The sequence below is a fragment of the Geotrypetes seraphini genome, chromosome 1, assembly GCF_902459505.1.
Source record: "Geotrypetes seraphini chromosome 1, aGeoSer1.1, whole genome shotgun sequence".
Taxonomy (NCBI): domain Eukaryota; kingdom Metazoa; phylum Chordata; class Amphibia; order Gymnophiona; family Dermophiidae; genus Geotrypetes; species Geotrypetes seraphini.
Window position 1 is genome coordinate 546,596,301 of NC_047084.1, and position 144,179 is coordinate 546,740,479.

General features: G+C 42.0%; 1 protein-coding gene and 1 long non-coding RNA gene across 4 annotated transcripts; one reads left to right on the top strand and one right to left on the bottom strand.

Moving 5' to 3' along the window:
* Positions 1-11,070: 11,070 nt before the first annotated feature.
* On the bottom strand, positions 11,071-53,767 carry LOC117352605. The gene is made up of 4 exons (XR_004537732.1): positions 53,710-53,767; positions 49,007-49,391; positions 31,811-32,209; positions 11,071-12,662 (listed from the first exon to the last, which is right to left on the bottom strand). It is a non-coding gene; the product is annotated as an uncharacterized LOC117352605 (long non-coding RNA).
* NUDT12 (nudix hydrolase 12) lies at positions 44,002-109,004 on the top strand. Of its 3 annotated transcripts, XM_033929155.1 has the most exons (8): positions 44,002-44,546; positions 56,464-56,594; positions 79,836-80,051; positions 82,707-83,302; positions 93,496-93,663; positions 97,129-97,242; positions 102,678-102,877; positions 108,043-109,004. In XM_033929155.1, exons 2-8 carry the CDS (start codon positions 56,509-56,511, stop codon positions 108,148-108,150), a joined length of 1,488 nt encoding a protein of 495 aa, XP_033785046.1. In that variant the 5' UTR covers positions 44,002-44,546; positions 56,464-56,508; the 3' UTR covers positions 108,151-109,004. The 3 variants fall into 3 exon arrangements, with proteins under 3 accessions (XP_033785046.1, XP_033785048.1, XP_033785047.1); XM_033929157.1 differs by lacking the exon at positions 56,464-56,594; XM_033929156.1 differs by lacking the exon at positions 44,002-44,546 and having other exon boundaries at positions 56,464-56,640.
* The last annotated feature ends 35,175 nt before the right edge of the window (positions 109,005-144,179 follow it).

Sequence of the window (144,179 nt, forward strand, 5' to 3'; positions counted from 1 at the left end):
CGCTAGCGCGGCTTTGTAAAAGGAGCCCTAAGTCTGTCCTCATTATGCTTTATGATGAGGACCACTGACCAGTTTAGAAGCCACCCTGTGGACTAACTCCATCCTGTTTATACCTTTTTGAAGGCACAGTCTCCAGAAATGTATTCAATATTCTAAATGAAGTCTCACTCAATCTTATAAAGGGATATTATCAGCTCTTTTTTTTTTCTGTTGGCCATTCCTCTCCTCATGCATCCAATCATCCTTCTAACTTTTGCTACCTGTTTGGCCACCATAAGATCCTCACATACCATCGCACCCAAGCCCCACACCTCTTTCTTTCATAACAGTTCTTCATCCTCTACATCAGTGGTCTCCAACTCAAACCCTTTGCAGGGCCACATTTTAGATTTGTAGGTACTTGGAGGGCCTCAGAAAAAATAGTTAATGTCTTATTAAAGAAATAACAATTTTGCTTAAGGTAAAACTCTATAGTTTATAAATCTTTCCTTTTGGCTAAGTCTTATTAATAATATTGTAATTTATAGCTAAAGAGACATATGATCAAGAAACTGTTTTATTTTACTTTTGTGATTATGATAAACATACCGAGGGCCTCAAAATAGTACCTGGTGGGCCACATGTGGTCCCCGGGCCGCAGGTTGAGACCACTGTTCTACATTGTATTGCTCCCATGTTTTTGCAATCCCTCCTCATGTTATCCGCATCCTCAGGGGTGTCTATTCTTTTCCTTGCGCACACATCTATTCCCACTAGGTATCATTTAACATTCATAGCCTCGGTCCAAATGAAAAAATGGGGAACAAAACCAGCGTGAATACAAATATAATAGACCGCATTTTCCATCAAACAGTAACAACAAAGGTTTCATAATGTACTGTACCAAGCACTAGGAGTTACAGACATGGAGAGGCATAATCGAAAGGGACGTCTAAGTCTGTTTTCGTCTAAGTCGCAAGTCATCCAAAGTAAAAAAAACAGCCTAGGACACATTTTCGAAAAATACATCCAAAATTTATTTTGTTTCGAAAATCGTCTAACTATACGTCCTTCTGATCTGATTGTCCAAACTGCTAAATCGTCTATCTTTATACCACATTTTCGTCCAACTTTTCGTCCAAGTCAAAAACGCCTAGAACAAGCCCTGTTGGACATGGGAGGGGTCTGCAAAGTGATGGACTGAACACCCAGACATGGCACATAAATAGTGGGGTATCTTACAGGGCACTGCTATGAACTTCACAAAAAGGGTGCCATGTCTTCTCCTTACTACAGCTCCCTCATAGGTCATGGTGAGCCCCCCAAATCACCTCCAGAATCCCCTAGACCCACTTATCTACCACCCCAATAGCCCTTATGGCTGCAAGAGCCACTTATATGCCAGTAAAAAAGGGTTTTGGGGGTATATAGGGCAGTGCACATGTTTCAATGCAGTGATTACAAGGGCTTATGGGCATGGGTCCTCCTCTCCATGAGTCCCTAACCCACCCTCAAGATGGCTTAAGCCGCCTCTGTGCTGGACGACTAGGCTTTCCTATGCCAGGCTTCCAGGTGATGATGGTGTGGAGGCTGAATTTTAAAGGTGTGATTAATATTTTTATGGGGGTGGGCGGGGGTCGGTGATCACTGGGGTAGTGTGTGGGGGTCTGTTTTATGTGTTTGCAGTTCTTATCTGGTGACTTTAGGTGGTTTTTTGTGACTTAGACCATGTTTTACATGGTCTAAGTCACAACGTCCAAGTTCCGTCGATCCTGGGCTGTATAACTTTCGGTTATACATGCTGTACGATTAAGGCTAAGCCGGCCCACATCCCACCCAGCTCCCACCTCGACACTCCTCCTGAAATGCCCTGTTTAGCTTTGGTCGTTCAGCGGCACTATGAAGGCCTAGGTCATTTAGAAATACGTCCAAAACCCGTTTTTATTATCGGCACTTGGACGTATTTGACAATGTTCGTCCAAGTGCCGATTTAGGCCGGTTTTTTGATGTTTTTCTCTTTCGATTATGTGCCCCATGAGCTCTGTTCACTAAAGTATGTTAAGGTGTTGCCATTTACCACACATCAATGCTCAATATTAATATGTGGTAACTGCAAAACCTCCGTGTTAACTATTGTGAGCGTTCCCATCAGTTTTTGCAAGGACTGCTATGCAGTTAATAAAGAAAAAAAAAGTCACTATCATATTCACATAGCTCTTTAAAATGCATTACAATTAGCCACACCTCGTGAGGTGAGCTTAACTGCTCTGGCTGGCTCTTATTGACAGTAAGACTATCCCCCACTCACTTCATGTCCCAAAATGGCATTTTCCATGTTAGCCATTAAACATGGTCTGCAGTGTTACTAATACCAACTCAAGTTTCCTTTATCAAGGTGCTGGAGAAGTGGTTCCACAATCTCTTTATCATCTGTGATTTTGTTAAGAACTATCTGTTGCACAATGAGAGACATCTAGGTCAATTCTATGTTATCTCATCTTAAGCACAGATCATAGGATCAGGTACTCAAGAATTTTCCTAATTTTAAACAGAGGGACAATTCCTGGAGTCCTGCTATAAGTGATTTCTATTGTTTATTTATCTTTAAAAAGTTTTTTTTTAAATGCTATCCATATGTTTTCTGTTTTATGTGTGAATGTTTATTGCTGCAATATTTCTCATGTTTATATTGTAAGCTGCCTTCCCAAAGAAGGAGTGACTACTAAGTCTAAATAAATGAACACACTTTTCCAAGAAGAAAGTGCAGCCAGTGGTCACATTTCCCTCACTTGGAATGCAATACAGTTAAAACAATGCAACTTGTTTAAGTATGGTTTCAATGATAAGAAACGGGAAAGTGACAGTCTCTCCCACTGACTACGTGAGAATTATGTGGCTGTAACAGGGAACTTTCTGGGCCTATTCCAGCCCGAGGCAAAAGAAAATATAACTAGGGTGAAGGATTTGTGAAATTAACATGTATGTGGATCAATAACTCTTCAGGGCAGAGTAAGGGGTATTAATAGGACATTTTAAAGACTCCTCTTACTGCATTAACTCATTCTTGAATCACCCAGGAAAAGGATCTAGGTCTCATCATGGACAATGCGGTAAAATGTTTTGCTTGGTGTATGGTAGCAGGAGCTAATAAAGCAAACAGCATGTCAGAAATCATTAGGAAAGGAATAGAAAATAAAACAAAGAACATCCTAATGCCTCTGTATCACTTCTGTACTGTCAGTATTATGTATAATTCTTTTCGCCATGGCTCAAAAAAGATATATTGGAATTAGGAAAGGTACAGAAAAGGGCAATGAAAATGATTATCAGCATGGGACAATTCTCATATCAGGAAAGGCTAAAGAACATAAGAACATAAGAAGTTGCCTCCGCTGGGTCAGACCAGGGGTCCATCACACCCAGCAGTCCGCTCCCGCGGCGGCTCATCAGGTCCATGACCTGAAAGTGATCCTTTGTCTAAAACCTTTCAATCCCCATTTTTCTTCTACCTATACCTTTCCATAATCCTATCTCTACCTCTATCTATATCCCTCAATCCCCGTATCTTTCAGGAACTTGTCCAATCCCTCTTTGAATCCCCTTAGTGTACTCTGTCCTATCACATCCTCCAGAAGCGCATTCCAGGTCTCTACCACCCTCTGAGTGAAGAAAAATTTCCTAGCATTGGTTCTAAACCTGTCCCCTTTCAATTTCTCCGAGTGCCCCCTTGTTCTTGTAGTTCCCAATAGACTGAAGAATCTGTCCCTTTCCACCTTCTCTATGCCCTTCATGATCTTGTAAGTCTCTATCATGTCTCCTCTGAGTCTCTACTTCTCCACGGTGAAGAGCCCCAGCCTTTCTAGCCTGTCTTCGTATGAAAGGTTTTCCATACCTTTTATCATTCTTGTCGCTCTTCTCTGAACCCTCTCAAGTATCTCCATGTCCTTCTTTAGGTACGGCGACCAATATTGGACACAGTATTCCAGATGCGGGCGCACCATCGCGCGATACAATGGCATGATGACTTCCTTCGTTCTGGTTGTAATACCCTTCTTAATAATACCCAACATTCTATTTGCTTTCTTTGAGGCTGCTGCGCATAGTACTAATCCCCCCATTTGGTAGCTGATCTTTTTCCCTATATGCATGACCTTGCATTTCCCTACATTGAAGTTCATTTGCCATTTATTCGCCCACTCCTCCAGTTTGTTCAGGTCCCTTTGTAGGTCCTCACATTCTTCCACAGTTCTAAACCTGCTACAGAGTTTAGTGTCATCTGCAAATTTTATAACTTCACACTTCGTCCCGGTTTCTAGGTCGTTGATAAATATATTGAACAGCAGCGGTCCGAGTACCGACTCCTGCGGAACTCCGCTCGTGACCCTCCTCCAGTCCGAGTAGTGGCCCTTCACTCCAACCCTTTGCTTCTTGCCTGCCAACCAGTGTTTAACCCATCTGTGTACGTCCCCTTCCACCCCGTGGTTCCACAGCTTCCTAAGTAACCGCTCATGGGGTACCTTGTCAAAGGCTTTTTGGAAGTCGAGATAAATGATGTCTATGGGTTCCCCTTTGTCCATCTGGCTGTTTATCCCCTCAAAGAAGTGCAGTAAGTTTGTTTGGCATGATCTTCCTTTGCAGAAGCCATGTTGGCTCGCTTTCATTAGTCCATTTTTATCAATGTGCTCACAGATGCTGTCCTTTATCAGTGCCTCTACCATCTTGCCCGGAACCGATGTCAAACTTATCGGCCTGTAGTTTCCCGGGTCACCTCTCGATCCCTTTTTAAAGATAGGTGTAACATTTGCTATCTTCCAGTCCTCGGGATCTCACCAGTTATCAAGGATAGGTTGCAAATTCGTTGGAGTATTTCCGCTATTTCGTTTCTTAGTTCTTTTAGTACCCTTGGGTGGATTCCATCCGGGCCTGGTGATTTGTCGCTTTTCAATCTATCTATCTGTTGGAGGACATCCTCATGGCTCACCTCTATTGTCGACAGTTTTTCTTCTTGGTCTCCATTGAAGATCTCTTCGGATTTTGGTACACTGGATGTGTCCTCGCTTGTGAAGACTGATGAGAAGAACTTGTTTAACCTATCAGCTACCTTTTTTTCCTCCTTTATCACTCCCTTACTGTCTCCATCATCCAACGGTCCTACTTCCTCCCTCGCCGGTTGCTTCTCTTTAACATATTTGAAGAACGATTTGAAATTTTTCATCTCCCTGGCCAGTCTTTCTTCATATTCCCTTTTCGCTCTCCTAACCACTCAATGACATTCTTTTTGGCATTTCCTGTGTTCCTACCAGTTTTCCCTGATTTGGTCCTTTTTCCATTTCCGGAACAAATTTTTCTTGTCTCCTATCGCTTTCTTCACTTCATTGGTTATACATACTGGGTCTTTTGTTCGGGTTTTTTTGCACCCTTTTCTAAATCTGGGGATGTACATATGTTGTGCTTCTTGCTCCCTTGAATAGGGACCAGGCTTGCTCCACGGTCTCTGTTTTCCTTGAGCTGTTTCTGAGGGGTTTTTTTCACCATTACTCTCATAGCATCATAGTTCCCTTTCTTGAAGTTCAGCGTTGTCACTGCGGTTCTCTTCCCTTTTGATGTTCCTACTTCTAGTTTGTACTGGATCATGTTGTGATTGCTGTTTCCTAGTGGTCCTATTGCTTCCACTTCCTTTGCAGGTCCCCCTAGCCTGTTGAGGATTAGGTCGAGAGTGGCATTCCCTCTCGTTGGTTACTTGATGAGCTGTTCCATAAAGCAGTCCCTCACAGCCTCTAGGAATTCTGTTTCCCTCGCACAGTTTGAGTTTCCAATACTCCAGTCTATCCCGGGGTAGTTAAAATCCCCCATTAAGATCACGTTTCCGTTTTTGCATTCCCGCCTCAATTCTGGTGCCAGTTCTTTGTCAATTGCTTCCGTTTGTCCAGGCGGACGATAGTACAGTCCCAATTTTATGTCAAAACCATTCCTTCCTGGTAATTTAATCCATAATGATTCCAATCCTTCCGCCTTTGTTTCCATATCCACTCTGGTTGAGTGAATGGTGTCTTTTATATATAGTGCTATTCCTCCACCCTTCTTGTGAGTCCTGTTTCTTCTATAGAGTTTGTAACCTGGCAGTACTATGTCCCATTTGTTTTCCTCATTCCACCATGTTTCCGTGATTCCAATGATGTCTAGGTCCTCTTTTTTGTCTGTGACTTCTAGTTTTCCCATTTTGGTCTTTAAGCATTTGTGTACAAGCAATTTAAGTCCTGGTCTTTTCTTTTCCCTGCTGGTTTTCCTTGTGATTTACTCCTCTTGCCATCCCCTTTTTGAGCTGCCAGTCCCTGATTTCTGTCCCTTTCTTCCTCTTTTTTTGGCGCATCTTTTTCGTCCGCAACCTGATTTCTTAATTTCTGCTGTTCCTCTAGCTCTTTCTGTTTGCCCTTCTTATTGTTTGCCAGGTTCTCTTGTTCCTTAGATTCCTGTTGTTCGTCTTATGCTTGTTCCCAGCAATTTTCCCGCTCAGTATCTTCTTTGGATACTCTTGTCCGAACCGTCGACGTCAGGTCGACTGTCGGCTTTCCCCTTCTTCTTAGTTTAAAGCCTGCTCTATTTCTCTCTTGACGTTGTTTGCTAGCAGTCTCGTTCCTGCCATGCTCAGGTGTAGTCCGTCCCTCCTGAAGAGCTTGTTCCTCCCCCCCAAAAGTTGTCCAGTTCCTCACAAAGTGGAAACCCTCTTCTTCGCACCATGTGTTTATTGCTTGTAGCTCTGTCTGCCTCTTCACGTCTGCCCTTGGTACTGGCAGAATCTCTGAAAATGCTATCTTCTGTGTCCTCAGCTTCAGTTTCCTTCCTAGGATCTTGAACTGTTCAGTTAGCGTAGTCCTGCTGTAATTTCTCCTGTTGACATCATTTGTTCCAACGTGGATTAACACTGCTGTCTCTTCTGTTTCTGCTCCTTCCAGGATCCTTTCGATTCTGTCGGTGATGTCCTTCGTTCTTGCTCCTGGGAGACAGGTCACTAGCCGATCTTCTCTCCCTCCTGCTACATGACTGTCCACTTCTCTCAGGATTGAGTCTCCCACTATGACTGCAGATTTCCCCTTCCTCAGCTTCCTCACTGGTCTCAAGTCTGTATCCTTGGTGTGGTTCAGTACTTCTCTTTCAAAGAACCGGCGAGTCTTCCCCTCCTCTGCTTGCACGATTCTTCCATGAGGTCCTTCATCCTTGGTGTCTGTTGGTACCTGTCTTCCATCTGTTGGTCCCTGTCTTCCATCTTGTGTGGGCATAGCTTCCTCGCTCCAGCGTTGCTGATGGTCCTGTTCTTCCACCTTCCTGTAGGCCTCCTCAATGAATCTCTCGAGCTCCTTTACTTGCTCCTCGATGTGGCTCTCTCTTGTGGGGTCTTCAGCTGTCTTGAACAGTTCTTCCGAGATGTGGAGTCCCTCCAGCTCCTGAACCCTGCACTATAGTCGACCGACTTCCTTCTTCAGGCTTTCCAGTTCCTGACACCGACTGCATACCTTCCCGAGGGGAGGTAGTCATACATATGACACTCCGTGCAGTACACTGGGAAGCTCCTCCGGGTTCCTGCTGCTTCCATTACTCTTTCTTTTCAGTCCACTAGGTGCTCTCTCCTCTTTCTTTTGCATGCGTGCGCTCTCTCCTGTGCTTGGCTCTTTCTTGCCTACTTCATCTGCCGCTTTTTGCTAGTGGGTCAGTTGTCCTCTCTTGGGTCTTTTTCTTGTCCCTGGAACCTACTGCTTCTTTATCCTTCCCTGTCTTGTATGTGCCTTATTGTGTGTTTTCTTTTGTGTGTGCTCTTGTGTGTGTGCTCTCCTTACGCGTTGCTCGCTTGTTCCTTACTTTCCTGCTGTTCTTTGGTGTTCTGGAGTCCTTGGCTGTCTTTACTTGGCCCTTCTCAAGGCCCCTCGCAAAGGCGCTCTCGCTAAGGCGAGCGTCTTTGCCGCTCGCCTTCACTGCGTGCTGAACAGCTGCGCACCATTGGCTCCCCCCTTTTAAGGGGGAGTCCGGACATTGACGCCGCTGATGACGCGGAGCGGGTAGGCGGAGCTTACTCTCGCCACTGCCCACTGCCGCTAACCCCTTCGCCTCCTCTACCTACCTCTTCTCCTTGCTACCTCTCCTGCTTCCTCCTCTTCAGCCGCTGCTGCTCCAACTTCCCATGCGCTGCTGTAGCGTTCACACCGCGGCTCCCTCCTTTTAAGGGGGAGTCTGGGCGCTGATGCCGCTGATGATGCGGTGCAGGTGGGCGCTTGTCACCCGACTCATATTACTGTAATATGAGTCGGGTGACAAGCGCGTTCTCGGGAGACCCTTGATACAGCGCTACTAGGCGCGAAACATGTCGGGTTAGACTCCCAGATGTTGGCTGACAAGCTAAGTATTTACACTACTTCCACGTTAGAGATAACATCTTTTTATAAAAATGCACGAATTACTATATAAGTTAAAAATATGAGAAGCCAGTGATGAAGTGCCACATAATTCTCCCCGCAGTCATAAAATAGCACAGCGGAGGAGTGGGGGGGGCTGAGGCATACTCATGAAACATATGTAAAACCGTGTGTACTAGTCCAGCATTTTGCTATTGTATTGTTTATGCCATTACTTGGGACTGGTAAAACAAACCATTAATATAGCCATATTTTTGGAGGCAACCAATTAAGTTAGGCACCAATATTGGCTAGGCACACCGATATAGGTGCCTAACTTTAGACGGACTAGAGAAAGAATTTGCCAGTTACTGCATTTCAAAACCACATTCTTCTAGCAAGTTTCCAGATTATATTCTTATGAGTCTTTATTTTTGCAGCTGTCTTCTAAAGATGGTTCCAGTAGGTAACCTCAAATTGAGCGGAAAGCTAAAAGAAGCAGGAAGAAACTGCTGAGCTTCTCTATTCTTCCCCATCCCACTCCCACCTCAACCCTCAAATAATGTTATATGGCCCTATGTTGTAGAAGCTCAAACAAGCACTGCTTTCTGCTTCAATTCTTGTAGCTTCTGGGTGTACTTGAACTGACTTGTTGCTATAACAGCTGTGATAACAATTCAAGATGTTCATTTCCAGCACCTAGATGGTTTACAGAAAGAAATTATTCCTACATAAAAGTACTCCCCAAGGCCCACTCTCTTCTATGCATCACTTCACTCAACTCACTATAACAAAATTAGCCAAAGAGAAAAGTAAACAATGCTCAGGAGTTCAAAAATTTATATTTTCATTTTTAGAAGGCCTGACTCTGTTACAGGTCTCATGCCATTTTTAATTTTCCTCTGAAAGGAGGGGAGGAGTGGCCCATCTTATCATGCAGATTCAATGCTACTGCATAATAATTTATATGTACATTGTGTTAATCCCCCCAAGAAGAATGAATTTTATACAGTAAGGCTTAGCAATAACATAACTTTTGAAATCCTGTACACAACTTAGATATGTTTTTTGGCACTATTGTAAAGGATTATGGGCTTGATATACAGCCTTTCTGTGTTACAACCAATGAAGTTTATATTTATTATATGTAGGTACTTTGTCCCTATTGGGCTCACAATCTAAGTTCTTTGTGAACCTAAAAAAATTGACTTATTAATTTTGACAAGTAGTGTATTTTCATTTTTGTCTTTATTTTTAGAAAAGAATTGTAGAGGAGAGGAAGAAAGAGAAATAAATATAAAGGCACTACAGATTAAAGCAACAGTTGAAAATGTTGAAAAAAATACCAATTTGCTTGATTGGAGAGTGATGTTATGTTGTTTGTCTATTACAGTAAACCCCCACGAATTCGCAGTTCACAAATCACGAATTCAATTTGCGGTATTTTCTGACTGCCTCTTCCTAGTGCTAAAGTCATGGTTACACCAATCAAGAGCTGCTTTGATATGCCAGATAGTGTGTCAAAGCACCTCCTGATTGGTGTAACCATGACTTTAGTACCAGGAAGAGGCGGTCAGAAAATGTGCCCGGCTTCGTAAGTACAATTTAAGTACCCGCCGATGCTCCAGCTGCCCTCTCCTGCCTTCGATCAGCTGAAAAACTGTATTCACAGTTTTTCAAAATTCGCGGGTGTTCCTGGAACGAAACCCCTGTGAATTTTAGGGGAGTACTGTAATGCATTTGTGTGTATATTGTAACCCGCATAGATTTTTGTGATATGCAGGCAGTGGTGTAGTAAGGGGGAAGGGATGGGCGGTCTGCCCCAAGTGCCATCTTGGCGGGAACGCCGGAACCCTTCCTCATCTCTCTGTCCCCCTGCTCCTTCACATTCCTCTCCCAGACATGTGCACACCTTCACTCTCCCCCCCCCCACACACACACACACAGTACCTCTGTCTCTTCACTGTGCCTAAGAAGTGATATCAGAGGGAGAGTTGATGCTGACGTGGTGATGCTGCTTGTGCCGGAGAAGTTAAAAGAGGTTTGAGGTAGGGAAGGGGTGCGGGGAAGGAGTGGGGAAGGCAGAGAAGAGGGTGGGGGAAGGGTGCCTCACACACTTGCTACACCATTGTATGCAGGATATAAATGTTTTAAATAAATAAATAAAAATTATTGTTCCTAGTCTTCATTATTTTCTCCAAAGACATCTTACTTCTATTATATTAAATGAGTATAAGACAAATTATAAATACAGATGGTCCAATACCAAAATACACCTATAAATAGCTAGTGATACTAATTCCTTTGTTAGGGATAGGAAAAGCCTCAGATATGGAGCTAGTACCCAACTGGGAGTCAAGTAAGATAGAACCACAAAATGCTCCTAATCAAGTCATCGGCAAAAACCTCCCCATCAGATTTCACAAATATATCTCTTAATACCTCTTTTTAAATATTGTTAGATATTCCAATATAAATTTTTCATTTGTGTACTTTCTCCAAAATCTGTGCATAAAATCTCAGTAAAATAGTGTTCAGTGTTATTAAATATTCTAGTGTGAATATCCCAGTTCGTTAATACACTGCATCACATAGTCCTGGGGGAGCCAGCAGTATATTTAGCAACAATCGATATCAAAGAGATATATATCACAATGAAAGGTCACTTGGGCAGCCACAAAAACCAGAGACATGAAGAAAGTACAATAGTATCTTTATTCAGCATATGCAGGACTCCTGGGCCTCAGAAGTGTCCAAATGAGGAAAAGCAACTTCTTTTATACCATTCTCATATACATATTGGATGCTACAAGGGGGTTTCTATAGGTTAACTATTGACAGTTTTATAACTCATGATTGGTCCTAATACAAAGCATACCATTGGTCATCTGGGTGTCCTTATGAGCCTATAGTAAATACACAACTTATCTAAGCATTGCAGTTTCAATGGTTACATGTCCAGGAGGGCGAGGTACATTATCGCTTTCTTACAGCAGAAACAGAAATGTAACACACGATTTTCCAGAAAAGGCACCCTACTAAGGAAATGAAACTTATCCTAAAATAATGAGCAAGGCCCACATTCCTTCAGGCAAAGTAATTCAGGTAAAATCATAATAGAGGTTGCTGACCCCTTCAACAAGAAACTCGTATCTCATAGTCTATTCTTCTTCAGTCAAAAAACAGGTTATTCATATCTCAGGCTTTTCTCACCCCTAATAAAGGAATTAGTATCACTAGTTATTTATAGGCGGGTTTTTAAACTATATTTTATAAGAGCCAGCTAGCACAGGTTCTGAAAGCAAGAGTATTAAAAACATAAGATGTGCCATACAGGTTCAAATCAAAGGTCCGTCAACAGTGACCAATCCAGGTCAAAAGTACATGGTAGGACCCCATAAGGTAAATGGTGCCTTCCTCAAGCCTACATGGATAATAATAATTTGTAGACTTCTCTAACACCTTTTTTTTAACTCAGGTATACTATCTGCCTTGATCACATCTTCTGGCAAAAAGTATTTCTCAGTTTACTTATATGTGGAGTGAAAGAATTGTTTCTCTAATTTGTTTAAATATGCTAGTTTCATAGCATATCCTATTTTAATTCTATATGAAATGATAAACAACTAGCTCCTATTTACTCGCTCCACCCTACTCATGATTTTATATATCTCTATAATATCACCTATCTGTTTTCTGTTCTCCGAGCTGAACAGCCCTAACATGTCTTAGTTTTATTTCCTCATAAGGAAGCTATCCCATCCCCTTTATTGTTTTGGCTGCCCTTCTCTCTGCATTTCTCCTACATCTTTCTTGAGATAGGGTGGCCAGAAATGTACATAGTATTCAAGATATGGTTAGTCCATAGACTGACACAGAGGTATTGTGCTCCGTTTTATTTTCCATTCCTTTCTAAATACTTTTCTACTCAGAAACTGAGGAATGAATTAATCTACTCAAGTATCAGGAAAAGATATTACAGCAAAAATGACTGGTTCAATTCATCTTCAGAGTCCAAATTATTTGTTGCACTCTCACAATAGGATTTGCCAGGGCAAGGGGAGAAAAGTGAGTAGCGTGGTACCTGCAGGAAGATTCCACTGCTGAGTGTTGGTCAGACTCAGTGACATCATCAATCAGAGCCAACTGAAGAGATCAAAAGTGTGCTTCTCCTGTATTCAGGTGGGAGAGAAGTGACCATTGCAGTAGCTGAGAGAGAGGAGAGTGCTCCATTGCTGGATAATTCCACTGCTGAGGGCAGTCTTGATTGGCCCTTGTGACATCATCAATCGAGGTCAACTAAAGAGATCAAAAGTATGCTTGTGATACGTGGCCACAGAGATGTTATAAAAGAGGGATGACAAAAGAGGCATGCCCTTTTGAAGCTGAAAAGGAGCATGGAACCTGGGGAGTCTTATTTTAACTACGGATTTTATCAGTACTTTATTTTTGTGTCTCCTTGTTGAGACAGTACGACTATAGCGGACAGAAAAGGGAAAAGTAAAGAGAAAAATCACCAGCTTTTATGGAATAACAAGTCCTATGGACAAACATTTTGTTATCAAAACAGAGGACCTCTCAGGCAACTATATCCTTTAGCCCAGTGGTTCTCAACCAGTGTGTTGGGACAAGCTGTTGTGTCACCAATAGCTGGGAGGTGTTTCACCAAATATTGACAGCATGCTTTTGCTTTTCTTAACAACTAAAGCCTCCTTTTACGAAACTGTGATAGCAGTTTCTAGCACAGGGAACAGCGCTGAATGGCCCGCGCTGCTCCCGATACTCATTGAGTTCCTATGAGCGTTGGAAGCAGCAAGGCCCATTCAGTGCGGCTCCCCGCAATCGAAACTGCTATCGCAGTTTCATAAAAGAGGGGGTATGTCTGCTGCAGGTTGGGGAGAGTTCAGATCCAGGAAGCCAGGTAATTGAAATCTCCATAACTGGTTCCTACTTCTTTCACCAGCCCCAGATGAAAATGTTGCAGCCCAGATCTAAACTAAACCTTAAGTTTGTATACCACATCATCTCAATAAAGATAGAGCTCGGCACGGTTTAAACATCTCTCTTCCTCCCTGACAAGACATCAACCTTGAGTTTGTATTTCCCTTACATTATTGTTCAGAACAATTAAATCAGGGCTGCCCAAGTCTGGTCCTCGAGATCTACTGGCAGGCCAGGTTTTCAGGATATCCACAATGAACATGCATGAGAGAGATTTACATACCTAGAAGGCAGTGCAGGCAAATCTCTCTCATGCATATTCATTGTGGATATCCTGAAAACCTGGCCTGCCAGTAGATCTCGAGGACCGGACTTGGGCAGCCCTGAATTAAATGATATATAAGGTTTGTTTGTTTTTCTTTATTCAGCTGTAAACATGAACTGTGGAGGAGCATAATCAAAACATACTTCTAAGTCCAATTTTTTTTTTTAATCATCTATCTGACCATCCAGCTATTGTTTGTCCAGACCGCAAAAACATCTATCTTTATACCACATTTTCGACCAAAATTATGTCCAAGTCCCAAACATCCAGAACAAGACCATTTGGACATGGGAGGGGCCAATCTTGTAATGGACTGGTCATCCAAACGTGGCAACAGAGCAGTGGGACACCTTACAGGAACTGCTGTGAACTTCACATAAAGGATGCCACATAAACACCTACATCATCTTTAGATAAATTCAAATCCAGCCTAAAATGTTTTCTATTCAGAGACGCCTTCAATCTGAAAACACTTTATTTTCCCTCCATGCAGAAAGAAGATTACTCCCCTTCCTTATTGTACTTTGCCTTCATTGGTTATCTTTTCTCTCAAACATTGTATTTCTCCCCTAGATACCTTATGTTTAACCTTGTTTCATTTTGTCAGTCATATAGTCTGATTTGCCCCTTAAATCCTGGATTTTATATATTTTTACAAGCCGCTTTGATTATGTTTATTAAAAACTTTATATACCACATATACAGCCCAAATAAGGATAAAAGCGGTTTACAATGTACAAATGCAAACAATTTTGAAAAGAACTCCACTCATATAAAAAAGGAAAGAAAGAGAAGAAAAAAAAAGGAATTTTTTTTCTTTAAATACGTGAATCATCTTATGACCCAAAATTTATCAATATTAAATTAAAATAATTAATACCCTAAAAAATATTTTTATTTAGAAAGATAACATTATACAAACTGCAGTCCCAAACTTATTATTCAAATTTTAAAAAGCCAGTTGAAAAAAGTGTGCTTTTAAATGTCTTTTAAAATTTATATATGATTCTTCCTTTCTCAAATCTATAGGCAGACTGTTCCACAACCATGGAACTAAGGGCTCCTTTTATCAAGGTGCGCTACAGGGGTTAGCGCGTCGGACATTTCATCACGCGCATTAACTGCCTACCGCAGCTTGATAAAAGGAGACCTAAATAAAAAATGCAAGATAAGTTGAGGCAAGATAAGCCTTCGATATATGGGGAACGGCTACCCTGTTATCATTTAAAGATCATAATAAACGCCTCAGTGCATAAAATAACATCAAGTTAGAAAGATATGATGGTTATAACTCAAACAATGCTCTGTGCCATAAAGCGGGATATCAAATTTTTAATAAATTTGGAAACTTTTGGTGGGTGCACATGTTCCACCATAAATGTAGTAGTTATAATGGCTTATGGGCCTGGGTCCTTCTCTCTATGGTTCACTAGCCCACCCCCAGGCTATTGAACATATGCTTCCAATAGCATATAGGATTCCTTTCAAATATAATGTTCTTACATTTCAAATTCGATCATCTGGCATTTCTTTGTTTCTGTACAGTCATCTGATTCCTTACATGCCAACAAGGAATCTTCATTCCTCTTCTCAGTATTTGTTAACTGTACCATCATTTTGACAAATGTTCCTGGATGCTAACCACGAGTCAAGTTTCTCAGTGATGCCCCCGAGCCTTTGGAGCTCGCTACCACTTTATCTGAGATCGGAAAAATCTCTTAAAGTCTTCAAGTCACAGCAGACGGCTTATTATTTCAGAAAGGCTTTTGACTGTGAATACCTACAAACACTTCCTATCCCGGAATAAACAAAACAAAAAAAAACTTTATCCCCTTAACCTCTTGTGTTTTTCCTTTGTTTTATTAATTTCCCCTTATAAATATTATAATTCATCCCTTCCCTGAATATCCTTTCGTCCCAGTTTGTTTACAGTATCAGTCTTTCCCCTGTCTGTTTTTTGTTTTTTTAAAAAAAATCTTGTACCCATTTTTATAACTTTGTTAACCGCCTTGATTTGGCTACAATTTGTTATGAAATGCGTTATATCAAATAAACTAACTGTAACTGTATTTAAGACACCTGTGTGCAGCTCCACTAGGCTTTACTGTTCTGGAGACAGGTGTGTATTTTTTTATTCTGATCTTTGTGGGGGTGTGAAGGGGTCAGTGAACACTGGGGGAGTGGGAGGGGGGCTTTACTTTGTCTCTACAGTGGTTATCTGGTCACTTTGGATATCTTTTTGGCACTTATATCTGTTTTTACATTGTCTAACACAACATTTAAGTTCTTCCTACTCCCCATTACCACATTTTTACCACTGTACTCTCTTCTCTCTCACTGTTGTCTCATTCATCTTCTTGTCATCCCCTTTTGGCTTCTTCCACATGGCTCCATCATTTCTAGAATCCCTCTCCTTCTCTCTACTCATCAGGCTATATCTCTCTGTCCCTTTCTGCCTATCCCCTAGCATCTTCTTATCCCACCTTAACACAGCAACAAAGGTCCTCGACTTTCGGGGCACTGACTTTAAACGCATGGGAGACTTCGTCCATCAGGCGCTACAAAACCAAGCTGAAACCAATAATGTAGAGGCTATGTGGTCAATCCTGAAATGCACCTTGCATGAGGCAACAAACCGCTATATAAAAACAGTAAGCAAACAACGGAGAAAGAACAAGCCCCAGTGGTTCTCTGCAGAGATCTCGGATCTTGTCAAGGAAAAAAAAAAAGCTTTTATTTCCTACAAGCATACAGGAAACAGGGTGACAAAAGAAGACTATCTGACCAGGTCTAAAGCAGTCAAAGCGGCAGTCAGAGAGGCCAAGATTCAAACAGAAGAACAACTAGCGAAAAACATTAAAAAAGGGGATAAATCCTTCTTCAGATACATTAGCGACAGGAAACGAAACACAGATGGGATAGTACGTCTCAGGAAAACAGACGGGACCTATGCAGAAACGGATTCTGATAAAGCCAAACTACTAAATGAATACTTTTGCTCAGTCTTTACTTGTGAGGCGCCGGGGACCAGTCCACAACTGCAGGCAAGGCAAACCTCGGAAGACCCGTTTCAAAACTTCAAGTTTACACCCAGCAACGTCCATGGTGAACTATCAAAACTCAAGGTGAACAAAGCCATGGGACCAGACAATCTACACCCCAGGATTCTTAGGGAGTTGTGTGATGTCCTGGCGGAACCGCTATCCATGCTGTTCAATCTTTCCCTAAGTACCGGAAAAGTCCCCATGGACTGGAAAACAGCTAACGTCATTCCATTGCACAAAAAAGGTTGCAGAACGGAGGCTGCGAATTACAGACCGGTCAGTCTCACCTCAATAGTGAGCAAACTCATGGAAAGACTTATTAAACAAGAATTAGATACGATCCTGACCGAGGAGAATCTACAGGATCCCCAGCAGCATGGATTCACAAAGGGAAGGTCCTGTCAATCCAATCTGATCAGCTTCTTTGACTGGGTTACAAGGAAACTGGATATGGGGAAATCTCTAGACGTCGTGTACTTGGACTTCAGCAAAGCTTTTGATAGCGTCCCGCACCGCAGATTGTTGAGCAAGATGACTTCGATGGGATTGGGAGTGATATTGACGACATGGGTCAATGACTGGTTAAGCGGTAGAATCCAGAGGGTGGTGATTAACGGTACCCCCTCCAATACATCGGAGGTGACCAGTGGAGTGCCACAGGGATCAGTCTTGGGACCGATCCTTTTCAAAATATACATAAGAGACCTGACTCAAGGGCTTCAAGGTAAAATAACACTATTCGCCGACGACGCCAAACTATGCAACATAGTAGATAACAGCACCTTACCCGACAGTATGGAGCAGGACCTGCTCTTATTGGAACATTGGTCCTCGACTTAGCAGCTGGGCTTTAATGCCAAAAAATGTAAGGTCATGCACCTTGGCAGCAAAAACCCATGCAGAACTTACACTCTGAATGGTGAGACCTTAGCTAGGACTAGGGCAGAACGTGATTTGGGAGTAATCATTAGTGCAGACATGAAAACTGCCAAGCAGGTGGAGAAAGCTGCATCCAAGGCTAGACAAATGGTGGGATGCATCCGTAGAGGTTTCGTCAGCCGGAGGCCCGAAGTCATAATGCCCCTGTACAGATCCATGGTGAGACCTCATCTTGAATATTGTGTTCAATTCTGGAGACCACATTATCAAAAAGATGTGCGGAGAATCGAGTCGGTTCAGCGAATTACCACCAGGATGGTCTCGGGACTCAAGAACCTCCCATATGAGGAAAGACTGAATAAACTGCAACTATACTCGCTCGAGGAACGTAGAGAGAGGGGGGACATGATTGAGACTTTTAAATATATCACGGGCCGCATCGAGGTGGAAGATGATATCTTCTTTCTTAAAGGACCTTCAACCACAAGAGGTCATCCGCTGAAAATCAAAGGTGGGCAATTTCATGGCGACACCAGGAAGTATTTCTTCACCGAAAGGGTAGTCGATCATTGGAATGAACTTCCATTGCAGGTGATTAACGCCAGCAGCGTGCTCGATTTCAAAAAGAAATGGGATATGTATGTGGGATCTCTAGCCGGGTGAAGTCTGGGGGTGGGTCATTAGAGTGGGCAGACTTGATGGGCTACAGCCCTTTTCTGCCGTCATATTCTATGTTTCTATGTTTCACCTCTCTTCCTTCCTGCCCTCCCATGGGTCCATCTCTTCTTCTTTTCCCCCTCCCCATGGTTCAACATTTCTCCCTCTCTTTTCGGTTCTTCTTCCCTACCCCCTTAATGCTGAATAAGATGGAAGGAATAAACGAGATACTGTATCTCTCTCTCCTTTCCACCCCCAAACCTAACATTTCTCTCTTCCTTCCTCCCCAGACCTAACATTTCTCCCTCCCTCCCTTCCATCCTAAGGCCCAATTTCACTCCCTTTCTCTTCCCAACTGTCCTCCTATCTCTCTCCCTCCCTGGTCCACCATCTCCCCCTTTCTCTTCTCAACTACCCCTCCCTCCCCAAGCCATGGAATTGAGGGTGAAATACTTACGTGTATTAAAAACTGGCTGGATCATAGGAAACAGAGAGTGGGGGTAAATGGACAATACTCAGACTGGAAGAACGTCACCAGTGGGGTGCTGTAGGGCTTGGTGCTTGAACCCGTGCTCTTCAACATCTTTATAAATGATCTAGACATTGGTACGACGAGTGAGGTGATTAAATTTGCGGACGATATGAAGTTATTCAGAGTAGTGAAGACACAGGGGGATTGCGAAGATCTGCAATGTGACATAATCAGGCTCGAGGAATGGGCATCAACAAGGCAGATGAAGTTCAACATGGATAAGTGTAAAGTAATGCATATAGGTAACAAAAATCTCATGCACGAATACAGGATGTCTGGGGCGGTACTTGGAGAGACCTCCCAGGAAAGAGTTATGACGGACAAGTCGATGGTAGCGGCGAAAAGGACGAACAGAATGCTAGGAATGATAAAGAAGGGGATCACGAACATATTGGAGAAGGTTATCATGCCGCTGTACCGGTCCATGGTGCGCCCTCACCTGGAGTACTGCATCCAGCACTGGTCGCCATACATGAAGAAGGACATGGTACTACTCGAAAGGGTCCAGAGAAGAGCAACTAAGATGGTTAAGGGGCTGGAGAAGTTGCCGTACAGTGAAAGATTAGAGAAACTGGGCCTTTTCTCCCTCAAACAGAGGAGATTGAGAGGGGACATGATCAAAACATTCAAGGTACTGAAGGGAATAGACTTAGTAGATAAGGACAGGTTGTTCACCCTCTCCAAGGTAGGGAGAACGAGAGGGCACTCTTTAAAATTGAAAGGGGATGGATTCCATATGAACATAAGGAAGTTCTTCTTCACTCAGAGAGTGGTAGAAAACTGGAACGCTCTTCCGGAGTCTGTCGTAGGGGAAAACACCCTCCAGGGATTCAAGACAAAGTTAGACAAGTTCCTGCTGAACCAGAACGTACGCAGGTAGGGCTAGTCTCAGTTAGGGCACTGGTCTTTGACCAAGGGCTGCCGCATTAGCGGACTGCTGGGCACGATGGACCACCATCTCTCCCGTTCTCTTCCCAACTACCCTACCCTCCCATCCTATGTCTTTCCCTCCCTCTCCCAGATCCACCATCTCTCTCTTTCTCTTCCAAACTGTCCTCCCTTTAAATGGCTCTTTCTCACTCCATCCACACCACTCCGCGTCCAACTTCTCTCCTTTTCTCTTATCTCTCTCCAGACATTTGCCCACCATCTTTCTAAATCTCCTGTTTCTGAGCCTCACAAGTTCTTCCCCTTCATGTCACCTCCTAGTCATGGAACCCCTTCATGCCACTCCTAGTCTGGAACTTCTTTAAACCCCTCACCCATTCTACTAAAAAGGAAAAAAAAGCTAACTGGTCCAGAGGGTTTCCTCGGCCAGCAAGCCTTGCCCCTTCATTTGGTGCTAGTTCGACATCGCCCTGTCTTCCCCATCCTGCTGACAAACTGACCAAAGTGCTGCCCGTGGCCTCCTCCACGCATTTCTTCCGCCGTGCTCCGCCCCCAATGACACAACTTCCTATTTCCTCTTGGGCTCGGACCACAGCAGGAAAAAAGCAAGGAGGAATCGGTGAACAGCTGTTCAGTCAGTTTGTCTTCGGAATGGAGAAAACAGGGCGACGGCGGGCAAATGCTGAAAGAAAGGGAAACACATATAGCTAATCAAATGCTGGAACACACTAAGGGCTCCTTTTACTAAGGTGAGCTAGCGTTTTTAGTGCACGCAGGATTTTAGCGCGCACTAAACCCGTACTATGAGGCTAGAACTAACACCAGTTCAATGCTGGTGTTAAGGTCTAGCGCGCACGCTATTCCGCGTGTTAAGGCCCTAATGCACCTTAGTAGTAAAAGGAGTCCTAAGTAAACAATACTAAATAAAATCCAGCATATACAATCATATTAAAAAAAAAGAGATATTTTTTGATCCTCGGAGGACTATTGAATGCCTCTATGGATATACGCAAAATAATTGCAACAACCCGATTGTCACTGAATCATTATTTTCTATTCTTTTTTAATTATATTTTTATTATATCTCAATTTAATAGTAACTGGTACTTATCTCTTTATTTATTAAGGGAGTGCCTCTACCTCCCTTAGAGGCGCTCCCTTCCTGGACTTGCGATGTCAGAAGGGAGCTGAGGCCGGCATGAGCAGCAGGTGGAAGATGCTGATCATGCCAATGAACATTTCAAGAGGTATGCAGGGGTCGGGGAGGCGAGCACAGCACGGCAATGCTGGGCACCAATCTTTCTAGCTATACAATTGGGCCCTTCCTATGACATTACACTGTCCAGAGCTCTACTTAGGAGCAAGAATGTTTGTCCTTAGAGAAAGAACATTTCTCAGGCCTTTGCACACTTTCAACAATATTTCAAGGCTGTGTTTGACTGTCCCCCACCCCCAAACTCCTGAACCAAGCAGATAAGTGCTGTGGCAGGGCTGGAATACTACCTTGCCCCAAATCAACTTTCTGAGTCAGTGGAAAGATAATATTTCATGAAAGCAATCTGGTTTAAAATGCCAATTTCATTAGAATGAGCTGCACTGATTTGGGTTTACTTTAAACAAAACCAGCCTACTTTGTTGAGCAATACTGTCTCTTCTCTGTAAATAACCCCAGGTGAGCAAAAATGGTTATAAATATTCATTATGCAGAGAGATGTTGAACTTCTCAACATTAGCCTTTCATTTGTCTCGCATCTCCCTAGCGCCTCAAAAAATGAAAATGGAAATAAATGTTGAGTGCTAAGAAATCACAAAATATCTATCACTATTTATTCCTGAATTTCTCCAGACAGTTAAAATCAGTCCTCGTATTTGCTGCATGTAAAGCAGAAATGGGCGGATGCACTCAAGGCATGTGCTAGGTAGCTACAGAATTTGTTGTCAACATACATTTCTGAACATTGATAAAAAGGGTCTTAAAACTATTTTAATTTTACTATACCGAGGATTTCAACTTTATTGTGCATCCAGTCATTAAATAAGAAGCCGCATAATTTTGGAGAAAATAAGCCCATTTCTATGAGGAAAAGTTGGTATTTTAACCTGCTTATATACTTGTAAGCTATGCTAACACTGCCATCTACTGTTCATATTAATTTTACTTTGCATTTTATAATAGTAAACATTTTTAGTATATTCAAATTAGATACAAGAGACTGTCGAGTTGAATTTACACAGGATTACACAGAATGTGACAGATGGTGGTGTAGCTTGATTTAAATTGTGCAATGCTCCGGGACCAATGCAGAAAGCTTGTGCAGACAAAAGGGGTTTGTATGGAAGCTAACTCCATGCAAATCCCTGAGTTAGACACCAGAGCACATCCTATGTAAATGGATGGTAATAGGGCTATTAGCTAATTCACCCTGATGCAGAGAACTGCTGCAGAAAACTTTAAAGCAAGTACAAATACAGAAACTTGCCCTCCTCCCCACCCCAAAAAATAATGGTAGTCTGGTGGATCTCAACCCCCCCCCCCCCCCAAAAAAAAAAAAAAATATTGTTCCTGGTAGTTCAGTAGACCCTGGTTCCCACTACCCATGCCCCTAGTTCCATGCATACCTCTACCAGAGGCAGAAGCGATGCCCACTCGTTCCGCCATCTTGCATAATGATTGTTCTTGATCCTGTGTGGTTCATCCAAGGGGAGTGTGTGGCGCAGAGGGGAGTGTGTGGCGCAGTGGTTAAAGCTACAGCCTCAGCACCCTGGGGTTGTGGGTTCAAACCCATGCTGCTCCTTGTGATCCTGGGCAAGTCACTTAATCCCCCCATTGCCCCAGATACATTAGGTAGATTGTGAGCCCGCCAGGACAGAGAGGGATAACTGCTTGAGTACTTGAATAAATTAATGTAAACCGTTCTGAGCTCCCCTGGGAGAACGGTATAGAAAATTGAATAAATAAATAAATAAAACCACTGGTCCTCGACATGGCAGGTGGCCTTCAACGCTAAGAAATGTAAGGTCATGCATCTCGGCAGCGGAAATCCATGCAAAACTTACACCTTAAATGGAGAAACACTAGCTAGGACTTCAGAAGAACGAGACTTGGGAGTAATCATCAGTGCAGACATGAAGGCTGCCAAACAAGTAGAGAAGGCCTCATCCAAGGCAAGGCAAATGATGGGCTGTATCAGTAGAAGCTTCATCAGCCGCAAACCTAAAGTCATAATGCCACTATACAAAACCATGGTGAGACCTCATCTGGAATACTGTGTGCAATTCTGGAGGCCACATTCATATACCAGAACTTGTAAAATGTTAACCCTAACCCTACACACAAACTGTTGGTACTATTATTAATGATGACATTATCAGATGCACACTGTTATTCTCTTCAATTCGTTGTATGTACAGCTCTATTCATTGTATCTACAGCTATTATTTATTGTATTTACAGTTTCTATTTAATGTAAACCACCTAGAAGTCGCAAGATTGCTGGCGGTATATAAGAATAAAGTTATTATTATTATTATTATAAAGACGTGCTTAGAGTTGAGTCGGTTCAACGGATGGCCACTAGGATGATCTCTCGTACAAAGAAAGACTAAACAAATCGCACCTCTACACTCTAGAGGAACGCAGGGAAAGGGGGGACATGATCGAGACATTTAAATACATCACAGGACGTGTCGAGGTGGAAGACGACATCTTCTTTCCCAAAGGACCCTCGGTCACAAGGGGGCACCCGCTCAAACTCAGAGGAAGGAAATCTAATGGTGACACCAGGAAGTATTTCTTCACAGAAAGGGTAGATCACTGGAACAAACTTCCAATGCAGGTGATCAAGGCCACTAGCGTGCTTGACTTTAAGAATAAATGGGACATACACGTGGGATCCCTACGAGGGTAGAGTTAAGGAACTAGGTCATTAGCACTCAGACTTAATGGGGTGGGTCAGAAGAGTGGGCAGACTTGATGGGCTATAGCCCTTTTCTGCCGTCATCTTTCTATGTTTCTATGTTTCACTTGGAGTTAATCTGTCAAATAAGGGGATTTTCCCCCTTTATTTGGTATTCTTTGCCCAGATTACTAAACAAGAGGAAAATTCTTTTAGTTGTATGACTGAACCCATGTGTGCTATTAGATAAAACAGCACACATTATGGAGCTCATAATCAAAACTTAAACACGTCTAAAAACCCACCCAAGTTGGCACTTGGCCGACCTAAAAGACGGATCATCTAAGTGCCAATAATCAAACTGACTTTCTGGACGTATCATGGGACTTTTTATGCCTCTAAATGCCGCTGTGTGCCCAGAGCTGAAAGGGATGTATCTGGAGGAGTGGTTAGGGCAATATGTGGGTGGGATGTGGGCCAACCTAGACTTAGTCGTCCTGCAAGGATAATCAAATGTTTTACTAGACATCCTGGATGAAACTTAAACATTGTGAGTTAAACAATGTAAAAACAGGTATAAGGGGATCCAAGATGGCTGCCGCTATCTGAATGCTGCCAGATCGTCTGAGAGTTTTTTTTCTCTTACCCTTCAACGATGCCAAAAAGACGGGGCAGAAGCGTTGGTGGTGCCTCCCAGCGATTAGTGCCCATAGTTCCTACAATCGAGGACATTTTCAGACGCCTGCAAAGGAGCTAGCTGCTTCGGGGAATCGCTCATTGAGAGTGCCGGCAGAGAGGAGTGCCTCGGCAGAAACCCACGGGCTAAACGTCACTCTGAGCCCCGACGTCAGGACGCCTCCCCTCCAGCCGCTGCCGCTGGGAGCCAGCTCACCGCGAGAGGAGAGTGTGTCCGAAGAGGCAGTATTCTCCCCTCGAGAGGCCAGTGAATCGGAGGGCTCGCTGCAGGAAATGGCTCAAAAGGACTTGCTTCTTTTGGAAAAACCAGCGACCGGATCATCTTCTGCTATGGAGGAATAAGGCACTGGGGAGGTAAACCAATCACCTGAGCCTGCTTATACTACACTAATAGTTCCTTTTGCTCCAGTTAAGCCCCCAGAAGTTACACTAGATTCACTTTGGGAATTAGTATTGGCATTGGGGAATTCCTTGAATCCCCAAATTAAAAATTTAGATAAAGAATTGAAAGACCAGAAAGAAGAAATAAAAACTTTGAAAGAGGATATTAAACTATTGAAATCAGATATGCAAGAAGAAAAGAAGGATATAAAAATGATTGGAAGCCATCATGATCTACTTGTAAAGGATAATTTGATTATAAGGAGAAAATTGGAAGTACTTGAAAACAATAGCCGGATTAATAATTTACGTTTAATTAATTTTCCAAGGGTTCTGTCAATTTCCCCAAGTGAAATGATAAAGCATTACTTTCTGGAAATACTTAAAATTCCTGAGAACTCTTTACCACCTTTGTCAAGAGTTTATTATCTACCTACAAAGACTCAGGATTCTCAGAAGAAAGAAGGTGTTGGAAAACCTCAGGAACTTTCCCTGGACGTTTCCGCTTTATTGGAACAATCAGATAGAGAAGTGGCTATTTCAGCCACTCTCTTATTGTCTGTGGCTTTGGCTCCAGACAAAGATTGGATCCTTAAACTTTTCTTTAAAAATAGATCCAGAGACTTCCTGGGTTTCCATATTCACATTTTTCCTGATGTCTCTAGGGAGACTCAAAAGAGAAGAAGGGAATTTCTATTATTGAAACCGGGTGTGACTCAAATTGGTGGTTTATTTTTCCTCAGATATCCTTGTAAATGTGTAGTGAGGTATCGCACTTTAAAATATGTGTTTTTTGAACCGGCTCAGTTGACGGCTTTCCTCTCCAATAAGCGCCTTGAAATGGAATAATATCTAAGTCCGAGTAATAATTTAGCTCTGTTTCAGCATCAGATAGTGAGCTTTCTTGATAATTATTAGATGGTTCAATCACTCCTATTTCCTAATCATGGATCCTAATAAATTGAGGACTAGTGTGTGATTAAGTAGAGAAATAATTTCCTATTATAATTTGAATTATTTTTTGGATGGTAATTTCAATACTATGTTATCTTAATTACACTTTCTGTACAAGATGATATGCTTGTTAATTAATGTGAAAACTTATAAATAAAAAAATAAAAAATAAAAAAACAGGTATAAGAGCCAAAAAGGTATCCAAAGTGACCAAATAACTACTGCAGAGACAAACCCCCTCTTCTACGAAACCGCACTAGCATTTTTTAGTGCAGAGAGCCGCGCTGAATGGCCCGCACTGCTCCCAACACTCATTGAGTTCCTATGAGCATCGTGAGCAGCGCGGGCCATTCAGCACGGCTATCTGTGCTAAAATCCGCTAGCACGGTTTTGTAGAAGAGGGGGAAAGTAAAGACACACACACACTCCCAGTATTCACTGACCCCCCACAAAGATCAGAATAAAAAAGTACACACCTGTCTCCATTTAAAACCAATGTGTATAAATCAAGGACCTGAGCTATAATATCCACAAGCTGTTTTTTTTCCAAAAAGTAGCCTCAGCCCCACCACTCCACCGCTTTGTTACTTTGTCATTGCGGGAAGAATTACATGAGAACTCATCATTGGCTGCTTATGCTACTATTTTAATACATTTTGTTTTACTTTCAAAAAATTTTTTCCTTTTCAAATAATTATTTAATCCTTTAGTATACTAATGTACTTAGCTTTTTTTCTTTTTTTCTCTGCTGAGCCAACGTCCGAGAGTTAAACCCGACATGCCATGTTTCGCACTAAAGAGTGCTTTATCAAGGGTCTCCCATGACCGCCCGAGTCATCCGACTATTCAGATTTACATTCAAATCTGAATAGTCGGATGACTCGGGCGGTCATGGGAGACCCTTGATAAAGCACTCTTTAGTGCGAAACATGGCATGTCGGGTTTAACTCTCGGACGTTGGCTCAGCAGAGAAAAAAAGAAAAAAAGCTAAGTACATTAGTATACTAAAGGATTAAATAATTATTTGAAAAGGAAAAAATTTTTTGAAAGTAAAACAAAATGTATTAAAATAGTAGCATAAGCAGCCAATGATGAGTTCTCATGTAATTCTTCCCGCAATGGCAAAGTAACAAAGCGGTGGAGTGGTGGGGCTGAGGCTACTTTTTGAAAAAAAACAGCTTGTGGATATTATAGCTCAGGTCCTTGATTTATACACATTGATTGACCAAAGCTAAAATAATTAACAAAGCAAGCCATATTCTTTGAGCTTGAAGTTCCATTTAAAACCAAGCAGTCCAATTCACCAGCATTCATTGATAAACTTCTTATTCCATATGCTCCTACCCAGAATCTGCGCTCCATTACTCAAAATCTGCTTTCAGTCCCGTCTATACATGAATTATTTCTTGACACAACCCGCAAAACTATCTTCTCTGTCATTGCCCCCATTCTATGGAATGTCCTTCCGTCTGACCTTAGACTAGAAACATCTCTCAAAAAGTTCAAATCTAAACTAAAAACATTCCTTTTTAAAGATGCCTACAAATTTTGACTTTTTTCATTTCAATAAAGAGCCAAAAAAGCCTCTATGCAGTCAGTAATACCGAATTGAAACGCTTCTTTTGAAGCGACACTTACCCTAGTGTGTTAAACCCATCCCTCTTATGATTTTATTTTCTCTTATGATTTTAATTTCTCAACATTTCCCATTGGTACCAGTAAGTCAACATGTTTTGTCACCCCCCCTCTACTTTTATTTTTAACTTTTATTTTAATAATATTTGGTAATTGTAAACCGTTTAAGTATGTTTTTGATAAACGGTATATCAAAGATTAAATAAACTTGAAAACATCAGCACCTGGTATAGGAAAGCCGAGTAGAGCTGCACACGGGTGTCTTAAATAGCCTGGAGGGGGTGGGCTGGTGAACCATAGAGAGGAGGACCCAGGCCCATAAGCCACTCTAACCACTACATTTATGGTGGAACATGTGCGCCCACCAAAACCCCGCAAAACCGTACTCTACTGCCATATAGGTGCCACCTGCAGCCATAAGGGCTATTGGGGTTGTAGACAGGTGGGTATAGTGGATTTTGGGGGGCTCACCATAATCTATAAGGGAGTTCTGGTGAGATGTTTATGCGGCACCCTTTATGTGATGTTCACAGCAGTGCCCTGTAAGGTGCCCCACTGCTCTGCTGCCATGTCTGGGTGACCAGTCCATTACAAGATTGGCCCCTCCCATGTCTTCTTCTGGGCATTTGGGACTTGGACACAATTTTGGTCGAAAATATGATATAAAGATAGATGTCCTAGCAGTCTGAACAAACAATAGCCTGGTATCCAGATAGATGATTTTTTTGGGGGAAAAAAATATTCTAGATGTATTTTTCAAAAATGGGCATTTTCCCACTGCCGACTTGGGTGGTCTATCGCCATATGCCCAAATTGGACTTAGACATATGTTTTAATTATGCCCCTCCAAGGCAATAGTATTTAGCCGATCGCTACTGAAAAGCAAAAAAATTTATCCCTTTCTGTCAATATGTGAGTTGTGATTGATTTACACTTGGACAGGAAGGGAGACTCTTTTTGCTTTACAGCAGCAAATAGCTACACAGTACTGCCATTTTATGTGCTGTTTTATGTAATAGAAATAATAGACCCCTGTTGCAAGCCATTGGGCCAAAACATGTACATGTTGGGTCATCTAGAAATAAATACTTTCACAGCACCACTGGCCATCTTCAGTTTTTCTTTGTGTCATGACACTTCTGTGAAAGTGTTTCTCTTGAATTTTGTTTTATCTAATAGCACATGTTTTAACATGGAGGTAATTTACATGCCAATAGCTTACTATAGTGTGGAGTAAAAACTGTGTGTTCACCTTGCATTAGAAACTGTACAATAAGCCATTGGTTCACAGCATTGACACACAAGCCTCTCACTTAGTATCAAGAAAAAGTTCCAGCATTCATAACAACAGTTCTAGTGCATTGTGTCTAGTGATCCTGAACCGTAGGGTTTTGTATTTGAACCTGCAAGTTGCATGCAGGAAACTGTCAATCATGTTTTCAACTCTACCTGCTCCTGCCCTCTCAGTTTGTTTTCTGCAAGCAAGTTGCTCAGAAGTGTTTCTGATCTGCTTTGCAGTTTTATTATTTGGGGGTATTATTTTCTCAGTATTTGTTTGGGGGCTCAGTGCCCAGAGGTTTCCACTTGTTGAAATCTCTGCCTGGGAGAAGACACAGAATCACATCATGAAAGTTTGCTGCTAGCAGGATCATCCCCTTGGGGACATCTAGTTAGCCAGCCTGCTGGTATATTTTATAGCTCAGGGATTGTCATCAGCTGATTTAGTCAGAAGCTTGACCACAGGCTGTCTGGGCTCCTTCTTGGCTCAGCCAAGAGTAATAGTGATCTTCCCCCCCTCCCCCCCACAATGAGATTTTCCAGGGGGTGAGGCTCAGTCTGACCTCAGTCCAACTAGTAGCCCAAAGACCAGGTTTGTCCAACAAATATGTGAGGCAGATTTATTCTCCATTTGTTCTAGCCGAGTTCCTTTGCTGATGCAGGCAGGCACCAGATGGCATAGTGAGAAGGGCTATTATGGCCTATGGGGAAAATTTGGGGGGAGGGGGGAGGGTTCTCAAAAATCAATTTTGAAGGTTTCTGCAACCACAGCCTAGGTCCCTCTCCTCTAAAACCATTTCCCTGTGTTTTTGTCCTTTATGTCCAAAGGCCATTTTTGGCACAATTTTCCTGTCAAAAAGGCACTTCTTTTTGGACAAAGACACACTGATGCATTCACACGCACTGTTAGCAGTATTTTGCAAGTTCGTAACTGTCCCCTGAGGAAGACGATGGTATCGCCAAAACTTGGATCCTAGTCGGGACTTTGTCTTTTGAAACTTTGCCTGTTTTAGCGATTTTTAAAGACTCATTATCAAACTTTGATACAAACTGCAAATAAAGGTTTTGTGACCACAGGTTGGACTTGACATCTACAGTGCCTCGTTTTGTTTGTTCTATTAGGTCTTTCAGCCATAGCAGAAAGTGTGTGGGGGGCATGGGTTTGCAGGTTAGCTGGACATATATCCAAGTAGCAGTGCTTTCTGGATATTCTTTTCTGCAAGCTTGAGATTTCTTGCATGCCAACTGCAGTAAATTTTGACCAGCGTCTGTCAGATGGGTTTCCTTCATCCCCGTTAATTTTTGGTTGGTTAATAGTCTATGTTATCTATTGGAATTTGTGTGAATGATGTCCCCATGATTCTGATTTTTTTCTTGAAAGTAATGTACCAGGTTGTATACGTCTGGTTGCTGTGATGCTACACCTTCTGTTATATCTTTTATGGAGATTTGTGAGTTGTAAATTTTGAAGAGGCATTTGGAAGAGAATTTTCAGATCCACTAATCATCTTGTTTTAGTATGACTTTTTTGCTTCAGTTACTGCTAACTGGTATTGTTTTATTTTTGTCTTCCAGTCCATGTAGGTTTCTAGTCTTTGCTCTTTTTTCCATATTCTTTCTGCTCCTCTTACTTCTTTTCTCTTGGCCTTTAGCTGTTCTGTGAACCATGGGTTATTTTGCTGTTTCAGCTTTTGTTCTTATTGGTGCAATCTTATCTAGAACCTTATTAGCTATGTATTGCCAGGCTACAATGCCTTCCTCTGTCTTCATTCATCGGTTCTAGCTTTTCAGTAACTTTCAACCAGAATTCCTCTATGGATATCTTACAATATTTTCTAATCTGTTTAGTTTCTTTTGGTTTTTGTTTCGTTGTTTTGGGTATTTTTAGGGAGAAGTTCAGGAGATGATGATCAGACTAGATAACTGGCTCCCATAGAATGTGATCTATCAGCTTGTGATTTGGTCTGTTTGTTGAGTGTGAAATGAAAGTGTCCATCTTTGTGAGTAGGGACCTGTGGGGAAGTGTTCTATTAAGTTCTGGAAGTTTCGTACTTTAGGGTCATCCTTTGCTTCTAGGTGAAGGTTTAAGTCTCCTATGACTATCAGATTGGGGTTGTTAGTGGCGTAGTGAGAGATTAGGTTAGTGATTTCATCTTCTACCACATTACAATTTCCAGGTGGTCTGTATATTAATAGCATTCTTGGTTTTTCAAGTTGCAGGCCATATTTTCCAAACCTTGTTCATTGCAGTTGTCTAGCTTTTGTAGAGTGAGAAATGATTTAGCCCCCGCCTCTTTATTTTTTCTGGATGGGCAAAGATCAGATAGCACAGGGAAATCTTCATCCTATATCCATGTCTTCACTATACATATTATCTCTGCCTGGCTATTTGTTATGAGGTCTTTTATTATTAAGGTCTTATTGCAGACTGGGCGTGCATTTATGTACATAGAAACATGATGGCAGATAAAGGCTAAGTGGCCCATCTAGTCTGCCCATCCGCAGTAACCATTATCTCTCTCTCTGTCCAAGAGATCCCACGTGCCTATCCCAGGCCCTTTTGAATTCAGACACAGTCTCTGTCTCTGTCTCCACCACTTCTGGGAGACTGTTTCATGCATCTACCATCCTTTCTGTAAAAAAAAGTATTTCCTTTGATGAACTTCATCCTATGCCCTCTCATTGCAGAGTTTCCTTTCAAATGAAAGAAAATCGACTCAAGCGCATTTACATTACGTAGGTATTTAAACATGGTCATCTTCTGGTAGTGATTCTCTAGTGTATACTATTTGGTATAGGTTCTTACAATCTCTGATTTTGTATTTGTGGGGTTTTCTGGGTTTTGTCTTTCTGTTTCCTACAATTACTCCTGGGGTCTCTATTATATCCATTTTTGGTGGCAAATGGTTTATGTGGGTTCTTGACTCAAGCTGAAATTATGTTTGATGTTTAATTCATATGCCCCATTGAGAGGTATTTTATTATTTGTCTGAATAGTGTAAGTCAGATTGTAGTTGTTTTGGGCAGCTCCCTGTGTTAGCCTTATTTTAGTTAAGATTATGTTTACAAGTATCAGGCTTGTTGTTAGTTCCCAGTTCATCTTGGAGATAGTTCCATGTTCTACAGTTGAGGAGTTACAAGCTTTATGTGTACAGGATTTTCTTTTTTGTGTAGATACAATTCCTACTCTTAAAACAGATATTCTAATCAATCAATCATTCTGGGACACAAAGCAATTACAATTTCTACTCTTAGAACAGGGTACTCTATGCAATCAATCATTCTAGCACACAAAGAGTATGGGAAAACATCTTATATCTAAATTCTTTTTACTCACTGACCTTTGGGCCTCTTGGTCCACACTTCGGTGAGGCCCACCAGTGGTATAGGCCCTCCTGTGGCATGACCCTTTAAAGAGCCAACTGAGGAGGACTGATGGTGGTAGGAGGGGCGTTAACTCAGTCTGCGTGGATGAGCTACTGGTGGAGAGATGACTCGCTGGCTCCTTTCCTCCTCTGTTGGGGGCTTGAGATTGGTGGTGCCCCAGAGCTTTTCCTGCAGTTTAAAGGGCCAACTGAGGAGGCCCGATGGTAGTGGGAGGGTCTTCGACTCAGGTCACATGGAAGAGCTACAAGTGGAGAGAGGAGGGATGACCTGCCAGCTCTCTTCTTTCTCTCTCTGCTGGGGGCTTGAGATCATGTACAGTGGCAGTAACATAGTTAATGCTTCTCCTGGTTTCACTATAAATACAGTATGATACTGTGGTCAATGTAGTACCATTCTTGTCAAGGTTCATAGGCACTGCCTATACACTTTCTTATCTCAGGCTGTGTGTGTCTCCAACACAGTGAGCATTATTTATTTATATATTTTAAAATATTTATATCCCAAAATCTGTGCAGGTTAAAATGCAATGCCTGACATAGGGACAAATAAAACATCAAAACACTTTTAAAAAATAAATTAGATAAGCCCATAGTATATGAATATAACACTATATAAATAATAACTAAAATGAACAAATTAAAAACAAAAACAACCAATGTCCACACTGAGTTGCATGTAAAATTTCCATATAAACAATTGCTGAAATAAACAAAAATCGAGTCATGACAATATTGTAACGGACAATAAACCCCCCCCCCCTTTTTTACTAAACCGCGTTAGAGGTTTCTACCATGGCCCAGAGCACTAAATTCTCTGATGCTGCTCTGATGCTCATAGTATTCCATGAACATCAAAGCAAGCTGCTTTATCACCAATATTGTTTAACATTTTGATTACCTCTGTGGTTTCCTTGGCTACTTAGGATTTATGCTGGATTCCTCCCTATCATAGAAACATAGAAACATGGCGGCAGATAAAGGCCAAATGACCCATCTAGTCTGCCCATCTACATAATCCATTATTTCCTTCTCTCCCTGAAAGATCCCACGTGACTGTACCATACTTTCTTGAATTCAGATATAATCTTTGTATCTACCACTTCTTCCAGGACATTATTCCACACAGATCTACCACCCTTGCTATAAAAAAATATTTCCTTAAATTACTCATGAACCTATCACCTCTTATCATCATCCTGTCCATCTCACTCTTGAGTTTCCTTTCAATTGAAAGAGATTCATTTCATGCGTATTTATGCCACATAGGTATTAAAAAGTATCTATCATATATCCCCTCTTCCATATTTCCTCAAAGGTATACATACTGAGAGATCTTTAAGTATGTCCCTGTACGCTTTATGAGACAGAAACAGGTCTAGAGGAAGGCTACTAAAATGGTCTATCTTTTTTGAAGGTACGGTCTCTAGAATTGATGGGAGAAGCAGCCTCTCATATGGAGGACCAGGAGGCAATATCAATCATAGACCAGGGAGAGGATGCATCCGTTTGACAACTTTTTAGGACCTCTGCATTGCTGGAGATCATTATCAAATTCCTTTAAAAACTAAAGATAGACTTTTCACAAACCCCATTCTCCCAGTATTCTCTTCTGAGCAAGGTCCAGGCTCTTCCCACGTCTTTTCCGTTGAACCCAGACATGAAGATCCTGGTCACAGAGCCCTGGAAACCCCTTAAGGCTTCTTGAAGGTGGCTAAAACCCTGACTAAATTGTACCCCCATGGATCATGAATTCCTGCAAATGTTTGCTATACCAAAGATGGACTCTCTGGTAGCACAGGTGACCAAACACACTTCCCTACCAAATGAGGGAGGCATAGTTTTAAAGGATCCATAGAGCCCCAGAGTGGATATGGTCCTCAGGAGGCAGTTCAAGTGCTTTAGGAATTAAGGCTGCAGCCACAGCCTCCTTTGTTGCACGCGTCTGCCATTCCAGGCTGTGAAATCAGAACCTGATGGAGGCTGAGCCTCTGCCACAGCTTGTGTTAGCAGGAGTAGACTACATAGCAGATGCTATCTATGATATAATCAGAGTCATCGATCTCTATCCACCATATGCTTTGGAACAGACAATGGGCAGATGATTCTACCTATAAAACAATGCTGAGCAGACTCCCATTCAGGGTACAGATGCTGTTTGGGAAGGGCCTAGATGATATTATGGCCAGTGCACAAGATATTTACAAGACAGCAGACCTCAAGCAGCCAGAGGTCAAAGCTGGAGGTCCTTTCGTGGGTCACAGCGCTCTCACCATTACTCTCAATCCCCTCTTTTGAAGATTGGAGGTCGGCTCTTGGACTATCTGGAGGTCTGAGAACAGAACTTGACTGATCACTGGGTCCTGGAGATTATCAGAAAGGGTTACAAGATAGAGTTTGTGTGCCCTCTCTCCAAATAGTTCATGGATTCTCTGGTGGGCAGGCCAGAGAAGGCGGAAAAAGTTCAAGCAATGTTGTTAGATATTTAAACCATAGAACCGGTTCCTCAAAAGACTCAGGCTCAGCAGATACTCAATATACACACATTACAGAGTCTGGACTGGATTGTGAACTTTTAAAGGAGCCACCTAGTTCTTGCACAATCCCTAGAATATCTGGGGAATTTATTCAACAAGGCAAAAGGCCAAAACCTTCTTCCAGAAGCACACAAACAGAAACTTTGTGGTCAAATTACATATATGTTGGCCAAGGCAGCACCTGCAAAAGAACATAAGAATAGCATTACTGGGTCAGACCAACGGTCCATCAAGCCCAGTAACCCGTTCTCACGGTGGCCAATCCAGGTCACTAGTACCTGGCCAAAACCCAAAGAGTAGCAACATTCCATGCTACAGATCCAGGGCAAGCAGTGGCTTGCCCCATTGTTTCTCAATAACAGACTATGGACTTTTCCTCCAGGAAATTGTCCAAACCCTTCTTAAAAACAGCTATGCTATCCGCTCTTACCACAATCTTTGGCAATGTGTTCCAGAGCTTAACTATTCTCTGAGTGAAAAAATATTTCCTGCTATTGGTTTTAAAAGTGTTTCCTTATATCTTCATGGAGTGTCCCCTAGTCTTTTTAATTTTTGACAGAGTGAAAAATCAATCCACTTGTACCCATTTTACTCCACTCAGGATTTTGTAGACTTCAATCATATCTATCCTCAGCCCTCTCTTTTCCAAGCTGAAGAGCCCTAACCTTTATAGTCTTTCCTCATACAAAAGGAGCTCCATCCCCTTTATCTTAGTCGCTTTTCTTTGAACCTTTTCGAGTGCCACTATATCTTTCTTGAGATAAGGAGACAAGAATTGAAGGCAATACTCCAGGTGAGGTCGCACCATGGAGCGATATAGAAGCATTATAGCATTTTTAGTCTTATTAACCATCCCTTTTTAAATAATTCCTAGCATCTTGTTTGCTTTTTTGGCCACCACATGGCATTACCTTTAGATCCTTGGGTTGATGGCAGCCACGATAAGAGGTAGTGCCTTGGGCAAAGGCACACATGCCCCTCCCCCCCTTGCAGGAGGTGTTGTTATCTCACTGGTTGCCTCAGAGAGTCTCCCTGCAAGTTCCATTTCCTTGGACACCAGCAGCCCGAAGCAGCATGAGGTGGTGGCTCTGCCCACTAGTGAAGGGAACTCTGCTTCAGATTGATTCCTGGGTCATCCTAATGAGGGATGCCAGCTTATCAGACTGGGGGGCTCATTGCAACAGTCACCCTGTTCAAGGACAATGGACTCCGTCTCAGTGAAAATGGTCTGTCAATAGACTGGAACTGCAAGCCTTTAATCTGGCACTTCAGTGACTGCAGTCTTTGCCAGAAGGCAAAGCACTCAGAGTCTTCTCTGACCATGCCACTGCAGTGGTTTATGTCAACAGGAAGGGAGGCACCAGGAGCACTCCGCTCTGGCAGGAGGCGAAAGCATTGTTCTGTTGAGCAGAAGCTCACCTGCAGGCAATCTCTGCGATGCATCAAGGCCTTAAAGGTTTTGGTCATCCGGAGAGTTCTCTTGTGTTACCTGGAAGTCACTAATGCGTTTTGTCTCTCAGGTCACCTTTTCATGTTAACCAATCACACAAGACGAAGCAGACCTGCTTCCAAGGCCACCATCTATAGATAGATTCATAGGGCAATCTCCTCTGCCTACTTGATTGTGGCAAACAACCACCTGTCTTGTTGAAAGCACATTTAACAAAAGGAATGGCCTCCTCTTGGGCTGAATCTCGAGTAATTCCACCCGAGGAGATTTGTAGATCAGCAACTTGGTCCTCTCAATATCTTCACCAAATTCTACAGGGTAGAAGTAACAGCACAAGATGATGCCACTTTTGGGAGCTCAGTACTACGAGCAGGCTCATCTATCCTACCCTATATTTTGGGGAGGATAGATGGTTCAGCATACCATCCCTATTGCATTGGAAAAAGAGATTAGATTCTTACCTTGATTATATCTTTTCCAGTAGATAGTGATGGTATGCTGAACTCCCTGCCAAGCAATTTATTTGATGTGCCTGCTTTCTCATGCAAGCTTAATGGACAGCTCCATAGCTAAGATGTTACTGTCAGACTATTGGATTAGGAAGAGACTGTATATAGGATTACAAGGGAGGAATGGTTGAGCTCCATAAATATTCAGGTTGTTTATATTTCTTGCTTGACTTGTATTTTGTTGAATTTATTTTTCCTCTCAGAGGCTTGTTAATGTGTTAACTATGTTACTGTTTCCTCATTGATTAACTTCATTGAGCAGATCAGAGCCCTGGTTTCAGGGAATTCCCCATATTCTTTCTTCTCCTGTCTTCTTCTGTAGGCTGTCGCCGGCTTTGGTATGAACTGAAGGAGGTAGCAGAGACCATGGAGAAGAAGGAGAAGTTGAAAAGCTGTGATTGACATCTTCTGCAATATGCTAGTGAGCACAGATAGATAACCCTATGGTTTAGCATGCCATCCCTACCTCTGGAAAAGATACTATCCAAGGCAATAACCTAATCTCTTTTTATCATTTCTGTCACTTGCTAAGTGCTTTTTAATGTGCTGTATTTGAACATTCAATGGCCAAGGCCCCTGTTAATTCATCTCTCCTGGCTTTTTAAGTTATTTTATTTAACAAAAGCCTAAATCCCAATATCTCTCTTTTGGCATGCAAAAAATGTGCATTAAAATAATTTATTTACAACCACATATTTCAGAATTACCTTTTTAATTTTGGAAACCTTTAAGTACCTAACAACTAATATGTTTCTTGATATTAAACAGATTCGCTATAGAATTTCCAGATGTGCTTAGACTCTTAAGAGTTGAGAAATTATATAACAGCTATTTAAAAAACCTATTTGATGGCAGTCCTTAGTTGAAATTATGTCCCTTTTACAGAAATGAATTCTCTGGGGAAGGAATGTAATTGCCTCATTACCTTTCGCAGCAATATTGTGCAGTTATTTTGCTCTGAAATGGACATCCTAGGGGCATAACAGGAAGACTATAAGAATGAAAAGGTAAAAGGTAGAAGAGCATGCAGGTTGGTTTGGATATCTGTTTTATTCTGTGTATAACAGAAAGCTTTGAGCTGAAGATGCCCACTGGAAAGTGAAGTATATCAAAACAACTAGAGAGCCTCTCTAAGAAACTGAAAGATTTCAAGTAGAAAAACTGCATAAAGAGTCAGAAAGCATGAGCTAAAATTAACAAAAAGTACTCTGGTAGAAGCAGTTTTGCTAAAAGCTACTATTAAGTAAACACTGCAGTGGTATGAGAATTTGAGAATAGCTACCATTGGAGAACAGATGTAGCAGTTACCATAACAAACAAAAAGGGAAAGAAGAGTCTTGCCTCGATATGCAACAACCAAACTGAAAGGAGACAACCCTTTCCCTACTTTCCAACTGGCTTTGCCGACTCAGCCACCATTGGAGGACTGGTGTAGTTATCACCACAACAGAACTTCCTACCCATTCTACACCACTCAGGATTTTGTAGACTTCAATCCTATCTCCCCTCAGCCATCAGATGTCAGATAGAGATGAAGGGAGGGAATAGAACAAGAAAGGAAAGAGCAGAAATGACAAATGGATAGCAGTCCCTGGACAGAGTTAGCGGAAGACATACAGGGAAACAGAAAAGAGAAACTAGCACCAGTGTGGTGCAAAAATAAAATCTACAGGCAACAAAAGCAGAAAAAAGTGATTTATTTTGAATTTATTTACAGGAATATGCATTGGGAAATATGCATCACAAATGATTGTGTTCAGTACAAGAAGAAGTACGTACATTTCTGTATTTATTTCTCCAGTGTTGTGGTTCATGCCTTCTTGGACCTATCAGTTTAATTTTTATCTCCATAGTTCTAATTTGTGATCCATTGTTCTGTATTTGGTGAATATCTGTATTTTCTGTGTGACTGAGATGTTGCATTCTGTTTGCATGTAGCAGAACACATTTTTTGGTTATAAATGCCAAGCAAAGCTGATCCTACCTTCAACTCTCTAATAGCTGGTTCTATGTTGGTCAAAACATTGTAGGGCCATGCTACCTATGCCTGCGTAGAGGTCTATAGCAGTCCCACTTGTTCTATTTTACCTGAAGTAGGTGTACTGGTATTCTTGGGCCCTGTGTAATAATTATAGTACTCCCTATTCTTAGTGTAACCCCTCTTTTACCCAGGTAGTTAGAAAGGGGCACACAAAGTTATTTCTTTGTTTGAGGACCAAAATCGGGACCAGCTTATCAGCTGAAGTCCTGCAGCATTCCTTGCACTCTTCCAAATAAGATAGACCACACTAGCATATGAATTATCCAAACTTTACTCTTCCAACAGATGTGAAGAGGCACTCTCTTGAACAATGAACCAACATTGCTTGATTAAATATATAGTCTTTCCCTATTACAGCTTCAGTTATGCAGTCCAAATTTGTAAGCTCTTGTATAAGAATCATCTGTGTTGAATGCATCCTTATCAGATGGTTGGGGATAACCAAAAGACATATTTGACACCATCTCACAGCCCTTAAATCTCTTCTGGAGGTAGGGCTACTTTCAACCAGCTATCCCCCATCAGAGACTCAAGCACTGGAGCTGGCTTCTTACTTTCCTGGCTTCCAGAAACTACTGGAATCCATAAGCTGGGTCTACGTTATCTAAAGCCAGCAAGTCTGCACATCCCCTCTGAACTTCTATTGACATATCCTTGCATATGCAGATAGGATTTAACCAACAGTCACAACTTAAACTAGTGTCCCGCAAACTTTCTCGAGCCGCAGCACACTAAAGGTAGTGGCCATGGCTCAAGACAACTGGAAGTGTGTGGACGTCACCATGACAATGTCACGCGCATGCGTGATGTCATCATGTCAACGTCTGTGCATATGCGAAGGCCCGCCAGATGGGCCCTGAGACATCAGTGGGGAGTGCCAGCAGGGAAGAGGGCTGAAGAGAAGGAGAGGTGCTGTCACCCGCCAACTGCCTACAGGACGTGTCTCTCGCCGCGAGAGGCACATCCTGTAGCCAGTCAGCCGGTGCCGGCACCTCTCCTCCTCTCCAGTCTTGAATCCCTGAAGGGTGTTTTTCCCTATAACAACCTCTGGAAGAGCGTTCCAGTTTTCCACCACTCTGTGGGTGAAGAAGAACTTCCTTACATTTGTACGGAATCTATCCCCTTTTAACTTTAGAGAGTGCCTTCTCGTTCGTCCTACCTTGGAGAGGGTGAACAACCTGTCTTTATCTACTAAGTCTATTTCCTTCAGTATCTTGAATATTTCTATCATGTCCCCTCTCAGTCACCTCTTTTCGAGGGAGAAGAGGCCCAGTTTATCTAATCTCTCACTGTTCGGCAACTCCTCCAACCCCTTAACCATTTTAGTTGCTCTTCTCTGGACCCTTTCAAGTAGTGCTGTGTCCTTCTTCATGTACGGCGACCAGTGCGGGACACAGTATTCCAAGTGACATATTTGCTATATGTATTTTAAGTCAGGATTTTTTCAGGTTTTGTATTATTTAATATGCCTGGTAGTGGAGAGATTTATTCTTTTTCTAGTGTTTAAGCCCGTTACATTAGTGGGTGCTAGAATATATGTATGTCTGTCTTTCTTTCTGTGCTTCTCCCTGCCCCTGTCTCTTTTTTTATTTCTGTCTCTCTCTTTCCTGCTGTCTATCTTTCTTTATTTCTATCTCTCTCCCTCCCACTGTCTGTCTTTCTTTCTGTCTATCTCTTTTCCTCTGACCCCATTTGTCTGTCTTTCTTTCTGTCTCTCTCCCTGTCCGCTGTCTTTCTATCTCTCCGTGGCCCCTTGCCTGCCTGCCTTTCTTTGTCTTTCTCTATGGCCCCCTTCTTTATCCTCCCCAAAGCAATCCAAGATTGCTCCCTGGCCCCCCAGCACACCCCTCCCCCAAAGCAAAGCACGTTTGCTCCCTGGCCCCCTTTGTCTTTCCCCCCCTTCCCTGTGCAGCAGCAGCATTTCCCTCCCCCCTTCCCTGTGCAGCAGCATCATATCCTCTAACTCCACTTCCCTGTGAAGCAACATTTACCTACCCCCACCCCACTTCTCTGTGCAGCAGCATTCCCTCCCCCTCTATTAAAGGTATAGGCACACTCCTTCTTGCCCCATTTAACCTGTTCAGCCTCAGCACGCTCATTCTTGTCTGCAGTGTGCACAAAAGACCTAGCCAGCTCTCTATTCCCTCCAGGGCCGGTTTTTGGAGATGGAGCAGCATGCAGGGCTAATTTCAGGATCGGCCGTTTTTGCAGCATTGGATCCTTTGTATTGGCTGGCCGACTTAGGCCCGTGCATGTCGTCGGCCTGGAGGAGCCGGTAGGGGCGGTGCTCCCATGCACAGTGGGTGATTGGCCGTTTTTACAGCGTCGGATCTTTTGGTTTGGGTGGCTGCGTTGTCGGCTGCGTGGGAATTTAGAGGCATGGGTGAGCAGAGAGCGTACGGCTTCAGGTGTGGAGGTTCTGGTTTCTGATCCGGCAGTAGTCGGGTCCTGTTTACTGTGAAGAGGTCTGCTGCTGCCTGGAGGAGCTGAAGAGTAGTGAGGCCCGCACTGTACAGATTCTCTGCTGCCACTGTCACAGCTAACATATGCACTCCTGCCAATCACGGACATACGGATCACGGAACATGCAGCTAGGAGTGTGCATGCGCACTTAGCATTTTATTATAGTAGATTGCTCAGGTGATATGAAAATCTGAATATTTTTTCCATGGAGAAATTTCCTGGTTTTGATCCGTACCTGTTGTTGGAGGTAGGTTGTGTTTTGTACATTTAACTCTTTAAACATAGTCTGTGAGGTAATGTCTCACCCGATGAAAGGGTGAGAACCACTGCTCTAAGATGTAAGTGGAAAACTAGTGAAACACCCTTGTGTGGTTATCTCTGGGTCCAAAAGTGACCTAACTAGAATTCCTCCTCACACAGGTTCCAGCGGTCACTGAATGAATGGTGCCTGGTGCCTCCATCTGAGGAAGAAGAATATAGCAGATGGGTTTCCTTCCCTTCACCCCAGAAAAATTGTGTATCTGTGAACAAGGCTACATGGCAAATTTAAAAGTTTATTCAACTTATACAACTACTATATAAGTTTTATGGCTAGTACCAACAGTAAACATAAACAGTAGAGATTTTAACCTCCTTGATGCATAACATTAAAAGAAATAGTAAGAATTTTTTATACAGTATATTCCCATAAAACAGTGTATTGCAAACTGTGTGCCACGAGGAGGAGAAGTACCGGCGCTTACAGGTGTGCTTCTCGCTGGCACCTCTCCGCATCTCTCCTTCTCCAGCACCCCTCCAATGCCATAGTAATAGCAGGCTCTGCACATGCGCGGACATTGACATGATGTCATACATGCACGTGACATCATCACATCGACATCTGCACATTTCTGGATGCCCTCCAGCTGCGGCACTGAGTTTAGTGTGCCACAGCTTCAGAAAGTTTGCGGACACTGCCATGAAGCATCAAATAACCATTCACATAATTAGAGGGCCAAGCCCAACAGAATATTAACAATTAGTTAAGACAGTGCTCTTAAACCTGTCCTGGGGGACCCCCGGCCAGTCAGGTTTTCAAGATATCCTTGATGAATATGCATGAACAAGATTTGCCTATAAAGTAGGCATGTAAATTTTTCTCATGCATATTCATTAAAAATATATATCTTAGGGATATTTTACTAAATTAAATATTTGTGATTATAGTGTTTGCAGCCCTACTTTTGAGAATATTACATGGGAGAATGAGTGGATGTATGGATGAGTGTAAATGGTGTATATGTTGGCTAATGGAAAAAGGTTCACCAAATGTGAAATATTTATAAATAATATTTATGATTATTAATATAGGATAGGTTATGATATTTATATAATTAGAATGATTAAAAGAAAAAGTTATTCAATTAAAAAAAGAATCGCTGATTGATTTATTGTAGTAATGCATATTCATTAGAGATATCTTAAAAACCCACTGAGATAAGGAATGTTTCTCATTTCTCAGTTCAAACATTTTATTGAATTTTATAACAAAGAAAAACTAAAATATAAATAAAACATAGTTATATCATTGTTATTGTACAGAACTAGCCCTACTTTAATGGTTAATTTTTTTAATTAAGAAAATAGATTCTTTAGTAGTAGGTAACATCAGCAATAACAAGACAAGTAGTAAAGAAAGACTTCAGCAAATCAGCCTGAATTACAATACAAACAGTGATCATATTAACTGTAAACCATGTCTACAAAAAGTTAATAAAACATTAAATAGAACAACAAATGAAATAGTAAACAGTGAGAAAGCAGAGAATTTACAACCCACTTTAAATTGTTCAGAGTGAGGTAGTGCTAGTAGCTAAAGTACTCGTTAGTGATCAAGAAATAGATTACTATAACTCCTTATATGCTGGCTTATGCCAGAAGGATAAACATAGAGTTCAGATCACACAGAACATGGCCATTAGACTTATTTATAATAAGAACATAAGAAGTTGCCTCCGCTAGGTCAGACCAGAGGTCCATCGCGCCCAGCAGTCCGCACCCACGGCAGCCCATCAGGTCCATGACCTGTCAGTGGTCCCTGAACTCATCCTGTAACCTATCACTACTTCTACTGTACCCCTTAATCACCTTATCCTTCAGGAATTTATCCAAACCCACTTTGAATCCTTGTATTGTGTTCTGTTCAATCACAGCCTCCAGGAGTGCGTTCCATGTGTCCACCACTCTCTGGGTGAAGAACTTCCTGGCATTGGTTCTAAACCTGTCCCCTTTCAGTTTATCCGAGTGCCCCCTTGTACTTGTTGTTCTTCACAGTCTGAAGAATCTATCCCTATCTACCTTATCTATGCCTTTCAGGATCTTAAAAGTTTCTATCATGTCTCCTCTAAGTCTCCGCTTTTCCAGGGAGAACAGCCCCAGCTTTTCCAGCCTGTCGGCATATGAAAAGTTTTCCATACCTCTTATCATTTTCGTCGCTCTTCTCTGGACTCCCTCAAGTATTGCCATGTCCTTCTTGAGGTACGGCGACCAATATCCCACCTTTCCTAAAGGAAGCCCATTAGCTTCCAGTCAAACATTACATTACTCCTAATAACCTTCAAGGTCCTAATCGCAGAAGAACCACTTTACCTAGTACACCAACTAACTCCATATGCACCTGCTAGGAACTTAAGATCAGCTAATAAACAACTCCTTACCGTTCCATCCTATAGGGCAGGGGTAGGTAACTCCGGTCCTCGAGAGCCATATTCCAATTGGGTTTTCAGGATTTCCCCAATGAATATGCATGAGATCTATTTGCATGCACTGCTTTCAATGCATATTCATTAGGGAAATCCTGAAAATCCGACTGGAATACGGCTCTCGAGGACCAGAGATCCCTACCCCTGTTATAGGGAAATAGTTCACGAGCACATTAGGTATGCTATTTTTGCAGTTAATGGTCCAAGGTTGTGGAATTTATTACCTGTCGCTATGACCACTAACCTCCATTGATAAATTCAAGGCAGACCTGAAAACATTCCTTTTTGCAGATGCACTAATTTCCCCTTCAACGGACAGCGCTGATGGCATCATATAAAACGTGTTTTCCTCCTTACTTTTCTATCATATTCTATAGTCCCCTCCACCACCCCCCCCCCCCCACCTTTATGTTGTGTCAGTTCGTTTTGTTTTAACCTTAATTTTATTATGTTTACTTCTACTGAATTTTAGATTGTAAGCATCCCTGAAGGTTTTCCCTAGGTGTGGGGTAGTAGAATTTTAACAAACTTGGAAACTTGTGTTAATAATCCAGCCTTACAGAGTTGATTCCTTCCAATTTGCCCACTGTGGTAAATATAATCCTGGAGCCTTGCCAAAAAAGGCATATACAGATTCACTACTGTCCCTCTTGCCCTTGTCTTCTGCACTGCCAAATGGATGCTTTTACAATGCAAGTCTCTTTACTAATCAATGTTTTGAACGATTGTGCTATGTAACAGACAGAAGAACTGCAAGACAGAAATTTCATGCACCTTTCAAACTGCCCCAACCCTTCCCTTTGTTCCCCAGCAGGGAGCCAATAAGGGCTCTGTATTCTGAAAGTGACATCATCATCTGAGAGACGTCTCTTTTCTCCTGACGTTCAGAGGAGGGTGGCATGATTCATTTCTACTGCAGGGGAGAGAGTGGATATCAAGAGATCTTCCTCAGAGTAAGTACACAGCAGAAGCTTCGGATCGTCTTCAGATACAGACAGTTAAATATTGCCAAAGTGCTGTTATCTGCAGCAGCTGTGGTTTTCATAGGGAAAAAACGGTTGAATATGCAGAGAGTAGTCAACACCCCCCCACACACACACACACGGCCTGGTTTGAGTCTCAATGTGAGAAATGGAAACAGGGTCGGGAGTCACCCTGTCACAGGAATTCGGACTTAAAAGTGAAAGTCTGTTGTACACAGAATTGTCTCTGAAAGATTGTGTGCACAAAATTGCCTCTGAAAGATTGTGTGACAGCACGTTTTCACAAAATAGAACTGCCTGTGATACTTGCGGATTTTTGCATATAATAGTTTTAGAAGCCCATATACACTACAAACTATTCAGCAAAAGACTTTCTACATAATAGGCATGTTTCTAATACTGACCGAGTTTAACTTCTGGAATCCTGTTCTGGCTACTCAAGAGTTTTGAGTATTTCCTCTTCCCCCTTTTGTCCATAGAAAATACATACCCTGGATCAGTAGAGTAATGATTAAGTTGCACTCTTTTATATTCATCCCTCAGATCCTGAGTATTACAGATTTCATTTAAAGGGAATGGGACTTGTATACTGCCTTTTTGTGGTTACACATTCAAGCAGTTTACATATATTCAGGTAGTTACATAAGAACATAAGCAGTGCCTCTTCTGGGTCAGACCAGAGGTCCATCATGCCAGCAGTTTGCTCACGCGGCGGCCCATCAGGTCCAGACCTGTTACGTAACCCTCTATCTATACCCTTCTATCCCCTTTTCCTTCAGAAAATTGTCCAATCCCTTCTTGAACTCCAATACCGTACCCTGTCCTATCACACTCTCTGGAAGCGCATTCCAGGTGTCCACCAGCTGTTGGGTGAAGAAGAACTTCCTAGCATTGGTTCTGAATCTGTCCCCTCTTAATTTTTCCGAATGCCCACTCGTTCTTGTAGTTTTCGAAAGTTTGAAGAATCTGTCCCATTCCACTTTCTCTATGCCCTTCATGATCTTATAAGTCTCAATCATATCCCCTCTAAGTCTCCGCTTCTCCAGTTATTTTTAGGTTTACCAGACATCCGGATTTACCTGGACATGTCAGACGGCTTTTCAAAATCAGACACTTTGTCCAGGTTTTGAAAAGCTTTGAGCTTGGGGCTGTATATAATATAATTTTAGATTGTAAACCCTCTGGGACAGAGAGAGTACATTACATTACATTAATGACTTCTATTCTGCCAGTACCTTGCAGTTCTAGGCAGATTACAAAAGAAGATAGCTGAACATTTCCAGGAAAATTACAATTTAGGGTGCTGTTTACATGATTGAGACTTTGAAGGGAAAATTACAAGAGTGGATGAGACTTTGAAGGGAAGTTTACAAGAGAGGGGATAGACATGGGATGAGTTTTGATATCTAGATAAATTTTTTGAATAGCAGGGTTTCGATTTCTTTTCAAAATGATTTGAAGTCGGTCGTTGTTGTCAGCATGTTGGATATGGGGTGGTCGAGTTTAACTGCTTGCGTTGCTAGTAGGTTGTCATACATCTTGCGCTGTGTACTTTTGAATGGGGGGTAGGTAAATGGAGACTGAGTTCTCCTTTGTCTAGTTGTATTGTTCCAGTTTAGGCGGTTGTTTAGATATGTGGGGGCAGTGCCATTCATTACTTTGAATAATAGACAGTAGAATTTAAATAGTATTCGCGCTTGTATCGGTAGCCAGTGTAAGTCTAGGTTTGCGGTGGTGATGTGGTCATATTTATCCAGTGAATAGATCAGTCTGAGGGCTGTGTTTTGTACAGTCTGTAATTATTTTATAATGTTTGCGGGGCATGGTAGGTATAGGATGTTGCAGTAGTCCAATAGTCATAGGACTAGGGATTGGACTATGAGCCTATATTGTTCTTTGTCGAAGAATTTTTTTATTTTTCGCAGGTTACGCATAATTAAAAAGGCTTTCTGGGTGGTCTTGTTGATTTGGACTTGCATGGTGCAGTATCTATCTAACATCACTCCTAGAAGTTTAAGGGTGGACTGTATAGGGTATTTGGTGGAGTTTATTTCTAATTCTGTTATAGATGGGGTTTTGTCCTTTTCAAGCAGTAGAAATTTTGTTTTGTCCGAATTCAGCTTCAATGTGGTTTGTCATCCATTTTTCCACTGTTTCTAGTGTTTTTTTCAGTTTTTCTGTTGAATTGGGGGCTGGTGAGTCGAAGGGGAGGAGAATGGTGAGGTCGTCGGTGTAGCTGAATAATGTTACATCTAGTTTATCTAGACTGGACCCAAGGGAGGATATAAAGAGCATTGGCGATAGTGGTGACCCTTGTGATACTCCACAGGGATTAGACTAGGGTTCTGATTTAAGGTGGTTTGTCTTTACTCTGTATGTTCTTGATTTAAGGAATCCTTGGAACCAAGTGTATACCCTGCCTGAGATCCCTATGGCTTCTAGTATTTGTAGTAGTATGGTGTGGTCTACCAGGTCAAATGCAGCAGAGAGATCAAGTTGAATTATCAACATCCTTCTGCCTTTGCTAAGGTGCTGTCGGGCTGTAGGAGTGTCTCCGTGCTATGGTTGGTTCTAAACCCAGATTGTGATGGGTGAAGTAGGTTGTGGTCTTCCAGGTAGTTTGTGAGGTATCGTGCAACTAGTCCTATTAGTTTAACATATTCTTTTAGTCTAATGTATCCCTCATTTCTACTATATTGTAAACCACTTACTTATGTGCAAGCAGTATATCAAATATAATAAATTAAAATTTGTTTATTTTTTTTATTTCCGTGTGCATTATTTGCCAATTTTGTTTCCAGGCAAAGATCATTTCCAAAACAAACAGCATTCAAGTACTGTGACCAGAGCAGTAAGTAAAATGCTTCTCTGGCAGCTGTTTCACTCACTTCGTAGTGAAGTCTTCCTTTTCTGAGGGAATGCTGTGCCATGTAGATCTGATGAAGCAAAGCAATCCTCTCTACTGCAACCAATATGAGGTTTCATATGTTTAGCATCATGGACAAGGAATGGGAATGGTGGACCAGATTCTATATATGTCACCTAAAAAAATCAGTGCCCAAAATAATCCATGTTTCGCGCTATTCTATAAACTGCGTCTAGTGCGACAGACACTTTATTCCTTAACCTGTGAATAATCAATCCCTTCTCTTGAGAATTCTTGTAGAGAGCCTCATTAGCATTATTTTGCTCTGCCTCCCATCCCTCTGGGCTGTCCAACAATTCCTCAGTTGTCTCTCTGAGGAAAGGGATGTTACCAGTGGTATGCCTCAAGGTTCAGTTCTTGGGCCTGTTCTTTTTAACATTTTTATAAGTGATATTGCTGAAGGGATGTCGGGTAACATTTCCTCTTTACGGATGATACAAAAATCAGCAATAGAGTATATGCCTCGGATGGTGTGAATAACGAAGAAAGACCTAGCGAAGCTTGAAGAATGGTCTGAAATTTGGCAGCTAAAATTTAATGCTAAGAAATGCGAGGTCATGCATTTGGGCTGCAAAAACTCAAGGGTACAGTTTAGAGGGTGAAGAACTTATGTGCACTAGGAACTCAATTTCTCCGTCCCATCCCCATGAGTTTTGTTGCTGCCCCTGTCTCTGCCCCATTTCTGTAAGCTCTGCCTTAATCGCATAAGCACTTATGATTTTAAAGTGTTTGAGGCTTGTGCAGATGAGGATGGAGCTGGCAGGGACAGGAAAAGAACTTGCGGGAACAGGATGGGAAAATGAGTTCCCGTGGAGACAGGGAAAAGTTTGTCCCTGTGTCATTCTCTAATGTACATGACAGACGAGCGGGACTTGAGTGTGATTGTATGTAATGATCTTAAGGGGGCCAAACAGGTTGAAAAGGTGACGGCAAAAGCTAGAAGAATGCTAGGATGCATAGAGAGGTATGGCCGGTAGGAAAAAGGAGGTGTTGATGCCCCTGTATAAGACTGGTGAGACTTCATTTAGAATATGGAGTCGGTCCAGAGGAAGGCTACTAAAATGGTGTGTGATCGTCATAAGGCATATCGGGACAGACTTAAAGATCTCAAAATGTATGCTTTGGAGGAAAGATGGGAGAGGGGCATAAATGTGCATGAGTCGAGTCTTTTTCATTTAAAATGAACCTCTGAAATGAGAGGGCATAGGATGAAGTTAAGAGGTGATAGGCTCAGGAGTAATCTTAAGAAAATACTTTTTACAGAAAGGGTGGTAGATGCATGGAACAGTCTCCCGGAAGAGGTGGTGGAGACAAAGACTGAATTCAAGAAAGTGTGGGATAAGCATGTGGGATCTCTTAGAGAGAGGAAGAAATAATGGTTATTGCGGATGGGCAGACTGGATGGGCCATTTGGCCTATATTTGCCATCTTGTTTCTATGAGATGGTAGGAGCCTGTCTTTTCTGCCTGTGTTTAGTTTTCCATTAAATTCTGTTTTTACTTACCATTTGTGAGGCTTTTTAGTGCTGCAAAGGATCCCAATTTAGGGACATCTCTGGCTGTGGGAGAGTGTAGACTCTGAGGTTGTGGGTCTGCTTCTGAGGGGCAGACTGCTTTCCAGTGCACCCTCTTGGACAGCCTACACTAAATGTTCAGGAGCTCAGGGACCGATCCCTTGGGAGCAAGGATCACTCCAGGTTCGTCCACAGTGGGTTTGAGTGGCTCTGTGGCGTTTTTTTCAGGATCGGGATCAACTGCTTTCCCCCCGTTTGTGTGCGCAGGTTATGGTGGGGGTTAAGGTCTCTGGTTGGTTCGTTGGGTCTGAGAGGCAGTCAGAAGACACAAGCAGTCCAGAGTCCAGGCTTGTTTATGAGTTTATTCATTTGTATCCTATTCAAAGCAGGTCACAGCAAATACACAATATTAAAAATACAGATATACATGCACAATACATCCTTAAAACAGGAAATAACCAGCAAAAAGTCAAATAGAATAGTATCCATATTTCATTTTACAGAACAAGTGTCTCTTCAATAATTGCTTCAATAATCACTTGTTGAGGCAGAAGTTCTTCCTCTAAGCCAGGGGTCTCAAAGTCCCTCCTTGAGGGCCGCAATCCAGTCGAGTTTTCAGGATTTCCCCAATGAATATGCATGAGATCTATGTGCATGCACTGCTTTCAATGCATATTCATTGGGGAAATCCTGAAAACCCGACTGGATTGCGGCCCTCAAGGAGGGACTTTGAGATCCCTGCGTCTAAGCTGTTTGCAGCTTCAACACTTGAAGCTCCTAGCACACAGCATTGCACAGTGAGTAACAGGCTGACAGCCTGAAAAACAAAATTGGGAAGGGGGTTAAATCTTTTTTTGGGAGGGGTTAGAGTAAGGTTCCGCCACCTCTAAAATCCCCAAATCGCTAATTTTTGGACCCCAATGTAGCTCCCCGGGCTGTTTCCCAATTTGAAAACAAAAGCCTCTAGGTGCCTCAAAACACCTCGATTTTCCTTAAAAACAGGTGTGATGGACTCAGGGCAAGATATCTTGGATTCATGCCAAATTTGCGATGGATGGCCGACTGAGAATCATCTGTGTCCCACATGCTGCGCAGCATGTGGTGGTGAATGGGGTGGGGGAGATGCAGAAGCTGCTGGCTTACCCTCCTCTAGTCCCTCAAGGGGTGTTAGTGCCCAGATGGAGCAAGTGCCAGGAAAAAAAAAGTCCAGATTTGAGTTGGTTGAGCAGCGCAAGTGCATCCCCGGAGAAGCGCAGCCCTAGCAAACCAAAGAAGAGTTTGTGAGCATCCAAAGGGGCTATATGGACAGGGGTTTCCCCCTGAATTCATCAGTATGATGTTTGAAGCTTACATGATTAATAAGGGCCGCATGGAATCTGTGGGGATTGCGGCCATGCTGGTGCCAGAGGTTCCCCCCTCCCCCAGGAATGCATTTCACCAGCGAAAGTGCCATGTGCAAAATGGGGAGGTCCCGAGGAAGACTTGGATGAAGAGGGCTGTATTTCAATGCCATTATTCTCCCAGTCAGGGTCCTCTGTAGCAGGAGATGTTGCTTCATCTCTAGGAGGGCCAGATCCAGATCAAGCCCCTGACCTCAGAGAGGACCTGACTATGCCTTTTGCACTTTTTGAAATGATCTTGGAATTCCTCCAGGATTTAAAAATAGAGACCGCACAATATGAGCAGCACAATATGAGCAGCACAAAAGTGCAGACCACCTGTTTTCCCTCTCATCAAGACATTACAAAAATGCTCATGGACCATTGGGAGGTCTCGGAGTGGCCCCTTCGAGTGGCCATAGCGATGGATACTGAATTTAACCAGCTCTTTGTTCCACCGAAAGTGGATTCCCTGGTGGGGTAGGTCACCAAGCGTATTTCTCTTCCTAGTGAAGACAGCATGGTATTGAAGGATGCCCAGGACCACAGATTGGATTTTATTCATAAGAAGCTCTTTGAGGCTATGCCTCAAATTTAAAAGCAGCAGCAGCAGATACTCGATATATTTTATAGTGCCCCAAAGAGCTCAGAAGATTGGAGGAGGTAAATGCGGCCTTCAAGATACCCCATTTCTGGATGGAGATGGTGCAGTCAGTGATTACTTCAGTGGCGCCAGGGGAATTTCTTGCCTCGCTGTATCTGATGGAAGCCTATCTGCACATTCGCATTTTTCCAGAGCACAGGAAGTTTTTGTGCTCCCATGTGCTGGAGCGACACTTCCAGTTTGTGACTTTACCCTTCAGGCTGGCCAGGGCACCATGGACCTTCACCAAGGTGATTGCTTTAGGTGCAATACATCTGTGCAGAGCAGGTATACAAGTACATCTGTATCTGGATGATTGACTGATAAGAGCCCAGTTCAAATTCAAAGGCACGCTAACTGTTCAAAGAATGATTCAGCTGCTGCAGAAGTTGGGCTGGGTGGTCAACTTTTGGAAAAGCCACTTGGAGCCGACACAGATCTTGGAGTATTAGGGAGTATAGTTTGACATGAGGGAGAACAAGGTATTTCTTCCAGAAGCCTGTAGAGAGAAATTTCTGCATCAGATAAAGGGAGTTTCAGAGCGAGGCAGCTCTGATGGCCTGGTATTATTTGCAGGTACTGGGATCAATGGTTGCGACCTTGGACATGGTCACCTGGGAAAGGGCACACTTGCATCCACTCCAGAATGCGCTCCTCTTCTGCTGGTGCCCGCAGAAGGATGCCCTTCAGCAGCAGCTACCTTAGACAGCAGAATCACCTCACAGTCTAGCCTGGTGGTTGGAGCCTTAGTCTCTCATAAGAGGATCTGCATGGGTTATCATGATGACAGACTCCAGCCTACATGGCTGGAGTGCACATTGTGAAGGGCAACCAGTGCAGGGACACTGGTCTCCTTTTCAGAGGAAGTGGTCAGTCGACCGCCTGACTCTTCAGGAATTCAGGAGCACACTGCAGAGCAAAGTGATTTGAGTTTTCTCAGTGCAACAATGATAGCTTATGTCAATTGTTGGGGGGCATCAAGAGTGCTGCTCTACACATGGAAGCCCAGATGCTATTTTGATGGCCAGAGACCTGTCTCTTGGTGCTCTCGGCAAGAGTGGACAATCTGCAAGTGGATTTTCTCAGCTGGAAGACCCTAGATCCTGGGGAGTGGTCACTGTTGCAGTAAGCCTTCACTTGCATTGTGATTCAGTGGGGGCACCTGACATTTGATCTGATGGCATCAGCGGCCAACAAGAAGACGACTTTGTTCTTCAGCTGAAGATAAGAGCCAGAAAGTGAAGGCCTGGATGCCCTGGTGCAACCTTGGCCAAAGGCAAGACTTCTTTACATCTTCCCCCATATCCCATGATAGACAGACTTCTGCACAGGATCAAGATGCACAAAGGGTTGGTGATTCTCATAGCAGCAGATTGGCCAAGGTGACCATGGTATGCAAACCTGGTCCATCTGCAAAGGGATAAAGTCTCAGACTTCCCTGTCATCCGTGACTGTTCACATAGGGCCTAATTGTCCTGCAAGATCCAGATCATTTTGGTCTTATGGCATGCCTCTTGAGCATGCAGCTTTAGCATGTAAAGGCTATTCGGACGGCTATTCGGAAGGCTATTCGGATGGCTGTTCTCCACCCTTTTAAAATGTAGGAAGAAAATGATTCTAACCACATATGCGAAAGCCTGGAAGTGTTTCTAAGCTTGGTGTGCTCAGAGGAGTGAAGACCCAAACTCAGCACCAATATCTGTGGTGCTCATCTTCCTGCAGGATGGTCTGGAAAAAGGATTAGCGGTTGGCTCCCTGAAAGTTCAGATTGTGGGGCTCTCGTGTTTTGGGCCAAAGGTTAAGAACATAAGAAGTTGCCCCCGCTGAGTCAGACCAGAGGTCCATCTTGCTCAGCGGTCCGCTCCCACGGCGGCCCATCAGGCCTAGTGCCTGAACAGTGGTCCCTGATTAATTTTGTAACTTACCTCTAATCCCATCCCTATAATCTACCTCTACTCTTATCTGTACCCCTCAATCCTTTGTCTTCCAAGTACCTATCCAAAGGTTAATAAGAGCACTGTAGCCACACATCCAGGTTTTTGATGGGTGCTTTGTGCCTCTGTCCTCTAGTGTGACAGCCTTTTCTGGCATGGAATCTTAATCTAGTTCTATGGAAGTTAGCTACAGTGCCCTATGAACCTCTAGAGCAGGGGTGCCCACACTTTTTTGACTCGCGAGCTACTTTTAAAATGACTAAGTCAAAATGATCTACCAACAATAAAATTAAAAAAAACACAACGCACACTGTACGCATAGAAAATGTTAATTATCATTCCTATTCCTGGGTTTTTTCAGAGGTCAAAGCTGATGACTATGCACTGTCACCTCAGTAACAACCATACAAAAATAGACAAATACCCACCCCCCTCCCTTTTTACTAAACCACAATAGCAGTTTTTAGCGCAGGGAGCTGCGCTGAATGCCCAGCGCTGCTCTCGACGCTCATAGGCTCCCTGCGCTAAAAACCACTATTGCGGTTTAGTAAAAGGGGACCATATTGTAAAATATAGACAGCATATATAAATTCAGAACTGTGCATAGTAAGTGAAGGGAAGTTTTCATCTCTGGGAATTTACCCAGTTAACTATTAAGTTATTTGGGAAAATTCCTTTGAAAACTGTGGTAATACTGCCTCCACTTTGCTAAATTTAAAATAAAATCATTTTTCCTACCTTGTCTGGTGATTTCATGAGTCTCTGGTTGCACTTTCTTCTTCTGACTGTGCATCCAATCTTTCTTCCCTTCTTTCAGCCTGTATGCTTCAAGTTTCAAGTTTCAAGTTTATTAGGATTTGGTATACCACTTATCAAGGTTATCTAAGTGGTTTTTACAATCAGGTACTCAAGCATTTTCCCTATCTGTCCCGGTAGGCTCACAATCTATCTAACGTACCTGGGGCTATGGAGGACTGAGTGACTTGCCCAGGGTCACAATGAGCAGCACGGGGTTTGAACCCACAACCCCAGGGTGCTGAGGCTGTAGATCCAACCACTGCGCCACACACTTCCTCTCCTCCACACCTCATTCCCTCCCCCAACTTTTTCTTCCTCTCTCCCTGACCTTTCTTTCTTTCTCTCTTCATGCCCCCTTTCTTTTTTTCTGTTTCTCTTCTTTCCTTCTGTCTCCCTGCCTTCCCCCTTTCTTTCTTTCTCCCTGCCCTTCCCCAAGCCACTGCCGCTGCCATCGGGGAACAGGATCCAAACCACCACTAATGGATAAAAGGCCCCAAAGCCAACGCCGACACCTCCCCAAGCTCTCCCTGCTTCGGGCCGACCAGCATTCCTTTCCCCGACGTCAATTCTGCCGTCGGAGAGGAAGTTCCGCCCAGCCAGGCAGCGATTGGCTGGCCCGAACTTCCTCTCCGACGGCAGAATTGACGTCAGGGAGAGGAAGACTGATCGGCCCGATAGATCGCCAAGGCAAAGTGAGTCCTGGGTGATCAACTTTGTAGAATATGCGTAGAAGGTTGTGTGCGTAGAAGGTTGTGTGCATAAATTCCAATTATTCCAATTATTAGTGTTAATAATTGCTTTTTAATTGACAATTATTGGCATGGATTGACTTGTTAACTATTTAAGTTGCACATAGATTTGTGCGTGCAACTTTAGTAGCATACGGTGGGGGCATGAGATAGCTAGGAAAAAACACTTCTGCCTATATCAGATCTGTAGCCAGAAACCCCCAAAACTCCTGGAATAATGTTCTCTTATTAGATGAGTCCAAAATTTAACTTTCTGGTTACAGTAACAATTTCTTTGGCAAAAACCAAACACTGCCCTTCAAAGTAAAAACCTCAGTTGAGCTGTCAAACATGGTGGAGGTATCTTGGTGCAGATCTAATTTTGCGCATTAGGACTTGGATGTCTGGAGCAGCAAAGAACTAGCGATCTTGTTGCGAGCTAGAGAAAGAAAACTGAGAGTAGAGGGATATGGGATAGATGGGATAGATATACCATAGTTGCGGAAGTTGCAAGAAGAGACAGAGTAAAGAGAACAGGAAAGAGAGAGAAATAAAGCTGGAGGATGGAATGAGAAAGTTAGGGGACAGAGAAAGCAAGCTGGGGTGTGTTCATTCTGCAGACAGCTGCAGAGAAAGCATGGAGTTGAGCCTAGTGGGGAGAGGAGAGAAGGGATGACATGTAAGGAAGTGTTTATACTTGGTATATATTGGGGGTATTGAGAGGTCATGAGGGACTTTCAGGAATAAGATTGCTGGAAAGGGTCAAGTGTATAAGAAGAAAACTGGCAGGGTATCCGGCTTGGGGCAGCAATTAGGAGTAGCCTAATGGTTAGTGCAGCAGCCTTAGAACCAGGAGAACTGGGTTCAATTCCCACTACAGCTCCTTGTGACTCTGGGCCAGTCACTAGAGAATGACTTGGTGGCAAAATTCATCACCGTTCCCGTCCCCGCGGATAATTGCGGGAAATAATCCCATGCCATTTTCTAGTGTCTATTTCAACCTCAGTCCTTCTACACCAGCATTCTTCACAACAAAGCTTGAGGGTCAGTGGTTGTGGCCATTCGTACTCTGATTCTTCCCTCTCTCCTTAAAGAATGACATGAAGATGGTTTCCCGCGGTTATCCATGGGGACGGGAACGGTGATGATTTTTGTCACCGTGTCATTCTCTACCAGTCACTTAACCCTCCATCGCCCTAGGTACAAAATAAATACCAATATAAAATATGTAAACTGCTTTGATTGTAACCACAGAAAGGTGGTGTATCATTCAGAATTTTAGACTATTGTGCACAGAATTTTTAATTTTTCTGTACAGAATTCTTTCAGGACTAAAGTTAAAACACAGGCTACCATACTTTTAGTGCTACATTTCAAGAGTTAGCAACTACAGCACAGAGACTAAATTTAAGAGCAAGCTCCTTCCTTCTTTCTTGAACAAGAAGTAGAAAACAGCCAGTAGGACAAATAAATAGAGCAAATTTCACCCTACGCCATCCCCTCTTATATCTTTCTCAAGGCTAGCAGCAACAAAGTGAATGGGTAAGGAAAAAAAAACTTGTAATTTTTGTGTTTTGAGGATTTGATTGTACATCTTACAAAGATCTGTCTGGCCAGACCAATGCTCAGTGATGTTAAATAGCCAGTGGCTTGGCCTTGGAGATCCTGCCAGGTAAATGTGTCCTGAATTGGACCTCTGTTGGATAATGAATACCAGGCTTGATGGACCTAAAGGTCTGACTGAGTATGGCAGTTCTTATGTGCTGTCCCCTTTTACTCAGTGGCACTACAATATCCAGAATGCAGTCTGATAACAGATGCTTGGCACACATTTGATGTCTAGTATATAGACTGTGGTATTGTGCAGCCTATCCGTGCTCCTATTTCTCCTCTTTGGTCATTGATAGTGAACTCTTAAAAGAGCACTTGTAACTCCCACATAATGCTTTCCTCCTCTTTTCTCTAGCTTGGGATCTTTCTTATCTGCCACCCAACTCAAGCAGGGTTGTGAATGTATGGAACAAGCTGCCAGTGGAGGCACATATTTAAGAAAGCATTGGTTAAACACAGAGGAGCCTTAGCTGTGGGAAAGCAAAGGTAAAAGCTGATACAAAGCAGAACCTGCAATAGAAAAAGAAAATGGGTAAGTTAGAGGTGTCTGGCAGCCTCTACAAATACATTATTTAATGAGGCCTGGCATTAGGATCATGCAGTACAGCAAAAAAGCACAACGGACCTCAATGAACAGTCCTTTGTGCTTTTTTGATGTATTGCATTTGGTGTGCTCTGTTCTCTCTGCTGATCATTATGATCATGCAAACAGGGTAACTGCCATGGGCTCCCATACTATAGGGGTCCCAAAGCCTTCTCAAAGCTGAAGGAGGCATAGACTTTTGGTAGACTTTGGGATCTCCTCAGTTTTTGCCCTGGGCCCAGCCTACCATTGGTGGGTATTTAATTATGCACTTATTTTGGTTGACAGGAGGTTAAGCCTCCTTGTTTGTTTATGGATAGAGTATAATTATATCCCCAACAGGGTCAGAAGACAAACAATACCAGTGCTAGAAATTTGGCCTCAGATAATACACCAGGTCCCAGTTTTCCTTCTAGAAACTATGGTTCTGATTCTGTAAATGGCACCGTGGAGCGTAATTGTCAATCATCCACTAGGCGCTGTTTATAGAATCACGCCTAGTGGTGCCTAAGCGGTCTTAGGCACCAGTAGGCCAGGTTTGTTTTTTTTTGGGCCTAAACAAGTGTCTAAGTCAAGCCACACCCAAAATCCACCCAGACTCTCCACTTAACCAAACCTACTTTCTGGTAGGCACCTCAAACTGAGTTAGATGCTTACCAGCTAAAATGAATTGGTTTTTAATGGCACTTTTCAATTAACCGTGACAATTAAGCCTAGTTGAATAATTAAGTTATGGCCTAGATTGGCTAGGTGCGCCAATCTAGGTGCCTCACTTCAGGCGCTATTTATAAAATCTGAGCCTATGTGGCACAAACAGGTCACAGTATAATATATTAGTAGAACAAGTAGAGGTATCTGTCATCAAAGCAAAGCAAGAAAAAAAAAATAGGAACAAGGCCAACTAGCAGGTAGTATTGAAAAGTTTATTCACTAAGCACAACTATTCATTTATAGCAAATACCAACAGTGCACTTAATTCCTTGAAGCACAACCGTTCAAAGAACAGCAGATTCTCTAGTATAGTACATTTGTATAAAGTATTAGTTGTCCTCCCCATTCTCCTTCCCACAGTATCCCTAGTCTCATATTTAGTCAGGAGTGCAACTGGGCTGGTGGCTGCTGTAAGTTCAGAAGGATCTGTGGGGCCTGCCCTGGCCCTGCTTCTCTGTTGTCTCAGAGTTCTACCTCTCTGGCTTGCTCACCTGCTGGACCTTCTTTCCTCCCAAAGGGGTCACTGTTCTACCACCTCTCAGCCTCAGGGCCTTGCAGCTCCATCTTTATGTGACTAGCACTAAGAAAAGTTTGCAGCAGACCTACAAGTACTCATTGAGTTTAACATAACAAAGTATGTTTTCAGTTTTGCCAGGAACCTAATTAGTAGGGATGCACTAGAGTTGTATCTCCCAGACACCACAGATCAACAGTAAATTAATGGAAATGCTTTCAAAAGAGAGAATAGTAAAGATTTTGGAATCCAATGGATTACAGGACCTGAGGCAACATGGATTCTCACTAGCAGCAGGTCTTGTCAGACAAATCTGATCAATTTCTTTGACTGGGTGACCAGAGAATTGGATAGAGGGAGTGCTCTAGATGTGGTGTATTTAGATTTTAGCAAAGCCTTTGACAGTGTTTCACATAGGTGTTTAATAAATAAACTGTGCCCATGGTATGGGCCCCAAAGTAATGGACTAAGTCAGGAACTAGTTGAGTGAAGGCGACAGAGGGTAGTAGTCAATGGAGATTGCTTTGAGGAAAGTGATGTTACCAGTGGTGTGCCTCAAGGTACAGTTCTTGGGCCTGTTCTTTTTAGCATTTTTATAAGTGATATTGCTCAAGGGCTGTTTGATAAGATTTGCCTCTTTGTGGATGATACCAAAATCTACAATAGAGTAGACTTCCCTAATGGTGTGGATAACATGAGGAAGGGCCTAGCAAAACTTGGGGAATGGTCCAAAATTTTGCAACAAAGATTTAATGCTAAGAAATGTAAGGTCATGCATTTGGGCTGCAAAGAAACAAGGGAACAGTATAGTTTAAGAGGGGAAGAACTTTTGTGCATGATAGAGGAGCAGGACTTAGGTGTGATAGTATGTAATGATCTTAAGATGGCCAAGCAGGTTGAGAAGGTGATGATGAAAACTAGAAGATGCTTGGGTGCATTGGGAGAGGAACGGTCAGTAGGAAAAAGGAGCCATTGATGCCCCTCTATAAGACTCTGGTAAGACCTCATTTAGAATATTGTGTACAGTTCTGAAGACTATACTCAGTGTTCTCCCCAGAAATTTTTCCAGCCGGGTGGCATGAAAAAGTAGCCGGGTGGGGCGGGATGGGAATATTAACCCCCTCTTTTACTAAGGTGCGCCAACATTTTTAGCACGTGCAAATTTTGCAACAAAGATTTAATGCTAAGAAATGTAAGGTCATGCATTTGGGCTGCAAAGAAACAAGGGAACAGTATAGTTTAAGAGGGGAAGAACTTTTGTGCATGATAGAGGAGCAGGACTTAGGTGTGATAGTATGTAATGATCTTAAGATGGCCAAGCAGGTTGAGAAGGTGATGATGAAAACTAGAAGGATGCTTGGGTGCATTGGGAGAGGAACGGTCAGTAGGAAAAAGGAGCCATTGATGCCCCTCTATAAGACTCTTGTAAGACCTCATTTAGAATATTGTGTACAGTTCTGAAGACCATACTCAGTGTTCTCCCCAGAAATTTTTCCAGCCGGGTGGCATGAAAAAGTAGCCGGGTGGGGCGAGATGGGAATATTAACCCCCTCTTTTACTAAGGTGCGCCAACATTTTTAGCACGCGCAAAGTTTTCCCGCGCTATGCGGGAAAACTAACGCCAGCTCAATGCTGGCATTAGCGTCTAGCGCACATGGTAATTCTGCACACGATAAGCACACCATTATCGCTACTTAGTAAAAGGAGCCCTAAATGTGTAATATTTTTATTAGTTAATTATTATTATTTTCCAATGCTCAATATGACTTCCTTTTTTAAGGTTTGACATTTGTGCCAGAATATTTTTACTAAATTTAAGAAGCATCCAATGCTAGAAGGGAATAATTAGATATTTGCCCTCTTTCAAATGGTATAGAGCAGTGGTCTCAAACTCACGGCCCGGGGACCACATGTGGCCCGCCAGGTACTAATTTGAGGCCCTCGGTATGTTTATCATAATCACAAAAGTAAAATAAAACAGTTTCTTGATCATATGTCTCTCTAACTATAAATTACAATATTATTTTTAAGACTTAGTCAAAAGGAAAGATTTATAAACTATAAAGAGTTTTACCTCATGCAAAATTGTCATTTCTTTAATAAGACATTAATTATGTTTACTGAGGCCCTCCAAGTACCGACAAATCCAAAATGTGGCCCTGCAAAGGGTTTGTGTTTAGACCACTATCTTAGAGTAAGCATGTCTCAGTAAGACAGTTTGGTGGGCATTCTGGATTTACCATCTTTGGCTAAGCCTACGGATTCGGTGCAAGAAAAGCCTTAGACTCTCAGGACAGTTTGGAGAGCAATTGAGAATTTGAGAACTTTTGTCAGAATTTTGCTTTTTTAAATGTTTTTGCAATGCATTCCCCAGGTGTAAGTTTAGAATCTGTACTATCATAGAGTTTCTGGCTTCTCTACCTTTCAGCAATTGCAACAAGGGCACAGAGGTTAGATTGAAACAGCAAACTCTGCCCCATCTCCTCAAACAAGAAATGGAAAAATAGCTGGTAGCGAAAAAAACTTTATTTTACTCCACGCCCTCTCACCCCCCAGGACTATAATATGGAGGAAAGGGACTCATTCAGATTTAGCTGACTGAATGGAGAACATCAGGAAGTGAAGCTGGAAAGCATCCAGAAAAAGCAGGCTCATTTTTAAGTTAATGGTTAAGCCTATCTGCCACAGCTTTCAAAATTTTGTCACTGGCACTTAAATCTCTGAGGAAAAAAAAAACCTGTCATCAGTATTGCTTGTTGAAGATTTGAATACACACTTTATAAAAGGGGTCTATCAGACCGGACTGATGCTCAGTGACATTGAATAGTTTGTGACTCAGCTATGCCATCCCCTTCAGTAGCACTACAGCGTCCTGAGATTCAGTTACCAGATTGCCCTCTGGATAAGTCCAAAGTCCTAGAGTGTGGAGACTGCAAACTGTTGCATTCTGCAACACACGCCTCCAAGCCCTGTGAATCCTCTGTGTGCCTCATCAAGGGTTTTGATTGCGAACTATTAACAGAATACACATAACTCCTGAGTATGTCTCTTTTCCATTTCTCTAGCTTGGGGTCTTATGTGTAGCCAGCTCCTTTACTTTCTGCGCATGAATCGCATGGCAGGGACACTCTGATGTGGCACTACGGATAAGAAAGTTGTATGAGGGCTGACGAAGCATATGCTGTGAGGTGGCTTCTGTCTTTAGCTTTAAGCTGTGTTTGGCTGATTTCAGGGTGTGCGTAGATTCAGTGCAAATATTGCTCTACTGTCACATTCCGACAGTGAAGGGACAGCAGTCATAATGCTCCTCTGTCATAACCCAGCTTGCATCTGCTTACAGGCTCTTCTGTACCTAATCAAGGTGTTCTGAGTAAGTTCTGGAAGCATTGTCATGCATGGTATTGTGAAAGGATGGGGTTCTAGAACTAATCTCATAGCCTAAGGCAGAGGGGGTGGTTACTTCAGGAGTAATGGACAAAAGGAAATTTTTCTGCACAACAAGGTTGTAGATGCATGGGACAGTCTTCCAATGGAGGCATGCGTTAAAGAGCACATGGGCTAAACACAGAGGAGCCTTAGCTGTGGGGAACCAAAGGTAACGCCTGATATCAAGCGGAACCTATAGAAATATAGGAACATAGGTAGGTTAGACATAACATTTCAGTAGGGTTTAGTTTGAGTTTTTGACTTGGTCAAGTCAAATCAACTCACTCTGAGCCCATCGCAGTCTGCATTATATTTTAATGCCAACCACTGTGGACCTTTTATACTATCTTCAACTCACTGAATTCATCTCTAGAATTTTCTGGTATAAAGCAGAAATCATAGCTCCATCAATGCTGCAAAGCTGTCTGTTTTCTGATGTGGCAAAGCAGCTCTCTCTTATTGCTGCAGATTGTGTTCATGCAGTTACTTTCAAGAAAGGAACTGAGTAGGAATGGTATTCATGGGAGAATAGCCAGGAGGAAATAAGACGCTATAAAGAACATGTTTGCCCATATGTGGAAGCCTGCCACCTAGCGGTAAAGCCATGATATTACCACTAGAGGTCTTGGCTATATTGGATTTGGCTGAGACACAAGGCAGGAGCAAATGGGCATCACTTCAACTCCAGTAGACACCAGAGACCCCCCAATAAGGTCAGGGGGTGAGGGGCCTGATAGAGTAGGGTCTTGGGCCCTGTCTAATTACCCCAAGGGTTGTGGGATTTTTGCTCACAGATAGGCTCCTCCCTTGCTGGGGGTGGGGCTGTTTGGGAGGAGTTTCAGTGTCATTAAAGAGGGCCTGTTTGGCGAGGTCAGGTGCTACCAGGTTAGAGCTGTGATGGGGAGTGCCACTGAGGCAAAGTTCCTCCGGAAGGGAGGATTTGTTGACAGGGTGATGTTCCTCTAGAGGTTTCTATGCAAAGAGGAGAGGTTGATCCAGAGGGCTCAAACAGTATAGAAGTGAGCAGGCATTGTTGGGGCTTGATTGAAGGACTGTAGATGATGGGGTCTGTAGCAAAGGGAGGACTCTTAGAAAGCTGCTCCTACATCTATGTGTTGGAGAGGGGGGAAATGTACCAGGGGCTGCTGAAAAGTTCTCAGCTCAACCAAGATGAAAATGATGTGGAGCCATGAAACTTACAAGCTATTCCACACTTTTCTTGACATTTTTCATTTCATATCATTGAAACAAAAAGTGTTAAGAAAAGTGTGGAATAACATGTAAGTTTCGTGGCTCCACATCATTCTCTTCTTTGTTTAGCTGAGGACTTTTCAGCATCCCCTCATATGTTTGTTTTTAATCCCAGGTGCAGCTTTCTAAAATAGCTGCTCCCTCTAGATATGGAGAGGCTTGAATGTTCAGCCCTGTTCCTATTATACCAGAGGTTTTATATTTCGCAGGGCCATTTGTAAAATAGTATGGGAATTTGACATGTTATGTGTGCTGTCTACTTTCAACGTTCTGTCTAAAATCTGCCTCTAAATGTACTATAAAATGACTTAATAGAGTTTATGATTTGGTTTTGTCCAAGACATGGTCCAGCCTTAAAGCTTTTGATGCAAGACCTAACAGCTAAAAAAGGTGTCACTAGTTACTGAATGATTCACATACCTTTTCCACTCAAGGATGTTTATTATTGGGATAAATAATCAAATTACAGTCAAACCATCGGTTTGTAAGTAACGTGGTTTGTGAGTGTTTTGCAAGATAAGCAAAACACTCAAGAAAATCATGCCTCGCAAACCGAGCGTTGACTAGATTTGCGAGCACCCTCTCGAGCACTGGCATCACCGCCCATGAAGGCCCCTCCCCCCCCCCCACCCGAGAACCGGCATCGTGCCACCCCCGGCGAACCGACATCACCCGCACAAACACAAGTCCTTACCCTGATCTGGCATCGGCACGCAGCACCAACTCACAGGAGGTGCCGGTGGCTGAAGACCCTGCCTCTTGCCTGGATTGGGCCTTGAGCATCTGCGCATGCTCAAGGCCTTCTGGCTCCCGCTCTCCCCGAGAATCTCGGAGAGAGCGGGAGCTAAAAGGCTTTGAGCATGCGCAGATGCTCAAGGCCCAACCCAGGCAAGAGGCAGGATCTTCAGGCACCGGCACGTCCTGTGAGTTGGTTCTGCGTGCCGGTGCCATATCAGGGTAAGGACTTGTGTTTGGGCGGGCGATGCCGGTTTGCCAGGGGTGGCAATGCCGGTTCTCAAGGGTGGGGGGATGGAAGCACACCAATGGTCTCGGGGGTGGAGGGATCTTTTTGGGATGTGGTGGGGTGAGGTGGAGCAGCGCCGGTGTCCTCAGAGGGGACGACGACGACCAATCAAGCGAGTTTCCCTTACTTCCTATTGGGAAACTCGCTTTGATATACGAGTAATTTGGTTTTACGAGCATGCTTCTGGAACGAATTATGCTCGTAAACCAAGGTTCCACTGTATATTCTTTTCGTATGAGTTATTTATTCAGTGGTATTATCTTTCTCTCTTATTAGAACTTTAGTTAGGATCTAATCATGTTTTTAATATAAACTATGCTAAAATACAGGGAGCTCACACTTTTTTCTTAGCAGTATAATATATATGACTTTATTTCTGCTATAACCCAGTATTGCTCCCTCTCTAGCTATGGCTATGGTTTCAACTTGACCTACAAAAAATAATTATTTGGGGGTCTTAGCTGGTGTAAGGTATGAGAATGAAGCCTTGCTATACATTTTTAGAGGAAAAGGTAAACTGAGGTTCTAATTTTGTACTGTTAAGGTTTAGGAGAGCACAGAGCACAGAAAGATGTATTTAAGCCTCCATGGACTGGCCAAAATGTTAATATAGATACATTTTCTGGATACATTTTCTCATTGCTAGCTTAAGGCAGGTTAACTTCAGATGCATCGCATATTTCCATCTTCTGGAGGCATTCCATCTAAGGCAGTGTCTCCCAAACTTTCTCGAGCCAGGGCTCACTAAAGGTACTGGTCATGGCTTGAGGCACTCAGAAGTGCTCCTATGTCGTCGTGATGACATCACGCGTATATGTGACATCATCATGTCAACGTCCGTGCATGTGCCGAGGCCCTCCAGATGGGCTCTGAGATGCCAGTAGGGGGTGCCAGCAGGGAAGAGGGCCAGAGAGAAGGAGAAGCACTGGTGCCAGTTGATTGCCTACAGCAGTGTTTCTCAACTACTTCAAGCTAAGTACCCCATAAGTATAACAAATATCAACTGAGTACCCCAACCACAGACCTCCCTAGGCCAACCCAAGCTCTGCCCCAGATCCCATCCCCTTTACTAATTGTAATGCAATTTTTTTCCCATTCATTTTTCATATACACACAATATTCACAGCAGTTATAAATTCTCAAAACTGGCACATTTCAATCACTATATTGAAAATAAAATCATTTTACCTACCGGCAATCCACTGCAGGCTGCAGTAATTTGCTTTAAAGGTGAGACCAGGAGGCCAGGGGGGAAGTTGGAGGACATTAGAGAGAAGGGGGAAACATGCAGGACTTCAGCAAATCGGACAGCGCTGGCGCCTCGGCACACAATGTGAGATACACTGGTCTAAAGGCTAGATTTATTAACCTGCGTTAATGAACTTTTAATACAAGTAACAATAGAAGGGCCTAAGTTAAATATTGCATTTAGGAACCCTTTACTAATGCTTAGCACACATTAATGGTATTAACACTCAATATCTGCCACCATGACCCATTGATATCTGGCAACTGAAATTCAGTTCAAAGAAGTGCAGAGTGATGCATTTGGGGAATAGAAATCTGAGAAAGAGGTATGTGCCTGGAGGCGAGAGGCTGATATGCACGGGCGGGGAGAGGGACCTTGGGTTGATCGTGTCTGAGGATCAGAAGGTGACGAAGCAGTGTGACAAGGCGTTAGCTGTAGCCAGAAGAATGTTAGGCTGAATAGAATGAAGTGTAACCAGCAGAAGAAGGAGATGTTTATGCCCCTGTACAGGTCATTGGTGAGGCTCCACTTGGCATATTGTGTTCAGTTTTGGAGCTGTATCTAGTTAAGGATATAAGAAGTTAAGTTTTGGAGCTGTATCTAGTTAAGGATATAAGAAGACCTGAAGCAGTCCAGAGGAAAATGGTAGGAGGTTTGAGCCAAAAGAAGTATGAGGAGAGACTAGAGGACTTTAACATGTATTCTCTGGAGGAGAGGAGGGACAGGGGTGGACATTTAAATATTTTAAAGGTATAGGACCAAATCTTTTCCAGAGAAGGGAAAGCTGGAGGTTATTAATTGAGTAAAACTAGAGGACATTAATTGAGGTTAGAAACATAGAAAGATGACGGCAGATAAGGGCTACAGCCCATCAAGTCTGCCCATACCATTGACCCACCCTTTTAAGTCTACTGGCCCCTAAACTTTACTGACCTGCTCTATTAAGTCTATATCCTAGCAACCCTATTCATTGGTATGACCCTCGCAGTGATCCCACATAGGTATCCCATTTATTCTTGAAGTCTGGGATACTGCGGGCCTCGATCACCTGTTCTGGAAGCTTGTTCCAATGCTCTATCACTCATTCCGTGAAGAAGTACTTCCTGACGTCTCCACGAAACTTCCCTCCCCTGAGTTTGAGCGGATGTCCTCTTGTGTTTGAGGGTCCTTTGAGAAGAAAGATATCATCTTCCACCTCGACTCATCCCGTGATGTACTTAAATGTCTCAATCATGTCTCCCCTCTCCCTACGCTCCTCGAGAGTATAGAGCTGCAATTTGTTCAGTCTTTCTTCGTACGAGAGACCCTTTAGCCCTGAGGTTGAGGGGTTGTGGACTTAAGGGTAATGTTAGGAAATTCTTTTTCATGGAGAGGGTGGTGGATGCTTGGAATGACCTCCCGAGGTAGGTGGTGGAGAGGAAAACGGTGATGGAATTTTTTTTTTTAAATGGGATAAACACACAGGATCTCTAATTGAAATACGAATGGGCAAACTTTCACATTCTGAATCCCGCAACAAAGATGGTTTGGAAGGGCTGGCGTGGGCTTTGGCTCCAGTGATTGGGGCCTGGGGACAGTGCTGGGTAGACGTCTAGGGTCTGTGACCCAGAAATAACAAAGAAAAAATATATTTTAATTGAATCATGAAATTTTTAATGTATGTAATTACAGAGCAGACTGGATAGACCGTTCAAGTCTTTATCTGCTGTCATTTGCTATGTTACTATATTATGGGCATGGAAGCAGATAACGTATATAACAGACATTAGTAAAAGGGGCCTTTAGTTTTATATGAGGCAGTAGAGGTTGATGTTTCTTTCTTAAGGTCACAAAAATATCATCAGCAGGATGTGAGCTATGGCTTTCCTGGTTCTCAACTTGCTTCTTTAGCTACTGGCTATATTTCCACTTTTTTGGGTAAGTTAAGCAAGAAGAATGATGTTTGTCCCCAAAAGTGGTTGTACTTATGTGATCATTCAGAGATGTACTTCATGGCTTTAATCGGATTTTTGTTTGGTCTGGCAGCATATTTTCAGTATCAAGATTATAGAAGCGAGGTAGGGAAAGAATGAACAATATTATTTCCCAGTTACAGAACTCTTGAATTTAGAGATTTGCTCAGAGTTGAACACCAAAGCAGTTGGTATTTACATTATAGGAGTTATAACTCTTTGTTCATGTACTCTTAACCATTCAGCTACATCCCTTTCCTTTTCAATTGCCAACAGAAATAAATATGGGATTTTGTTGATTAGAGCTTTTTTTTTCCAGCTCTGTACACATGAGAAATTTATAAGTGCGTATCTCTCATGAACCAGTATGCAGTGCCAAAGTTGCCAAGGGTGAGCTATAGCAAAAAGTTAGATTTACTGCCCAAAAGAGTGCGATTTTTAGATGGTGTTTCCAAACTTTAAATCTAGAAAAAATGTAAGTGTAGTTAATTTTCAAATGGAGAAAAGTGCAAAATGTTTGCTTTTATGTTGCCTCTGAAAGGAGGAAGAAAGAATGCAAGCAATATGATACAAATTTCAGAGGAATTTGCCCAGGTAACTTGAGTTGTTGTTATTAAGTGCCATCGACTTGTATTTGAGTCCAAGTGACTTGATAATGATATGAAGTTTTCATGGCAGAGTATAGAAGTAGATTGCTGGGCCTTTCTTCTGCACAGTATAAATTCAGTGTTGTCGCTGTTGTCGCATCAAATGGGATCCTTTGCTCGCTGCCCATGGTTAGTTTGACATCTCCGCTATAGGAGACCCTAATGGTAGTGAAACTACCGACGGTATAACCTTTCAGCTTCACAGGTGTGCGCAAGCCCAAGTGAAAACTGCTTTCTACTCGGTGATTAAAACTTTTCATATAGGTATTACAGCATATATAGTTGTAAATGCAGGGGAAGGCAAACTATGCAGGAAGGAGTGCTAGGATTTCTTCCTACTGGCAGGGCCATTTGGTTTTTCTTCTCTTAAGCTTGCCACTCCTAAAAGCAGTGAGTGAGGCAGCTTTCAAATGAGTGTGGCACATATCTAATTATTGGGACTTTGCATCTCTGCAGTGCAGATGAGAAGAGTAAGATGAACAAGTGTATGCAGAATACCTAAGGTGACCACACGTCCCGTTTTGAACGGGACCGTCCCGTTTTTAGGTCCCCTGTCCCGTTGTCCCCACACACAGCTTCGGGATGCCGAAATGTCCCGTTTTGAGGGACAGCATCCCGAAGCTGTGCGCGGAGACAATGGGACAGGCGATCGCTTCCCCTCCCTGCCGCATCAAAGCCATCCTCCCTCCTTCCCTTCCTCCAGCGCCCGATTCAACCCCCTCCCCTGGGTCTGCAGCCACTGCTGCTTGCCAGCCTCTCTCCTTACCTCCCTTCAGTGAGGACCAGAGTGAGGCTTGGTAGATCCTGAGAGGAGCTATTGGAGCCTCAAAATGAGGCATGCAAGGTAATGAAAGAAACCATTGAAGCCCCAAAATGAGACTTGGATTGCTATCAGTGCAGCAATTGCAGCTCCAGAACGAGGCTTGATTTTCACAGCACAAGAGCCAGAGCTACACTGGTTGAATAGTTTATGCCTCCCAAAAATACAAGTAGCAGCCAAGAAACCGAGGTAGGCAGGGAACAGGGGAGAGGAAAACCGGACAAATTCTCACATTTTAGACAGACGTCCAGAACCTCCTTTTAAAAAGAGGACTTATCTGGCTAAATCCGGACGTATGATAATCCTAGATAGAAGAGGAGGGGGAATGATGGGGGGGGTTGTGAGGGCTCCATTGAAAGCTTCTGGGTGGCAAGCAGCGGCGGCGGACTAGGGGAGGGGGGTGTTGAATTGGTGCTGGAGGGAGGTGGAGAGAGAGGCCGGCGGTGGACCCGGGAGGGGTCCAGATTCAGAATCTCGGAGAGAGCGAGACCAGAAGGCTTTGAGCATGCGCAAATGCTCAAAGCCCAGTCCAGTCCGGCACAGGGAAGAGGAAGGATCTCCCTTGCACCACCCAGCCCAGCCCAGCCCAACGAGGGAGGATCTTCGGGCACTGGCACGTCCTGTGCATTGGTGTTGGTGCTGGTGCCCAATCGGGTAAGCGACCGATGTCTTTGCGGTGCTGGGGGGGATGCCGGATCGCACTGAAAAAAAAAATTTGTATAATGCGCTCACACATATAACGCGCATGGTTATACTCAGTTTGTAAAATCGTGTATAACGCGTGCGTTATATGCATGAAGATACAGTAATAGATGTCCCCTTTTGATGAAAAAAATAAATGGTCACATTAAGAATACCAAATGCATTATTTCATCTGTGGTACCAGCTGGTTTGAGAGCTAGATTTCCTACAATATGTAGTCTGGTTGCACAATTCCATTGTTTAGAACAGAGGTCCATCTTGTCCAGTGTTGTGATTCTGGCACTACCAAGTAAGGTGCTCAGTATTCAAATTAGGGCTGTTCTCCCTTCCAACTTCATGATTTAGGAATAAATTGAACTCGGGCCTATAGTTAGTCTGCCAAAAATTTTTAAGCCCTTTTTGAACCCAGCTAGATTATTTGCATCCACATCCTGTGGTAATCAGGTTCCGAGTTAATGCATCATATAAAGAAATACTTCCTTTCGTTTGTTTTAAACCCGCTGTCTGGTATAGTTTAATTGTTTTCCTCCTATCTTTTTGTGCTGTTGAGACATTTATGGGCCTGATTTTTTTCTAAGCATTTTTTCCTCATAGACACAATGGGAGGAGTGCATTAGTATGAGAAATCACACTCTTAATTTTATTTATTCAAAACATTTATAATCCACTCCATCTACAATTCTGAGCGGAGTACATAAAATTAAATGATACAGGCAATAACATGATATAATCTTGACAGTATTTTTTTAATAGCCTAATCAATGACTAGGAAATTTGAGCTCTGATATTTAATGGCTGAAAATGTTGTGCGATTTGCTCGGTGTCGGTGACTCATTTCCCTTCTTATACAACATTGATCATTGCATTTTGACATATCTCCCCATAAAAGATAAAATATAATTTGGTATTATTGATACTCCCTGATAACAGCTGTTCCAGTATCTACTGTACATCCTTGCCTCTGTTCATTTTATTTCCTCTCCTAAATATAGAACATGTCATATTTTTACATATCTGATAATGAAATGATAAAGCTTGATTATGGTTAACAGAGTAAGTAGAAGATTAAAACTCTATTTAAATTGTCTACATATCTCATTTATCTCCACCATGTTTTTCTTTAGTTGTGTCTTTCTTTTTCTAGCATGGCAAGCTCTAGTTTTTTGAATCTCTTCATATGGAAATTGTTCAATACCCTGTTGTATCATATCTTGGTACCTTTCTAGGTGTACTCTCGGAGGGGGGATGAGGCAACCTGAATTGCACATGCTATATAGGGAGCATGTGCTTCATGGATTCTATAGGGGCATGATGATGTTTTCTGTTATGTTTCTAAATACAGTGGTGCCTCGCATAAAGAACGCCTCGCACAGCGAACGCTGCACACAACGAACTTCATGTCATGATTCATACAACGAACTTCGTTTCACACAACGAAGTCGCCCGAGCTTCCACGATCGCTGCCGATGTATTGCATCCTTCCGCGCAGGCACTGCAGGCAGTCGTTAGTCACTGCGCTTAACGCGTTTCACATAACGAACTTTTTGCATAACAAACTTGCTCCTGGAACGAATTAAGTTCGTTGTGTGAGGCACCACTGTACATTGTCTTATTTGTTCTTACATGCTGCAATTATTTTTTCTTTTGCCTCCAATTTACACTGAGTAGTGTTTTTGAAGAAATGTCCATCCTGACTCTAGGGTTTTTTCATGACTGCATCTGCTACTGGTTATGAGATGATTAGATTACTTTTGTCCATATATTACCTCACACTTACGGTACTTTGCTAACACTCATTCTACTTCATTGCTTTTTCACTCAGGCTTTTTCATTCATTTTTGTGAAGCAGTTTTTAGCAACTACTGTATAGTCCTAGCAAACTGTTCGGGTATAGTCCAAGGTTATGGGGTACCAAGAGGTGGGGGGCGGGGAGTGGTGTGGGGTCTGCCCCAGGTGCACAGTCTAAGGGGGTGCTGCTTTCCTGAACCAGTAGTGGTAAACTTTAAATTCAGTCATCTTGGGACCTTCCCCGTAGCTACCATTCCACCCCCTCCAACGTCACTTCCTTGTTCCAGAGTAGAACTGGCAGCCACGAGGAGTTGCAGCAAGATCCTGTGAAGACTACATTTAAGCTTGTAGCTGCTGCTGCTGGTTCGAGAATCATACAGCAGCGGCAGGGAAGTGAAAGGGGCAAGATACTGGATGGCATTGGGGTGAAGGGAGAGAGAAGAGAGCAGGATACTGGTATGGAAGGATGGTGGAGGGAGAGAAAGGGGGTAGATGCTGAAGGAATGGATGTGCAGAGAGAGGTAGAGAGAAACTGAAGGGGGAAGGATAATGGATGGAATTGGGTTGGAGGGAGAGAAAGGGGGCAGATGCTGATGGAATTGGTGTGCAGAGAGAGGGAGAGAGAAACAGAAGGGGGAAGGATAATGGATGGAATTGGTTTGGAGGGAGAGAAAGGGGGCATATGCTGATGGAATTGGTGTGCAGAGAGAAACAGAAGGGGGAAGGATAATAGATGAAATCGGGTTGGAGGGAGTGAAAGGGGGCAGTGAAAGTGGGATGAAGGATGAGAGAAAGGGCAGGCATTGGATGTAAGTGGGGAGGGGAGAGGGGAGCCTATGCTGGATGGAGATGGGGATGGAAGAGAGAAGGGAGCAGATGCTGATGGAAGTATAGAGAGGAGAGAGAAAGAGGGGAGCAGACACTGGGAGAGAGGGGGCAGATGCTGGATTGAAGTAGACAGAGAGAGGAGAAGATGCTGTATGGAAGGGGTAGAGAAAGAGGGCACATGATGGAAGGATGAGATAAATAAAAAAGGATACATGTTTGATAGGGTGAGGAGGATAGAGTTAGTGAAATACTGGAGGGGGTGAGAGAAAGAGGTGGCAAGCTGTAGGTAGACACAGTGAAAAAGGAAATTGAGGGCTGGATAGTAAGAATTTAATCTAGACAGATGCAGAAAATAAATTGAGAAGGAAGATGAGGGAAGAAAAAGAAAGGGAGAGGAGAGAGTGAAATGCCAGACGATGGGAGTGGGGTATGGTGAGGGAAGGAAAGGAAAGGAGAGAGTGAAATGCCAAACCATGGGGGTGTGGGAGAGGGAAGGAGAGCAGAGGAGAGAGATACCAGACAAATGGGGGTGGAGGGAGAGATGGAAGAGGGAGGCAGTTTCTGGAAGGGGGCATAGAAGGAGAGAAGATGCCATATAGAAGGGGCAGAGAGAGGGCAGACAGTGGATAGAAGGAAGAGAGTGACAAGAAGATGAGGAAAACAGAAACCAGAGAAGACAAAGGTAGAAAAAAATTTCTACTTATTTTTTTGCTTTGTTGATAAATATTTATAAATAGAAAATGGAAATAAGGTGATCTTTTTATTGTACTAATTGTAATAAATTTTTGACTAATTCAGAGACCAAAACCCCTTTCCCTTAGATCAGGGCCGGATACCGTAACAGCAGTATACTTTACTAACCTGAGAAAAGAGGTTTTGGCCTCTGAAAGTTAATTGAAAAATGTATTAGGCCAATAAAATGGTGTTATCTTATTTTCCATGTTTTGTTTTATTCCCCTTTTTGGCCCCCTTTGATAAAGCCGCATTAGGCTTTTTTATTGCCAGCCATAATGATATTAGCTCCGACACTCATAGGAATTCTATGAGCACTGGAGCTTTTACCGCCAAGGCAAGAGATAAAAAAGCCTAATGCGGTTTCATAAAAGGGGGAGTGAGTTCTTTGTTAATTTGTAAAGTGATGATTGCTATTTCTCTGTTTTTTCAAATTTACATCTGCTATCCTTATATTTTGCACAATATTAGGCATGCATCACTATTTCTGTGGTGTTACATTGTATGCAGAGTCCAGCTTCTGCTTCAGAAACGAAAATCCAGACCCATGGCCCCATCCTGTTCATCCAAAGTCACGCCCCATTCCGCCCCAGCCCCACCCCCTCAACCTGGTGGCTTGTCGGGAGGGCATCTGCATATGTGCTGGTGTGATGCAATGATGCCACACACATGTGCATGATGTCACTATGTTGCATCTCACGCATGTGCAGATGCCATCCCATTGTCACTGCTAGCTGGAAGCTTTTCAAAACCCGTATATGTCTGGGGAAATCCGCACGTCTGGTAACCCTAAACCTTTGCCTACATATTTCTATTTTACACCCCTCCCCCCCCCTTTACAAAACTGTAGCACAGTTTTTAGCGCCGGCCTCGGCAGCAACAGCTCCAACGCTCATAGAAATTCTATGAGCGTCAGAGCTGTTACTGCCATGGTCAGTGCTAAAAACCATGTTACGATTTTATAAAAGGGGGTTAGTTTGTGATTACATATTCTATTCTGGGCGAAGGTGTTTTCTGTGTTCTGTGTGTATGAAAGGTATGGCTCTCTGTTAGCATTGACTGTGCAGAATCAATCTGTACTAGTCTGGCTTGTTTAGTTTTACAATGGGTGTATTAAGGTTCTACTGCTCACTGCACTATGTAAGATGCTGCCTTTTCCTAGGTACACTCTTGTTGTATGATATGTTTTTTATATAGATGAGGGGGGTGTCAAAAAATGATGGGCCCCAGGTGTCACATATGCAAGGTACACCACTGGTCCAAGGTGTGTTTAGGAGATGGCAGTTAGGAAGCATATACAGTGGTACCTCAGAATCCGAACGCCCCAGAACTCGAACAAATTGGAATCCAAACTTTTTTTTTTTTTTAGTAAATTTTGTATCGGAATCCGAACGCTGCTTTGGAATCCGAATTTGCGAGAGAACCCAGAATACAGCAGAGGAGCGAGAACCGGCAGATTTCGGTGCTTCCTTTCCACAAAACTCCTCACCTGCACACATGGGGGAAAAGCTGGCTCCTCTGTGCTGTTTTGCGGGCGGAGAAGGAGAAATTAAAAGTGGCAGATGCTAGTTCGCCGGTAATTGTCGCCCCCTCCAATCTCCTGTGTAAGCCATGCTGCCGAAGAGGCAGGGAAGGTAAACGTTTTGTGGGAGGTGGGGTGGCAGGGGAGACTGGATCTGCTGGGGCTGGGGCCGAGGCCCTCCCTGCAACTGCCGGTCAGGCTCCTCCAGCCCCTTCTCGCCATGCTTCCTCCTCCTGTCTCCAGAAATCCCCCCAGACGCCGTGGCGATCTCCAACACCCCCCCCCCCCTCCTTTTTCCCTGTTTGTTTTGAAGCATTTCCAATGTCTGATCCTTATTTTTTTTTGCCTGTACCTTCATTCCACCTTTTGGGCTGAAAGTCTGTCAAATTGTTTGGAGGGGAGGGTTTCTTATTTTTCTTCCTTTTTTGCATTGCAAGGTTTTCCTACTCCGTTTCATTTTTGCCCTTCCCCCATCTTAGAGAGCAAAACACAATAAAAAAATAGGGGGCACTTGCCTTTACAGGGCTGCTCTAGAAACCTGTAGCTGCATGGGGGATGGCTTGCATGTAAAAGTATCAAAATCTCATGGCTAGACTAAAAAAAATAAAAATAAAAGATCAAAGTGATTCTATTGTGCTGTCAATCTGAGTTTGTGGGACAAAGGAACAGATTAATCCAGTTTCTATTATTTTCAATGGGAAAAATTGTCTTGGAACTCAAACGTTTTGGAACTCGAACTGAATTCGGGAACTGATTAAGTTCGGATTCCAAGGTACCACTGTATTTGCAAGTACATATGGAAAATGCCTTGCAGTAATAAGAAGAGGGCTATGCATTTTCCAGTGGGTCACTGAGATTGCAGTTTGTGGCCAGCACAGACTGAGAGGGAGGAGCAGGAGGTCCCATTATCCAAGGGGAGGGCGAGTCAACTAAAAGGAGTATGTAGAAAGGAATTTTGGTCTTTGGTGATCCCTTCTACTCCTGCCAAAGGGCTAGATTCACTAAAGATAGTGACTGAATCGCTGTTGGCCAATTTTGTGGCCGATTTTCCAACATCAATTGATTCACTATCAAGTTTCCATGCAAATGATTTGCTAGCACCCCCGAGCCACCGTCCCACCCATCTCCATCCCAAACCCCAAAAAGATGGCAGGAGGGATGCCCACTCACTCCTGCCAGGAAAGACATCCCCCTACCCTCCCCCCCCTGAAGAAAAAGGTAGGAGGGATGCTCTCTCCCTCCTGCCACGAAGGCGCCTTCTCATTCCTACCCTTCCCCGAAAAAACAGCAATAGAGATGCCCACTCCCTTCTGCCCAGAAAGACCTCCCCCTGAAGAAAAAGGCAGGAGGGATGCCCATTCCCTCCTGCCACTGATTTCTACCTGACTGCCAGGTAAATAGTTGACTGCTATTATCTTCAAGCAAGTTAGTAAACTGTTCAAATCACCACAGGAAGGGCAATTTCTAAGAAACCACAGATGGCAGACATCCAAGTGGCTGCTCAGGCTGGTGCCTTCAACCTATTGCATGTGTTTCCCTGGCTTCTGCTCACCTGCGCCTCACGGCAGGCTCCGACCAGTTCTTTGGGGTCTAGGAGGACTTTTACTTACCCCCACCAGGGCTCATAAAAAGAAAAGGGGATCAAACCTAAACTTAGTCACTGTCACTCACAGTTCTTACACGAGCTTGAGCACAAGCTGGGACCGGATTAAATTAACTTGTCTCTTTTTTGATATTTCTGGGCCATAGACTAAAGTCCATCTGGTATTGTCCTAGGTTCCAACTGCTGAAATTGCTATCCAAGCTCACTCCAGCCTATCCAACCATCCTTTTGTTTGCAAGATATCTACTGTAAAGTCAGGCCAGTAACATCCTTATGTTCCTCGTTACCTCTATGCTTATCCCAGACTTTTTGTTATGCTTGGATTCTACCCCTTATGAACATCATCATTGGTCAGTTTCCATAATTCATAGATTGCAGGAACAACAAATGGCAGCAACTTTTTAAAATATGGTAATACACTTGGCTTTTATATGTTGAATTTTCCATTTAGGTCAGCACTGCAATGGACTTTATACTTTAAGCATTCTGCATGGTGATCCAATAAGAAGAGAAATAGACTAATACTTTCACTGAAGTTGCAATGTTGAAAAAATAAAATGCCAGATATCGCCACTGACTTTTAAGCAGCATTTTTGTTATCCTAGCTTTTACTTTCCACAAAGCTGCAGTCCACGAGAATTGTCAATATCTGCAATATGTGTGGTGGGGGGGTAAGAGATGATGATTTCATGATGCACCATGCAGGCTTCTTTCTGATCCCACTGCAAGTAGTATTCTGATATACGGGCAGATGAAAGTGTAGTGGGCACTGATACATGGAATGTTTGTAAGAGTGCATATTACACACAAATCATAGGTTTTTCTTTTTTAAATTTTCTCTTTCATAGTATCGATCACTGTCTCAGATGCTTAATAGATACAAGAACTTCTGTTGCAGAGTTGACCAAGAAGAACTGCATTGCTCATGGAGTATGGTGTTCAAATATAAGAAAGATTAGAGGAATATATATATTTTATTAGATTTCCTGCATAGGCTCTATGGGGGCACTGAGCCTATGCAGCACCTGTCTGGCATATGTTAATAATTTATTGCCCCGGTTTATTGACTTTCAGTATAAAATGTGTAAATAATAAAATGAATTTCACATCTTAGTCTCTGATTCAGTATAAGTAAAGATGATTACTAATTACCAAATAAACAACTGACTTTTTAGCCCTAGAACTTTTTATACACATTACAGCTTATCTGTTTCCTTAATGTTGCATTTACTGTAAAAGTTTCCCCCATTATCCCCACGAACAGTGGCGTGCCAAGAAGGGGTGGGGGGATGATCCGCTCCAGGTGCAAGCCCTGAGGGGGTGTACAACCAGCTCATAGAGCTCTCGCATGATGCTGCCACTGCTACTTTCCTGTACCAGCAGCAGCCACAGTAAACTTTAAATGCAGACATCGCAGGACCTTCCTGCACCTCCCCACGGCTGCTGGTCAATCCCCACCGATGTCATTTCCTTGTTCCAGAGCAGAGCCAGCAGCTGCAGAGAGCTACAGGAAGGTTCCGTGATGGCTGCATTTAAGTTTTCAGCTGCTACTGTTGATAATGGAAAGCAACAGCAGCAGCGGTGAGGAGGTGAAGGGGCAGGATACTCGATGGAATTGGAGTTGAGGGGGAGAGCGAGAAGGGGACAGGATACTCAATGCACTTGGGATAGAGCAAGAGAGAGATAAGGGGGCAGAATACTCGATAGAATTGGGGTGGAGGGAGAGAGAGAGAAGGGATCAGGATACTCGATGGAATTGGGGTGGAGGGAGAGAGAGAAGGGATCAAGATACTCGATGGAATTGGGATGGAGGGAGAGAGAGAAGGGATCAGGATACTCGATGGAATTGGGGTGGAGAGAGAGAGAGGATAGATGCTGATAGAAGTGGGATGAAGGGAGAGAGAGGAGGGCAGACATTGGATGTTAGTGGGGAGGGGAGAGAGGTGGAGCAGTTGGATGAAAGTAGGGAGAGGAGGGTGAGGGGACAGATGCTGGACTGAAGAGGGGAGGGAGAGAGGGGTGCAGTGGAAGTGGGAAGGGGAGAGAGAGCACTGAATGGAAGTGGAAAGGAGTGAAAGGGGAGCAGATGCTGAGTGAAAATGGAGGGGGAGAGAGAGAGCAAACACTGGTTGGAGGTGGGGAGAAGAGAAGGGAGCAGACATTGAAAGGAAGTAGGGAAGAGAGAGAGAGGGGGTAGATGCTGAATGGACATGGAGAGGAGAGAGGGGCAGATGCTGGAGGGAAGTGGAGTGGAGAAAGAGGACACGTACTGAATGGAAGGAGGGGATAAAGAAAAAAAGGACACATGCTAGATGAGGGAAGAGGATAGAGTTAGTGAGATACTGGAGGGTGTGAGGGAAAAAGGTGGCAAGCTGTAGGTAGATAATGAAAAGAGGGAAATTGAAGACTAGATAGTAAGAAAAAATTTAATCTATACAAAGGCAGAAAATAAATTAAGAAGGAAGACTAGGGAAGACAAGAAAGAGGTTTTGACCTCTGAAAGCTAATTGAAAAATGTATTAGTCCAATAAAATTGGATTATCTTATTTTCAATTTTTTGTTTTATTTTTATTTGTTAATTTGTAAAGTAATGATTTGTTATTTCTCTTTTTTCAAATTTAAATCTGCTATCTTGTTTATATTTTGTACAAATTAGGGGACATGCGCCACTGTTTCTGTGATGTTGCATTTGTATGCAGAGTCCAGCTTCTTGTCTACATACAGATATTTCTGTGTTTAGAAATATAGAAACATGATGGAAGATAAATGCCAAATGGCCCATCCATTATCTCTTTCTCTCTCTAAGAGATCCCACATGCCTGTCCCATGCTTTCTTGAATTTTTTTTAGATTCTAGAAGTCCTCTCACAGCACCTCATCTGGACAGAAGGGAAGGAATCAGCTCTGCCCTATTTATGTGCTACTTGGTCCTTGACGATTCATACTGTAAATAATGTAAACTTTTGTCTTTAATCAGTCACTGGTTTATTGACAGGATTATTGACAGTGTTTATCCTGATGCCTAAAAGAAAAACTCCTGCAAAGGTTCTCTGTAAAGGTTACTCTCTCTAGTAAATACTTTAAACTAGCTATTTACAAAGAGCTTGCTTTCAGTTTATATTGACAGCTGTCTTTTGAAATGGCTAAGTTTAAAAAATTCTAAACTAAAGCTACCTGTGCGTATTAGCTGTGCTTTATATTGATTTTCTTGTTTAGCAAGCTATCCCAGAAGTGTGCTAAATCTACCAGAAAGCTAAACACACCAACACACACACACACACAAGAATTCCTTATATCCTTTCTGAAGTATACTTTATTGAACAAATATAATAGGTCTACTCACATTTAGCAGTTTTTCTTCAGAGGTTTGTTCCCCTGGGCTTAGACTTCTTAGTTTTAGAATGTTGCTACAGTAGATGAGGACAGGAATTGGAAGGCAGAAGATTAGGAAGATTTCAAGGCTGGGGGTTGAAGTATCCCTGCATGGTCTTCACAAGAGGTGAAAAGATAATTCTTTGTTAGGAGATTAGAAGAGCCATGTGTGCTGCAGATGGATGCAGGAAAGGCAGTGCCTATCTCTCCAGATAAAGAGTTTCCACAAAGCCAAGGGAAGGGCATGGCAGAATCAGAGGCCAATAGGAGCAGAACTTAGCACCTGGTAGTCCAGTAAGTAAAGGTGAGCCAGAAGAGAGACAAAGGATTCAAGCTTAGGTGAGAGAAAGGGTGAATTGGTCTTAGGAGAAAGACCACCGGCAGAGAAGCTTTTATACGTAAGCAGGAGTGATTGTAGCATGTGTACAGCTATATTGCCCACAATGCATAACTTACATATCCTTGCAAGAAGCTACAGCAATAAGGTTCTGTGAAATTACTGAATTATATAAGGCATTTCTTGGAGCCCTGTCACAACCAGGGTAAAGCGATCAGGGACATAACAATTGATACTCTAGGAATTTTAAAATAGCCCCTTGAAATGCTAGCCTATATACTCTTACCAGAGACTTTCTATGCTAAGAAAAAAATTTTCCCTTAAACTCCCTTGCTAAGTGAGCAAAGTATTTTAAATAAAATAAAGTCCCTGAGCTTTACCTATTTAGCTTTGGCTCCTTAAATAGGTAATCTCAGGGTTTGAAATATGTGCATACTTCTGTATTTTCATAATTTTGCTTGCGTATTACTTCAGAAAATTTTGTGGAGCAAAAAGCAGGTGTAAATAATGTGTGCACATGATTTTCCTGGAATAGTAGTGTAGAATCTGCATGTATTTTTTGCTGTGAAAATCTGTCAAAAGTCCACATAGTGAAGAATATGTACATGCTTTTTCTCTAAACTGCAAAGAACATTGTTTAAAAAAATCAAATGCTTGTTTCCTTTAGAGTGAACAATATGTCAGAAATGCAAAGAAACCCCAAGCAAGAAATGATTTCCCAGCTTCACAATTCAGCAGCAATTGGGGACAAAACACAACTGTTGGCACTGCTCAGTCACTCCTCTTCTCTTATTGATGAAAGCACTGAGAATGGATGGACTGCACTCATGTATGGGGCCCGCAATGGACAATTCGATGTGGTACAAATGCTACTTGATAAGGGGTAAGAGAAGCCTTTTTATTCTTTCAGTTTCTGCTACCACTTTTGTGTTACACCTTCAGAATCTCAAGTGTGGTTGAATAAATGTGACATGGAGTCAAATACTGCTGTTTATATCAATTGCAAACTCAACTTTTGGAATTTCTTCTAGTATTGCTAATATTGTGCTGTTTGAGATGAAAATTATATTTGATTGGTCTGTAGCTTGTCATTTTTATTAAAATGAGTATTTTGTCAGCTGAAGTGCATGAGGGAGTTGAACCCACATCAGGCTCACACCTAACCTTCATTCTAACCGCTGTGCTAGACAATGAGCCATAAAATAATAGCAATTCAGGTTTTATTAAACTGTTCCGTATAGGCGTCTTAATGCTGTAGCGACGGCATTCTTGCGGCGCCTAGCAGAGTGCCAGAAGCACGCCTAAACGGCTGCAGTTAAGCATTTCCTAAGTTGTCAAGGTAGGAAACTTCTCTCCTGACTAAAAGAAGCCTTATCTGGCTCACCAAGTTAAGGCATCTTGTTGCACCTTGTTCATCTTCTCCAGCTCTCATATAATGCCATTTTCTCAAATATGCTGTTTGCAGGCTGTAAGGCAGGAGACATGCCAGCCCATGCCCCCCCTGAAACATAGCACAGCTACCCTGTTTGCTCCCCCCCCCCAATTAAGGACCACCCCACTTCTCTCCTTTGCAGCCTGGATAAGACAAAGGTCAATGTGACAAAGTAGCTGAATTTAAAGTGGTGCTTATTAAGGAAACACTAATCCCCGGATGCTACTCAGTGATGTTGTCCCCATATCACACAGTGTTAGGGTTATCGCACTATTGTATCTGAATGGTCAAAAATTGTTTAAGATTTTTATTGTAGAACGTTATGTCTCTTCCTAGACACTCCAATCTAGAATCCTTGCACAGTCCAGGAAAGCAGCATGCAAGTGTAACATAATGCAACTGCAGTTCAATGGGATGGATGACATGTATGCAGAGTAAGCCACGCCTAGGTCCAATTGTGGTTGAATTGTTAAGGTCCCATAATCTTCTCCTAGTGCGAGAAGGCAGGCTGTAGAAAAAGGAAGATGGATTGAAACAAATTAAGAGTATATTAGTGACTTTTAGGCTTTCTTTTACAAAGGTGCGCTAAATCAACGCATGCGATAACTGCTAACGCGTCATAAGGATAACATGCAAGCGTTAAAATTTAGCACATGCTAATGGTGCCCTAAAGGTTTAGGTAGATTTTTTTATGGGTATAACAAATTAGTGCAACATAAATAAGTCATGTGCATATCTCGTGTCTAGGATACACCATATCTACACCATGATTCATTCTTTTTGTCAGTTTATACTAAGACAGAGACCAGAGCTATATGAAATATTTTATTATAGAAATAGAAAAATATAATTCACAAGTTAGCAGTAAATAATAACTAATTATTTGTTCACAATATCTCTGAATACATACATATATCTCATAACATAATTATTACACAATAATCCCTAAGAAAATGAGTAAATACAACTAATTCTTACACTCTAAGTAATTCCTTATAAAAATAAGTCCTGATTATAACAGCAATCTAATACAGTTTATCACCAAGGGTAATTAATATCTCCTTATCCCAAAAACAATAGAATCTTATCTAGCCCAGCTGATAAAATAAATAATTCCTTTCTCATCCTTCCGGTTATGCTTCCTCAGAACAGGGAGATGGAATTTGTCCGTTTTTCTTCAACGCAGCAGTGGATAGAATCCTTCTGATCAGGAACAGTTCATTAGTCACTGGAAAAAGCTGTAATTTAGGTCTGCCACAGTTACTTATGTGATAGAAACCAGATCTGTTTCAAAAGCAGTTCTTTGTTTTCACTCTCATCCGAGAGCTAGGTCACAAGAGGTAACTTATCAGTTCTTAATTATTATAGAGGTATGTAGATAAGTCTATGCTTGGATGTGAGGGAGCTCGGACCCATGCATAGGTTTATCTACACACCTCTATAATAATTAAGAACTGATAAGTTACCTCTTGTGACCTAGGAAGGGCAACGCATTTAGCGTGTGCTAAATGTTAATTCATGCATGTTATCCTATGGATGCGTTAGCAGTTAGCGCATGCATTGATTTAGCACACCTTTGTAAAAGAGGGCCTAAAACTCACTAATTTACTGTTCTCTCAGAAAATCATAAGAAGTACACCTACGGAGTCCTCTTTGTGAGACCATTTTATCCTGTTAGCCTTTGGAGTAAACGAAGTTATTTTCCTGTTGCAGGTGTCCTCCATGGACAACATGAGAAATGTTCTCACATAAACCTCTCACCTATCCTTGAGTTGTATTCCATATTCAGCTATAAAAAGAACTGTTAGACAATCCTGCATTATGGTGCATTTCAGGATGCAGCACACATGCACAGTTCAATTAAAACTTCTATAAAATACCAAAATTAAAGGAAGGTTTATCCCATATAGAATCCATCAGATGACATCATCCATTTGTGTGGACTTCTGTCCTGCTCTCCACTGAGAACACCTGTTATGGGAAAGTAACTTGGTGTTCATGCACTGCTGATAAAAGTGTAATTAAAATCTGTCATATAGCTCACATTTTGCTGGAAAATTAGATTTTTCTTCTTGCCTGCTTGATGAATATTGTTCTTGTTTATAGGTGTGACAAATTCCTTGCCAATAAATCAGGCCAAACTGCACTGGATATTGCTAGGTTTTGGGGCCATAAACACGTGGCTGACTTACTATTAAGCAGTAAGGGCGGGCCGAAGCCTTCGTTCCTGCCTGATACAGCAGAGGGAGATGAAAATTACTTTGGCACCTCTCTGTTGGACAGAAAAACTGAAAAGAGAACAGATTCTGCTTGGTTAGAGGCAAAACAAAGCCAGACCACTACAGTTTATATTCTTTTTTCAAAATTAAACCCGCTGGTTACCTCAGGGAGAGATGAAGAAAATTCAGAACAGCCAAAAGTGAAACTTTGTAGGTTGCATCATGAAGAGCTCAAGGAATATTTGTCTGAACCTGGAGAGGTTTTTCTTATTTTTCTTGGCATTGAAAAACAACTGAATAGCAAAGTGTTGGAACCCATGGAAGGAGCCAGTCATATAGAAGAGCTGGAGGATCAGATGGTTGCCTGGTTTGCTCTCAGTGTAGACAATATTTCTGCTGAACAATTTAGTCAAAAGCATGGCAGCTGTTACTTTCTTCAGCCTCCAATGCCACAACTTCTGCTGCTTAGCCAAGACGAATCAGGTAATGCATCAGAAATATGAGGTGTAGCCATAAGAGTGATGGAACACTCAGGGTAACCCATTATTTCTTTGCTAAACTTTCTTTTAGTTTAATTGGTATTAGATCAAGAAATCTCTGCTTATCAAGGCTGATTTGGAGGGGGTGAAGGGGGAAAAAGTTTTGAAAGTGATTTGGAGGACTATTTTCAAAATGATGTCTAAATACAAGTTTAAACAAACTTGTATGGCAACAAATTTAATCTTTTTCCTGGAATTGTCAAAACACAGCCAACAATATAACTGATTCCAAGATGTATGAAAATTTCTTACAACGTACACCATTTGAATCTTATCTTCTGTTATTGAACTTACTAATGCCACAGACCTCAGAAACACCCCTCCTCCGTCCCATAAAGGTTATGTCTCAAAATGGGGAGACTCATGTGCAAGCTTCTCATTGGTCAGGGCTTTATTGTAATAGTTTTTACTCAATCATTTAAGTTCTTTTTTAACATTCTTAACCAACTAATGAAGAATTGTACTTATCTTCAAAAAGTGCTTTCAATGCTTAAGCGGGTGGACTTTTTGAAGATAAGTACAATATTGTTGGTTGTAAATACAAGTTTAGACATTGTGCAGAAGATATACACAAAAATCCAGTACGAAACATGCTCATTTTCAAAACTGTAAGACGTCCATCTTGTTTTTTTGAAAATGGATGTTTGTGCTCAGCGCATCTATTGTTTTGAATAATCAAAAAAACCACATCCAAATAAAAAAATGCACAAAACAAGCCATTGAGATGTAGGAGGTGCCAGCGTTTGTAATAGACTAGCCACACGGACATCCCAACAGAGGAGTGGGGCACCTTAGGGGTCACTGCAGTGAACTTCACCTAATAGGTCCCAGATATACATCTCACTTTAACCCCCTTATGGTGTATGGTGAACCTACAAACAACAGCAGAGGTCCAGAGTATTGTTGGTGTGCAATTTGATTCATCAAATCACAAAGTCTTGTGTGATGGCTCGACACGTAATTGTTTGTGTGATGTAGATGATGATAGGTCATAACACAAGAAAACGGTGAACAAATATGACCACGAGTGACACACAAACGCAAGATATTGTGGCATTAATCTGTAGTGTGAGATAATAGCATATATGCGATTGTCTCACACTACAGATTAACACCATGGTACGCTATCATCTCACACTACAGATTAATGCCATAATATCTTGCATTTGTGTTCATGTGTCACTCGTCATATTTGTTCACGGTTTTCTTGTGTTATGACCTACCATCTGCATCACACAAACAATTACACTTTGGTTAACAAAGGCTCCTGAGGCAGGCCGTAGAGGCCGAAACACGTACATGTCGATCCATCATACAAGATTTTGTGATCTGATGAATAAAATTACATACCAACAATACTCTGGACCTCCGCTGTTGTTTGTTAGTTCGTGACTTATTTGTGGCGGTTTCTCTCCTGGTTTTTGTCTTGCCATTTTATCTTTGAGGACGTCGTATGGTGAACCCTCCAAATCTACCCAGAACCTACTGAACCCAAGTTTATGCCACACCAATAGCCCTTTTGCCTGCAGTTGTCACCTATACATAGGTACAGTAGGATTTGAATGGTTTTTGGAAGGCTCATATATTCCATCATAAGTGTAGTAGTTAGAGTGGGATATGGGCCTGAGTCTCCATCTCTATGATTGACTACACCACCCACTAGGCTATGTCAGGGACCTGCTTACTGCTCTACTAGGACTGGCCTTAACATCTGAAGCTGTCTTACAGGCAGATATGTACTATTTTATTTAAATCTTGTGGGGTGGGAGGGTGCAGAGCAGGTTCTGGGATTGTACAGGTACTATGCCATTTCACTGGGTCTCAAAGGATTAAGTAGTCATCCATCTCCTGTCAGCAGCTTCATAGCTGCACCTGCCCTGCACTCGTGGGCACCCCAGTAGTGTTTAGGGGGACGGACGGATTAGCTAGTAAAAGTCCGCTAGTGTACCTAAATATAACTCACCTTGAGCTACTATCAAAAATGAAGTGAGCTAAATCCTAAGCTTTCAGAAAAGGCTGAAAATCTACTTGTAACCTTATAACCTAGCAACTCAACCTCCCCCTACTCAAAGAATGTCAAACTTTCACTTAACTTTTACCATCCTCATCTCAATAACAGACCAAACAATACAACTTCTCAAAAAACCAAACCCGCTGACTATACAGGACTTTATTTGAACCAAATACTTATTCTCAAACATTTTAACAACTTAATTTTTATCTAGTTCAGTACAATACTGTAGACCACCTATAAATCTGCACATGTTATCTCCTAATAATTGTGTAAACTATTATTTTATGACTATGTAACTGATTCCCCATATTATTTATGGGTCTCTTAACTGTGAATTGACTTGAATCTGTACGTGTTATATCATACCAAACAATTTCTTATATCCCATAAATTTCTACAAGGATTCAGTGCAGCTTACAATAAGATTTTTCAGGGATCTGGCCCAGTTACAGTAAGGATCTGGATTTAGAATTAGATGGTGATCAGAAGAATGACAGAGAGAAAAGATATGTCTTTTTAACATTTTCCTGAAGTGGCTCTGTGATGGGGTCTATCGCAACTTCCTGGGTGGGGCAGGTCAAAGGTAAATGTCCAGTGCTAGCTACAAGCAGTCTTTCAGTATGGCTGCAGTATTGCCGTAGGGCCAAGACTGTAAAAGGAATACAGGGTGGACTTAGAGCAGTGGTCTCAAACTCGCGGCCCGGGGTCCACATGTGGCCCGCCAGGTACTATTTTGAGGCCCTTGGTATGTTTATCATAATCACAAAAGTAAAATAAAACAGTTTCTTGATCATATGTCTCTTTAGCTATAAATGACAATATTATTATTAAGACTTAGCCAAAAGGAAAGATTTATAATCTAGAAAGACTTTTACCTCATGCAAAATTGTCATTTCTTTAATAAGACATTAACTATTTTTTCTGAGGCCCTCCGAGTACCTACAAATCCGAAATATGGGCCTGCAAAGGGTTTGAGTTTGAGACCACTGACTAAGAGTATCCGTGGATTTTGGTATCCGCGTGGGGTTCTGGAATCAATCCCCCACGAATACTGAGGACTGACTGCATACATTTTTTTTGTGTGTGAATAGTGCACACTATTAACAACATTCCCCCCAAATGAATAGTATAAAAAATAAAACTATAAAAACTCATAAAAATGACAAGGGAAACTAGTAAGTGTATTTGTAACATACACATTAAATACAATTGCCCTTCTTGCCAAACTACAACAGCTTCTGTTGTTTTTTCTTTTTTTAGTTCTGTTCAGAAAAGTGATGCTAATGTCCAAAGTCAGTGATTCTTAAACATGTCCTGAAGGACCCCAGCAAGTTGGGTTTTCAAGATATCCCTAATGAATATGTATGAGGCAGATTTGCATATAATAGAGGTGATAGGCATGCAAACTTTTTTCATGTATGTTTATTAGGGCTCTCTGGAAAACTGAACTGGCAGGGGTTCCCCCAGGACAGATTTAAGAACCGCTGTCCCAAGTCATTTTTCTTAGCCAATTAAGAGTTTCACAGCTATGCAGTCAAAATAATCTGTAGCTACAGTAAACTCTCCATTAACCAGAACTCAAGCAACCAGCAAAATAAAATCAAAGAAACACTGTAAGATTTTAAAATGAAATAAAATCAATTTCTGGCGAAACTTAAGTGTAAACTTGGCACGCCACACCTGAGTACACCCACTCTTTGCCTACCACATGTCCAATAGTTTGTCTGGAACAGTATTAATTAGGCCTATTTTTAATAATAACTCTCAAGCAACCAGAAACTATATTTTTCCGGCATCTATCAAGCCCCATGAGTCCCGGTTAACTGAGAATTACTGTATATGGCAACTAGTAGAGGTGTTCAGCAGTGGCGTAGCTAGGGTGAGAGGCGCCCAGGGTGGTAGCGCCTCTCCCCCACCCTCTTCTCTGCCCCCACTCACCCCCATCTGCTCCTCCCCCACCCCTTCCTGGGTGTGAACCCCTTCCCTTCCTCCGTACCTCTTTAAGGTTTTGGCATGAACAGCAACCCCAACCTTCTGCTGGTGCCAGTGTCGGCTCTTCCTCTGATGTCACTTCCTAGGCGCAGGTCCAGGAAGTGATGTCAGAGGAGGAGCCGACACTGAAATGACCAGCAGGTTGGGGGTGCTGTTGGCGCCACGAACATTAAAGAGGTACAAGGGAAGGGAAATGGCATGAGAATGGTAGTGGGGGGTGACAGAGGAGGATGGGTGATAGCGCCCAGGGCAGATCGCCCCCCCCCCCCTTACTACACCACTGGTGTTCGGTATTGTTTGGGAAATGTGATGCTTCCAATCAGATTTTTAGGCAAATGGGCTGCTGAGCACCCTCAAGAACCCCTAGGTACATGTTTTGTGCTTCTCATTTTAAAGTCTCATTGGTCAGATAGGAAAGTTGTTGTGGCAGGTACCAATATTTTGTCAACCAAAGGTAGTCGCAGACCTCCTCCTCAATGAAAGGAATGCCCCTGCAAAATGTTGTTGCGTTTGCTCATACTGTGTCCAAAAGATGAAGAATAAACCAAAAAGAAAGTACTAAAGTTCTTCATGCAATGTTTGCATTTAAACCAGAAGGCTTCAGACTTTGAAGTTTAAAAATCCATACCTCCTCCAGCATCTGCCCCCTCTCTTAGATTTCAAAACTTTGTCGATCACAAAACACTTCAAAGAATTGAATGAATGTTGATACTGCAGGCAGTGTGAAACAATAGGAACTTCGCTCTTTTTGTGATAACAACATTCATGTTGAAACATTCTTAAACAAAGCTAACTCAAGTTTTTATAGGCACGGATTTTATGATATGAGTCATTAGCACAATTAGGCCCTCTTATACAAAGGTAATTATCGCAGCGGGCCACAGCAATTGCTCCGATGCCCATAAGTATTCAAGGGGCATCGGAGCATTTGCCGCATGTCATCCACTACTGCATATTTGTACAAGGGGGGAGCGGTTAGTCGTGTTTCAGAATGTAAACTTGCTGTTGGTGAACTGGATTATCAAATTTCTTTTGCACAAAGAGTAACTTTGCATGTTAAGCAATGCCCACATTTGTCATGTCCAGAAATAAATGTACCATTCAAGTGTGTATGCTGTTCTTAACTGACACTCCTGAGATAATCGTGGATTGATAACACCCCAATAAAGTGCATATTTTCTTAACTTGCAAAATCCGAGACTAGGGCAAATTTCTTTAAACCCATATGAAGTGGACTACCATAAACTTAAGAGTGATACGATCAGTATCTTAAAAATAAAACACTAGTGCTAAGTTCAAAATCTATTGAATGATAGTTTGGGGAAAAACAGAAGGTACTGATATCTATGACAAGTGTGTGTTAAATCATTTGTTATTGCTTGCCTAGAAGAAAGGTAGGAGAGAGGGAATATGATAGACATTTAAATATCTCTGTGGTAGCTGGTTTTAAGAAAGGTTTGGAATCAGAGTTCCCCCATGTAGTGTCTTCCAAAGCGGTTAAGAAAGGGGCTTGGAGAATTTCTAAATGCTATCAGAATAACCAAACACATTTTGCCGATTTGGAGCCATGTTATATAAATTCCTAATTTTTTCATCAGTCATCAAAAAAGGATGAAATGTAGATAATCCTGAAAATGACCACAATGGTACAGCCCTAAAGAAATACTACTACAGTCCCTCTGTTAATCAAGCTTTTCCAAACCCAAAACCAGCACTAAAAAAGGTAGAGAAAAAAAAAAGACCTTGAGAGCCTATCTAGTACGTGCACTGCAAAAGGCAAGAACATATCTAGTCATAGGTCCGAGAAAAACTCCACTATTGTAATAAGTGTGGGGGGGGGAATAAAAATGTATCAAAATCAAAGGAAAAGACTGTAAAAGGTACACTAAGGGCTCCTTTTACTAAGGTGCGTTAGGGCATTAACGCGCGGAATAGCGCGCGCTGAATTGTCCCGCGCGCTAGACCTTAACGCCAGCATTGAGCTGGCATTAGCGTGCAGTGTAGTGCGCAGTAATATCCTGCGTGTGCTAAAAATGTTAGCGCACCTTGTTAGTGGCCTATACCCCTAAAAGGTTTTTAGCTGATCATGGAGTAAAAGAGCACTCAGGGAGGACAAGACCATAGTGGAGAGGCTAATTAATTATTTGCTTCACTGTTCACTGAAGAAGATGTAGGAAAGCTAACCATACTAGAAATAGTATTTGAAGGTCATCTTTCTGAGGAACTAAAACAGATTTTGGTGAACCTGGAAGATATAATAGGCCAAAATGACAAACTGACCCATATTAGACTAGGGTTGCCAGCTTTTCCAATTGGAAAATCCAGACCCCTAGACCCACCCCTCAGGCCTGCCCAGTTCCGCCCATCCCTGCCCTGTAACACCCTAATCCCACCCCCAATCCCACCCTAGCCCCGCCTCCGCTGCCTGCGCTTGTCAGGCAGGGAGGAAGGCCACACATGTGCGGATGCCACGCAATGATGTCATGTGCACGGCATGCGCGGACCTTCTCCGTGCCCAATGCAATTTGAAGAGGCTTTTCAAAACCCGGACAAAGTGCCAGGTTTTGAAAAGTCGTCTGGACCCCGATCATGTCCGGGGACATCTGGTAACCCTATATTAGACCCTCCTCAATATAATATCTGTTTTTTTAATGTTAAAGGTCTGTAACAAGTACAGTTAGTTTTATCTTAGACTATAGCCCCCTTTTACAAAGCCGCACAGTCAAGTGTCGTGTGGCAAATGCTCTGATGCCCATTCATTTCCTATGAGCGTCAGAGCATTTACCACATCGGCCCATGCTGCCAGCTTTAGTAAAAGAAGGGGTATATTAGACTCTAATAATTTTTTTTTTTTCATTTTTTTAATTAAATATATTTTATCAATAGATCTCAGTTTCTGCTCTATCACAAGCTTTAATTCACCTAATCTCCCAGTAATGTACCCTATGCACTTCCTCAGAAAAGAGAGTACTTGTGATCTTCCCTTGCTATATATATTTATTCCTACAGATGTGCACTGGTTTTGGTTTCTTTGGATTTCAGCAAAGCTTTTGACACAAACAAAGGAAATTCATAAATGGGTTAGATGAAATGTAATACCTCCACCTCTGTAAATTTTGTTTAAATGAAATATTGTAATGAATTTTAAAAAATAATGCATGAAATTTTGCTTTTTTTTTATTACATATATTTACTTTTCTACATAGTTGCTACATTCGCCATACATTTCTGCCATTGATAGGTTTTTGAAAGCCATTGCAAAAGAACTACACATCTTGTCTCTTCAACCAGTTGATCACTGTCCTTTCCACCACAGTATCTTACTGGTTAGTGCAACAGCCTGAGAACCAAGGAAACTAGGTTCGATTCCCACTGCTGCTCCTTGTGACTCTGGGCAAGTCACTTAATCCTCCATTACCCCGGGTCCAAAATAAGTACATGTATACAATATGCATTGATTGTAACCACAGAAAAATGGTATATCAAATTCCATCCTCCTTTCCCCCTTATTCGAGTCGCAGATGCCCCTGAAGGAAATCCTTTAATTTTGGAAAAAAATGGAATTTGAATGGGGCTAAGTTTGGGGTGGATGGGGTAAGACTGTGAGGCCTATCTTCGCAATTGCCTCTGTAATGTTTCATGTTGCATGAGGCATAGCATTATCATGTTGCAACAAAATTTCTTTCTTGTGCTTCTAGACGCTTCTCAGTCGTTTTTTCAAATTTTTCAGGGTTTCAGTGTAACACTAAGTGATCCTCCAGTTGTCCTTTGAGTTCTTGTGAAACTCGCCTATTGCTGTCATGGGTCGTCCACTTCATTATTGATCACAAAAATCGGCCCATTCCGGTCCATAATTTTTGCACATTTTGGCCAAGCAATGTACAGAACTCACATCAACACAGTCATCACCATAAACCACCTACTTAAAGCGATGAATTTCAATTTGAGGGACTTTTTCATCAGAATCCCTATCATTTGACTTGACTTAAATTGCATTGGCAGGTGCTCACTCCATTTCACAAGCAAAAGTAAAACAACCTTTTCACACAGATCTAGGCTTCTGTGGTCTGTTCTTCAACTGGAGAAGAGCCTGACCTTCAAGTTCTCTGATGAAGCCATCAAGTTCATCTGGGGCTGACCCCAGCGCTATAAGGTCAGACGGAATGCTTTCCGCAAGAGGGACCGTTCTCCCGGGTCCAGGAGCTGATGGCTGAGGAAGTCTGTCTGTACATTGTTGACACTGGCCACGTGCGCTGCTAAGAGACAAAAGATGTAACTACCTGGTCCAAGGGAGTGCTTCTTGTGCCCCCTTGACGATTTACATACACCGCCACTGTGGCGTTGTCTGAGAACACTTGCGTTGCTTTTCCTTCCAGGGTGGGCTGGAGAGCGAGTTACGCCAGTCAAATCGCCCAGAGTTCCAGACGATTGATCGACCAACGCCTCTGATGATGAGTCCACTGCCCCTGAATGGAGTGGTCTCCGCAGTGAGCACCACAACCCGACAGGATGGCATCCATCATACAAGTTATCCACTCTGAGATCCAAAGAAGGTTGCCCTGGCGGAGAGTCTCCCCTTGAAGCCACCAACGCATACTGCTGCGCGCTGGTTCCGTCCAATGATACAGCATCTGAAGGGGATGATGCTGCAGAGACCACTGAGAGAGGAGGGACTCCTGTAGAAGGGCACATGTGTACTCTGGCCCAGGGGACCACCTACAAGGAGGCTTCCATGGATCCCAGCACCTGCAGATAATGCCAGGCCATGGGAGCTGGAAGGTTCAGATTTCTGATCTGCTGCTGAAGTTTCTTTCTGCAAGGCTCAGGAAGAAACACATGACCCTGCCGGGTGTCAAAAAGAAAGCCCAGATACTCCAAGTTTTGTAACAGCATCAACTGGCTCTTCTTGAAGTTGGCAAGTCAATCTAAGCCCTGCAACAGAGACCACATGTTTGCACTCCTGTCAAGATAGAGCCCGGATCAACCAGTCATCCAAGTAAGGATGGACCTGGACATCTTGCCTGTGGAGAAAAACCGCTACAACTACCATCACCTTAGTAAAAGTGTGAGGAGCTGTCGCAAGCCTAAAGGGAAGAGCCTTGAACTAGAAAGGTTCTTATAGAACATGGAAATGCAGAAACCTGTGATGCTCTGAGAAGATTGGAATATGAAGGTAAGCCTCTGTGAGATCCAAGGCTGCTAGAAACTTTCCAGAAGAGACAGCAGGAATGACTGTGCACAAGGTTTCCATTCAGAAGGAAACAATTGACCAACTTGAGATCCAGAATGGAGGTCCAGTCCTCTGAGCCTTTTTTGGCATGATGAAGTATAAGGAGTATCTTCCTAAGCCCGATTCATGTTCTGGAACGGATTCTATGGCTCAGATGTCCAGAAGACGCTGTAAGTTAGCACAGACCTTTGACTCCTTCTCCGGCCGACCTGCCGGCAAATCCAGAAATAAATCCGGAGGCAGGCAAAACAAATCTATCTTGTGCCCCTCCCAAATGATATAATAGGTGGTCTGGTGGCATATGTTGACTTTAATTAGCCACTTACAACGCTATTGGGAATTTATTTTCTCAGATTGGCAGAGACCTGTGACTGACTCCAGTTCCCCTACATTCACATATTTATATTTATTCATATACACAATTCTAATTTATATCATTGTATGCCACTTCCCAATATAATTAGTGAGGATTCTTTTTGGTTTCCAGATATTCAATGTCAGTATTGGGCGAAATTCTGCCCAAGGTTGTCGGTATTTAGAAGAATGTTGACTGAAGCCAGCTGTATATATTAGAAGACAAGAAATATATGAATCTAACAAAAGCATTCTCAGGCATAAATGGACAAGAAGCAAATCTTTTTCATTGTAAAGGAAATTTTGAAAAAGACATATATAGATTGAATAACATTAGAAAATATATTTCCTCAATGAAAAGGAGATGGACACCTGGAATAGTCAACCAAAGAAGATTGTAAAGGCATATAACAGGACTCAAGAAAGCATGGGATTAACACAGAACGTTCTTCATTGCTAAGAAGGAAGGGGTATGGAATTGTTGGGCAGACTTAGATGTCCCTTGTGGTCATTATCTGCTCTGAAATTTTGTTTGCCTTTTTTGTAGGAGTAGTAGCACAAGCAAGATCCGTTCTTGCCTGGCACAGTCGATATCAGTTCTGCCCAACCTGTGGAAGTGCAACAAAGATGGAAGAGGCAGGGTACAAGAGGACATGCTTAAATAAAGACTGCTCCAGTATTCGGGGCATTCATAACACATGCTACCCAAGAGTTGGTAAGTAGACCCTCTCACTTCTGAGGCATTTCATTTAATTTATTGTGTTTATATCCCATTTCTCATTTCAGTTGTTTATTCTTAAATAAGATTTCATTATTGTTGCTGACAATGGTTGTCTTTTAGATAAAAGTTTTCTTCTTACTCATTTGCAAGTGAAGGATGGATTTTCCATAACTTCTGAGTAGCAATTCTATACCTTGGGGGAGGGGGGGAAGCCTTCATAACATGGTTCCTATATGAAATGTATTTTTTAAAAATATTTTGTAGAAGCTATAATGTCACCCAGTCCTCTAAAACTCAATTATAATGTAAACTTATTAATAGACCACCTCTTTCAGGGAAAAAACAAGGACAAATCCAAATGCAAAATGTCCAAAACAAGCCCATTTGGATGTGGGAGGGGGAGCAGCATTTTAATAGACTGGCCACATAGACATGCCAACAGAGGAATGGGACACCTTAGATCACTGATGTGAACTTCATATAAAGAATGCCAGGTACACATTTCACTATAACCCCCTTATAGTGTATGGTGAACCCTCTAAAACCTACTATACCCACCTGTCTACCCTCCCAATAGCAGTTATGGCAATACAGTAGGGTTTGGGTGGGATCACACTTTCCAACATAAATGTAGAGGGTAGGGTAGGGTAGGATATGGGTCTGGATCCCCCTCCCTATGGTTCACTACACTGCCCACCAGGATACTCCAGACACCTGCTTGCTACTCCACTAGGATTTTCCATAATACCTGCAGCTATCATAGAAGTTGGTATGTACTATTTTTTTTTTTCAAATCTTTGGGGCTGGGTAGGGGCCAGTGACCACTGTGGGAGTGTGTGTGTGAGGGGGGAGGTCATGCATTCATGTCAGTTTGGGTACCTTTTAGGCACTTATGTGCTTTTAAAGCAGATCTAACTCCGAATGTCTAAATGACACCCTGGACGTCTTCAAAAAGGTTTCATTATCCCTGCAAGATGTCCAAGTCCTAAGGCTGTCCTAATCCCATTCAAAACATGCCCCCTTAAGATTTAGACACAATGTAGGGAAAATGACCTGCAAGATGTTTAAAAAGTCAGTTTCATAAATTGGCACTTGGAGATGTTTTGGCGATTAAAATGTCAAAATGACAGTTTATGCCATCTTTTGGATGTTTTTCTTTTTAAAAATAACATAACATAAAATGCCATTTGTATACCACAGTAAGATGAGCCCCATAGGCTTCGATGTAACCTTTTATAAAATAATCCGTGTACATCCAAACCCAATTACCCATCAACAACCCAAACCAGTATAATTTGATGAACCATCAAATGTGGGACCCAGATATTAGCATAAAATTATAGTAGCATTATACTATTTTCACCACAGTTTTATAATCATCAGTCCCAAGTATACAAAATCTGTAAAGATAATGCTCCAAGTCCAAGTGCATTAAATTTATCTTGATAGAAATATCCCAAATCTCATGTAAAACAAACCCCCCTTATTCTATAACTTTAAAACCTAAATGAGAGCCATTTGTGTGCTAAAATTATACCACTCAATATTCAACCGGCAGTGGTTTAAGTGCTTTTTTTAATGCTGTTATGGGCAGAATTAGGTTCATTATTCAGAGCTGGCACCTAAATGTCCTGGCAACTTAGATATTTTGGCAGCCAGGATGTCCAAGTAGGGAATTTTTGAAAAAAGAATTATTTGGACATCCCATTTGAAAATGGCCATTTCTCCACCTCCAACTTTGGAAGTTTTTTAGGAAACATTCAAAGTCGAACTGTGACATCCTATAAAAAATGGCCTTCTTTTAACCCAAAAATTATTTCACCTGTCTAATGTCAAATTTACTTATATTTACATATTTAGCATTATCACCTCTTTAGTGCAAGATTATCAGCTGATTTTAAGGGGAAAAAACTGATTTTGGTGGTGTTTACATTCATTGGCTTTGAACAACCCCAGCATGGATCTAAAAAATTTTCATGGGAAAAACTTCAATTAGTAAAGTTTCTCCAACTTTAGGTTTTTCTGGACAACCCTAATGTCCTCCCTTGTGATGCTCTGCAGGCCCCTTCGCTGTCCCCTGGGCTGTTTATCCTTGGAGTCCATGTTTGAAAACTCCACCATAACTTCAGCGGGTATACCACACTGTGTCCTGCTCATCACTTTCTTTGGGCCACCTGCTTTTTGGTTTCTCTTTGCACCACTATCAGTATACTGCAGATCTTTCAGTCTGTTGCTGCACTCTTTGATAGTACTAGGAGAGTTAAACTATCTGTCTGTCCATGGCGCACCAGTTTTCAGGTGGCCAAGCTCCATGGTCATTATCGCAAGCCTAACAACAAATTATTTTCAATGGGCATATGGAAACATTTAAAATTTGTTTAATTCAGTTTTCACAGGCATGTGTTGACAAAGTGGAATCAGATATTTGGATGTAAACACCATTGTCCTTTTATTTATATTGTTTTGGGAAAAACTTTGAATATGTGCCCACACTGCTCCTTGTGACCTTGGGCAAGTCACTTAATCCCCCCATTACCCCAGGTACGTTACATAGATTGTGAGCCCGCTGGACAGAGAGGGAAAACTGCTTGAGTACCTGAATAAATGCATATAAATCGTTCTGAGCTTCCCTGGGAGAACGGTATAGAAAATTGAATAAATTTAAAAAATGTAAAATGAAAAAAATATATATATATAGCACATAGCAGCTAAAGCAGAGACATCTCAAATCCATGTAAGAGTTGGGCATTGGGAATGAAGTGATTGTTTGTTAGGATTCAAATATATTTGAAATAAGAAACTGAGGAGCCCTTTTATTAAAGCTTAGCATGCGCTGAATGCTAAGAAGTCCATAGGTATAAATGGGACTTCTTAGTATTTAGGCCCTGATTCTATAAATGGCACCCAAAATATAGGCATTGAGGAGCGAAAGTGCATGTCAGTTGTAAGTTAGGCGCTGTTAGGCACTGTTTATAGAATCGTGCCTAGTGGAGCCTAAAGTGCACTTAGGCACCGATAGGCTTCCTAACATTAGGCACACTGTATTTATGCCTACTAGGGTTTTCTTGGCCTAAATACCAGTGCCTATGTTCAAAACAGGTACCTACAAGTAAAACATGCCCACAATCTGCCCTCTAACCACATCTGTTTCTGGTAGGTGCTTTGGAATAGCGCCTACCTGAAAGTGATAAGTACAAATCAATTTAGGCACCTACAATCCAATGACCTGCAATTTAAGCCAGATACGGGGTGCTAATTGCTCATTATCAATGCTGATTTAACTAAGGCACCTAGATCGGCTAGGCACACTGATCTAGGTGCCTAACTTTAGGTATCTTTTACAAAATCTGGGCCTTAGTGCACACTAGTTCCGTTAGCACGCACTAAGCTTTAGCAAAAGGATGTCTGACTGAGCTTTTTATTGTTGGGATTTTCTCACTAATTCTAGTCATATTTCAGATCCTACAGTGATAATGCTGGTCCTGCATCCTGATGGAAATCAGTGCCTCTTGGGCAGGAAGAAGCAATTCCCTGCTGGCATGTTTTCCTGTCTGGCTGGGTTCGTTGAGCCTGGTAAGATTTTCCTCGGGACTCTACTGATTCAAAATAAAGGGCCACTCTACACTATACCTTCTCTGAAGTCAAATGCCACTCTGCTTAATTTGTATCTTTGGAAACACAGATTATGGTTTTCTTTTATCATACGAGTATATGTGCTGTATGATATTGTAATATTTCTCAACAAAGAAAAATGAGGAGACCCAATGATCCACAGTGAAAACAATCCACCGATGAAAACAAAAACTGTGGATACAGATGTTCTGGAGATAATTTATTAAACATTGACATATAAAACCATGAAAATTCAATTTAAAAAGTATAATGATAAAAAATACTGTGATAAAAATCCAACCAGTTGGATTTTTATCACAGTATTTTTTATCATTGTACTTTTTAAATTGAATTTTCATGGTTTTATGTCAATGTTTAATAAATTATCTCCAGAACATCTGTATCCACAGTTTTTGTTTTTGTTTTCATCGGTGGATTGTAATATTTCTATCTGCTCCGAGTGAGTATTCTGCGAGACCTTTATGGTCTACCAAGCAAGATCTGTTAATGATTTTCTCCAGTATGAATTTTGAGAGTGGTGGAATTTAAGTCTCAATCTTTCACCTGTTCAGGACTCACATTATCGAACAACTGGATTGCATATGAAGAGTGATTTTATGCAGTTTAGGAAAACTGTTGAGGCACTGATATGTGGGCATTAGGCTTGATATTGGTACAAGTTAATATTTTTGACTGTATTGTCTGCTTTATTAGTTCATATGTTTTAATTTGGGAACCGCAAGCAAATTTTGATTTGCAGCATAACATTGTAAATACAATTTTAAATCAATTTCTGCTGCATATTCAATGAAGGTGGTTGAAGACTCTGCATTGTGACAGCCTCATGTTTGACAGGACAGGTAGCACTCAGCACATGCGACTCAATCATATTGTGAAAAGGAATGGAAGGCAGCTATTGATGCTGAGGTGGCTTCTCCTGACCAAAGAGAGCAGAAGGTTAGACTCTAAGGAGACCTTCCTCCAATCCCTAGGCCAGTTTTGGATCCTTGGATGTGCATGAAGTCCTGTTTAGAATACTAATTGTGTCTTATAAATTGTTATTAATTACTATTTACTACTGGTTTAAATATTTGAATTGATTTGGCTGCCTACTGTAGAAGTGCATGTGAATTATCTATTCCCTTCCTGAATCTTTATTTTACATTTTAAACCACTTAGATCTTATATTGCTTAGCGGTATATCGGACTTAATGATACTTAGTACAGTGGTACCTCGGTTTACGAGTGCACCAGTTTGCAAGTGTTTTGCAAGACGAGCAAAACATTTGCAAAATCGGTGCCTCGGAAACCGAGCATGGCTCGGTTTACGAGCACCCCCCCCTGCAATCCGGCACCCCCCCTGCCTCGAACCAGCACCCCCCCGCCACAATCCGACCCCCCCGACACGATTGGGCACCCCCCGCCACAATCCGACCCCCCCGACACGATTGGGCACCCCCCGACACGATCTGACATCCCCCCCGACACAATTGGGCACCCCCCCGCCGCTTCTTACCCTCATCTGGGCACTGTTGAAGATCGGCCTACTCGTCTTCTGGGCCTTGAGCATCTGACCATGCTCAAGGCCTGCGAGTTCACGTTCTGAACGTGAACGTGAACTCGCAGGCCTTGAGCATGCTCAGATGCTCAAGGCCCAGCAGACGAGTAGGCCGATCTTCAAGAGTGCCCAGATGAGGGTAAGAAGCGGCGGGGGGGTGCCCAATTGTGTTGGGGGGATGTCGGATCGTGGCGGGGGGTGCCCAATCGTGGCGGGGGGGTCGGATCGTGGCGGGGGGGTGCCGGATCGCAGGGGGGGATGCCTGATCACAGGGGCGTGCCTTCGAGGGGAGCAATGCCGGTTCTCGGGGGGGGGGGGGGAACGCATCAAAGCGAGTTTCCATTATTTCCTATGGGGAAACTCGCTTTGATAAACGAGCATTTTGGATTACGAGCATGCTCCTGGAACGGATTATGCTCGTAATCCAAGGTACCACTGTACTTGGCATTAAATATACTGATTCATTAACTTGTAATGGCAAAAATTGACTACTTCAATTCTCTAAATAAGGGTATATTACAGAAAGAGATTCGGCGTCTTCAAATCATTCAAAATACTGCTATTAAGGTTATTACAGGCTTTGTTGCATTTGCCGAGCTGGATTCGCTAACGTGGCTTTGAAAAAGGAGCCCTAAATTAGCAGAGCTTACAGGTAGAGAAATCAGTAGACACTTATTTAAGTGTTCCTTATATACGTGGATAAACTAAAGAAGACTAAATGGTTACCTATTAATTAGATATAAAGTAAAGAACAATTGATAGAAGTCAAAATGACCCTGCAGGTGATTTTCTCTAATTATTAATTAATTAATTAAACAGGAACAAGCAGCACATAACAAGCAGTTATTAGTCCATCATAAAATTATATGTGCTCAGCTTAGAGAGTTACGCGGGGACAGAAATCCCACCCGTCCCCGCCAAAGTCTCACCCATCCCCGTGAGGAATCTCTCCGTCCCCACCCGTCCCCGCGAGGAATCCCCTCCGTCCCCGTGAGGAATCCCCTCCGTCCCCGCCCGTCCCTATAAACTTCAGAAATAGTTATTTCATTGAATTATGCTACTGAATTAAAGGCTCTGGTAGAAACCCATTTACAAATAAGCAAAAAGACTTTATTAATTTGGAAATATTAATTGGGAAGAATACATACTTTGTAAACAGGTTTCTACCAGAGCCTCTTTTGTTTATAAATTTTTATCAACACAACTAATATACTACTTTATCCTGAAGCAAAAAAAAAAAAAAGAAATAGAATTATTTTCCTACCTTTGTTGCCTGGTTTCTGCTTTCCTCATATTCTCATTCAGTTCCTTCCATCCACTGTCTCTCTTCCCTCTGCGTCTTCCATTTGCTCTGTTACTGTGCCTCTCCCTTTCTCCCCCCTTCCAAATTGGTCTGGCACCCATCTTCTTCCCTCCGCTCCCCCCATAGTCTGGCATCTCTGTCTTCTTCCCTGCCAACGTCTTCTCCCCACTCTCTCTTTCCCATTTCCTTTCAGCGTCCTTCTCCCCCCCCCCCATCTTCCCCATGTCCTGTCAGCGTCCTTCTCCCACCCTCTGTCTTCCCAATGTCCTTTCAGTGTCCTTCTCCCCCCTCTGTCTTCCCCATGTCCTTTCAGTGTCCTTCTCCCCCCTCTGTCTTCCCCATGTCCTTTCAGTGTCCTTCTCCCCCCTCTGTCTTCCCCATGTCCTTTCAGTGTCCTTCCCCCCCCTCTGTCTTCCCCATGTCCTTTCAGTGTCCTTCTCCCCCCTCTGTCTTCCCCATGTCCTTTCAGTGTCCTTCTCCCCCCTCTGTCTTCCCCATGTCCTTTCAGTGTCCTTCTCCCCCCTCTGTCTTCCCCATGTCCTTTCAGTGTCCTTCTCCCCCTCTGTCTTCCCCATGTTTTTTCAGCGTCCTTCTCCCTCTCTGTCTTCCCCATGGCCTTTCAGCGTCCTTCTCCACCCCCCCACCCCCGTCTTCCCCATGGCCTTTCAGCGTCCTTCTCCACCCCACTCCCGTCTTCCCCATGTCCTTTCAGCGTCCTTCTCCACCCCTTTGTCTTCCCCATGTGCTTTCAGCGTCCTTCGCCCCCCCCGTCTTCCCCATGTCCTGTCAGCGTCCTTCTCCCCCTTCTGTCTTCCACAAATGCTTTCAGTGTCCTCCCCCCCCCGTCTTCCCCATGGTCTTTCATCGTCCTTCTCCACCCCTTTGTCTTCCCCAGTGCTTTCAGCATCCTTTTCCCCCCTCCTTCTCTCCCGCCCCGGGTGCTGCACAGCCGGCCAGGTCCCCTTACTTTTGTGGCGTTTCCCCGACCGACCGACCGACAACAGCCCCGGTCTGACAAACCTCCCTGCCCTTAACCGTGAATCTAAATTTCCTTCTTACAGCTGCTGTAAGAAGGTAATTTAGATTTGCGGTTAAGGGCAGGGAGGTTTGTCAGACCAGGGCTGTTGTCGGTCGGTCGGGGAAGTGCCACAAAAGTAAGGGGACCTGGCCGGCTGTGCTGCACCCAGGGCAGGGCGGGGCGGACCGCCCCCCTCCCTTGGTAGCCACTCGAGCCGCGAGGCTACTCCTCCTTACCTACCCTGCCTGCAGCACAGAGCCGAACGGAAGTCTTCCCGATGTCAGCGCTGACTTCGGAGGGAGGGAGGGCTTTGTTTAAGCCCGCCCTCCCCTCCGATGTCAGCGCTGACATCGGGAAGACTTCTGTTCTGCTCTGTGCTGCAAGCAGAGCAGGTAGGGAGAAAAGCCGCGCGACTTAGTACATCCAGCCCCGCAGGAATCCCGCGACCCTCGGAGGCGTTCCCACGGGATCCCCGCGACCCTAGGGGGCGTCCCCATGGGATTCCCGCGACCCTAGGGGGCGTCCCCACGGGATCCCCGTGGGTCCCGCAGGATTCCCGTCGTCCCCGTTCCCGTGCAGCTCTCTAGCTCAGCCTTTGGACAGCTTTAGAAGATCAGAATTAAATGCTTAATGGTAGTATATCTGCAGAGAATTTTATAAGCATTTTCCATATGGAATGCATGTTTTCATGTGTGGAAAATCTCTCTTATAAAATTGCACCGATGTATTTGCGCTCGACGAGACCTTGCTTACTTTTACATGGCCTGCCCACGTGTGTTCTAAAGAGCATAGTTTGGGCAGAACAGCTTGCAAATGCTCTTGCAGAATTTGTAATCTACGTATGTACATATACTGTACATTTTATAATATAAACACATATACCACAACTCTACTGCCACTCTGCCCAAGCTACACTCTCTGGCGCACACATGTTCAAGTCATGTAAATTGTGTGTGTGTGTATATGTAGATGTTTGTTTTTGATATTTATTCCTAAGTGTTTAAGGTCCAGTTAAAAGCCCACTTCTTTGAGAGTGCTTTTGACTCCTAATACCTCTCACCTTGGGTTCTGCATCCCCAACCCTGTAAGTCATGTCTGTCTGTCCAAGTTAGATTGCAAGCTCTTCCGAGCAGGGACCGTCTATAAATGTCAAAATGTACAGCGCTGCATACGCCTTTCAGCGCTATATAAGTGATTCGTAGTAGTAAGTCATTAGAAGTGGGTTGGTAGTGTTACGCAAAACCAATGCATGGAAGATGAAATAAAGTTCTGTCTGCCTGGACAGCCACTGTAAATATAGGCTATGTGGCTTTCATTCCCTGCCTTGTTTATTGACTCTAGACTTTTACTTTGCTGAGTTCTTGATGGCATTTCATGCATTTTTAAAAGGGGGGATCCTCACTGCAGATAATTGTTTGGGGGCAATGTAAGATCTTTCCCATCAGTTTGAAGTAGGGAATAGAATTCCTTTTTGAACTACTGTTGTCAGCTGGCTGTCCTCTGCCCTGTTTGATTAGGAGAGACGATAGAAGATGCCGTTCGGAGAGAAGTGGAGGAAGAGAGTGGACTAAAAGTCGGCCATGTTCAGTATGTCTCTTGTCAGCCCTGGCCAATGCCCTCCTCCTTAATGATTGGTTGCTTAGCTGTTGCGATCTCTACAGAAATTAAAGTTGACATGAACGAAATAGAAGAGGCCCACTGGTTCACTAGAGAACAGGTAAAGTTCAACTTAATTTCCTGGCTATATTGATTGTTCTCTGGCTGTGGCTGCTTTGAGATAAAATAATGAAGAACTGCTTTTGTCTCCCCCCCACCAAGTGGACAAGTGTTTACCCTCCTCTCATCTTGCAATGATTGTGCTGTAATTTTAAATTGCAATACCGAGAGGCAGAGAGAGAGCATGTGACTGAGATCAGCAGTCTTCATTATACTTTCATCGCAGAACCCTTCTCTGATGATTTGTCATCTGTTGTTCTTTGTGGCGTTATCTGTCATCTGATATTGATTCCATTCAGTTTTCAGTGATCCTTTCTGTATTTTGGAGAAAACAGTACTCAGTATTGTGCATTGTTTTTGAACTGAACATATGGAGGATAGGAAATCTATTTTTCCTGCTTTCTCAGAAAAGGTTCCAACATTCAAACACACACCAGCAGGGCGGTAATAATAGTGGGAGCTAGAAAGAAATATTCACAGGCCCCATTTCCTGCTGGTAATGCTTGCATCATTTTAGGTTTTATCAGAAGAGCCACGGTTTTGGCATATAGAAAGGGAAAAGAGCCAAGTGAATAGTTTCGTAAAAACAGAAGGCAAGACAGATTTAAGAGAGTATGCAGGACCGTTTTCCTGTTATTGCCTGCAAAGGGTACTATATCAAAATGAATCTTAAAGAAATCAAATTAATCCCTTTTTCTAAGGGAAAGAAAACAAGCGGAGTGATGATGGTATTCACAAGAGACCTCATTTCAGCTGGGAAATTTTTTTATATCTATTGTAAACAGGGTCTATTAAATCAGAATGACTAGAAATATGTAGTGGATAATGCTGACAAAATATTTCCTGTAAAAGAGTAACGATTGAAATGTTTTTTGGGATACTACTGATTTTAATCCATGTAGTTGGCTTTTGACTAATACTACTACTAATTTCTATAGCACTTACAGAGGTACTCGGTACTGTATACAAACGTGAAGAGAGTCCCTGCTTGACACTTTCAATCTATCTGTGACAAACAGAACAGATAAGAGAGTAGGCAGTTTCATTTATTATGGGATGATTAAAACATAGGTATTAACCAGGTGAATAAGGAGTGAATAGTTTAAAAGCGGCTTCAAAAAGCAGGCTTTTAGCCTGGCTTTGGATAGATCCAAAGATGAATTATGATATACCAACTCAGGAAGTCTGTTCCAGGCTTACAGAACAGAATCTGAAGTTGGTAGTGGAGAAGGGCACAGATAAGAGTGAATTATCTCAGGAGCAGAGATCATGAAGAAGGATGTAGGGAGAGATAAGAGAGGAGAGATACTGAGTAGAGAATGACACAGGAAAAAAAATGTGTCCCTATCCCTGCGAGCTCGTCCCTGTGAGCTCAGTCCCCATCCCCACAAGCTCTGTCCCCACCCTATCCCCACAAGCCATCTAATCCCATCCACACAAGCCTCGAATAGTTATGATTTTATACTGAACTGAAAGTATAAAAATAAACAATATTCTGTACAATTGTCATTTTATAAACACAAATAATACACAGCAAGGATTAAGAAAACCCCTGTCTCCCCTCCCCTTCACAAATATCCTCTCCATTATCAAGAAAACTGAATAAGCCAAATTATTACAGAATGTTATACAGAAAAATCATGCTAACAGTCACACATGACAAGAATAATGTTAGGGGAGTGCAACTAGGGCAACTGCCTCCTGGTCACAGAGAGCCCTAAGCCAGCTAGAAGCTAAAGAAACACGGCCTGGGCTTTGCGATCCCCAGTTAATGTTTTTTTCCTACCTTTTGTTGTCTCGTCATTTTATTCTTCAAATCATGTTGGTCTCAGGTGCTGGTCTCTGTTTTCTTTTGTCTTCTCTTAACTCACTTGCCAGGGTCTCCTGACCATTTGACATTTGTTCTTTCTCTATGCTCACCATACATTTTTTATCTCTTTGTATGTTTTGTTTCCCATGTTCAGCACCTCCCTTCTCTATGTCTTCTATACTCCCTTTCTAATATTTCCCCTGTACCCATCTCCCTGCCTTCATTATCTCACCATTCTATGAACCCCTCCCCCTGTGTACAGGGATTGGGGAAAGAGAGAGAGAGAGAGATCCAGGGTGCATCTCTCCCACTTCCTCTACTGCCACATCCAACATTTCTCCCTTTCTCATCCCCCGGATCATGTGCAGCATTTTTCACCATTGCCCACCAGCCCCATGCCCAACATTTCTCCTTTTATCACAATTTTCCTCTTTCTTCCTTTTCCCATATGCACCATCTTTTTCTCTCTCACTCACAAACTTATGTCTGACAATTCTCTCTTTCTGTTCCCTCCCTTGTGTCCCAAATTCATGCCCTCTCCCTTCCTTCTGTGTCCTGGGTTCGTGTCCCCCTACCTACCTTCCAACCTTTGTCTAAATTTGTGCAGCTCCCATGTCCCAACGCGCTTTTCCCCACACACACACTTTTGCCCTTTGTCCCATGTTATCCCTTCTCTCCCTTGTTCCCTTCTGGGTCGTCCACCTGGGAATGCACCCCTCTGCCGAAGCCGACCCAAAAGGCTTCCCTCTGATGTCAGAGCTGATTTCAGAGGGAAGCCTTCTGGGTCAGCCAGAGATCCCAGTTACCTCAACTGTCCTCCTTTAAGCTGGGCTGCTCCTTCCTGCCTTCAGCTGTACTTGTTTGCAGGGACGTGTGCAGTGACTCTTGCATGCTGCACGTGGCTGACCCAGAAGCCATTTCTTTAAGGCAGGCAACCAGTTTATTTCCCCCCGTTCCAACAGGTTACCCGTGGCTACCTGCAGTTAGCCACAGGTAACATTCACCCTGTCATCCTCTAATACTGAGGAGCTTCAGAGAGAATGCACTTGTAAGCCAGTAAGAGAAGCTTGAACTGTATGTGGAAAGAGGGAGCCAATGAAGTGGCTAAAGAAGTTGGGCTATATGAGAGTAGCGACACTAATGAAATGTACATTGTGCAGAGGATGTTTGAAAGGGAGAGAAATGGTTTTACGTGAGAAACCTGTGAGAAGCAAGTTGAAATAGTTTAAGCAGGAGGTATGAAGAATGTAGAAAAGGCTTTTGGAGTATACTCAGAAAGGATGAGACAAATTTTGATGATGCCATAAAAAAACAACCGATTTTAGCAGTCTGGGTATATTCAGAGAGAGAGAAAGAGAAGAATCAGTAATGACCTCAAAGTTATGAGCTGAGCAAGCTTTGGTTTAGGTGTTTTTTTAACTTGGCAGTTTCCTCCTGCTCTGTTAGGCTTCCATCTCAGTATGAGCTAGGGTTGGTATATGGCACTGTGAGACTGGATTTTCCCCACTGTTTTATTTCCCTTCCCAACTTATGTTTTAGTCCAAAATATTGCACACTCTGGTTTCTCCCAGAAACCTTCAATCCTAAATCCAGCCATTAAATGTTACCACTGGGAATCAATTCAAGATTCCTCTGCATGTGAGTGCATACCATTGCCTTTAACCTACCAGACTATTTCCAGTTTTCTAGGTTTGACTCATAATCTAGAGCAGGGGTGCCCAAAAGGTTGATCGCAATTGACCAGTAGATTGCTAAGGCAACGTGAGTCAATCGCAGAGCCCATCCCAGGCTCCGTGATAGACTCATGTTGCCTTCGCGTTCTACCTGCTTCCCGATGCGGTAAACAAGACGCAGAAGCACCGGGCTGACCAGCCTTCCCCCTCCTGACGTTAATTCTGACATCAGAGAGGAAGTTCTGGGCCAGCCAATCGCTCAGAATTTGGCGCCGGTGGCTTGGGGGAGGGCAGGGAAAAAGAAAGCAAAGAAAGAAAGGGGGCAGGCAGGGAGACAGAAAGAAAGAAAGACAGAAGGGAAACAGAAAGAAAGGGGGGACAGGGAGACCGAAAGAAAAGGCATGGAGAGAGAAAGAAAGGGGGCATGGAGAGAGAAAGACAGACAGAAAGAAAGGGGGGACAGGGAGACAGAAAGAAAGACAGACAGAAAGAAGGGAAACGGAAAGAAAAAGAGGGGACAGGGAGACAGAAAGCAAGGGGGCATGGAGAGAGAAAGACAGAAAGGGGCAGGGAGACAGAAATAAAGACAGACAAAGAAGGGAAAAGAAAGAAAGGGGGGCAGGGAGACAGACATAAAGAAGGGAGAAAGAAAGAAAGAAAGAAAGAGGGGACAGGGAGACAGAAATAAAGACAGAAAGAAGGGAAAAAGAAAGAAAGAGGAGGCAGAAAGAAAGAAAGGGGGCATGGAGAGAGAAAGAAAGGGGGAGCAGGGAGACAGAAAGAAAGACTGATAGAAAGAAGGGGGGGCAGGGGAGGAAATGAGGTCTGGAGGAGAGGAAGCATACAGGAGGCTGAAAGAAGGGAAATATTGGATGCACAGTCAGAAGAAGTTACTGAGGTGACATTGCATAAAGTCATCTGCCTTGACTTCTTTAAAAAAAAAAAACGGAATACAAATGATAATTAACATTTTCTCTGCATACAGTGTGCTTTGTGTTTTTTAAATTTTATTCTTAGTAGATCATTTTGACATGGTCATTTTAAAAGTAGCTCGTAAGCCCAAAAAAGTGTGGGCACCCCTGATCTAAAGAATGACACAGGGACAAATTTGTCCCCATCCTCATTAGTTCTGCCCCTGTCCCTGCCCTCATCTGCACAAGCCTCAAAAAAAATTCCAACAAAAGGAACAGAAAGAGCAGTATTTAGTGAGACATACAGTTTGATCAGGGGTGCCTTAATTTTTCCACACAACTGTAATATGTATATATCAAGCAAAATTACTTGATTCCAACAAAAAAATCAGTGGCTCTTGTTGTGTCTTCCCCCCCCCCCCTCCCTTTTAGTTAGGGAGTGTTATTTGGGTGAAATGATGCATTTGATTGTTTGAAAAGAAAAGTTCACTGTAGCAGGTGTTCTTTACAGTAGACACAAAGATCCTCCTCCCCATAGGATGGGTGTTTTCTCCCCTGGGTTCTCCTTTATGGGAACTGAGGAAAACGGTGTGGTTGCAACAGCACTGGAAATTCTATCCCTGCACAGTAAAACCTTAGAAATATTGTCTTACTTGATGCCCCGTAAGGTTATATAACCCAGTGAATTGTTACCTTCAGAGAATATCTGTTAAAAGGTAAGTAGCTCTGCTCTGCTTTACTTCACCAAATTTGTGGTTTGTTTGCATTGCAGGTTGTTGACGTTACCATGAAAAGAAATCGCTCTTTCTTTGTGCCTCCAAGACAAGCCATTGCCCATCAGTTGATCAAATATTGGATTCGAATAAACGCCAATCTCTAGTACTTTATCAAGACTGGGAAGCCATTCACCTTTTCAACAAACCCTCCAGCAGCAAAAATTTGTAATGTTTAAACACTGGAAGAGTAGGGTTATCCGGAAATCAGTTGTACCCAAGTGCCCTGTCTTTCTTTCTGCGCTTTTTTGCATTTATTATCTTGTTGCGCACAGACATCAAGTGTGTCCTCATCTGAACAGACTGCAACGGAAGGGAACAGAATTTTTGCAGCCGGGCCTGATAGTAAATTTTTGAATTAAAATGTCAAAAATGTAACAAGGCATCTGGCATCTGTTTAGCTTTGCCAGCTTATTGGCAGAAGACTGTGGGCCTGATAGTTAAAAGAACTCAATGCAATTAGCGATGATGCCAACCACATGAATGTTTTAGATTGCTTTAGCTATATGTAAGTTGTTAAAGTTAGCTTTGTAGAATCAGGGAGGGCCCAGGGGTGGGGCTTAATTATATGGAGAATGGTACTATCCAACCCTTCTTACAACTTAACTGTGCAAGTGCTTGCAGCCAAATACAATTTTCAAAAGATAAGTTATCCGTTTAAAGTTATTCCTGCAGATTCACTGGCAGTACTTATATGTATATTCAGGGGGGAATTCATGAAATGATGCTAAGTGCCAGATTCTCTAAAGGACGCGTAACTTAGGGCCCCTTTTATCAAGCTGCGCTAGAATTCCTATGAGCGTCGGAGCACTTACCTTGCCACCCTGTGCTAAAAACCTCTAGCGCAGCTTGATAAAAGGAGGGGGGGGTAATTGATAAAATCCCCTTAGCCTCAATAAGGTGTGATAGGACAGAGTACGGTATTGGGGTTCAAGAAGGGATTTGATGATTTCCTGAAGGAAAAGGGGATAGACACTGGAAAGAGAATTAGAAGATAGACAAAATCAGAAAGAGAAACTGGAACTAAAAGCAAAATGACCAGATAACAAAAGGTAGAAAAAATAATTTTATTTTCTATTTTGTGATTACAATATGTCAGATTTGAAATGTGTATCCTGCCAGAGCTGGTGTTAGACAGCAAGCGTGAACTAGGACCTAAAAGAAAGTAAAAGTCTTTTTTATTTATTTTGTAGCCGGCGTGGGGTTGGAGAGGTTGTATCCCTATACTTCTACTAAGACTAACCCTCTCCTTTGCTGGCGCACAGCATGTAGCGGCAGCGGTGATTGATCCGACACTCACAGAAGTCTTGTGAATGTCGGAGTAGCTGCCAGTGCTGGGGCCCATGCTGGGCGTCAGCAAAGGAGGGGGTAAGTATCTTTTAAAAATCCAGCCCATGACTTAGCCTGTGTTTTGGCCCCTTATGTGATTCAAGTTTGACATCCCTGCTATAAAGGCTAAAAAATAGTAACAAATGGTCCCAGGTAGGTATATTCAGACTTCAGAGCAAATTCTTTTTATAAAACACCCAACATGTTTCAGTGCTTGAGTCAAGGACATCAATCACAAATTATATCTTGAGTCTGATAACAAAATAAATAGCAACATACAGCAGATCCTCAATATTCGCGGGGGTTAGGTGCAGAGCTGGCTCGCCAATAGGGAAAAATCGCCAATAAGTTTGTGTTCCGTCTCTGACCCACCCCCATCTCCCTCCTGTGTCCCCAACCTTAGCTGGTGGTCTAGCGGTGATGCGGTGCAGGAGCGATCTTCCTACACTCCTGCCCCGTGCAGAGCCGTCATCAAAATGGCTACCGTGAGTTCCCGTTGTAGTCTACAATGGGAACTCACGGCAGCCATTTTGATGATGGCTCTGCATGGGGCAGGAGCATAGGAAGATCGTTCCTGCCCTGACACAGGAGGGAGGTAAGATCTGGGGGCAAATAATCTGGCATAAAAAATCGCAAATAGCCGAATTTGCGAGTGGGGAAACCGCGAATCAGGAGGGGGAGCTGTATATACATCCATAAAACCATAATAAGAGTCAATTTAAGACAATTTAAATAATTGACTATTTTTTAATTGATTCTTATGGTTTTATTATGGTTGAATTAAGGCATATTTAATTATATTTTATTCTTTTTTTATATTATTTGTATTAAGGAGTCAACAAGAGTTTATAAGAATTTTTTTTTTTAATTATTGATTTTTAAAACTTCAATAGTGCAATACAATAAATGTAACATGTAATAATACAATAAAAGCACATTCAACTTACACATGTTTTTAATCAATCATTTTCCCCCACCCACCCACCTACCCAGTGATTATTCAATTAAACACAATAACATAGATTACTGGAAAAAAAAAAAAAAAAACATATCCTATTCTAATTACTGATATCTTCCCATCCAGTCAAAGAGTTTATAAGAAATTAAATAGAATTATCACTAACTTTATTTGGCTGGTTAAAACTGCTAGAGTAGCTCTAGTATCTTTGCAAAAACCAATTGCATTGGGTGGGGCAAATTTTTCCAATTTCTACAGATACCATCAGGTTTTTATCATGCAACAAGGTATGTATTAGATCCTTCCTGAGCTCATGGAACATCTTCCTGATTGACTGCACTTGGAGTGGCAACTTACGTCCCTATTACGGCTGTTTCATGTGTTGAGTATAAAGTTACCTAGTTAAACTAAAGACAATAGTATTATATTTGACACTTGGAAAACCTTGAAATTTATTAACAAATTAACAGAGATCCCAATAGAAAGATCTACTTTTTAGTTCTTATGGTTGAACTCCAAGATTCAAATTGGCGAGTCTAAAATTGCCTGGAAGCTTTGGATGCAGGCAGGTATAGGCACATTAGATGATGTTTTGTCAAACGATAAAATGCTTGATTTTTCATGACTGCAACGATTATTCGGTATTTCAAGATCTCAAAATTATAAATGGTTGCAGTTGAAGCAAGCCATTCAGAAGGGGTTCCCTGATTGGCGGAATCTTAAAAATTATTATAGCCTGCAGGTTCTATGCTTCCAGACAGATTTGTTGGGACACCAGGCTGCCTGGTGGTATAAATTCATATCTGAATTCTTGACTAAAAAACCAAAATCTAGTCTTAGGGAAATTTGGAGCATTGAGATAAAGCAGTACATTTCTGTGTCTCGATGGCCACGAATTTGGTCTTGGAGGATGAGATGTACAGTGTCAGCATCTATGAGCAAACATGGTTTTTCTTGTTACATAGATCTTTTTTTTTTTTTTTTAATATTTATTGACATTTCAAACTTTATAATGTATACAATTGAAGAATCAGAAAAAAAACTGTATGAAAATACATTGTAATCATCACAATTATTACAATAAACAATTTTTATCCCCTTCTAATTATAAACAATAAAATTATATATTATACTATCAATATAATAAAAAAGAATTACATAGATCTTTTTGGACCCCTGTTAGGTTGCACAAGTTAGACAGCTTTAAATCTAATAGATGCTGCTGGCACTGTCATCTGAACATTGGGACATTGGATCATCTGTTGTAATATTGTCCTATGATACTCAACTTTTGGAGGTCAATATGGGGAAAGATAAATGCCATACTGGAACCATCAATTCCATTGACATATGAGGCAGTCATATGCGGAACAATATTACATATTAATCCTCCCATGGACCGATATAAATGTCTCAATAACAGACTATGGACTTTTCCTCCAGGAACTTGTCCAAACGTTTCTTAAAACCAGCTACATTTAGATATGCACGATAGACAATATATCCAGCAAACTTGAAACTTTTGCTGGCGTGAGCAGCGTCTTCCACCTGTTGCTCACGCTGGCTTTGGTTCCCTTCTGATGTTACTTCTAGTCGCGGTACCAGAACGTGATATCATAAGGGAGTAGAGGCCAGCGCGAGTAGCATGTGGAAGATGCTGCTCATGCCGGCAAACTAAGTTTATTACTATCGTGGATATCTAAACGGTTTACAATAAATTAGTAGTAAAGGATTTTTTTTAAACTATTAAAACTGGGGATTTCAGACTAAACATAACTTTAACATGAAGCTGGGGGGGAAAGGATTACATAGAGAATAATTAGAGGAGGGGAAATGCAATAGGATGGGAATAGATTATGATAAAACTATGTATCATCCTCAGTTGAAATATTCGATGTCGTGTATCAAGAGCACAACGCAGGCTATCCCTAATTATGACCGGGATAGCCATACAGATGATTTCTCGAAATTGGAAAAATTTTGATCGCCTCAATTTTCCTTTTTGGTGGGTGAATTTATGCTCCAATTATAGATATGAGAAAATGAATGCTGATAGCAATATATTTATACTGGTTTGGGGCCCATTGACATCTTTTATTACCTCATTATAGTTGTTTCTATGTCTTAACTTTTTGTTTATTTCCACACGCACATCCAGGGAAGGGGGGAATATTTCTATCTAGCTTAGTTCTACACATCTGAATATATACATCTAGGTTGGGGGGTGGGTAGGATTGCGTTATTATTTTACATAATGGAAGGTTATTGAATGAATATATGTATTTGTGCTGTTATTGATTAGTCAGTGGGTGGGTGGGTTAAAACAGTGATTCCCAACCCTGTCCTGGAGGAACACCAGGCCAATTGGGTTTTCAGGCTAGCCCTAATGAATATGCATGAAGCAAATTTGCATGCCTATCACTTCCATCATATGCAAATCTCTCTCATGCATATTCATTAGGGCTAGCCTGAAAACCCGATTGGCCTGGACAGGGTTGGGAATCACTGGGTTAAAATGATAGATCAGATATGTCTGTAAGATGAATGTGCTTTTATTATTTTATTATATGTTTATATACTTGTTTATTTTAAGTTCTTGTAAACCGTGCCGAGCTCCACAACATCCGTGGAGATGATGCGGTATATAAACTTAAGGTTTAGTTTAGTTTATTGCACTGTCAATATTTGGAAAATCAATAAAGTTATATTAAAAAAAAAGGAATCAACAAGAGAACAGGATTATAGTGTATATATATATGTGTTGTTATTTACTTGTTATCAGACTCGAGATATAATTTGTGATTGATGCCCCTGACACACTAAGGCGCCAAAACATGGGTGTTTTCTAAAAAGAACTTGTTCTGAAGTCTGAATATACCTACCTGGGACCACTTGTTACTAATAAAAAAACAATTTTTGAGCCTTTATATATTCTGCTTTTTTACACTATTCCCTCAATACACAGGAATTCTTTGCCAAAAACGCATCTTGCTTGTGGATTTGGTATGTGTATGCCTCTAGTAGCTGAGCTAGCTTTCGACTTCAGTGTGTGATTCGCTGATTCTCATAGCTCTGCCAGCTCTCTGGATGTGACTCTCTCTGGCAACTTGGTTTCCTAGGTTGGCTTCAGGAGACCAATTAACCAGCTCAAGCTGTCTGTCTAATGTAGCTCTGAGAAAGCTTCAGTACTTTCCAGGTAATTACAACCATTTGATGGGATGCCTTCGAGCCTTGCCTCATTATCAGAAAAAAAAAGTTTCAAAAATTTCTGTTTTGTTTTGTAAGTATATTAATGTCTATAATCTAGTACTTCTTAGGGAAAGAAGCATCAGAATTGAGAGTGGAAAGGATCACGGGGCCTCCTATAGCTCCTGCTATTCCAGTACCCACTTCACCGATCCTCATCTGTTATAATCATTTGCTTCTTCCCCCATCTACCCTATTTATAATCAACTTTATTGTTATTGTTCCAAAGAACTAACTCTTAAAAAGACTTTTTCTATTTTTTAAGTCTATAAAATATTTTTTTTGTTTACCTGCAATTACATCACTTTCTTTTCCAGAGATAAAGATTTGACATTGATATGTCAAACATTTCTTAAGAAAGAACTGAATATTTCATAGGGTGTCCTAATTTATTCACATGACTCTATGTCCTTTATAGTTTATATTTTATGATTATTATTTATTATAACTAACCATTATTTATTTTACCAGTCCATGTATTACCCCTGGTGGGTGAAGCACAGCTGCATAGGCAGAGTGGACTCGTCTGCATTATTCAGCTAGCACATATGTGTTTTGATATGAAAAAAGTCACTTCATGAAAAATAATAATCATGGATTCATATATAATAGTTGTCAATTTACATATCTAATAGAACTCTGCTCAGAGACATGAAGGCATTATATTCTGCCTCACCACCCAATCAGTGTTCAAAGTGAATTTACTCCAGGTGTAAGTCCTCATTAACTGTTATGTTGCTAGCTACTGCAGCTATGCTTAGCCTTTTATAAAAGTTATAAAATGTTGAAAAATTTCAACTTAACTTAGAAAAGTAGCTGATTCCATACTTGCCACGTTTCGGTCCTGCATCAGGGAACCAACAAACAAATACTGTTAAACTGGAGGTGAAAGCTCACTAAGGATAGAATGCGGTTTGCTGAAGCCGTCCAAAACTGATTTCTTCTTAATGTGCAAACCCACAAGAAGAAATCAATTTTGGACGGCTTCAGCAAACCGCATTCTATCCTTAGTGAGCTTTCACCTCCAGTTTAACAGTATTTGTTTGTTGGTTCCCTGATGCAGGACCGAAACGTGGCAAGTATGGAATCAGCTACTTTTCTAAGTTAAGTTGAAATTTTTCAACATTTTATAATTTTTATAAAAGGCTAAGCATAGCTACAGTAGCTAGCAACATAACAGTTAATGAGGACTTACACCTGGAGTAAATTCACTTTGAACACTGCAATGATTGGGTGGTGAGGCGGAATATAATGCCTTCATGTCTCTGAGCAGAGTTATATCAGATATGTAAATTGACAACTATTATATATGAATCCATGATTATTATTTTTCATGAAGTGATTTTCTTCATATCAAAGCATTTTCCTTTAGTCACTCAACAATAACAGCATAGTGGTTGAGTCTGTTACCCCTTCAGTATTTTTTGACTGAGCACATATGTATTAGCACATGCTAACTGGATAATGCAGGGGTAACATGAGAACACTTAGAATCTCTTAAATAGTAGGCAGTAAGGCCTGGATTCTCTAAACCTCACCGTTTTTTTAGGCGCCAGTAGGTGCCCAAGCTCAGTGAAAAACATTTAGATGACATTTTAAACTGATTTTCAAGGTGCCTGCCAGCAGCTAAAAAATTGGTGCCAGATTCTCACCTCTGTGAGCACTTTACAGTGCCTAATGCCACTATAGACATGGCTAACGAAGTAGCATTAGGCACATTTCACATCAAAGGTAGGTGCCGGAAATGTAGGCCTTGAAAACCTTGGCCTACATTCAGGTGCCTACCTTTGCCAGAGGTGCAATTCTCTAACCGGCACAAAACCAAAGTGGAATTGTCCCAATCAGAATGGTGCGCACTAAACAAAAGTGTCCTTCAACTCATCTGATAAATCCAAATGCCTTTATTCATCCAAAGTCTCATAAAATTCATCCAATGACTCAGTGACCCAACATGCACATGTTTCAGCCTAACCGGCCTACCTCAGGAGTCTACAAGTACATACATGGATATAAATAAATTCAAAACATATACTATTCAATTAATAAATAAAAATATAAATGTACACATAATAACAATTAATGTATAATAACAGCAAAAAATACATATAAATACATCCAAATAAGACAAAAACACACATCAAGGTTCATTATGAATACCAATGACCCACGTGTGAATTAATAAAATAAAGATAAGCAAGTTCATAATTGTATTATGTATCACTAACCAACTCATTCAATATATAGTAGTTAAGATAATTCAAATTTGATAAAAATTCTAAAAAAATGAAATTAATATAGCATAGTAGTTTATATATAATATTTAATAAACCATCATCAAGCTGCTAAAAATATTAAAAACCATACAAATAACAAAAACATAAACAGAGTAAGGTATGAAGCTACAAAAGAGCCCAAAAACTATATGAAAATATATAAACTGTGCAGTAATAGGTATAAAGAAGGGTATCCTAATCATCAGGCAGTAAACCATATATTAAACAAAAGGAAAAAAAATATTAATTTAATTAATTAATCCATCTGAATCTTTGAAGAGGACACTATACGGAGACTTAAAAATAAGATAAGTTCCATAAATCATAATGGTTATTGAGCATACCTTGTGAGTCTTCACCATGTCTATTTGAAAAACCATACAAAGTACAGAAACACACGCACCCTCTAAATGCGCCTGCTAAGCTAAAACAAAAGCAGAAAACACCAATAAAGTAATGGTATAATATGAAATTAGTGTCCCAAAGAAACCGGTCACTAAAAAAAGGAGTATAAATTCTAATAGCCACTTGAAAGAATAATAGCCTTTTGAAGAAACCATAAAAGAATACTGCGTCGGGGGTCATTTAAAAGCTATAAATGGTCAATGAAAGTATATTGAAAAGCTAAAGCATACACGCTCAAAAGAAAAGGTTGTGGATATCCAAAAAACAGAAACGTCGAAAAGCAAAAACCAATTGTGAACAAAAAGGCAAACCAAAAAACGAAGAAGGCAATAGTGCAGGCTCCACAGAAAAGAAAAAGGCAGATTCGAACGACTTACTTGAAAAGTTGTAAGGCAGTGAAAAATGCTGCAACCTTGCTGTGAACTTGGAAAAGCAGACGACGATCAACGTGGGGTTTAAAAAGGGGGCCGAACGTGGGCATGTTGACGTCACTATGTCAACTGTGAGAGGCAAACATGGATGTGTTGCGTCACTAGGTCAACCAAAAAAAGAAATAACTACATATAGAAGTAACAAAATCAAACATTGTGATATGCAGGGTATGCCTGCTAGGGCTGTTCCTAATGTAAAGCCCACTGCTGGAACAGATAGTGCCCAAGTTGCTTTGTTTAAACCCCAAGGTAACCTTTTGCCTGCATTTGCTTCTGGGTCCAGCAGAGGGAGTGCTGGTGCCAGAATGCAGGTTTCCCTTCCCCCACTTAGTCAGGGGAGGAAGGGCAGGATATCCGGCACACCTGAGCGTTTGGGGCGTGGTCCCCAACTCCTAAACCTCAGGTCTGCCTGGCTAGAAGGGGAGAAGGCAAAGGGAGTGAACACAGGCAGTCGCAAAGCTCAGGGCTGAGAGCTCTGCAAAGCTGTTCGGTTCCTGAGCAGATGGAACTAGTAGAGGCTGGAGCAGAGTTACCTGAAAGGCCTTTGGAAGAGTTCCAACCCATGGAACTGGATTTGGAGCCGGAGGCTTTCCCTGAGTTAACTTCCAGCACACAGCCCATGGAAGTCTGCTAACCAAAGGCAAGTGTTCAAGTACTGAATAATTGTGGATTACAAGTGTATAAGTTTTTGGAAGGCCTATTTTTGAGCAAGTGTTTTGTTTGAAGGTGGTGGGGGTTAGCCCCACGTCAAATGTGGAGGGATAGAGGGCCATATCTTGGCAATATTCCATCACGTGGAGCACACCACCTTATCCAGCACTACTGTGGCTGGAGGAATCAGTGCACCGGTTCAGGCACAAGTCTTTTTGGTGAAGAATAAGGACTTATGCTGGGACTATATTATCCGATGTGCAGAGAAACCTTATTGTTTGGGAACGCTTGTAGCAGAAAAGAATCCTTTTTGTTGAGGTTTAAGGTTTCTAGTTTTGAGTTTTGAAACCCTCCTTTTTGGAGAAATATTGGACTGCAATAGGACTGTTAAGTTTACCTATTTTGAACATTATAAAGTCTTACCTATTGGCGGCTATTGCCTGACAAAGTTTAGTTTTGATTACTTTATTTTGAAAACTGATGTCAAGCTGAAGTGTGAAGCAAACCTTTTTGGTTTTGGATATTGCACCATTAAATCCGGTCCAGGTTTTGTATTCTTACTTACCGGTTTGCAGTGTGTTTTTTCTTTTTGGGTTGAATCCTGACTAACTTACTCTTGTGTAGCTAGCCGCAGCACACAAGAGCCAATACTTCTGTGTCCCAGCGGCTCGGGACCAATTGCCCTGACCCCGCTGGTGACAACATATGTAAAGAAAGAGGAAGAAGAATCACTGTGCTAAGCATATAGAATACACCTGGGGAATAAAAATATGTGTAACAAAACAAAGACCAAAGCTCTTATGGTAATTTTAAAAAGATCATCTCAGAGAAATGTAAAAAAGATAATCTTAGAGCAATATAAAAGATATACATGAATTAAAAAATTAAAAATTATATATTATGGCATGAATAAATACCAGAAGAGATGTGAATTACATAAACGGTCTTAAATCCAATTCCATATTTAGACCATATGGACTAATTGTATTATAGTTATGAATAAAGCGTTGTTCCTCTCCCATATTCATTTGTTTTTTTTGCAGGGGCAAATGCTAACAGGAACATTAGTCCATGACCTACCCAAAAAAAGTAACTGCCTGACTTTAATGCCTTGGTAAATCTGGGATTAACGCACAGAATGCACTAATCCCAGATTCCACTGCAGTTTAATAAAGAGCCCCATTAATTAGGTCTCATTGCATAAAATAGGCCATCTAATAAAACTAATTTGTTAACAGGATTAGAGTGTACGATCACAGTTGTAAACATAAAAAGGGGGAGGGGACAAAAGTATCCATGTGAAGGGTAGCCAAAAGACAAAAAAGGGGTGGGATAAATAACACTTCATGTCCAGATGACCTTTATTATCCAATATCTTTTTTTTAATCTTTATTAATTTTTCTAAACTAATTCAAAGTGCCAGGAATTGTACAGACATTAATAATCAAAACAAGCACATATTTAATCAATAACAATGCAGAAGAAAAATATCCCTCCCCTCCCATCCAATACATTTAATCAAAGAATGAACCAACAAGATATCTCCCACCACCACCACCCACCCACCCACCCTGTCTTGGATGTGTATGGAAATAAACAAAAATTAAAAACAAAAGATACCTATAATGAACTTACAAAGGATGTCAACGGGCCCCAAACCAGTTTTAATAAATTGCTATGCCCCAACATATCAGCATTCATCTTCTCATATCTGTAGCATAAACATAAACTCACCCACCAAAAAGGAAAATTACGGGAATCACAATTTTTCCAATTGTGAGTTACCATTTGCATGGCTATCCCTGTCATAATTATGAAAAGCCTGCATTTATAGCGGTCCAAGGGGGGATTAATATGCAGTAATGTTCCACATGTCAGTGGAATTGTTGATTCCAATATGAGATTAATCTGTCTCTATATTGACTTCCAGAAGTTGAGTATCAAAGGACAATAGAACAACAATGATCCAGTGTCCCAATGTCTAGATGACAGTGCCAGCATCTATTAGATTTAGAACTGTCTAACCTGTATAACCTAACAGGGGTCCAAAAAGATCTATGTAACAGAAAAAAAGCATGTTTGTCTCATAGATGCTGATGCTGTACATCTCATCCTCCAAGTCCAAATTTGTGGCCATTGAGATGCATTGGTAGCAAACCACAGGCAAAATCCCCCACCAAGACAGATATTTCTGTGACCTTCAGCAATAAAGATCTTTCATTTACTTTCATCGTCTCTTCCAGCGTTTTATGAATCCAAATACCTAAATATTTTATACCCTTTTCCTTCCAAAGAAAGGGGAATGAATCAAATAATCCTTTTTGACAGTGTACATTTAGCAGAAGAACCTCTGATTTACTCCAATTTATTTTATACCCTTAAAATTTCCCAAATCTATCAATCAAATCAAGTAAATGTGGAATGGTAGTTTCGGGATTCCTCAAATGAAGCAAAATATCATCTGTATACGCAGAGACTTTATTTTCCCGACATGCATAAGGAATACCTTGAATCTCCTTTGCATGATGAATAGCCAACAACAAGGGTTCCAGAACAATATCAAAAAGCAAAGGAGATAACGGACAACCTTGTCTAACTCCCCTCTCCAGATGGAAACGTACTGAAAAGTATTATTGATATATAATCTGGAAGAAGGGGAACTATACAAGGTTTGAATCATTTGTATAAATCCAGAACCAATACCAAACCAATCCATTGCTTCATAAATGAAGGTCCACTCCACACGATCAAAGGCCTTCTCTGCATCCAAAGATACAGAGAGAAGGCCAGATTTTCCATTGCTTTTGTTAAATTTAACATGTGGAAAGCTAGTCTGGTGTTGTTTGAAGAATGCCTTTGAGCAATGAACCCCGTTTGGTGCATACCGATAATATAAGGGAGAGCTTTGGCCAAGCGTAAAGCCAATAACTTAGCCAGAAGTTTTCCATCTACATTTATCAAAGAAATAGGCCTATAATTTGAAACCAATGTAGGATTTTTATTTGGTTTTGGCAAAACTATAGTTAAAGATTCTGCCATAGTACCTGTAATGCAACCTTTAGTCAGTTGAGCCTGATATAAATTTAATAGATGAGGTAATAGGGAAATTTGGAATGATTTATAAAACTCTACAGTGAAACCATCCCCACCTGGAGCGGATCCAACTCTAAGGGACTTCAACGCTGCTTGTAGCTCTCTCAATGAAATAGGTGCCTCAAGGTTTCCTTTTATGTGATTGGGAATTTTTGATCCCTTGATTGAGTTTAAAAACTAAACCCTCTAGCTCTTTATTTGAATAAGGCTTGGAAAAATATAAAGCTTTATAAAAGTTCAAAAATTGTTTTAAAATATCTCCAATTTGAGAATGAGGTTAACCCTTCTTACCTTTAATAGCCACAATCTTTTCTTTTTATGCTTTAAGATAATTAGCTAATACTCTTTCCACCTTATTTGAGTTTCCATAATACAGAGCCTGTTGAGAAAACAATTCTTTCCTAGCCAGTTGAGAGGAAATCTCATTATATTTATATTTAGCTTTTAAGAGGGCCTGTAAAGTAGGTTGTTCCTATTTCGAGGCCAATTATGACTCCAAATCCTTAATATTTTGTTCCAAATCAGTAAATTCCTTTATAATTTGTTTCTTAATATGTACCGAATATGAGATTATTTGCCCCCATTGTAGCTCTAAAAGCATCCCACAATGTTTCTAATGAGCTTTTTCTGAGGCATTAATTTGAAAATATTCATTCATTTTTAATTGAAGTTCTTTTAGAAAGTTTGAGTCTGCAAGCAATGTTTTATTAAATCTCCATACAGGTCTACAATCTAGATAAGCAAACTTAAATTCAATCCAAACTCTACCATGATCTGACAAAATAATTGGATCTATGGCAGCTTTTGTTACCTGCTGTACTAATTTAACTGATACAAAAACATAATCGATTCGTGAAAAGGATTTGTGAACCTGGGAGCAGAAAATTCCCGATCATTAAAATGGAGAATCCCCAATACATCCTTAAGTGCACAAGATTGTATCAAGTTATCTAACCCTAATGATTTTATTATTTTACTTGGTCTCTTGTCCAATAATGGATCCATAACAGCGTTAAAGTCCCCCACCACTACTACATTAGAAGCAGCCAGTAGTAGTATCAAGTGTTGAAGAGCCTTAAAAAAATTCAGCCTGATGTGAGTTAGGGGCATAGATGTTAAAGAGCACCAGCGTATCTTTCCCCAAGGTCATGTCCACATGGATCCATCTACCTGAGGGATCAGCAGAATTCAAATTAAAAGTAGCTAAGCATTTCTTATTGACTAAAATATCAACTCCAGCCTTCTTACACACAGCAGGAGCAAACAAACATTGTTTAACCCATCCCTCTTCTAACTTCTTTGATTCCATGGCATTTAAATGTGTTTCCTGAATATAATATATATCAGCATCCTGCTTTTTTAGAAAGTTTAGTGTTCTTTTCCTCTTAATTGGATGATTAAGACCGTTGACATTTAATGAAAATATTTTTAAGGACATCTTAAATGATTCACAATAAAATTCAAAGCAGTTCCCCTCCCATCATAATAAACTTTAATGAATAATTCCCTATACACATCCAGGACCCTATCTATCCCATTTCCCACCCCCCAACCCTTCCCCTAAAATAATTCATGTAAGCTTGGATACGGATTGAATAGGCACACAAAACCACTATCCCCCCTCCCCGCCCCACAGCACAAATTACCCCAATAATCAATACTACTTATATAAACCGATTATCATAACATATTGAATATCAGAAGTAAAAATGTATCAATAAACATCCTTTAATACCCAGTAATAATCAGTAAATACCCATTAATTTCCTACTGTATTCTTATACTATATTCCCCATATTTACTGTAAATCTTTCTACCAACATACCCTCCCAATATACAGTAATTAACAATACATTAAAAATAAGTTTAAAAATACAAAATAAATCAAAATTTAAATAAGGAAGACAACTCACATTCAGCGATCCTGGCCAGGTGCTCTACCAGATGGCTGAAAACATGACTACAGCATACACTCCCTGAAATACTCACGCAAGTCGCTGATGAGATGCACCACCAAACATGGTCCACATCTTCTTAGTAATAGCCAGGCAAGGGAAAGTCTGGTAACAAACCAGATGGACAAAAACTTATTTCCAGAAGCACATAAATGTTGACACATTGCTGGTGAAATCATCGAGATTGTTTGCTCCACCCACTGCACTTTAGTCCCAATCACCAAATAAGTCACAGCAGACATAAAGATAGCAGACTCCAATCAGAGCACGGGAGTCTTGGTAACAAAGGTCCGCCCCATCCAAAGCTTCCACCTCATTGGTAGAAATGTGAAAATCACTCACAGAAACAAATGTTGAAATAAAGAATCAAATAAATCACTAAAGAAACAAAAAATAAAGAGAATAATAAAAAGTTGCCAAGATTTTCCCCTCTCATAGTGTTCTTATCTCTCCGAAGGCATTAAAGAAATAGTAAAATGTATTAAAAGTATAAATAGAATGGCAAGTTAACTGCCGTGCCAACTGTCACCAACTGCCAGATCCCTCTCAATTATCTTTCCATGCAATATTTATGCTGATTTATAAATTCTTCCAACTTCTTTGGTTCCCAATAGTGAGTGGTACTATTATTGTATGTCACCCTCATTACAGCAGGATAAAATAATCTGTATCTTGCTCCTAAATCCTGGAACTGCACTCTAAAATCCAAAAACTGCTTCCTGACAGAGGCAATCTGCCTGGCAAAATCAGGAAAAAAATGAAGCCTTTTATCCTGCCAATTCACTGTTTGTATCTGCTTGGCAGCCTCAAAAATCTTCTTTACATGTTGGAATCTCAATACTTTTATCAGCATTGGTCTAGGTCCCCTCTGATTGCTCTGCACATGAGATGGCACTCTGTGTACTCTCTCAATTTCAGACGGTTCCTTAAAATGCAGGGATAAAACCTCAGGGATGAGATTGGTGAGGAATGAAATGGGGGTTTTCCCCTCTAAGCCCTCCGGGATTCCTATAATTCAAATATGCTCCCTTCTACATCTGTTTTCCATCTCCTCTAGATCAGCAGAAAGCTGGGCAATAACTTTGTGATCCATCCTGTTCTGAGAAGCAGTCTCCTCCACTGCCACAATCCTCTGCTCTAGATGTTCAACACGAGCATTGCTTGCTGCCATCTGATGAGACAAATTAGAGACCTCATTCTGAAGACCATTTAATTTAGATGTAGTCTAAATTTAGATGTAGTCTAAATTTATTATCTGTAAATCCACTATCACCTGCTCCATAAGATCACTGGATTCCTGAGGCAGAAGAATCCTAGATGGTGATCTCCCCCAATGAACAAGCAGCATCTTTCTTATTTTGCCTTCCTGAAGCCATGTCTAGATTAAGTTTGACAGTATCTTAAAAAAACAGAGAAAAAGGGTGTTTTTAAATCCTCCAGAATGTTCAAGTATGTGAGGCAGTTGAGAACAGTGAGATTATGTTGCCATTTTTACTCGTGGCCAAGCTCCGCCCCCCTATTATCTAATATCTTGATAGAAGCTGTCGATATAGATAAAACCAACAAATGTAGAACAAGTGATGTTTAAAGGACCCAACACGTAGGTATGAGATTCTTGCTGCAATTTCAGTATATGAAGTTGATAGTTTTCTTTGTCTTTATAATTCTTTATTTAATTTTACATTTTGACAATCTTACTAGTCAAAAAAAAGAAAAAAAACATCTTGCTGACAAACATTCAACAATGAAATATAACAATTTCATACCAAGAAATAAGGAAATTTGTAGAACAGCAAGTTGTAGTTAGTCCACTTTAAATAGAGACGGAGTTGAAATTTAACTGAGAGATAAAAAAAAAATACAGAAGGTAAAAAGGAAAACCAAAGATGAGGCTAGTTGACTCTCGATCTTTTCCTTACTGAGCTAAACCACTGCAACAAAACTCATGTTATGGCAATAGGTTACCCTTTAGCAGATATAAATTTTGATAGCTGCTGTGGCTCATAGAAAACATATCTGTTTTCTTTAATAACCAAAACACATTTACAAGGGTATCTCAGAACAAATGTTGCACCCAACTGGAGTGCTTGAGGTCTCAAAATAAGAAACTGTTTCGTTCTCTTCTGAGTTGGATGAAATACATCAGGATACATTCTTATTAAATTTGACAAAAAGGGAACATCTTTATATTTAAAAAACAATTTAAGCATCCATTCCCTGTCAGAATCTATAGCAAATTGTACCAACAAAGTGGCTGACACCTGGGCCTCTATAGATAGTAGTTTTCAATGTACGAATCAGGACTTAGATTTCATTTCCCTGATATGTTTTCACAGAAGACTGGACCCCTGATAAGGCACTATGTGATAAACGTGAATTATGGGTCCTTTATACATTAAGGCCCTGATTCTCCAAAAGTGCGTCCCGATTTTAGGCAGCTGTAGACGTCCTACAGCTGTCTAATCAGCCAATCGGGATGCACGTTTTTTTAAAACAGGCCTTAGGCGAACTTAGGCGGCCCTACGCGTCTCCCTAGTAGAGGAAGAGACGCTTAAAATGTAGGCCAGCAAAATGCTGGTCTACATTGTAAGTAGATGCGGCCGCTATACTGATCGCGGCAAGGGATCTCCCTGCTGCAATAAAGTATAGCGGCTGCGGCCGCCTGTCCCATCACCGACAGGAGGATGCCTAACTCCTCCTGTCGGAACCCCGAACCCCGGAACCCACTCCCCCCCAAACTCGTAATCGCCGACAGGAGGATGCCCAACTTCTCCTATCGGAACCCCGGAACCCCCTCCCCCCCCAAACTCGTAATCGCCGACAGGAGGATGCCCAACTCCTCCTGTCGGAACCCCGGAACCCCCTCCCCCCCCAAACTCGTAATCGCCGACAGGAGGATGCCCAACTCCTCCTGCCGGAAAGCCCAATGACCCCCCCGCCCCAACTAATCTCCCTCCCCAACTAACCTTTCAATGTTGGTCAGCTGGACGGGTCTTGCTGCCATCCAGCCGACGGGTCTGCCTCGTGGAAATGAGATGGCACGCCCCTTCCCGGCCCATCCCCGCTAAATCTAAGGCCTGATTGGCCCAGGCTGTAGAAGCCTGGACCAATCAGGCCTTAGGCATAGCGGGTCCACCCATCCCCACTAATCCTAAGGCCTGATTGGCCAAGGTGCCTAGCCTGGGCCAATCAGGCCTTAGATTTAGCGGGGATGGGCTGGGAAGGGGCGTGCTGTCTCATTTCCACGAGGCAGACCCGTCGGCTGGACCACAGCAAGACCCGTCCAGCTGACCAACATTGAAAGGTTAGTTGGAGGAGGGAGATTAGTTGGGGCGGGGGGTCGTTGGGCTTTCTGGCAGGAGGAGTTGGGCATCCTCCTGTCGGCGATTACGAGTTTGGGGGGGAGGGGGTTCCGGGGTTCCGACAGGAGGAGTTGGGCATCCTCCTGTCGGCGATTACGAGTTTGGGGGGGAGGGGGTTTCGGGGTTCCGACAGGCGGAGTTGGGCATCCTCCTGTCGGCGATTACGAGTTTGGGGGGAGGGGGTTCTGGGGTTCTGACAGGAGGTGTTGGGCATCCTCCTGTCGGCGATTACGAGTTTGGGGGGGAGGGGGTTCTGGGGTTCCGACAGGAGGAGTTGGGCATCCTCCTGTCGGCGATTACGAGTTTGGGGGGGAGGGGGCTCGGGGTTCCAACAGGAGGAGTTAGGCATTCTCCTGTCGGTGATGGGACAGGTGGCCGCAACAACCGCGGCCGCTATACATATTGCAGCAGGGAGATCCCTTGCTGCCATAAGTATAGCGGCCGCATCTAATTTAACCCGATTCTCTAAAGACGCCGGTTACAGAATCGGCGTTTAGTATTGGACGCCTCTCCCGGGCGGCCTGCCTGGGGAGCATTTTTTTTTAAAAAACGTGCATCCCAATTGGCTGATTAGACAGCTGTAGGACATCTACAGCTGCCTAAAATCGGGACGCACTTTTGGAGAATCGGGGCCTAATTGTTTCTACATTTGTTGATTTTGACAACTATCAAGATTTTGAATAATAAAGGACATCAAGGAGTGTTGGGTATCACAGTAGTTGTGATTGTGAGTTGGAAAGCATGGTGAAGTAAGGAGGTTAAAGAAATGAAGAAAAATGAAAGCCAGTGGAGAGAGATGAATAATACAGAACTGAGATGGGAAAGACTACAAATAAGGGCATCTTCAAAACATTAAGATGTCCAAATAAATGGCATAAATTTGCACTTGGGCATTGTTCTCACCAAAACGTCTAAGTACCGATTTTTGAAACCATCTTTCTGGACATCATGCAAGGTGTCCTAGCCGCTGTGTGTCCAGAACTAAAGGGGAGCATATTGGAGGCATGTTCTGAGTAGCCTGTGAGTAAGCTTTGGACGGGCTTAGACTTGGATGTCTTGCAGTAATAATTGAACCTTTCCTAAGACATCCTAGATGGAACTTAAAATGTTCTGAGCTGCGATCTTATAGACCTGTTTTAAAAGCATCTAAGTGCCAAAGAGGTACCCAAACTAACTAGGTGACCACTGGAGGGATTAAACTATGACCCCCCACACACACATACACACACATGCCCACCCCCACCCCCACCCCATTGGTCACTAACCACTTCCACCCCCCAAAAAAATCAGAATGAAACCTTTGATCTGACCCATTATGGCATTTCTCATCTTTTTGTCTGAACTAATGAATGCACTCTAAAGTACATCCCTATTTTCTCATGTTTTCTGAATCATAGGACCCAAAGTCTGGTTTATCTTTACCTAAGCTTTTAAAAGACAGAGAGATTGAGACTATATTGAATAGTATTAGTATCCGTTACATACCAATTGTTTGTATTGTTTCATTTAAAATAATCCTGAATTAATTAGTGCTATAAATTAGATGCATTGATCTCTAAATTTATAAGGCACTTTTCATAAATATATTCTATTACAATCTTAATTTACCCAAATTTTAGGTTAGGCAGATATTTGAGAACCAAGGCCTTCATTCTTTTGAATTTTACAATATTTTTAGAGTGGCGGTAATGTCACAAAATTTATGATAATGCAATAAAACTTTAATTATTTTTTGCCCATAAAAATGATTCATGTCCATGGTTAATGTTTCTATAATAAACATAATGGGATAGATATTCTAAAATGCAGTAGTGCATTTATTACTCAGGAAAGCTGCTTTCTGAACCATAAACACATCAGCCTAGGTATGAGTACAAATCATATATCATCTCTACTACACAATGATACATGTTATTGCCACTACAAAGATGTAATTTATTACAGTCCATATGTATCTTCAGAGAGTCTCCAAGTTCTTTAAACATTTAGAATCAGGAGAGCAATATAGCCTTTTCACAAATACTCTTCAGCAGATGTTTGCCTAGGTATGAGTTAACTTTCATAGCAAGGAGCAAATAGCAGATCTCAGTTCAGATTTTGGTCTTATCTCTGTCTAATTAGGATACTCTGAAGTCTTCTTACACCTCCGGAAGCAGAATATACTGTACATCTAGTCAATCCAGAGGGCTCCCACTGGATTGTACCACTCTTTGGATGAGGGAATGGATTTCTTGAATTAACACAGGACCAGATTCTCAAAACTTAAAGTTGCCTTTAACGCAGTTGCTAAACCAGTTCCTGCCGGTTTAGAATGTATTTTAGAGGCGGATTATCATTACCGTGGCCTTTTTCGAGCTTCCTAGAAGTCTACGATTCTGATGTGCAAATGGGCTCATCAATATTTAAACGAACACTCCGGTGGATTTCTTAACTGCAACAATCTGTTGGTATTTCAAAGTCTCAAATTTATAAGTGCTTGCAGTTGAAGCAAGCCATTCAGAAGGGGTTCCCTGAATGGTGAAATTTAAAAAATTATTATAGCTTGCAGGTTCTATGCTTCCAGACAGATTTGCTAGGACATCAGGCCGCCTGGTGGTATAAATTAAATATCTGAATTCTTGAATAAAAAGCCAAAAACTTGTCTTAGAGACATTTGGAGCATTGAGATAAAGCAGCATATTTCTGCATCTCAATGGCCACGAATTTGGACTTGGAGGATGAGATAGATGTACAGCATCAGCATCTATGAAGCAAACATTGGGGAGGGGTTTGTTACATAGAAGTTTCTAGACCCCTATTCATTTACAAAAATTAGACAGTTCTAAATCTAATAGATGCTGGCACTGTCATCTTGATGTAGGGACACTGGATCTTCTGCTGTTCTATTGTCCTTTGATACTTAACTTTTGGAAGTCAATACGGAGACAGATTAATACCATACTGGAGGCATCAATTCCATTGACTTATGAGGTAGTTATATGTGGAACGTTATTGCATACTTCGCCCCCCCATGGACCGCTATAAATGCCGGCTTTTCCTAATTATGACCAGGATAGCCATGCAAATGATTACTCGCAATTGAAAGAATTGGGATCGCCTTAGTTTTCCTTTCTGGTGGGCGAGCTTATGCTTAACTTATAAGTATGAGAAAATGAATGCTGACTTGCTGGGGCATAATAAGATATTCAAATTGGTTTGGGGTCCATTGACATCTTTTGTAGATTTGTTATAGTTGCCCTATATCTTTATCTTTATTTTCCATTGTATTGCACCCACACATCCAGGGATGGGGGGTGGGAGCAGGAGAGGGGTATATCTTTTGTTTTGGTATTATTTCTGATGGTAATGATGAATGGGGGAGGAAATTTTTATCTTTTGTATATATTCTGATTGTTTATAAGTGCTTATCTGATTATTATTATTTGTATGTAAATTGTATTGCACTTTTTGTTGACATTAAAAACTAAATAAAGTAAAAATAAAATAAAATACTGAGAAAGAGAGAGACATTACAGATGTTCCTTTTCTCAGGGATTCTGGTTTGACTTTAGATTTAAGGTCAGATTTGATGAACGAGCATTTGAAGATACCTGATGATTCATTGCTGAAAGAGGTGAGGTCTTATGATCACATCCAAGAAGATGCAACAGAGCGATGGGCCACGCACTGGAAAAAATTCAAAGAAACTAAAAATTTTAATTCCACTGGAGGGAGCTCAATCACAAGCAATGTCATAGAAGACTCAGGTTAGTACTGTAATTCACAACACTAACTATAACCCATTTATTTTAATGGAATTGAGGAGCATTTGGGAACAATTAGAAATAAAAACCCATTCTACGATCTCTATTTTGAATCTGTCAATGCGCATGTCCTAGTTGCAAGATGTGATAAAATTTACTGACCTAGAACAATTCACAACTGAACTATTTTATGACTTGCACCTCATAGTTGATGTGAAACAGATTCCTCAGGTTTGTAATGTACACCAAATTAGATATGCTGTTGCTTTAAGCTGAAAAATCTTGATTCATGGTGCTATGTCCATACTGGTCCATCTTTTATTACTGCTCTTAGTCAGTATTCTAGCTTTTCAGAAAGCTTTTACTAAAGTTCCTCATGAGAGGCTCCTGAGAAAATTAAAGAGTCATGGAATAGGTGTCAACGTTCAGTTGTGGATTAGGACTTGCTTATTGGATAGAAACATAGGGGTAGGGTTAAGTTGTCATTTTTTTCAGTGGGGAAGAGTAAACAGTGGAGTACCGCAGGGGTCTGTACTGGGACCGGTGCTAATTAACTTGTTTATAAATGATCTGGAAATTGGAATGAGTGAGGTGATTAAATATGCAGATGACACTAAACTGTGCAGAGCGGATTGTGAATAATTGCAGGCAGACCTTAGGAAATTGGGAGACTGGGCAACAAAGTGGCAGATGAAATTTAATTTGGACAAATACAAAGCGATGCACATTGGGAAGAATAACCTAAATCACAGTTACTGGATGCTAGGGTCCACCTTGGGGATAGGCGCTCCAGAAAATGATCTGGGTGTCATCATAGACAATACGATAAGATCTTCTGCCCAATGTGCAGTGGTGGCCCAAAAAGCAAACAGGATGCTAAAAATTATTTTTAAAGGGATGGTTAACGAGACTAAGAATGTTATAATGCCCCTGTGTCACTCCATGGTACAACCTCAGCTGGAGTATTATGTTCAATTGTGGTATTATCTCAAGAAAATTATAGCAGCACTAGAAAAGGTTCAAAGAAGAGCGACCAAGATGATAAAGGGGATGGAACTCCTCTCGTATGAGGAAAGACTAAAAAGGTTAGGGCTCTTCAGCTTGGAAAAGAGGCGGCTGAGGGGAGATATGATTGAAGTCTACAAAATCCTGAGTGGAGTAGAACAGGTATAAGTGGATCAATTTTTCACTCCATCAAAAATTACAAAGACTAGGGGGACACTCGAAGTTACATGGAAATACTTTTAAAACCAATAGGAGGAAAATAGTTAAGCTCAGAGAATAGTTAAGCTCTGGAACACATTGCCAGAGGTTGTGGTAAGAGCAGATAGCATAGCTGATTTTAAGAAAGGTTTGGACAAATTCCTGGAGAAAAAGTCCATAGTCTGTTATTGAGAAAGACATGGGAGAAGCCACGGTTTGCCCTGGATCAGTAGCATATAATGCTGCTAATCCTTTGGTTTTGACCAGGTATTAGGGACATGGATTGGCCTCTGTGAGAACAGGCTACTGGGCTTGATGGACCATTGGTCTGACCCAGTAAGGCTATTCTTATGTTATTAAGTTGTATGCTCAAATTCCACAGTGCACAACTTCAAGGGTGGCATGAACTTAGGAAGGGATAAGGTGGATGGGGGCATGTCAGGCCGTTACACACATGAGTTATAGTACACTAGCCTAATGTTATGGGTGCATTCATGAGATCTTAGCTAGTATTCCATAATGGCAGTTGTGCACACAACTTCTTATATAGAATTTGCACTTAGCACACATCATCCTGGTGTCTAGCTTTAGGTGATCCATAAAGAATTACCCCCATAAAAATCTACAGACACAAAGAACTATAAACAGCAAGGGGAAAGATACCAATTGTTACAAAACGCAGGATAACTGGTAGTGATTTCACTGTTGCGCTTCATATACAACGCAGGCATCAGACCCTGCCCAAAACCCAAGCTAGAAGATATAACATTCAGAACATGCAGGTACATGAGCACTGGTCATGCAAATTATAGGAGAATAAACTATAGTGTACACATATGCAATACAAAAAGCAATAGCTACACTATCATGACAGTCAGAAAACATGTAGAAATAATCTTCCAACCACTTACACAAACCACAATCTAAGCAAACAAAACTTTTACAAATGAATATACAGTGTTCCCCTGGTCGTTTGCGGTCGGCAGTTCACGGTCCCGGTCATTTGTGGTATTTTCCGAATGCGAACCGCCAACAAGGAGAGGGCAGCCTGAGCGAGCCTCTTCCTGCACTAAGTTGGACCTTATCCAATCAGGAGCTGCTTTGACACACAGCTCCTGATTGGATAAGGCCCGACTTAGTGCAGGAAAAGGCAGTCGGAGCATACTGCGAGTGATTTCCTGCACTCACAGTGCTCAGGCTGCTCTCCTGCTGCCCTCTTCAGGCTCCCCCATGAAAAACCATATTCGCAGTTTTTCGAGATTCGCAGGGGTTCCTGGAACGGAAACCCCGCGAATATCGGGGGAGTACTGTACTAACAAGATAGGTGAAGACCACCAAACACTAGTAAACCTCTCAGAGCCCTCTTCTAACTACTGTGGCACTCACATCCATAAGCTCCCCACTAAAGAGTGATGCAGGAACAAAAATTCATCCTCATTCCCTCCCCGCAACCAAAGGTTTTTTCCCATTCCTACTCTGTCCCCACAGTGAAGCACATTTTTCATCCCCGTCCCCTCACTGACCCTACTACAGAGCAATTGCAACATACCATAATAGCAGTAATGTCCACAAGTCGCACAACAAGGACCTACTTAGGAAAAGGTAGCACTACATTGGACACTAGAATACCAGTACATTGATTGGAAAACTAAACAAGCCAGATTAGTAAAGATTAATCCTGCAGTGAATGCTAACCGAAAGTCATATCTCTTTCACACATGCAGAACACAGATCCTCACTCAGTATAGAATAAGGGGTTTATAATCAAAACTTTAAAACATCCAAAATCCAGCCTAAGTCGGCACTTGGACATCCTAATAGCAGGGACGTCCAAGTGCCGATAATCAAAGCCAACTTTCTGGATGTGCAGCAGCACTTCTAAGCTGCTGTGTGTCCAGAGAGCAAAGGGGTTTGTTGGGTGGGGATTGGGCGGGCTTCAACCTGGACATACCCCAGCCATAATCAAAGCTTTCCTAGAGGGAAGTTAGATGCTGGCAGTTAGACCTGTTTGAGTTGCATCTAAGTTCCAGAAAGGTACCCAAACTTATAAGAAGACCACTAGAGGATTTAAAGTGTGACCCCCCCTTACTCCCCCAATGGTCGAGACCCCATCCCAACACCCAAAGAATGAAGAAAAAAAAAACCCATAGCCTTCTCATCAGCTGATCGTGACAGAAGGAATCCCCATCAGCTGAGCCAGTTTTGGGAATTCCTGACAGCTCAGCTGATGGGGATTCCCCCTGCCAGGATCACTGAGCTGCAGAGCCCTACACCCCTCCCCCTGACATCCCCCTTGACATCCAGACATCCCCCTGATATCCCATACCTCCCCCTGACATCTCCATCCCCCCCCCCCATACCTTCAGAAGAGCAAACGGAAGGAGGGAAGCTCACTTTCTCCTGCCTACAGGGCCGTGTGCTACAAATGACGAGGCTTCCCCATCCCAATGCATCTTGCGATGCAGTGGGAGGGGCCAAAGGCCCTAATTGGCTTAAAATGGCAATTTTGAGCCAATCAGGGCTGTCAACCCCTCTCACTGCATCCCAAGATGCATTGGGAGGAGGAAGCCCCATCATTTGCAGCACGTGACTCCATAGGCAGGAGGGAGGGAGCTTTCCTTCTGCCATTTGCTCTTCTGAAGATACAGGGGGGGTTCTGCGGATGTGGGATAGGGACTATGTTTGGGTAATTGTAACAGTGGTAAAACTAAAGTAGATAGAATAGAATCACTAATCAATGCAATGGATGTGCTTGTTTTTGAGTGCAAATTAACTCAAAACACGGCTTGATAGTCAACAAGCAAACACGCATTTCATTATCAGCCATCTGCAGTCATTCTTTTTTTTAAATTTATTTAATTTCTGTCAGAGCTGAAAATCCAAATTTGCAAAGATAAGAAGATCCAAATGGCAAAGCCTTAATTGCTTTGCTGCTCAAGTTAGGATAGCTACTGCATAACAAATGAGAATAAAATTAGTTTTTAAGGACCAATCACATCAAGAATGATGCTTGTCCGAGTGGTTGTATCATTAAGCACACAGACCTTAAGCACCGACAGACTCTTGCGAACACAACGTACATGTCGTCTATTCTACTGTATACTTATGAAGGGAATTTTTTAAAATGGAGTAAAATTCTGAAAACTCTCAAGGCACACCCAGAATCTCTTTGCCACAGCACACAGTTTGAAAGACACTGGGTTAGAGCATTGGGCTGACAACCAAGAAAGCCCTGTTGTGATCCCCTGCTACCCAAATCCCTCTTCTTAACTATACATACCTTCGTCTCACCTGATTCCCCTCCATAAATGTTAACATGTAAACCCACCTTATCCTTAGATACACAGCCACGAAATCTTTATTTTTGTATATTTCCCTTCGATGATAAATTGTTAATATTGTACCTAAGCTCTCTCTGCTTTTATAATCTCCCTGCTCTATTATCCCACTCCCTGAATCTATGGGCTCCTTTTATGAAGCCGTGATAGCGTTTTAACGCGCATAATAATGCGTGCTAAACTGCCGGCCGCGCTAGCCGCTACCGCTCTCAGAAACTGTATTTGTTCTACTGTTATCCACCCTGAGATTTCTGGAAGGGTGAGATATAAATCGAAATCAATTAATCAAATTCCACTGCTGCTTCTTTTGATCTCAAACATGTCAGTTAACTCTCTGTTGCCTCAGGTACAAACTTACATTGTAAATTTTCCAGGTTCAGAGAAATACCTAGGGCTCCTTTTACTAAGCTGTGCTAGCGCATGCTGGACACTAAAGCCTCCATTGAGCTGGCGTTAGTTTTTGCGCATATCGTGGGGGTTAGCACGCGCTAATCTGCAGCACACACTAAAAACGCTACCGCAGCTTAGTAAAAGGAGTCCCTAGTGTAGGTCAATGCAACTGAATCAAAGGAATGTGCTTTATATACTTTTTGCTACATTTCTTCTTAAATTTCTCCATATTTCTTGGGAAATTCAGAATCAGTTGATGGATTTTATATTGTTAAGTATGTTGCAGTGTGTTTTATAGAATGAGAGCTTAGCTTCCTCTGTGTTTTATTCTTGTACAACACTGCCACTTTGTGTCCATATTTCAGATCACACTATCCAACAATAAAACTCACTTTTGATGTTTCTTAAATTAGGCATTTCAAGGTTTGAGGGGCCTAGTAGTTCAGTAAACATAAGCACTCTAGATTCCATGCTGTATTTTTGAATGATGTACGTTCTCACTCCAGATGGTCTCACAAATTTGTGAACAAATTCAATTACTGTACCCAGATGGTATCACACAAATTCTCAGTCCAACATCCGAGTACCCAGCTTCTCAATTTCAGCTCAATTTTATTATATTAATTTGAAAAATCAAACTTCATAATTGTGCAAATGTATATTCTTTTATAGAAAAAAGGCCTCAGAAACACCTCCCCTGCCCTTAATAATGAATTTACATCTGGCAGGAATTACGGTGTAAAATATTCCTCACCGGCCTTAATTCATTCTTACTTTGAATAAATGCATTAATTATTATTTATTCTTTAAAAAATTTTTAACCATTCTTCTTCAGTGTCCAAACAATAAATATATATATTTTTTTAAACGATTAATTTCATACTTAACTTAAATTCATGTCAACTTTGGTTTGACCTGGAAGCTACAGTAACTCCCAGGTCAAACCAAAGTTGACATGAATTTAAGGCCGGTGAGGAATATTTTACACCGTAATTTCCGCCAGATGTAAATTCATTATCAAGGGCGGGGGAGGTGTTTCTGGAGCCTTTTTAAATTATTTTTATATATATATACACATTTGCACAATTATGAAGTTTGATTTTTCAAATTAATATAATAAAAAATGAGCTGAAATTGAGAAGCTAGGTACTCGGATGTTGGACTGAGTATTTTTGAATGAAACATACTTTGCCCTCATTTAACAATGAAAATGAACATCCAGTTTCATCAGGTTCTTCATGCTTCCATAAAGGTTAAAAAAAAAACCATTGACCACTACAAACTTTAAACTTGTGGCCACTGTCTCTGATACAGTTATAGTTAGATTCTCAAATAAACTTGGAGAAATATACTTTAACTAACATCTTGGCTCACACAAGAAGAAATCATTGTTTGCAGCAAATATCCCTTGATTTATCATATCTGCACATGTTTAGTCATAAAATACAATTGTGATTGATTGATTGATTATGGTTTAATTATGGAATTATGTTTTATTGTAAACCATCTCAGAAACACCAACTCTGTATGGAACATCTTTACAGAAGCTCATGCATTGATGGCTTAATTGTATCAGGGCTGAAAACTTCCCAGAAACACTAACCCAGAATTGTAATACCTTGAGAGACTCATTTATTGTATCACCTTTACAGAAACTCATATAAACCGCTCTGAATTGACTTCCCAGTCATTAGCAGCGGTATAGAAGCTTTCAATAAACAATAAGCCAATTAGTGTCCATGATTGGTTTCTTCATAAGCCATTATTAGCATTAACTGGGTTTAATTTACATATGCACACAAGTTATGTGCTGGATCCATGCCTAAAATGTATGTGCAGTACCTCATTCCCCATCCCTGGCCAACCCAGTCTGCCAATCCGCAGCATCCACTATCTACTCCTCTCCCTAACAGATCCCACATGCCTGACCCAAGCTTTCTTAAATTCAGACACAGTCTGAATCTCCACCACCTCTACTGAGTGACTTATTCCACGCATCTATCAACCTTTCTACAAAAAATGCATTTCCTTAGATTATCCTGAGTCTGTCACCTTGTAACCCATAGGCAGCAGAATGCTTTTTTGTTTGGGGGGACCTGAAAGCTCTGCCCCAGACCCCACCCAATCTCTACCCCCCAGACCCCGCCCCTATAATAGTACTAATTGTAATACAATTTTTTCCATTCATTTTTCATATGTACATACAATATAATCTTATTAACAACATAATTATTATGTTTATTATGTTAAATCCTTCCCATATATCGTATCCGGAAAAAAAAACTCCTATATAATGTATTCTAAATTAATTTTCCTATGTACTGTTTTCCTGCCTTCTTCTATTCTATGTTTCTAGCCTAATTAATTTATTTTTCTCAAGTACTTTAGCAAGATTGTGAGCCTTTGGGACAGTCAGGGAACTCTAAGTACTTTTTCTTCATTTTAATTATCTTACTTAATTGCATCTCTTCTGTATCTACTGTAAACCGCTTTGAACCTCACGGTATAGCAGTATACAAGAAATAAAATTATTATTATTATTATAATGGATAATCACAAAATTAAACTACACAAAGCACACTGTATGCTTCTAAAGATTCATTCCTACCAGAACACAGATAACCCCTAAGCAAATACGGGACCACAAACTAAAAGTACTAATATCTAAAAATGAAACCCTAAGATTCAAGAATCTGCATACAATGCAACACGACAGAAACAGTGACACATGTCCCCTAATACTGTGCAAAATATGAAGACAGTAGATGTAAATAGTAGTAGTAAATTTGAAAAAACTGATATAAAACAATCACCACTTTACAAATTAGCAAATAGAAATAAAACAAATAATGAGAAATAAGAAAATACCATTTTATTAGACTAATCCATTTTTCAATTAGCTTTCAGAGGCCAAATCTTTCTTCAGAACAGTACTGTTATGGTATCCTTTTCCTGACCTGGGGAAAGGGATTTAGTCCCCCCAAAATTGCCTTATTTCCATTTCCTATTTATAAATTTTTATCAATACAGTTACAATACTACTTGATTATAGAAAAAGAAACAAAAATAATTTCTTTCTACCTTTTGTCGTTTCTGCTTAAATCATCTTCTCTTCGCTCTTCTTTCTATGCAGTGTTTGCACTTCATGCTTTCCCTACTTATTCACATGTAATGTATAGTTACTCTGAATAAAATTCAGATAATGGATGTTTAGTACAGCTTTAAAAGAATACTGCTTCCCTCTGTATGAGCACCACTCTTTAAAAACTTCTGTTACTGATTGTTTTATGCACACTGTATGCACTCCAGGGAATTATGTATTTAAAAAAATCAAAACAATGTACAGAAAAACATATTGAACAAAATAATATTTGCAGTATTCTGGAAATATATGGGGGTATTTTAATACTTAGCTTGAAAGTCCAGTATCTTCAAGTTGGCCATATAAACAATGATATTTCGGCAGCCATAGCCAAAAATCCTAAGGGTTAATAGCAACCACAAACCTTAGTGTTTCTGATAGGTTGCCAAATGGTCACCAGGCTTCAGCTCTGCTAGCTGCCAGGGCCGGATTAATCAAAAGGCACATGCCTAGGGCCCGAAACTGTGAGGGGGGGCCTGCTGAAGGAGGACGACTCACCTTGCCTTCAATGGCAACGGGCCCCCCTCCCGGCATGAACGGCAATAAGCCCCCCTCCCAGCATGAACGGCAATGAGCCCCCCTCCCAGCATGAACGGCAACGGGCTCCCCTCCCAGCATCAACCGCAATGCAGCCGGATCTGTTACTGGAAGGTCCCGCGATGACTGCTTCTGCCGGTCCATCCCCCTCCGACGTCACTTCTTCCGGACCAAGTAAGTGACGTCGGAGCAGTGGCGTACCTAGGGTATGTGGCTCCCGGGGCCCATAATTTTTTGACACCCCCCACATGTAAAAAAATATTTTTTGTAGTGACCATGAAACGGAATAAATGGTCAGAATAGAAACAGGCAGTGAAAATTTTCTTTTATTGAACCTCATATATGTAACCATTATTCCAAACATAACATAACATAAATTATGTCTGAATTGTCATGACATCAGAAGTACTTATGGAGTAGTTGCAGGTGATGCTTGGGACAGTTCTGATTGTGTTAGTTCGGTTTTGTGTGTTTTTTGAATAGAAGGGTTTTTATTTCTTTTTTGAAGGTTTTGTAGTCTGTGGTCGAGGTCAATAGGTTGTAGAGTTGGGGGTCGAGTGTTGCAGCTCAAATGGCTAGGAGGTTGTCGAACAGTTTTTTTCTTTTGATGTTTTTGGTTGGAGGGTGTGTGAATGGTGCGTGAGTTCTCCTATGTCTGGTTGAGGTGGATTGAATTATGTACCTGAAGAAATTAGTTACCCCCACCCCCATTCCACACACATTAATTTTCTTCCATTTTTGTTCCCATTATAAAAAACACTGATAAGTTCCCAGAAAAAAATACATTAAAATAAGAAGTGAAAACAAAGGCCCCTACAGATGAGAACATAACATAAGAATAGCCTAAATGGGTCAGACCAATGGTCCATCATGCCCAGTAGCCCATTCTCTTGGTAGCCAATCCAGGTCACTAATACCTGGTCAAAACCCAAAAAGTAGCAACATTCCATGCTACCGATCCAGGGCAAGCAGACACTTCCCCCATGTCTTAAAAACAGACTATGGACTTTTCCTCCAGGGATTTGTCCAAATCTTTCTTAAAACCAGCTACACTATCTGCTTTTACCATAACTTCTAGCCATTTTATTTTTAAGTTTAGATCTTTCCTTCCAAACAGAGACCTTGCTAGCACAAGGTAACTTCACACGGACTTAGCTGTGCAGGAAATGTGAATCTCCTCATACACTCACCATATAGTGCAAAAATGTGCAAAGGTCTGGTTTTTTCTTTCAATCACTACATAGCCTGATGCCACACAAGCAGCGCTGTTACAAACATATTCCGAAGGTCAATGCTAAGGTTAACAAAGTTTCCTTCCTTGGACCAGGAGATACTGACAAACCACTGGAAGAGATCCCAAAACAACTACCCAGGAACAACACCCAAAGATCCACTCAGTGTGTGAACCAGTTGATTGGAGTGGACTAACTGGGGAGTGGAAATGGGCCTGGAGTTTGCTCAGCAGAATTTCCCAGACCACCTCTTCTTCTCAACACATTGACACGCTGCCACCACTACCACTAGGAACACCTCACCGGGTAGGCCAGCAATACTATAAACTTTATAAAACACATTATTATATTTTCTTATAAAGCACATATTTTAACTGAACTCTCTGACATCCTCAGCCTTTCCATTCACAAAAATAGAAGGAAGAAAAGTTCCCATTTCCTGCTGTCTCATGTCCCCGGTCTATACAATATTTTTCTTCTGCAGACCCTTCAAAAGTCTGACCAAATCCTCGTTTCACTTGCATTATAAAGTACTGAGGATGCCATCTCTCCCCAATCCCAAGTCCTAAAGTCTAAGACAGTAGCGCAAACTAGTGCTGCCAGATTCAAGAAAAAAAAATTTCGATTCGATTCAGCCTATTGAATTGGTTTATCGATTCGATTTTCTTGCCCAATTGGGTGTTTTTTTCAAACATCCTGGTGGGTTTATTTTATAGCTTTTTCACCCCCCTTTGGCTTCTCCTAACCACACTGGCGCTGTGGTGTAAATAAAATAAAGAAACAAAAAGGACTTTTTCTCTCTCTGTTAAATCCTAGTTCACGTTTGCGATCTAACACCAGCTCTGGCAGGATACACATTTCAAATCTGACATATTGTAATCACAAAACAGAAAATATAATTAGTTTTTCTACGTTTTGTTGTCTGGTTATTTTTCAAATCTTGTTGGTCCAAGGCTCTGATTGTCTTCTGATAACTTGCTTGCCAGGGTCTCCTTCTTTCTTCTATCTCCGTGCTAAACATCCATCTGACATCTCTGTCCTCCCCTTCCATTTCCCTTCCCTCCCCCGGATGTCTGGCATCTTTCCTTTTTTTCGTCTCCCTCCACAGATCCACCTTTTCTTAACTACCCTTTCATCCACCATCTCTCTCTCCTTCCCCACCACCCCAGGGTCCACCATCTCTCCCTTTCTTTTCCCAACTACCCTCCTAACCAGTATCCCTATCCCCTCCCCCCCCACACACACACACCATCCCTTGTGTCCAACTTCTCTCCCTTTCTGTTCCTTCCCTCCCTAAAACCCATGGTCCATCATCTCTCACCCTCTTCTCTATTTTCAGACTCATTATTTCTTCCCACCCAAACTCTGGCATATGCACATCTCTTTTAACCCCTCCCCCTTCCCTCTGTGTACTTCTACACCAGGGCCCACCTCCCCTGAAAGCCTATCCCCCCCTTAAAGGTCTGCATCCCACCCCTGAAGGCCTGTCCCCCCCCCTTGAAGGCCTGTCCCCCTCTCTTGAAGGCCGGCCTGCCTGTCCCCCTTGAAGGCCTGCCTGCCTGTCCCCCTTGAAGGCCTGCCTGCCTATCCCCCTTGAAGGCCTGCCTGCCTATCCCCCTTGAAGGCCTGCCTGCCTGTCCCCCTTGAAGGCATGTCCCCCTGAAGACCTGTCTCCCCCCCCCAAGGCCTGGCTGCCCGCCCCACTCTGAAGGCCTGCCCCCCCACCCCTCCACCACCATGAAGGACCGTTCATACCCCCAGCTTCCCCGCACCATTTACCTGGGGAAGCAGCCTGCAGCAAGATCGCGATGCCAGTGATCTTTGGGTTGCTTTGCCTCAGTTTCCTCCACCGCGGTCCCGCCCCTCCTCTGACATCAGAGGAGGGGTGGGACCGTGGCAGAGGAAATAGAGCCGAAGCAGCCCAAAGATTGCTGGCATCGCGATCTTGCTGCAGGCTACTTCCCTAGGTAAATGGTACGGGGAGGCCGGGTGGGAATCCAGACACGAGACCCAGATGTCAGGGGCTGAACCGAACAAAGAGGGGGAAACCGGACCAGGAGCACCCCCTCAAGGCTTGCACCCGGGGTGGACCGCCCCCCCCCTCCCCCTTGGTACACCACTGCGTCGGAGGGGGATGGACCGGCAGAAGCAGTCATCGCAGGACCTTCCAGTAACAGATCCGGCTGCATTGCATTTGATGCTGGGAGGGGGGCCCATTGCCATTGCATTTCTATTTTATCCCTTTTACAAAACTGTAGAGCATTTTTTTTAGCATGGGCTGTGGCTAAAAACCATACTACAGTTTTGTAAAAATGGGGAGAGGTTAGTTTGTGATTACATATTCCATACTAGGTGAAGGTGTTTTCTGTGACCTGTTTGTATGAAAGACATGTTTTTTGTTAGCGTTGACTAGCCTTGTTTGGCGAAATGCATCAGGCATGGTTCTTGGGAGCACCTTGAATTAACCTGATTTGAATCTCCTTATTTTCTGCCAATCTTCTTTTGTTTCACGTTGGTGGACTGCTTGCTTTATTGTTTCGTTGCAAGTTAACATACATTGAGTGGAACATACTAGAGGAGTTACAGATTTGGTTGTTTATACATACCTATGGGTTACAGTTGGTTGATGTAGAGTGAGGCAGTTGAGAGGCGTTGTAAATTTGGTTATTAATATAGACATATTTCGGATAGTATTACTGCTTTACAAATATTTGAACACTTTTATATATGCATGGAAAGGGTTCAGAGTTAAAGTCCTGGGTAAGTAGGTGGGAAGGGAAGGAAGGTGGATTTGTTCAGAGATGTTTGGGGGTTGCATAGAAGAAAAACTGTGCACTGGTATGCTAATCTTTGTTTGTTTTGAATTTAAAAAAAAAGAAATACAAGTGGAAATAAAGAAGTAAATAAGAAAACAGATAAATGGGCATGGGCATGGGCGGGGCAGGGCCAGGGGGGCCCAGTGTACTTGTGTGCCTAGGGGTCCTCGAAGAATTAATCCTGCCCTGCTAGTTGCTGTTTGAAATCTTGGACATGTCACTCAACCATCCATTGAATCCGGTATAAAACTTAAATTGTAAGCCATTCAGGATGATGAAAATACCTACTGTACCTGAATGAAACTTGCCTTATGCTATTAATGAGAAAGGTGTGAACTAAATCCAAAATCCAGTTAACAGGCATACTGTGAAGTGAAACAGAACACTACAAATGTCACCCAGGACCTGAAGAGCAATTCTACTATACCATAATAGCAGTAACATCCATGAGTCATGCAACATGGACCTATTTAGGAAAACACATCTGTCCATCTCTCCCTTCCCCTGCCATCCATCTCTCCCACCTACCCTCTTCCCTGTGGTGAAACCCCAACGCCAACCCAATCCCCCTGTACAGTTCCTTATAATTCCTAATGGTCTAGTGGCTTCTTTGGGAGCAGGAGAGAGCCCAACTCTTTCCTGCCCCTGCTGATGCTAGAGTACCACCAGTTCAGAGATGTACAAAATGGCTGCCGAGACTTCATGGGGCAGCCTCATGAGACTTTGAGTCTCGTGAGGCTGCCCCATGAAGTTTTGGCAGCCATTTTGAACATCTTACATTACATTACATTACTGATTTTTGTTCCGCCATTACCTTGCGGTTCAAGGCGGATTACAGAAGAGGATTTCTGGACATGTCCAGAGGTGTTACAGAGTAGAGCGGGTTGCTTCAGAGGATTGAAATGTTTCATTCGGTGTTAGTTAGTCTTCATGGATTTCTTGAATAACAAGGTTTTTATTTCTTTCCTGAAAGTTTTGTAGTAAATTAGAGTTGGTGGTCTAGTTTTGCTGCCTGTGTGGCTAGAAGGCCATCGTACAGTTTTTTCCATTTGATGTCTCTGATTGGAGGGTATGTGAATGGTGTCTGGTTGTGGTAGTTTGGAGTAGGCGGTTGTTCAAATAGGCTGGCTGTCACCATTTATGGATTTAAATAGTAGACAGTAGAATTTAAATAGTATTCTTGCTTAAATTGGGAGCCAGTGTGAGTCAAGGTATGCCTCGGTGATGTGGTCGTGTTTTTTTAGTGAATAGTGAATAGATCAGACCAGGGCGCTCTAGCTGTGGCAAGGGTAGGAAAGAATTGGTTCTTTCCTGCTCACAAAGAAGCCACTGAACAACCAGGGATGATAAGGTACAGCACAGGGGGGTTGGGTCAGCATCAGGGGAGGTGCCCTAGTTCCCCACTGCCACGGTATTACCATGGCAGTGGTTCCTGTTCCCACGACCCTACCATGTAATGGCCAACCATTACTGTGGTAATACCAGGCAAAATTGACAATGGGTTCTCATTACCATGAGAATTACTGCAGTAACTATAGAATTACCAAGGTAACAGTTACTGTGTTATTCTCTATTCAGGGTATTACAATCCTTTTATCCAGCCCTAAAGAGCCTCATAAAAATCCTTACGCCTAGCTAATGAGGTTTACAAGTTTATTACAAATATGATATCCCACCAAATCAGGCTTCAAGGCAGTTTACATATTAAAATTAAAGGAGATACATTAAAATATATATATAAAAATAAATAAACAAATGCAATACAAATATACACAAGTCAGAGACTAAACAGAAACAAATGGAAAAAGGGGAAGAGCTACAATATTTGGATAGTAAAGAAGGGAAGGGAAGAACGAAGAGGCGGGGAGACTTATGGCGGACATTAGTGCTGGTAAAAAGTAAGTACAGTATCCTTATAAGGACGATCAGCAAGGAGATGTGTGGTTTTTCAGACACTTAGAGGGGCATAATCAAAAGAAACGTCTGTTTTTGCCTAAGTCGCAAGTTGCCCAAAGTCGGACACGGCAAAAGG

Bases quoted from the DNA above. Each gene is read 5' to 3' on its own strand.
- NUDT12 (XM_033929155.1), top strand. From the start codon at position 56,509: ATGTATGGAACAAGCTGCCAGTGGAGGCACATATTTAAGAAAGCATTG. The intron at 83,303-93,495 runs GTAATGCATCAG...CCTTTTTTGTAG, and splicing joins GCTTAGCCAAGACGAATCAG to GAGTAGTAGCACAAGCAAGA. The intron at 93,664-97,128 runs GTAAGTAGACCC...GTCATATTTCAG, and splicing joins CACATGCTACCCAAGAGTTG to ATCCTACAGTGATAATGCTG.